The 144,179-nt window shown below is 38.6% G+C and overlaps 1 protein-coding gene across 3 annotated transcripts; it reads left to right on the top strand.

Moving 5' to 3' along the window:
• The first annotated feature begins 47,982 nt into the window (after positions 1 to 47,982).
• FBXL4 (F-box and leucine rich repeat protein 4) lies at positions 47,983 to 132,355 on the top strand. Of its 3 annotated transcripts, none has more exons than XM_030316007.1 (9): positions 47,983 to 48,087; positions 66,517 to 66,634; positions 67,288 to 67,871; positions 77,186 to 77,531; positions 85,287 to 85,531; positions 93,108 to 93,321; positions 114,393 to 114,464; positions 118,496 to 118,808; positions 131,805 to 132,355. In XM_030316007.1, exons 3-9 carry the CDS (start codon positions 67,360 to 67,362, stop codon positions 131,966 to 131,968), a joined length of 1,866 nt encoding a protein of 621 aa, XP_030171867.1. In that variant the 5' UTR covers positions 47,983 to 48,087; positions 66,517 to 66,634; positions 67,288 to 67,359; the 3' UTR covers positions 131,969 to 132,355. The 3 variants fall into 3 exon arrangements, with proteins under 3 accessions (XP_030171867.1, XP_030171869.1, XP_030171870.1); XM_030316009.1 differs by lacking the exon at positions 131,805 to 132,355 and adding an exon at positions 120,867 to 121,450; XM_030316010.1 differs by lacking the exon at positions 131,805 to 132,355 and adding an exon at positions 120,863 to 121,450 and having other exon boundaries at positions 47,984 to 48,087.
• The last annotated feature ends 11,824 nt before the right edge of the window (positions 132,356 to 144,179 follow it).

Raw genomic sequence — 144,179 nt, 5'->3', positions numbered from 1 at the left:
CTGTCACACCAAAGGCAGGTTTCCAGAAAAAAAAAAAAAAAAAAAGAAAGAGAGAGAAAGTGGCAGCAGCTTCTCTGCCACCACAGAGATGAATGTTGGTCTGTTATTTATACCCTAGAGCACGTGACTCCATGGCGTGCCTGGAGGCGTGAGAGAGCAGGAAGGAAGAGGAGGGCGTGTGAGAGGGAATGAATACACATGGCTGGAGAAAGCAGACCTGCAGGTGGGAGAAATAAAATGTATGCAGTTTGTCATAGGACTTGGGGGGAAGGCATATTCATTGAATCAACTTTGTTGGCTAGATTCGCATCCCATAGGCATTATGTATTAAGGGCTGCTATGATGGGAGGCTGGCTCGAAGATGACAATAATTAATTCACGAGTATTTACTGACTGCCTTTGTAATAGCACAGAAAGATGTAGAAGAGCAGAAATCCAATCAGGATGTAGGGTTTTTCTTTCACCTGTGCACCATGTGTTCCATCTCTGGGTGGGAGGAGCTGCTGTTCCCTGTGCTGGGGGCACTGACATCTTGGAAAATGCTCAGGGTCAGTCCCGTTCCCTATGGTTTCTCTCATGCCATTCTGAGACTTCCTTTCACTGGCCAAACCTTTAGAGACTTTAAACAGTCATTTTGGGAATCAGGCTGCAGATCCTGCAATGTGGACATTCTTTTTTTTTTTTTTTTTAATGTTTATTTTTTTGAGAGAGAGAGAGACAGAGAAAGAGAGAGAGAGAGAGAGAGCATGAGCAAGGGGGGGCAGGGGGGGCCGCAGAGGATATGAAGCAGGCTCCAGGCTCTGAGCCATCAGCACAGAGCCCGATGTGGGGCTCGAACTCAGGAACCGTGAGATCATGACCTGAGTCGAAGTCAGATGCTTAACTGACTGAGCCACCCCAATATGGACATTCTTTAACCAGGAAACACTTGGGATCCAGTTCCCTTCTACTGGGGGCTCATCCTGCCAATGGAAGTACTGGGGAAATTTTGTATTGAATTCAAAGTGCATTTGAGGCAATGTTCTCCAACTTGGCTAGCCATCAGAATCCCTGCAAGAGCTTTTAAAAATATGTATTTGTGTTGGGGCGCCTGGGAGACTCAGTCAGTTGAGCGGCTGACTTCAGCTCAGGTCATGATCTCACACTCCATGAGTTCGAGCCCCGCGTCGGGCTCTGTGCCGACAGCTCGGAGCCTGGAGCCTGTTTTGGATTCTGTGTCTCCCTCTCTCTCTCTGCCCCACCCCTGCTCATGCTCTGTCTCTCTCTGTCTCAAAAGTAAGTAAAAACATTAAAAAAAATGCATTTGTGGCCTTATACCACACCTTCTGATGAAGTCAGAATTTTCAGAGTACCAGAATCCTAAATTTTCAAAAACTTTCAGGGTGAGTCCTATACAACCTGCCCTTGAATGCGTTGGGGGAAAGCTAAATAGTGGCTCATACTAAGACTCTGTTGTTTGACTCCACGGTTGCCTCCTGAATTTTGATTCAACAACAATCATTTAAACATCTGCCAAGCGTTGTATGGGAGTCACTAATAGACATGACTGGAAATTGTTTTTCTAGATGTAGATGAACTCTGTTCAGCCCTTCACAACTACAGTAGTCCCATCTTATCCTTGGTTTTAGTTACTTGAGATCAATAGCAGTCCAGAAGCAGATGTTCCTTTTGAGGTATTGGCAGAAGTTCAGGAGTAGCCTAACCCTAAATCACAGTGTCTATGTCTTTCACTTCATTTTATCTCATCATGGAGGCAGTGTATTGTCTCACATCATCACAAGAAGAAGGGGAGTATAGTACAATAAGATATTTTGAGAGAGAGAGAGAGACCACATACACATAACTCTTATTACAATATATTGTTGCAATTGTTCTATTCTTACTATTAGCTATTGTCAATCTCATGGTGTGCCTGATTTATGAATTAAACTTTATCATAGATATGTATGTATAGCAAAAAGCAATCTATAGATAGGGTTCCACACTGCCTGCAGTTTTGGGGCATCCACTGGGGGTCTTGGAATGTGTCCCTATGGATAAAGGGGGACTGCTGTGTTATCTTCTTTAATGATTACAACAGCCCTGAGAGGTAAATATTATCATCCCATTTTACAGATGGAAACACTAAGGGTTGTGGAGCTTAAGTATCTTGACTAAGTCACGTCAGGATTTGAATCCAGGTCAGTATAACCCAAGAGCCTGAGCTCCTAACTTCTAGGTTCCTGAATCTCTGTGCATTTAGCAAAGATGAGATTAGAGGGAAATACTGTGCACCTCTGTACAGCACATCATTTAAACAACTGGAAAAAAATTATTAGCTTTCTGTGTAAAATGCTTTAAGTGAATAATGAACTACTTTCTTCAAGTTTTTATTTAAAATTTTTTTTAATGTTTATTTTTGAGAGAGAGAGACAGAGAGAGCATGAGTAGGGGAGGGGCAGAGAGAGAGGGAGACATACGCGGGGCTCAAACTCACCAACTACAAGATCATGACCTGAGCTGGTCGGACGCTCAACCAACTGAGCCACTCAGGTGTCTCAAATTTTTATTTTTTATTTTTATTTTTTTTTTAATTTTTTTTTCAATGTTTATTTATTTTTGGGACAGAGAGAGACAGAGCATGAACGGGCGAGGGGCAGAGAGAGAGGGAGACACAGAATCGGAAACAGGCTCCAGGCTCTGAGCCATCAGCCCAGAGCCTGACGCAGGGCTCGAACTCACGGACTGCAAGATCGTGACCTGGCTGAAGTCGGACGCTTAACCGACTGCGCCACCCAGGCGCCCCTCAAATTTTTATTTCTTAAGTTAAATTGGTCAGTGAGCAATGTGTAAGTTCCATTCAAAGGTAAGAATGTGAAGATAAAATATTGCTGAATTCCTTATTTATGAATATGAATAGAAAGTCACTTATTTACATAGGTAGATGTAAACATAGCCAAATATAGATGTCTGTGATTTTTTCCTCAATCAAACATTCCTAGAATTCCTACTTTGATATATTTTAAGTGATTTATATTTACACCAATGCCAGGGTGATTATGTACTTCAAGGTTCGCAGATTTTAAGGTATCTTCTAAATTTGCATGTGTCCAATAAAAGCAAATAACAAAATAACCTTGATGCAGATGACATATTTTATTGAGTTATGAGAAATAATATATATGACTACAGAGGAAGTTCCCTCGACTATTTGGGCTTTTAAAAATTACATGTTTTTAGTACATAGCTATAGAAAATCAACGTTTTCATATAAGATGGGGCTGTTTGCTACAGATTCTGTTTTTTGGCCAGAAAAGAGGGTGCCAAAGATAAAGAAGCATTTACAACAAACCCGTTGGCAATCAATAATATATGTCATGATCGGGGATGCTCCTTAAACTGTTTTTACTACTTGCATCACAGTGCAACTCTGAGCAAGTTACTTAACCTCTTTGCACTTCAGCACCCTTATCAGTAAAATATGGTTGATGGTGGTACCCTGTTCTTAGGGGGGGGGGTGAGAGATGGAAAGAAATAGTCAATGTAAAGCATTTCAACAGTACTCGGCATAGCGAGCACCCAATACCATTGGCTCTTGTTAATTCAAGTCAGCAAATACTGAATGCCACTCAGAAAAGACAAAAGCTGTCCATTTTGTGGATAATAATTGTGTCACGTACTAAGTCACACACTTTATATGTATTGTCTCATTTAATCTTTACAATATGTTTTTTACCCCATTTTATAGATGAGGAGACTGAGGTGTAGAGAGGCGGCACAGGTAGAAGATGCTAACAATGGTGTTCTAACCAGGGCTGGCTCTCCTGACCCACCAGGCTGCAACCTCATGCCAAGCATTGAGCTGAGCTAAAGTCCCAGGGTCCCTTGCCCTTGGGAAGGCTGCAGTCTAGAAGAGAAGACAACCATTAATCAAGGCATTGCAAAGATAATCACGGTCTGACGCTTCTCTGAGGAGCTGATGTGATCGGAGAGTCTAGAGGAGGTAGCCTGATGAAGGAAGGGTGATGGTCACTGGGAGAGCATTCCAGGCCAGAAGTTGTGCCAGGTTTTCTCCATGAGGGCTCTTGCCCTTAGGGAGGCCCTGCAGGGATGTCATACCTCTCTCTATGGCACAGTGCCCCGACTCACTCAGCTCAGTCCTTTCTAACTCATCCACGTTCACCTCTAGCAATAGGCCCCACTACCTCTTGCTTCTGGTATCCTTTCACTCTGGACTTCAGCTTAGCCACCTTCTGTTATATTTGTTTGATCCATGGGGAAGTCGGCCATTTTTGCCACACCACATGGGGAGAGTCCAGTCACACGTTTTGGTGTTCTCTCCTCACTATGCCCCTTCACTTGGTACATCGGAGTATGACATTGCATAGTACGTATTCAACCAGAGAGTGAGCAGCGGCCTCTTCTTACAAACTTTATCTCTACAAGTAATTCTCTGAAAGCCTTCCTCCTAATTTGGCCCAGGGGTTGAAGACTGGTAGGGAGGATGAAAGCTAAAGAAAACCACATGCAGCACTCCCCACTGAGTTGATGACTTCTGACTCCAGTGTCCCCCTTTGAATTCCCATCCCTGTAGAACCAATTGGGCCAAATCTTCATAAGCTCTGAAGATGGTGTTTGTTTCTAATTGTTTTCTGCTTTCCTTACAAAATATGGAATCAATGAGTCATCTTTATGTCTGTCTTGGGTCCTAGATGCCAATCCAGGAGAATAAAAAAAAAAAATTGGAATCAGTGTCTTGCTATAGCCTACACATTTCTTGCTCTTTGCAGGTTTATGCTACAACCTGATAATAAGGGAAGGGTGTATTTCCTCAAATCCTTGCTTCTGGAATACAGGCCTCCCTTGCAGTTCTGTAAGTCATCCATCATATATGTCTATATGTTCATTCTGTTGATATTTTTATGTGCTTACTAGTGTCATATGCTCTTTGGGGAGCAATTAACAAAACGGGCAAATTGGCTGCCTCCTTGGAGCTTGCACTCTAATGATGGGGCAAATATTCTACATACAGGTAAGTTATCACAGACAAGAACCTGAAAGGAGTTAGGGCTCACCAAGTGGTTTGGACTATTCCAGATTCTAATTCTTTTACAATGAGACTTCTGCCATTCTCTCTCTCTCTCTCTCTGTGTGTGTATGTCTGTCTGTCTGTCTTTCTCTCTCTCTCATTGACTAATCCTTATTTGTTGAAGCTATATGTTTTTGGCCACCTATAAGACATCTCTCTTTCTAAAACTATTCATTGCCTTTTGACCCACTTCATGGAGTTTAATTTCTATCTCTTGTACCCTGATTCTAGAACCATTGGGCTCCTACTGGGTGATTCATACCTGTTCCTTATTTTTTAGAATATGTGTCTCCTGTCGCTTTGCTCCCACAGCCCTTAGCTCTGCCTCCATTAGAGCATTTCCACACATGAGGGCGGTGACGAGGTCATTCCTCTTTGTAACTCTCTTCCCCTCACAGACACACACACCACCAACTCCACCACCACCGCCCATGCCACGGCTTCCAACACTACCATCTTGGTGCCTTGTACAAAGTAGGGATTCAACAGAAGTGGCTTGAGTTGCATTGTTTATCCATTAGCAATTAACCTTTTACAATGCCAGTGCAGTCTTTTAACAACTCTGGTCGGCAATATAAGGGTTCCTCCACTCCCAAGCTGGCAACAGGGACAATTCATCACAGATGATTCTACAGGAAGTGACTGACCCTTGCTGCCCAGCTGTCCATTAGCTGTGGCTATTGTAAGAATAACCAGAGGTCTTCGAATTCCATGTCCTCTCATGATCCATGAACTCCCAGAAAGATAGATACATAAAGGAGAGGTCTGTTTCCCAAAGCTCTGCAGTGTTAGCCAGCCTTTAAAACCTTATTTATTGTGTTCATAATACGTCAATTTAGGACCCATGTTTGGTCAACTCTGCTGAAAAATGTTAGAACTGTGATCTGAGCTTTCTTTGTTGGTTTGAATTTTCCATAAAAGAATTTCTCCTATAATGAAAATAACCAAAAGGGCTTTCATTCATGAAAATATTTGAGGCATCTGAAAGCCTAGTACATGTAGGAGTACTTTTGTACTGGTCTTTTTGAAGAAAATTGCTTTTAACTCTTTTTAAACTGAATCAAAAATGTGATGACAAATCTCTCAGCAATTGCCTCTTCACAGACGACTGTAAAATAGACACTAATTTTTACAAAAGATATTTTCACTGGGAGTGGACAAAAGTGGAGGGTACATCAAGGTTAGTCTCAGTAAAAGAAAATAAAGATCAAAAAGCCTCCTGGGGTAATGGGCTGAAAAAAAAATAAACAATGAATTTTCCAAGGTCAACTTAGGGCAAATTTTCTATGGTGATTTCTGATTAAACCAAAGAATAAATAGGGAAATTCACATGTCATTTTTTCTCCATGTGACTTAGAGAAATTGTGAATCATGCTTTCCCTAATTTTATCCCATGTTATTTTGAAATTCAGCGGAAGGCGTGGTCATGGAGTTAGAGCATTAGAAGCACATTTCCTTGACTCTTTAGCCACTCAGTAGTTTCTAGAAAGATGGTCTTTCAGGAGATCGTGGCAAGAAAAGAAGTAGAATTTATCATAACAAAGAAGAATGTAAAGGAGGATTGCACTGGGGATAGAAATAGGTTGATTATAATCATTAATTTAAAATGGTTTTGAATAGATATGATTTGTTTCGGTTTAAAATGAGAACACAGTAGATGAGTCCTCCATTATTCCATTCAATCATCTAGCAGATATTTATTTTGCATCTGCTATGTGCCATAATGAAGATTAAGAATGGATAATTAAGGCATATAGAAAAAAATATCCAGGTAGTAAAATTAAAATGACCTATTTTGAAAATTCTATTGCCATATTACCAGCATATCATTTATGTTGAAGCATCCCATAATCTTCTGTATTAAGGATTCCTAGAAGTTTTTCTAAGGCTAATTCAGACTTAAATTCCAGCTTCCTTAAAACCTATAAAAATTGCATGTTTCTGGGGTCTTCTAAGAATCATGAAAAATAAAGCAGTGAAATTGTGTTAGAAGCTGCAGGATTGGTGAATACATCAAGTGTTCTCTGCACGTGGTAAAGTGTATGTCATAAAACAAATGTCATATTGAAAAATTAAGATTTTAGTAATCGAGTGTTAATAATTATATGTTAAGACGGATATTCTTTTTCTTTTTTAATTTTTTTTTATTTAAAAAAAAATTTTTTTTTCAACGTTTATTTATTTTTGGGACAGAGAGAGACAGAGCATGAACGGGCGAGGGGCAGAGAGAGAGGGAGACACAGAATCGGAAACAGGCTCCAGGCTCTGAGCCATCAGCCCAGAGCCTGACGCGGGGCTCGAACTCCCGGACCGCGAGATAGTGACCTGGCTGAAGTCGGACGCTTAACCGACTGCACCACCCAGGCGCCCCATTTTTTTTTTTTAATTTTTTTTTCCTTTCTTTTCTATCCTTAAAGAATAAATCCAAAAATAAACAGAATTCATTAATTTAGGAATTAAGAATACAAATTAAAATAGCAATGAGATACCTCTTTGCCTTCAGATCAACAAATACCATTTTATTTTTTTAAATATTTTTTATAGTTTATTTATTTTTTTTCTGAGAAAGAGAGAGAGAGAGAGCGTGAGTGGGGAGGGGCATAGAGAGAGGTAGAGAGAGAATTCCAAGCAGGTTCCACGCTGTCAGGATGGAGCCTGATGTGGGGCTCGAACTCATGAACCATGAGATCACGACCTGAGCCGAAGTCAGACACTTAAGTGACTGAGCCACCCAGGGGCCCCAACAAGTACCATTTTACAATGATAGTGCCTACTGTTGGTGGGAGTTCTTGATAATAGGCAACCTCAGATAACTGTCAGTAGAAGTATAAATTGATACAGTCTTTCTGGAGGACATTTTAATGCATACATCAAAAACTTTTAAAATATTCATTCTTTTTGATCCAGCAGTTCTACTTTGAGGAATGAGAGCTATGTAAAAAGATAAATATCCAAGGGTATTCATTACAACATTATTTATAATAACCAAAAATTGAAGATCGTCAAAATGTCCAATAGGGATTATTAAAAATTTAGGTTGCACCCACGTTTTATCATATTTTAAAGCCATTAAAAATCACACTGTAGAATAGTAACACACAGAGAAATGTTCATCATCTACTGCTAAATGAAAAACACAAATGATATAGCAGTGTATAATACACATGTTTTAGTCTGCTCAGGCTATTGTAACACAACACCATAGATGGGATGGTTCAACAGAAACTTATTTCCCACAGTTCTGGAGGCTGGAAGGCCAATTTGGTACCTGGTGAAAACCATTGCTTTCTTACTCTGTCCTCACAAGGTTGATGGGGGAGGAAGGAGAGAGATTCTCTGGTGCGTCTTTTTATAAGGATACTCATCCTGTTGGACTGGGGACCCACCTTTATGACACCATTTAAGTTTTATTACTCCCTAGAGGCCCTATTGCCAAATACAGTCGCATTGGGAGTCAGGCTTCAACATAAGAGTGTAGAGAGGGGGAAAGTAACAAATATCTTCTCCATAACAACACGTATATTTCCAAATATACAACATGTATTATGTATACGTGGAAAGAGGCCTGAAGGCTGTATATGATATGTATCAAAACATTAACAATGCTTATATTTAGATAGTAAGATTAAAAGTCATTTATATTTTTTCTGTCAATTCAAAATGTTCTATTAAGAATGTGTAAATATCAGAATGCCTGGGTAACTCAGTTTGTTAAGCGTTTGACTGGATTTGGGGTCAGGTCCTGCTCTCACTTCCCTGGGATCAAGTCCTACGTCAGGGTGGAGCCTGCTTGGGATTCACTCTTTCCATCTCTCCCTCCCTGCCTCTTCCCTATGCAAGCTCTTTCCCAAAATAAATAAATAAATAAATAAACTTAAAAAACAAGAAAGGGTATGTAAAAGTCTTCTATTCAGGAGCTTGTCTTTTTGTTTTGCTGATGGTTTCTTTTGCTGCGCAAGAGCTTTTTATTTGGGGGCACCTGAGTGTCTCAGTTAACCATCTGACTTCAGTTCAGGTCATGATCTCGTGGTTCTTGGGTTTGAGCCCCGCATCTGGCTCTGTGCTGACAGCTTAGAGCCTGGAGCCTGCTTTGGATTCTGTGTCTCCCTTTCTCTCTGCCCCTCCCCCACTTGTGCTCTATCTGTCTTTCTCTCAAAAAATAAACATTAAAGAAAAATTTTTAAAGCTTTTTATTTTGATGTAGTCCCAATAGTTTATTTTCGCTTTTGTGTCCCTTGCCTTAGGAGACTTATCTAGAAAAACACTGCTACAGGTGCTGTCAGAGAAATTACTGCCTATATTCTGTCGTAGGATTTTTATGGCTTTAGACCTCACATTTAGGTCTTTAATCCATTTCGAGGGTTTTTTTCTGTGTGTATGGTATTAGAAGGTGGTTCAGTTTCATTCTTTTGCATGTCGCTGTCCAGTTTTCAGAACACCATTTGTTGAAGAGACTGTCTTTTCCCCATTGCATATTCTTGCCTTGTAGATTAATTGGCCGTATAAGTGTGTGCTTATTTCTGGGCTCTCTATTCTCTTCTATTTATCTATGTGTCTATTTTTGTGCCAGTACCATACTGTTTTGATCACTACAACTTTGTGATATATTTTGAAATCTGGGATGGTGCCATCTCCAGTTTTGTTCTTCTTTCTCAAGACTGGTGCTACTTGCCCAAGCACATTTCTTGCAGAACCCCTGGGATATGTTAAAGTTGCAGAAAAATAAATCAGTGGTAAAACTCCCAGTGCTATCTCAAAAGTAAATTGACCTTATATTCTTGATTCTGTTGCGGGACTGAGGACCGAACCCCCTCTGAGCCTTCCAAGACAGGACTAACTGGAGAGAGAGAACTGTTGGTAATAACCCTTGTTGGCCCTCCAGAGACTTCAATCAATTAGGACCTGAACTCTGCCAACTTAGGATGACTTTTGCCCCAATCCTATACTGAACGGTCCTTTGCCAAGCCCCGTCATGAATGTGTGCATCCTTCGCTTAAGGCTTCCCCAATTTTGTTGTTCGAGGGGACATTGCCTCAGGCAAGTATCCCTAAATATCTGGTATCCTTAAATATTTTCCTTGCTGTTGCAAGTGAAACGCTTCCTTCCCCCCCCCCCCCGCACGCCCACAATTACTTTTGTAATGAGAAAAACACAATAAATAGCGTATGTATTTTTCATGCCATCAGCACGGCGCCAATCCTCACCAGCTGACCGTGCGCATGCGCGGAGCAGGGTGCCCATTGTGGAATCGCTTTGGGCAATGTATGCACAGCACAGTAGGGAACAGCCAGACTTGCTGAACTTCCAAAGGAACCCGTAAGAGATAATACAAAGACAAAGCTTTCATGGGATTTCAAGAAACAGCTACTTCTCCAGGAGGGCCTTATTATAAATGGGGTTTCCGAAGAATATGAAAGCCAAATAAGAATAGCTAACGCTTGAGTGGCACTTTTAACTTTTCCAAAGCACTCTCCCATTTATTAATTCATTTGATCCTCATAACAACGATGCAGGCAGGGCAGCTATTAGTATTCCTATTTTAACAATGAAGACATAAAGGTAGGGAGCGATTAAGAGACAGACCCAAAGCACACAATTAGCAAAGAAGGCTTGCGCTTGGGACACAGGTCTCTGGCTTTCCCTCCAGAACCGGTGCACCCTCACTCACAGGGTTTCTTCCACCACAGAGCCTGGTGGAAACCCTAGGATCTTTTCAGCTCTTATTAAAAGAAAGAAGTCCCTTAGCTTTCTCTTGGCAAGAATGAAGCCAAGTAGGGCTGTAAAAAATAATATAATTCAAAAGGCAAAATACAGCCTGCTTTCACCAAGACTGAAGGCTCTGCACCTCTGGTGTAGTACATGGTTGTTCTGGGCTGAAGAAGGTGTCACCTTCCGTGGATTATACACTGTTGCTCATTTGCCCTGAGACCTAGAGGGGTAACAGCTCTTTCAAAGTTAAGTGTAGCAAATACTACCACGGTGAAGTGCTTAGGGACCATGCTTATTTAATCCTGGGTTGAGCGACTAGATGTGTAATGTAAAATTACATGGGCCTAACCTCCATCTTAATTAAGAAAGGATTTCCTAACTAAGGACATTATTTTGTATACTAGACAACTTCACAGTTCTACCCAAATGCAGTGTAAGAATATGATTTAATCATTTTGTTTTAAACACTCAAATATGGCAGTTTGAGAGATAGTTTACAACTCTATTTTTAATGAACTGATTTAACTATAGATATTATAACTGCAAATAAAACACATTTACAAAAAGCTGTTGTCTTTAGAATTGTAAATCTGGCAAGGTTTTTAGCAGTAGAGACTCAGATAAATAAAAAGTTGCATCTTTTTAAGCGGCGGGTGTTAATTGGGCTTTTCTTATCATCAAGAGGAGTAAAAGCAGATGTTGATCTGAAACAACCACTTATCATGTGTAGTGGTCCTAAGAGATGCCATTTTCTTTGATGCCCTTATTTGTTCTGATTTATTATCAGCCAGATTTACCTGCTGGTCACATACTTACTCTGACTTGGAAATACCGTCCCACGATAAGTAATTCAGGAGATAGCTATTACTAGAAAGGAAGTATCCAACAAGAATGTCACAAACGTGTTTTGTCAGTGGACTGTAGCTGTGTCAAGGTGAGATAAACTAATCGTTTCACCTTGACGTGCTAAATTAAGTAGTGTGAAGAAATCAGAAGACAATGGCGAATAAAATGAGCTGAGTGAATAACTTGCTATTTCCTTGCATAAATAAATTTTTTGTGATGATTAAAGCTTAGTGAATAAGTTCAGGGGTGGGGGTGGGAAAGGCAATTATTCCACGTAACAGGAGAAAGCATCTATAATTATTTCATGATAACTATTTAGAGTCAAATGGGAAAAGTTACTGGAACGGTTGTGGTGGTACATTTATCTAGTAAGTTAGGAAGGACAGAATCTGTCTTTCCAACTCTGAAAACTTGGATTCATCCCTTTCAAAATGGAAAAAAAAAAAATATATATATATATATATATTCAACATGGTCATTTAAGAGAGGTTCAAGTCAAAAAGAGTGAATAAATGCAAACACTGGAGGCTTTTGGGTTTGAGGGAAGTAGTTGGGGAAGGAGCCAGAATAAGAAAGCTTCCTCTCACTCTTGATTTTACTCTTTCTTTCTCTCTCACTCAGTTCATTCCACTTCAAGAACAATATTTATTGGGGACCTTGAGTTCCATGTCCTGTGCCCATGGGCACTGAGGGTGCCATGGAGATAGTCCCTGCTCTCAGGGAGCTTCAGGGTAGGGAGCTAGTTGCAGTAGGTGAATTTTTTGATTTAGTTAAGTGCCACCCAATCAGAAGACTTTCCATATCAGATCAGATATGAAAAGCTGTCTCAAAGCAGCTAACAAGTGTTGAACAGGAAAAATACACCTTATTCGGGACAGCGTTAATGAGTGACAGCGCCCTTCTGGGACTGTCCAGTTTACTTCTGCCTTAAATGCATGGGCGCGTGTATGTGTGTAGGTGGGAGCATGTGAGTGTGCATATGTGTGTATGTAGTAGACCAGCAGTCAGCACGGTGTGGCATTTTGCAAGTCTGAGGGCCTAAGTCCAGGACTTTAACAATCCCACTTTTACACCACTATTTATTCTAATTCTCAAGTTGGTAATTTTCCATTGCATATGCGTTCTAACAACAGAACTTCACCACATTTCTCTCTAACTTATATTGTTCCCACTTACGGGGTGACAGATGTCTTGCTTTACAAAACCCTTTGGTTGCAACTTTTCTTGCCCACCCTAACTCTTTTTGCTTTATACTTTTTTGACCAGTCTTAAGAAAATGTTTCACCAAAGCTGGTAGAGGGCACATATACCTGGAACTTTCTTGCTTTCCTTACAGAGATGCAAGTCAACCATGCCACTAAGATTTGTAACATAATGCACTTTTTCATTAAAATTGAGCAAGGGAAGGTCCTTGGCTGTTACTTACAAGAGTTAACTCAGGTTTACTGCTTAGGGCCAGGTGACAAGTGTTGGGATAGCTACTGAGCCCAAAGGAGGAGCACTGGACCAGGGCAGCACAGTGAAGGAAGTCTTCCTGGAGGAGGTGTCACCTAAGCCAAGGACTGAAGGATGAGTAAGGGTTTGGCAGGCAGAAGATGGGGAGGAAATTCGGCTTAGGTGGAGTGCTCCATAAGGGCTATTTTAGAGATAAGAGAAAGTTATACATTCAAAGAGCTGGTGTTCATTTGTTAGAGCTGCCATACCAAAATATCAAAGACCGGGTGGCTTAAACAACAGAAGCCTATCTTCTCACAGTTCTGGAGGCTGGTAGTCCAAGATCAAGGTGCTGGCAGGGCTGGTTCCCTCTGAAGCCTCTCTGTTTGACTTGCAGACGGCTGTTGCTCCCTCTTTGAGTGGTCTTTTCTCTGTGTGAGTGCACCTCTGGTCTATTTTCATGTCCAAATTTCCTCTTCTTATAAAGACACCCGTCAGATTAGATTAGGGTCCATCCTAACCACCTCATTTTAACTTAATCACCTCTTTAAAGACCCTATGTCTAAATACGATCATATTCTGAGATACTGGGTATTAGCTTCAATGTATGCATTTTGGGGGGGACACAATTCAGCCTGTAACAGAGCTTAGAGGAAAAGTTAATATTATCAGTGCATTGATGAAGGAGAGAACACTTGCATAAATTCTACAACCAAACCACAATGTCAAGTACATCAGTAATTTGGGACAATCCAAGAGACTGCATTAATTGTTTCAAAAGGAATCATGGGGACTTCTCTTCTCCCCTCCAAACGGAGCTGAAAACAGTACTCTTCCCATGTGAGTTGAAGATCTGGGCTCAAATATCTCAAAGATGTGATAGCAGCAGCCCCTGGAATATTTTCTTAAACAAACAAGCAAACAAAAATCCCTGCCTTTAAAAAGAACAGACATAGTCCCTTACTCTAATGGCACAATACCAGACAACTTTCTTTCAGATCACTGGGGAAGAAATGACAAACATCACCACAAATGATTCTTGTCCCCGCGACTAGAGCAACATCATCACGAAAAGACACCTTGACCAAGAGTAGCACTATGTGGAATCGTTTTTATTAACATGAAAGAAACCTCATGTATGTATAAGGCATGTGACTGTGTCAGCTTGTAATGAGAGAGGTCCTCACAAGTAAGGTTTGAGCCTCAGGGACTTATCACTATGGCCTAACTCCGAGAATGACCTCCGCCTTCGCTGTCAAGAGACCTGGATTCAAGTACAAGTTCTGCAGTTTACTGTGATCTTGATGTCGCTCCTGGCGCTAACGTTCTGTGAGTCTATATCCCTCGTATATCAAGTCATGCCTCATATATCATGTCATGTCACAGCTAACGAGTTAACGCTGCACTTCTTTGTTGCCCACATCTCCAATCACAAACAATGAGTCGATGTCAGAGAGCTGTCCTCACATGCCCTCAGCCCTAAGATCATGAGGATGGCACTATTAATGGTAGGATGCCCGCTTTTCTTTTCTGGGCCTCTGGGCACCAGGCAGTTGAAACCATGTAAAACTTGGAAGGCTCTTGCCTGCATGATTTATGGCTATAGCCGGTTCTTTATTCCCTCACTTTCATAAGCACCAAATTCCGTTAGAAAACTTAGGGGAAAATCTGCCAATCCTGGGCTATTTTGGGGTTTCTTCATCATCTCTTGACCTTTGATTTGACAAGCCAAATAACAAAATGAAAAATGGGCCCCGTGGTCTTGACCGTGATTACCAACTAGGGCAGGCAGCAAGAGGAATGGGAAACAAAAAAGCCACACCATTCCGTGTCGAAGGTTCTGAGCTAGCGGCAAAGGAGAAACTTGAGGATTTGGACACAAAGTCCCGATAAAGTAAAGTAAATTATTTTAAGTATGACAAATTATGTTTCTAGTTTGCATCTATCTTTGTGGGATAGAAATGGAAGCTTAAGGAATTGTATGCCATTTTAAGTGGCCGCCTATATCAAGCACATCTTCAGGGGTAATTTTGATATCTTTGACTTCTAGGAGATAGTGGCTTATAGAGTCTATAAAATCTACTTGGTATTATTAATATCCTTAAGCTATTCCTCAAAGTTAACACTTAAAAATTTTGCGTACCAACGATCACGATCTTCTTGCATCGTGTTGTAATTTTGTAGGAACATCAAGGTATTTCAGTATTGTTGACGGTTTTCCATTCTTGCTATATATAACATGTCTAAATTTGAAAGTGAAAGCAAAGTAATGAGGAAATTTGCAAAGCACAGAAATATATTCCATTCGTTCCCTCCCTGCATTTTTTCCTTGCAGGTAAGGAAGAAGGTGCAATGTGCAAGTTAATCTATTTAAATGAAACCATAGCTTTTTAAGCTTTGAGGGAAAATATTTTTCAGACATTTACATGCATAAACAATTGCACTATGAAAGCTAAACTTAGTCATACAATCTACCTAGATCTTTAGAACATGCGCATACATTAAACCAGCTCAAAATTAATAAAACTCTCTAAATTATGCATGGCGCAGAGGGTGAAAAAAGTTGATAACAGGAACTGTTGCCTGGCCTGGTGCTATGAATTTGGTAATGCGACCCTATGGCTATGCACTAGAGAAGATCGTAATAAGGTATAATTGTTGCTTGCTCATTTGTTTGAACTCCAAAACTATATCAAATAACACTTAATTATACACATAGAATACCATTACAGCGAAGAACTCGCACTTGAATAGCTTAGTATAAGTGAGGACATTTAATATTATTTGGCTCCAATAGGTGCAAAAAGATACAGAGTAGCAGCTGCTAATTAATCTGGGGTTCTAGGTTTGCAACCTCAAAAGAAAATCTAAAGAATATTTCCTGGAGTTTGAATATGTAAAGTTTTAACAGCTCCATCTGGTACATGCCCTCTGATTACCCAGAATGTTGGCTGGCAGTTTGAGGGACGCATTTGATAGCTCGCCAAGTTTAAAGGTCTATTGGAGGTAAAACAATGCCCACCCTTTAACAAGAGAGCCATTGTTCCTTAACAATGAAGCTCTCTGGCTTATTTGAATGTCAACAATTCAGAAAAGTTGATGTTTGGAGCCATCAAATAAAATGTTTTTGTGAAACAGTTTATTATTTCAGTGGTAATTATTTGAATCATTCATGGTAAAGGATGTTTGCTAATGAGAGCTTGGCTGCTGTAAATTCCAGAGAGACTGAATGCTCTTTGTGCTGACAAAAAGACCCAAATCACTGGAGAGCGACTGACTGGACAAATCATTCATCTATGCAAATGCCAGCCGAAATGGTCAGATGCATTTATTACCCTCCTCATTATAGTAAACAAGGCAGGAATCGTGACTGGCAGTTATCAACTTGCCCCGAAGTCTGATTTGGTCTCCTACCACTATTTAAATGAGAGGAAAAAAGGCATGCCGCTAGGGACTTTGTTGGTTTATAAAAGAGTAAATGTCACATAGCCCGGTGCTTAAAGACTTTTGATTGACAAATGTTTTATTTGACATATCAAACAATGATGGTTTTCATATCAAATAGTCCCTATTTGTTAGCAAAAATCTTAACCCCTTGAAGTTTGGCCAATGCTTTTAGCTCACTTCTGCCAATGCTGAGAAACTAGAACACAGATGGCAAGTTACATTAAAGGCAATACCAAATATCTCTACACATAATGTGCAAAGACCTAAAAATACTCTGCATTGGGTGACAGAAATGACACAGTGTTTTATCACAACACATATAGTGTAAAATGTTCTTCTGAACTGATAATGCAAATTAAAGTGATGTTGACCTACTTGCACTTACTAAGTATTCTTCTGCTGTTTAGTGCAAGATAAGCTAAACATTAAAGAATTTATACAGCATATGTCACAGTGAAATCTAAATTGTCTGGTGTAACTCTTCTTAAATGTCACAACAGTGTCACAACACGCTCAGGGTTTCAGGGCTCACAGTTAAAGCCACAGTACCCTCATATAACCTCTTGTTCTCATGTGCTCAAAACTTTTCCAGTCTTACTTCCTGGAGCTTAAGTTTTGTAGACTTCGTTTCTGCCAGATTGCCATCTACAAGTGTACCTCCAAATACAGAAGTGTGCCAGGCAGATACGTGAGCTTATGGAATTTGTAATCAAGGTATGACTTGCTAAATGCCACACAACAACTTGCCTTGGAGACGCTTAGGATGATGGGTTCCCACACATGCTTGCCTTTTCCTATATTTTGGGCTGTCGGCATTGCTGCACTTTCAAGCCTCTTCTTTCTTAGGACCAAGGTGGAACTGGTCGTTGGGAAAAACTGGAAAAGTAATCGCTGGAAAAGGTTCTAAACAAACCCAAAGCTGTGGTATGTTTTCCTAGCACGGAATACAATGTGGAATTTTCATAACCCTCAACTAAGGGTTATCAGTCCATTGTGTTTCGTTCAGTTCAGCTGTCATACTTTTAGGCATGTATACTGTTACCCTCAACATAAAAATAAATGTAGTCAGGGCTGCTGGGTGGCTCAGTCGGTTAAGCATCTGACTCTTGGTCGGGGCTCAGGTCATGAGCTCACGGTTCATGAGATCGAGCCTTTCATCGGGCTCTGCACTGACAGCACGGAGCCTGCTTGGGATTCTCTCTCTCTCCTTCTCTCTGCTCCTTCCCTGCTCGTGCTCTCTCAAAATAGATAAATAAACTTAAAAAAAATAAATGTAGTCATTTTTTTTTATAGAATTTGAGCATCTGGAAGAGTGTTTTTATCAGAAGAAATAGTAGTATTCCTCCTTTAAGTGCATGATTATGAAAGTGGTGGTTCTCAAGTAAAATCATATCATCTTGGATCTCAGCTTTCTCCACAGAAACATTTTCGTTTTCACAAGCTGCAGTCACTGGAGAGAATGTGAGATTAGAGACCACTGATGCCAGTACTGCTGTTTCATTCTATGTGGAGGGTCATCCGTTAGGGAGCTCTTAGCCTGTGTCACTCAGTGGCTTCTTTGGCTGGTGCACTTGAGAAAAGGCTGAGCCCTTTCCTCTGCCTGTCACTTAGAGATGTGTCTTCCTGACTGCCTGGAGTAAGTGTGGGCTCAGATCTGTCCCTGGAGTGGGAAGGTTAGATCTCCGCCCACCCCCCCCCCCCCCCGCCCCGAGACTGAATGAGTAAATCTGCCTAACTCTGGGTACAGCATTAGAGAGCCTGTTGTTGTTACACACGAATGTCATAGTATGATAGGAGAAGATAGGATTCAGTAAGCAGAGAGGGAAAGATTAGGGCCTGAGATCTCCCGGGTGGGGAAAACACCTCATTTTGCATCCACCTATTCATCCTTCAAAGCGGCAAGAACATGAATCCCGGATATTGCGGTAAAAAATCCTGCAATGATAGTCTTCATAGTTTTTTCAGAAGTTTGATCACTTTCCTCTTGACTCCTTTATTTGTCAGTTGGTTCAAAACTTGGGTGAGCAGGAGAAGTATATTAATATTAACATACAGTGAAATTTGTTTCATTGATAAGATTTTGGGAATACATTTCTTCTGAACAAAATAGCACAAACACGTTAAGAAAGCCTGGACTCTGACCTCAGCCATTCTTACTTGACACATCCCCAAAGGCAAGGGAATTAAAAGCAAAAATGAACTATTGGGACCTCATGAAGATAAAAAGCTTCTGCCCGGCAAAGGAAACAATCAACAAAACTAAAAGGCAACCGACGGAATGGGAAAAGATATTTGCAAATGACATACCAGACAAAGGGCTAGTATCCAAAATCTATAAAGAACTCACCAAACTTCTCTAAAGACATTTCTCCAAAGACATTTCTCTAAAGAAGGCATCCAGATGGCCAACAGGCACATGAAAAGATACTCAACGTTGCTCCTTATCAGGGAAATACAAATCAAAACCACACTCAGATGTCACCTCACGCCAGTCAGAGTGGCCAAAATGAACAAATCAGGAGACTATAGATGCTGGAGAGGATGTGGAGAAACGGGAACCCTCTTGCACTGTTGGTGGGAATGCAAATTGGTGCAGCCACTCTGGAAAACAGTGTGGAGGTTCCTCAGAAAATTAAAAATAGACCTACCCTATGACCCAGCAATAGCACTGCTAGGAATTTACCCAAGGGATACAGGAGTGCCGACGCATAGGGGCACTTGTACCCCAATGTTTATAGCAGCACTCTCAACAATAGCCAAATTATGGAAAGAGCCTAAATGTCCATCAACTGATGAATGGATAAAGAAATTGTGGTTTATATACACAATGGAGTACTATGTGGCAATGAGAAAGAATGAAATATGGCCTTTTGTAGCCACGTGGATGGAACTGGAGAGTGTTATGCTAAGTGAAATAAGTCATAGAGAGAAAGACAGATACCATATGTTTTCACTCTTAGGTGGATCCTGAGAAACTTAACGGAAGACCATGGGGGAGGGGAAGGGGAAAGAAAAAGTTACAGAGAGAGAAGGAAGCAAACCATAAGAGACTCTTAAAAACTGAGAATAAACTAAGGGTTGATCGGGGGTGGGAGGGAGGGGAAAGTGGGTGATGGGCATTGAGGAGGGCACCTGTTGGGAGGAGCACTGGGTGTTGTATGGAAACCAATTTGACAATAAATTTATATTAAAAGAAAAAGGAAAGCCTGGACTCGGGGGAAAAAAAGCAAAATTTAAAGAGGTGCCTGGGTCGTGCAGTTGGTCAAGTGCAGCGCCCGACTTTGGCTCAGGTCATGATCTCACTGTTAGTGGGTTCAAGCCACATGTCAAGGTCTGTGCTGACAGCTCGGAGCTTGGAGCCTGCTTCGGATTCTGTGTCTCCCTCTCTCCCCGCCCCTCCCCCGCTCACGCTCTGTCTGTCTCTCAAAAATAAATAAATGTTAAAAAAATAAAAATAAAAAAAAAGAAAGCCTGGACTGAGCTGGCCCTGGTTAAGTACAGAGATGCCAAGGTTTAACAAAGCAGAGACAGGACCACAGTAACATACAACAAGCTTTACTGGGGAGTGCTTGGATAGGGCTGCGGGATAGGGTAAGCCCTTCCCAGCAACAGACCTTCCAGAAACAGCAGCAGGAGGCCACCACCCAGGAGGGGAATAGGGCAGATGAAATCCTAGAGAAATAGGGGGAAATCAGAGTGAGGGCGATGTGCTTAGGTGACGTGGCTCAGCAGTAAGGTGGGGAGTTTCTGGGTCAGAGAGCTCTGAAGGGCAACAGGGGTTTGGCTTCGTTTATAGCTACAGGCTTTGTCTTATCTATGGTGAGCAGATATTGGGTGGCTTTCACGGGGTATGTAAAGTAGTTAGGCTCCAAATAGGCTAAAAATATGTTTATTTGGAGTCTATTTAAAGCAATTGGATGTGTGAAAATTTGAGTTTGGTGCTGACAGGCTTTGGGCTAAAGGTCTTAGCCTGCTGTGAAGAAGTAAATAGCACGGGGGCCATTTTAGGCTACCAGGGGCTGTCTCTGGCTCATTTACATAACTCTAGCTCTGTTGAATTTTGTTTCTTTTAGATGTAAAAAATGTCTCTTTAGGACTAATGCACCAAGATTTGTTCTCTTCCAGCACAGAAAAGTCTCTGGGAGTAGAAGTTTTGCCTTGAGGAGTATGGCCTATAAAAGGCCTGCAGTGAAGGCACTTTTCTGATCAAATGAAGAGTTCGTTCTGAAATCACTCTAAGCACATGGCTGCTCATTTCACTTCCCACAGGGGCTCTAAAGCCCCTTTTTTGATGGAAAGCTTCCTGAGGGCAGAGAAGCCTTAGGGACGTCTGGAACGGGTCTTTCCCCTTCAAAGCAATGACTTTTGCCTCGGCTTCAGCTTGTGGCATGGCAGTTTTTCTTTGGCGCTGAGATTATATGTGTGAATTTGTCTAGTCAAACCTGGGGTGGACCAGCCGTGTTTCTAACGCTGTCTGTGGCCAAACCCTACCTGTTGGTCTGCGGCCATAGCTGCTCCTTGCAAGAAATAACCGTCTTTGTCCTGGGGCTTTTGCTGAAAAAATTGTTCCTTCTTGCATGACAATTGCAGTCTACTACTGACAATAAATATATGTTGCTGTTGCAGGATTTTTTACCTCAATACCCGGGGTTCGTTGTCTCGCTGCTTTGAAGAATGAAGAGGTGGACACAAAATGAGCAGCAGGCAAAAGTTTATTAACGTATAAGATGGGAAAGGAAGAATAGTATGAAAGCTCTCTTTACAGAGAGGGGACATTAGAAAGTGAATGCCCTCACTATAGGCAAAGGGCTTTGTTTTATAAGGTTCTGCTCTTCCCTTCTCCCCCAGTTCCTTCTTGGGTCCTACCCTTAAAGGCTTGATAGCTCTAGGTGCTGGGTGGTCCATTCCTGATTGGCTTGCTTCCATTGTATGAGGGGTAGCCTATGGCCATGTCATTCCTTGTGAGTCATACCTTTTATGATCCAATACTTACCTTTAGTCAGTCTTTTGTCAAATTCCTGAGGGAAACCTGAGGGGGAGTGGGTGGTGTCTGTTACATTCTTAAGAGGAACCTTACACTTGAGGGGCTTTGCTGTGGTCAGACACTGCCAGCATTGTTCCAAAATATGTGTCCCCCCCCCCCCCGCAGGTCATGAGATCAAGACCTGAGCCTAAGTCAGACACTTAACGGACTGAGCCACCCAGGCACCCTTAGGGTTACTTACTTCTTTAGCTTGTTTATGTTATCTTTTTGCTCTCCTTGTTTATTTTAAAATTAGGAAAAGATTATAAAGTTATAATTAGGAAAATAGATTCAAACAGTATCATCAGTTGCTCTCTGGTTTCTCTCTCTTTACTGCTTTGGGGTAATAGAAATAGATATATTGGTCTCTGCTTCTGGTTCCTGACACAGAGCCCTTAAAACTCTTATAAATTCCTAAGTGATAAGAGCACTAAGAACATCTTTTCTCCTATTGAGATCACTGTGGGTGGGCTTCTGGATGAGGACAGGTTACTGGAAAGACAAAACCTTGATTAGAAGTTGGGAAAAGTAGTGATTTTCATCCTTGCTCCTCATTCCCTAGAGAGAAGAGAGAGTCAATGATTGATCATACCCACATGAGAAGCGTCCACAAATCCCAGTGGTAGTGGGTTCGAGAACTTCCAGGCTGGCAAATACACTCATATCAGAGAAGGTGATTCACCCCCATCTCCACAGGGATAGAAGCTCCTGTACTCAGGAGCCTCCCAGACCTGACCTCACTCCATGTATATCTCCATCTGGCTGTTTATTTGTATCCTCTATCATTATCTTTCAATAAACTGGTAGATGTAAGTGCTTCGCTGAGATTTGTGAACTGCTCTAGCAAATTAATTGCCCCCAAGGAGAGGGTTGTTGGAATCTGCAATCTGTTACCAGTTGGTCAGAAGCACAGGTGACATATGGACTTGCAATCAGTGTGTGAAGTTGGGGCAGGCAGGGAAGAGACTACAGTGTTGTGGGACTAAACTTTAACCTGTGGGATCTGGGATCTGATACTATCTCCAGGTAGATAGTGTTAGCACCGAGTAAAATTGTAGGATACCTGCTGGTGTCACGGAGAATTCCTTGCTGTTGTGGGGAAAAACCTCTGCACCTTTGATGACCAGAAGTGTCAGACGTGTTCTGAGTAGAAAAGGAGACTCACTAGGGAAGAAACTAGTAGTAGGGAGGAAGTAGATTTTTCCCCTACTTAAGGAGATGGAAACTGAGTTTTTCCTGTGCACTGCTGGACTGTGCTTTTTAACTCTGTTGATCTTATTCTTAGACTTGAACTCTTCTTGTGGTTGTGAGATGGCTGCCATTTGTCCTTGGGAAATAGCCTTCGTGGCTTATGCCCACCAGGGAAGCATGAGAATATTTTTTTCCAGTATTCTCATGAAAAGTCCTGACATTTAGTCTGATTGGACCAGGTGAAGTCATGAGCCCATCTTGGAACCAATCACTACAGTCATGAAATTTAACATATTGATTAGTGTAGGTCTGGGTTTACCCCCTTGGGCTAGCAGAGGTCTCATCTGACCTCTGATAATGAGAACTACTAGCGGAGGAGAGATGCATCACTAATCAAAAATTATCCAAGCAGTGTACAAATGTCTACTCTTTCTGGCTATCTTCATTTGAAATGACCAAGAGAATATACACCAAAGCCACAACGTTGATAGTCTTATGACTCTTGCGACATATGCCTGAATTACCTTTCCTGTGTTGGCCACAATTTTTGCCATGGAGAGTTTAAAATGTGATTTTATTTTCTAGAAATTTCATATTGCTTAGTGTGCAGCATCTCGAGTCCCAGTTGTAGTGTTTTTTTCTTATTTTTTTTCCTAAAAGCCTGTGAAGAGTATGAATATGTGTATGGTCAATCTAACTTTTTTTGGAGGGCTAATTAACAATGGTAATCAATGATGATAATAAACTCTTTACAATACAACTCATTACTTTTCTATCCTACATATATCTTCTAATAAATCATGATGGAAATTTGGTCACATCTAGAATATTTAGATAAAAATTTTGACAAAAGAAGAAAATGACCAAATTATTAATATATCAAATTTAATGAGGTTAATGCTTAGGAAAGTTAGCACATGTCCTCTAGATGCTTCTAGAACTGCGTTTTAAAAAACAGCCACTCAGGGTACCTAGGTGACTCAGTCAGTTAAGCATCTGACTCTTGGTTTCAATTCAGGTCATGATCTCATGGTTCATGAGATCGAGCTCTGCGTCAGGCTCTGCACTGACAGCACAGAGCCTGCTTGGGATTCTCTCTCTCCTTCTCTCTGTTCCTCCACTGCTCTCACGCATGCTCTCTCTCTCTCTCTAAATACACATTAAAAAATATAAACAATAAAAAACAGCAATTCATTAAAGTGCACATAGAGTCCTGTAAAACATACAGGTCTGCTAAGTCAACTTTCGATAGATCTACAGTGAGGGACTGAATGTGCAAACAGAAAATGGCCAAGCCATAGATAAAAATAGAACTCTGATATGAATGCTAGAACGCTAGAAAATAGAACGCTAGAACTGGATATGCTCATAACTTTATATCTCCACTCAGGTATAAGCTTTATGAGTGAAACATCATAGTTTTATTCACTGATGTATCCCAAATACCTGCGTATGTAGCGATCAGCCCAGGAAACAATACATTACCTACAGTAACTAGTCTAGGAAACCAAACTGCTATAAGTCAGACTTGTGGAAAGTCCAATCACTATCTCTAGCAACTAATCCCAGAAGCCAAACAATAACATCTGTAACAAAATGGTCAGGACTTGATTGATAACTGACAGCTTCCCTAATTCTTGTCTCTGCTCCCAACTAAGGACCAACCAGAGAAAACCAAATATACACCCTTAACCCCTCACTTAGGATGCCCCACTTCTCGCTAGTCTGTTGACAGCTTCCCCATGCCAACAGCCTCCAATCAGAGCACCCCTAAAAGGTCTCCTTTTTCTACTATAAAATTTTCCCACTCCTCTGCTTGCCTTTGGTCTCTGCTACAATGCAAGTGATGGTGGCTGACTCCCTTGCTACAGCAAGTTCTGAATAAATAGCCTCTGTTTGTTCTCATTTAGACTGTCTGCATTTTTTTCCACAACAGTTACTTGAGAAGTCACCTAATTGTCTAGTGCATGTATTCTCTGATGTTTTCTATGCATGCAATGAAGACTGCAATTTTGTTCACTTAGCTGGTATTTTCAGTTGCGTAATATCAGATGTTCTTAAAATATTAATTAACTCTGCCAGGGTCCTCATGTTGGTATCTCCATTTTATAAATGGAGCGACCTGAAACCACTAAATTGAATAACCTGTAATAAATGAAAGGCAGAGTTAGAATTCAAACTTGACATTTTCGTTTCACAACTGATCTTTAAACAAACATATAATAGGAATTGTAAGAGAAAAATATAGCTAGAACTGGATTTCATGTTTTCTTTAAATCAAAGTCTGAGGAGAGACAAGATTGAAGTTTATAAAATAAAGAAAAGTATGTTTACCATGGGCATCCTCTGATATTTGAAAGGCAACATAAGGGCAAATGAAAGAAATCACTATTTTATTTGACTGATTTAAAACATATTTCTTAGTTGCTGTGTTCTTTGGACTGGTAAACGATAATAGGCAAGTGGAAAAATTGTGTAGTTAAATGAAAATCAAAGGCCTAAATCCTGCCCCAGGACTGATCATACCTACCTGAGTAACCATGGTCAAGAAGCTCCACCTCTCTGGAGCTCAGTTTCCTCATCTTCTAAAGTGAAGTTTATAACCTCTATCTGCCGGACTCTTGTAGGAATTAAGCGAAATAACGTGTAGCATCTAGTACATATTGGTTCTTCTTTTCTTTCTGTTTAGAGTGTTGTCATTCTCAGAATCCTAGCTGTGTATCCATCCTGGAGTATCACTGTTATTGATTTGCCAGTCATTTTCTCTCCAGGTTGAACTCCTCCAGGATAGGGAGAGAGTCTTATTTATCTCTGTATAACCAGTTATATTTAACTGTGAAGGCTAGTTAAATATAGATGAAGCAATTTCGGACTTTAGGAAGCATAAACTCTATAAGAAAAGAATTACATGTGTGATGTAATAAAGGAATGATACAAGACAGCAAATATTTGAGGGATAAAATGTGTGGCACTGAGTGAATGAAAAAAAAAATGGGTCAATACATTTAAGGAAAACATCACCAAGGATGGATGAACCATGAGGTAGACCTTAGCAAAGAAGATTTTGCTACCAAGATAAAGGTACAAAATATGGTGCCATGAGGAATGTACAAAGGCATAGAGGTAGAAGTAGACGTGAATGGCTTGGAAGGGTGGTGAATACATGAGCTTAACAAGCAGAAAATTTGTTTGGGGAATGGAAGAGTGAAGAAAAGGTTGCATAGTTATGGCCAGATAAAAAGCCAGTTATGGCCTTGAGGTTGTCAACAGGCATGTCAGAGCACCTGTCCATGCTTATGCTTATGTCTATGCCATGCCTATGTCCTCTGCGACACCCCCCTCCACCCCCTGCCAAACCTCCCTACTTGCTGCTTCTGGAACATTCTATCTTTCTACTTCTATCTCACCTCCTCCACAAGGTCTACCTTGATCTCTATATTTAATATAGCAGTTTCTCCACCCCACCTCCTCTCCTAATTCCTCCCTAGCCTACTCTACAGTTTTCCTGTTCTCAGAGAACTAATCACCTCTTCATATACCACAGATAAACTTATTTATTATGCTCATAACTTTATATCTCCACTCAGGTATAAGCTTTATGAGTGAAACATCTTAGTTTTATTCACTGATGTATCCCAAATACCTGGTACACAGTATGCCTAAAAAGGAGTTATTGAATGAATAAATGGAAAAGAGGAAAATATTTGAAAACGAGACTGAGGTCTCAAATTTAAGTAAACCCTCTGCCAGCTGGTATTAGGATTATTGACATTTAAGACTCTGACCATTTTGGCAATACCTGCTAAAACCTAAACACAATCTGGACTTGTATTTATTCACCTGAAAGTCAGTTGAACTTTATAGAGGTCAGAGGAAAAAAGAGAAAGTAATGGATAAAGAGCGACAGATTTCACACTGACATTGGGTGAGGCTGAGGAGACAAATGGAGAACAGAAAGCTCTCAATCAATGAGTTTAGTTTCAAATGTGTATTAAGAAAGCCTGAAGTCTTAATTCCTTTTCTCAGAAATGTAGAAAGGTCAGGAACCTTTGTGACAGAACTGTGTGATCTCCCAGCTGAAGTTTCCAAATGTTTTGCAGATATTTAAATGTGGATAAAAGGTCAAACATCTCCAACCAGAAGTTACAATCAGGCTTTAAAATTTGGTGCATTAAATGGTTACACAAACTAAATCTCCATTCATCAGGGAGCAAGAGTAACTTAGAAACAAAAGCAAATGGCACTTAAACATCATCAGCACAAACAGGAATTTGGCAATCAGCTTAATTCTGGGCAAGAAAACTTCTTTCCCAATGGGGATAATGGTTGTAAATATAATGAGACTTTTGTGCCAAATGGAGAGAAATAATTTAGCCATACAGTCAAATTCAGATTGAAGTTTCTTATTAGAATGAATTAATATTTATCCATGGGACTCCAGTCATGTGACTTTGGTACTTAGCCAGGAATTAAAAGTTGGAAGTTTGACTCATTTTTCCCCCCTTAATACATTGTATTCTATTAATCAATCATCAGAATCTATGGACTTTCCTTTTGAAAGTTCACGAGTGCTTAGGCCTTCCCTATTCTGTCACATCCTACTTAGAGTATGTTGGGTTTTGGTTTCCCCTCTATCCAGGGCCTGTGACTTATTGCTTCCAGAATAATTTTCCTAAAATTCCTCCTCCAACATTCAACTTAATAAAGATTTATTAACCCCTCCTATGTGTAGTCTACCATGCACGTGTTAGGTCTTCCTATGCATTCCCTACTGGAAACCCGGGACTGATGCATTCTCTGCCTTTCTCTCATCTAACCCAGAATGTGGCCATCATGCCAGATCCTTTCCAGCATGTCAGTTTTACTCTCTGAATATCTCTTATCCAAATTCCTCTCCACTCCTACGGTTACTGTCTTTGTTCAGTAGTTAGTTTTTGCCTTAATTAATGCAGCAACCTCCCAAATTGGCATCCATTCTTGTTTCCCTCAGTCCTCATTGTGTTCAGAGCAATATTTTAAAAATATAAACCTTAGTCTGCAGTGGCCCATGTAAATTCCTTCAATAACTTCTCATTAACTCCAGGATAAATCCAACTTCTTTAAAATGGCATGCACTATTTTTCTTGGTCTGGCCTTGCCTAACCTGAAATGTTGAGAGTGGGCCTTTTGGTGTCATTAAGATTGGCATCATTTTCATCTCCACCCTTCGTGTCCCCAGACCAAAAATTCTGGTTATGAGGGAGATAGGGCATTGTCAATCCAGAGTATATGCTTTGTTTTGTAGGGTCAAAGCCCAGGCTTGCAAAAGATTGTGTCTAAAGTAGTCTAGTTAAAGGGGCACCTGGGTGGCTCAGTCTGTCCAGTGTCTGAGTCTTTTTTTTTTTAATTTTTTTTTTTTAACGTTTATTTATTCTTGAGACAGGGAGAGACAGCATGAACGGGGGAGGGTCAGAGAGAGAGGGAGACACAGAATCTGAAACAGGCTCCAGGCTCTGAGCTGTCAGCACAGAGCCGGACGCGGGTCTCGAACTCACAGACCGCGAGATCGTGACCTGAGCCAAAGTCGGACGCTTAACCGACTGAGCCACCCAGGCGCCCCCCAGTGTCTGAGTCTTGACCTCAGCTCAGGACATGATCTCAAGGGTCGTGGGATGAAGCCCTGTGTTGGGCTCTGTGCTGCCAGCTCAACGGGATTCTCTCTCTCCCTCTCTGCTCCTTCCCTTTGCACTCTTTCTCTCTCTCTCTTTCACTCTATCTCTCAAAATAAATTAATAAACTAAAAAATGCTACAGTAGTCTAGTTAAAGATTAATTTCTGCTTAGTGCCAAAGAAGAAGTTGAAAGCAGTTTCTTTTTTTCTAACCAAATGGATCTTTTCACGAGAAATCCAACTCACCAATTCCAAACCAAACCCAGGCAAGCTTCTTTCTAGCTTCCCCAGGCCCTGTGAATGAGGAGGAGGGGCTGCGTTTCTAGCCCGGAGCACAGTAGAGGGCTTCACTTCTTATCTTTTTAGGCAGGCTACTTTGCGAGCTAGAAGTAATGGTGACAAGAGGGAGTCAGAGTGGCGTCACCCCAGGAATGATGAAAATACCTAATCTGAGCAGAGAAGGGTCAGCCACTGGGTGTTTCCTGTTACTTCAGACTTCCTGGGAGAAAGTCGTGGTGCTCTTCCTCTTCTCATACTAATTGGGTGTAGACCAGGTACTTACTGATTGCAACTGGGTTCTCAAGACTTGGGCTATAGGGGCAGAAAAGGGTTAACTCAGCAGACCGCCGTAGCTCCAACTCAGTACATTCCGAAGACTTGTCTTCAGCCTGGCCCTTAGCTAACTGCTAGGAGAGAACTTCTGAAGCCTTGGAATATTCTGCCTAATCAGTGTTTTTGTGTGCCTCAAGCCTCGGGCCATGCCACACCTGTTTGACCAAGTAAGCTTGCTCTAAAGGTGTGATTTATAGGTGGAGGTACAGGAACTCTCATTCATTGCTGGTGGGAATACAAAATAAAACAGCCGTTTTGGAAGACAGGCAGTTTCTTATAAAACTAAACATATTCTTACTGTGTTCTTACCAGCAACTGGGCTCCTTGGTATTTACGCAAAGGAGTGAAACACATTTCCACAGAAAAACCTATATGTGGCTGTTTATAATTGCTTTATTCATTATTGACAAAACTTTGATAGTTTTTTTAATGTTTATTTATTTGGGGGTGGGGAGGGGCAGAGAGAGGGAGAGAGAGAATCCGAAGCAGGCTCTGTGCTGTCAGCACAGAGCCCAATGTGGGGCTTGAACTCATAAACCGTGAGATCATGACCTAAGCTGAAACCAAGAGTCGGATGCTTAACTGACTGAGCCACCCTGGCGCCCCTATTGACAAAACTTTAAATTCACCAAGGTGTCCTTCCGTAAGTGAATGGATAAAATACTGTGGTAATCCAGACGATGGAATACTATTCAGTGCTAAAAGAGAAATGAAGAAGCCATGAAAAGGTATAAAGGAAAGTTAAATGTCTATTACCAAGTGAAAGAAACCTATCTGGAAAGGATACATCCAAATAATTCCAACTATATGACATTCTGAAAAAGGCAGAACTATGGAGATGGTATAAAGATCAATGATTTCCAGGGGTTAGAGAGACAAAGGGATGAATAGGCTGGGCACAGAAAGTATTTAAGGCAATGAAATTATTCTGTATGATGCTATAATGGTGAACACTTGTTATTACAAATTTGTTCAAACCCATAGAATGTACAACACCAAGAATGCACCCTGATGGAAACTATGGACTTCTGGTGATAATGATGTGTCGACGTAGATTCATCAGTTGTAACAAATGTACCACTCTGGTAGGGGATATTGTGAATGTATGGGGCAGGAAGTAGATGGGAAATATTTGTACCTTCTATTCAGTATTTCTGTGATTCTAAAATAGCTAAAAAAAAAAAAAAGCCTATTTAAAAAAAAATGTGATTTGGAATACCTGGTTTTAGTCTGGGCAGGTAGTGGATACTGAGTAGCTGTGATCGTGCAGCCGTGCACGTCTACATGACTGACCTCCAGTAAAAATCCCTGGACACCAAAACTCGGTTGAGCTGTTTATTTGGGAACACTTTATATGTGCTGTCAAACATTGGTGCTGGGAGGAGTGCCTGGGTGGCTCAGTCCGTTAAGCATCCGACTTTGGCTTAGGTTGTGAGCTCACAGTTTGTGGGCTTGAGCCCCGCGTTGGGCTCTGTGCTGACAGCTCAGAGCCTGGAGCCTGCTTCAGGTTCTGTGTCTCCCTCTCTCTCTCTCTGCCCCTCCCCTGATTGTGCTGTCTCTCTCTCTCTCTCTCAAAAATAAATAATAAACACTTAAAAAGTTAAACAAAACAAAACAAAACATTGTTGCTGAGAGTATGAAGTGCGTCCCTGTGCAGTCCCACTGGAAGGGGAGACTGGAAGCTTGTGCCTGGTATTTCTTGAACTTCACCCTGCATACCTTTACCCTTTGCTAATCTTCATCTATATCTTCTCACTACAATAAATCACTACAATAAGTCCTGTGGGTCCTTTCAACAAATCATTCAGCTTGACAGTGGTCTTGGGACTCTTGAAACAGCTGTCTGTACACGTAAACCACCCAAGTATATTTTTATGCTTAGATTTCAAACGTCATGTTTTCACTTAAATTTAAATTTTTTAAGTTTATTTATTTCTTTTGGCGGGGGAGGGGCAGAGAGAGGCAAGAGAATCCCAAGCAGGCTCCGCACTGCCAGCGCAGAGCCTGATTTGGGGCTCGAACCTACGAATTGTGAGATCACGACCTGAGCCCAAATCCAGAGTCAGCCTCTTAACTGACGGAGCCACCTAGGCGCCCCTTAAATGTAAATTTATCGCATCATAAACAATTGTCATCATCTACTATTAGTTTAATGCCTACAGGCTCCACTATAAGGCTGCCGTCGCTTCACATACCAATCTCTTCCCCAGTCAGGAGTGGCTAGAGCGGCCCGTGGTTTTCACCTGAAGCTGGGGACACATCTCATCCCAGCTTTTGAAGAAAGAAAAAACAAAACCAAAGAAAGCAGTTCAGAAGACTCCCCTTAGAAAGTGGCGGGCCCTTAAGTCTTCATGGTGTTGTGCCACATGATCATGATCAGTATCTCCCTCTCTCTCTACCTTACACCTTGTATGATGAACTTAATTATAAATAAATATCAAAAACTATAGCACATACCCAGGATGGTTCCAGGTGTAGCTAAGGTAATGGTTTTTGTCCTGCCCTTGTTTGGATGCTTTTCTTGTATTGAGCTGGATCACTGGGTTTTTTCCGTTGCCCACTGTTTGGGTCCTCTATCACCTAAGTTAAAGCATCACCAGAGCTGTAGGGTCAGTTCCAGACAACGAACAGCGTTTGCAATGGCATTCGTTCCGTTAGTGGTATTTCTCCCTGACAACATGCTCATTACAATGCCTGCCATGGCTTTCTGCTTTCCTAGGCATGGGGTTTTTATCCGTGGGTCACGTTCTCTGCTCCCTGCATTGTCTCCCTGACTCTATCTAAGCCCACTCTGCCCAGGGCAGTGATATGGGTGGTGCTTTGCATTTCAGTCTCCATTTCTGGGAGGAGGGAGAGATAGAATTGGGTTGAAGCAGGCTGGTCCACTTTCAGAGTATCTGGAGTTTATGATACCTTGTGACATCTTGGGGTGTACTAACTCTTTCATACCCATTTTAAGAGCAAGTTATAGTTATGCCAACCATGGAGTGTTTGTGCATCTTCCTAGTTCAAGTTTGTAAAAATAAAGGCCTTTGGGGGCACCTGGGTGGCTCAGTTAGTTAAGCATCCAACTTTGGCTCAGGTCATGATCTCAGGGTTCATGGGTTTGAGCCCCATGTCTGTCCTGACAACCCAGAGTCTGGAGCCTGCTTCTGATTCTATGTCTTTCTCTCTCTCTCCCCCTCTCCTGCTTGCACTTGGTTTCTCTCTCTCTCAAAAATAAATAAACATTAAAAAATTTAAAAAAATGAAGGCCCTTTTTTTTCTTTGCAGGACAGGATAATAATATAATTTCCCTTTTTATCTCTTAATACGTTTTACACTATTGAACTATCCTTGCATTTTTGAAATTACCTTTGCTGGGTCATTCTTTAACATTTAAAAGTATGCAAAGTAAATGGGTTGATCTTTTCCTTGGGAGTTTTGTGTCAGTTCTTTCAAGGGTGATTGGTCTGAAGTTTGCACTCTTCTTGTTAAATGGATGCTAACTTCGTATAAGGAAGAGAAACAGTTTCTTTCTTTATCTGTGTTCTGGACCAGTTTATATAACATAGAAACAATTTGTTCCTGGAAAGTTTGAAATAATTCATCTGTAAAACCATCTGGGTCCTGCACATTTTTAAGTAGTAGTTCTGTGACAACTTTATTTTTTCCATGAAAATTGATTTATTTAGATTTACTACCTCTTCAAGGGCCAATTTTGGAAATTTATATTTTCTTAGACTACTGTTCATTTCTTTAGATTTTATTATTATAGAGCTGTGCAAAGTATTTTCTTGGTGTTCTTTTAATATCCTCTTTGTTCTCTTTTTCATTTCTAACTTTGTGTATAGGGCACTTCTGACAGCATAATTGGTTCTTAAAGGATTGTTAGAAGTCGAGTCATTCTTAGACAAATTCTTTTCATCTTATAGATATAGTGTTATAAATCAGAGTTCTGGTCCTATTCATATTATAAAAATAGTAATGTTAATCATTGAAGTAAATGCCAGGAAAATACAAAATATTATTGTTAACTAGAAGCAAATATTTATAAATTTATGAAACAAATATTTAGAATAAAATATAGGTTGCAAACACCTTTTTTGAGGATCCCCCTGCCCCCCCGGGAATTATACTAGATAAGCTTTCTTAAAAAGAATTCAGAAAGTTTTGATTGGGATAGTCTTTTTCTATTCCTTGAAGCCGATAGAAATGGTCTTCGTTGATCACTTAAAATCTTCTGCCTTAAAAATTCCATTGTGCCAAGTTTTCGAATGGAAAGTTCTGCAAGGTGGGATTCTTTTTCATGATAAATCCATATGGCTGATCAGAGGGTCCAAGGGGTAGAGATGAATCTGGAGAAAGAAGTAGAGAGGAGATTACAATATGTCTCGTATGCTATGTACCATCTGTAGAATTTTGGGCTAGGTCCTACAGACCATGAAGAGCCACTGAAGATTCTTAACTATTCGTGCAGTAAATATAACTCTGGTAGCAATGGGTCAGAAGGGAGAAAGCATGAAGGCAGAGATACCAGTTATAAAGCCAGGGAAATGAGTTAGGAGGCAGGAGGACTGATTAAAATAATATTTACAGGGTAAAAATTCCTAGAAACCAATTAAATGTAAGGGGTAAGGTAAAGGGAGACATTTAGATTGCTTTCCAGATTACCCATGGCCTGAATGATTGGGTACATGATGATATCATTAGTTAAGGCAATTTGGAAAAGGAACAGGTGACAGTGGGAAGATGACAAATTGCTTGGCACACATTGAGTGTTCAATGAACGTTCTGTGGAACACTCAAGCTGTATCTGGGATCCAGCTGTGTGTCCTGAAGTTCAGCAGAGAGGTTTGAGCTGGATTATGAATTTCGGCACGATTAGAAAATGCTAACCTAAGCCATGAGATGAGTTTACACAGAGAGAATGGGGGAAGAAATGTAGAGGCCCCAGGACCAAATCCTGGTAAGTACCAACATTTCAAAACAATTATATTTAAATAAAGCATTTTAATTATTCCCTTCCCAGATTGAATACTTTCTTCTGACTTTTTTTTTTCAAGTACTCAGGCTCAAAGTTGGGAGTTGGAGTCCTTGCTCTCCTTTTGTGTGCAATTTTCAGGTACCACGGAGTCTCCTTCTATCATGTCTCCCACTGCCCCTTACTTTCCATTCCCCCTGCCTCGCCGTAGAACCCTAGCATCACCCACCTGGCAAGAGCCCTCCAGACAGTGAAGAAGCTCTTGTCTCCGGTAATTGGGACCAATGGCTTGTCAGTGTTGTTTACAAGTATGTTTCAGCAAGGGATTATAAAAACAATACCTTGTGAACATATGAATGTTTCTTCACGCCCTTACGTTTTAGTGTAGCCATAGCTTCTTCCCTTTATTGGTGTTCTGCATTGTCCTTCTTTTAAAAGCCATATCTACAGTGCATAATAATGATTAATAATAATAATAGTAATAATAGCCTTCTTTAATACTGTCTAGCAGGTACTCTTTTATGCACTTTATTAACTTTAACTCTATTAATCCTCACACAAACTGTGAGGTAGGCACTATTAGTAACTTTTTTATAAATAAGGAAACTGAGGCACATAAAGGTTAAGTAAATTACCCCAAGTCACATAGATAGCAAATGGTAGAATTGGAACTAGTTTCATTAAATTTAGCTCTTAACCACTGTGCAACACCATAATGTCTATTCTGAAAGTGCAAAACAAAAATCTTTCCAGATTTTCATTCCCCCGCCCCCACTCCAATCTTTTACTTTTGCTCCACTCACCCTTAATCCTCCAGCAATTATTAAACCCCTTTTCAGTCTTTCCCAAGACAGGTAGTTTGATTTTCACAGAAACAACAACTCTCTTTCCTTTTACATCATCATTACTTTTGTCTTGCAATATTTAATTAAATTATGTAGTTGCCACTATGGCTCATAAACAGATTTGGGAACAAACATCCTGACTCTCTGTGAGCAAGCAACTCGTCTGGAAGGAATAGGAATACAAGGGAGTATCAGGGTGCACCTCACTGGTCTCAACATCCAGGGTGTCCGGCACATCAGTCCATGAATTTTGGAGACAACATTGAGAGCTGGGATTAATGAGGCATTTCTGTTCAAAGAATTTCTAGTGTAGTCCCCACAGTTTAATTTTGCTTTTGTTTCCCTTGCCAGAGGAGATATATCCAGAAAAGCGTTTCTATGGCCAATGTCAAACAAATAATTGCTTATGGTTTCTTCTAGGAGTTTCATGGTTTCAGGCCTCACATTTAGGTCTTTAGTCCATTTTGAGGTATTTTTTGTGTATGGTGTGAGAAAGTGGTCCAATTTCATTCTTCTGCATGTAGCTGTCTAATTTTTCTAATGAAGACATACAGACATCCAAAGACACGTGAAAAGATGCTCAATATCACTCATCATCAGGGAAATGCAAATCAAAACTGCAATGAAATATCACTTCACATCTCTCAGAATGGCTAAAATCAAATGCACAAGAAACAACAGGTGTTGGCAAGGAGAAAAAGGAACCCTCACACACTGTTGGTAGGAATGCAAACTGGTGCAGCCACTGTGGAACAGTATGGACTTTCCTCAAAAAGTTAAAAATAGGATTACCATATGTTCTAGTAATTCTACTGCTGGGTATTTATCCAAAGGAAATGAAACACTAATTTGAAAAGATCTATGCACCCCACCCACCCTGTGTTTACCACATTATTTACAATAGTCAAGATATGGAAGCAAACCAGTGTCCATCCATAGATGAAGGGATAAAAAAGATTTGGTGTGTGTAAAATGCAATATTGTCCAGCCATGAAAAAGAATGAAATCTTATCATTTGCAACAACGTGGATGGATCTAGAGAGCATAATACTAAGGGAAATAAGACAGAGAAAGACAACACTGAAAGATTTCATTCATATGTGGAATTTAAGAAATAAAATAAACAAAGAAAAAAAGAGACAAACAAAACACCAGACTCTTAAGTATAAAGAACAAACTACTGTTTGTCAGAGGGGAGGTGGGTGGAGGGATTAGTGAAATTGGTGAAGGGGATTAAGAGTACACTTATGATGAACACTGAGTAATGTATAGAATTGTTGAATCACTACCTTGTACTACCTGAAATGAATATAGCATTAATTATATTAACACATTAGTACATTAATTATACTTGAATTAAAAAGGAGAGAACTTCTGTTTTCTCTCAGTTACCAATTTCTTGCCATCTGGCCCAGGGCTTTAGGAACGTGCCATTTTCTGGGGTGCCTCCATGGCTCAGTTGGTTGAACATCCAACTCTGGTTCAGGCCATGATCTCACCATTCATGAGTTCGAGTCCTGCATCAGGCTCATGGCTGTCAGCATCGAGCTCCACTTCGGACCCTCTGTCTTCCTCTCTCTCTGCTCCTCCCCTGCTTCTGCTCTCTCTCTCTCTCAATAATAAATAAAACATTAAAAAAAAATGTGTCACTTTCCAAAATGATTATGTCAGTCACTTGATTAAAACTGTGCAGCCATTTGTCCATTGCCACAAAACAAAGTCCCAAGTCCAGCATAAAACCTAAATTCTCAGCATGGCATTTAAAGTCCTCAATGATTTATCCCATGCTACCTCTTCAAATACTTTTATCCTTCCCACGCTCTAGGAATATGAATCTATACTGAGTTTGAATTTTGAAAACCCATAATAAGCTTTATTAATAATTCCCCTAAGCAGAGTCCAGGCTTCTTGTTAATCCTCTGTCTCTCTCTTCATTTAAGAAACCACAACAGTTACAAAAGGTACAGGAGAGGGAGGGAGAGGGGCAGTAAGAGTTTGTTCTACGAACTCTTTCGGGCCCTCTGGCAGACCTTATTTTCCAAATATGGTTATAGCAGTAATTCTGGTTCAGCCTGCCCTTCAGAACCTTGCCAATCCTCCTCCCAAGTGGTGGTGTCTCTGTTTTCTCACCTTCAATTTGGGCAGGAGCTTTAACCCCTTCCGCAGGCAATATATGACAGAACTGATGCCGTCTGACTTCCAAAGCTAGGGCACAGAAAGGACATGTGGCCACATGCGGCTCTATCCCTTTGCACTCCACCGCCATATTGTGATGAGGTCAGACAAGCTTTTTTTGCAGAGACATCACATGGAGAGGCCCAGGTGGAGAGGAACTCTGCAGCCAACAGCCAGGGTTAACTACAAGATACGTGAGAGAATGAACCTTCAGATGATCCAGTCCCAGTCCCCACTTTCAAGTCTTCAGGTGAGGCCCAGGCAGCCTAGAACAGACACCAGCTGATGCCACTGTGACGTCAAAAACTTGGCCCACAGAATCTATGAGTGTGATAGTTATTTTTCTCGATGAGGTTGGAGAATAATTTGTTAGGCAGTCACAGAAAATGGAACAGGCCCTTTGGGCAAATGAGTAAATAAATGGTATATCTGGGGGGTTCCCTTCCCAGAATTTTGAGTTAGAAATGGTGGAAGAAACCCGTCCATTTCAGGATTACTCGCTCGATGCCATCCCAAACTCCCAGTGTCCTTCACCATGGGGTTGTAACTGTAATACGAAATGATACTTGGTGCCCGGACTCACAGCCTCAGCTGACAGACTCTCACCCTGGGCCTCTTATGCTTTGCCGGCCATCTTCTCTGTGCACTGGGCCTAATCAGATGATTTTTTTTTCCCCCTTTGGGTACTCCCTAGCCCTCCGTGAATGTTCACGGTGTTAGTTAATACCATCCTCAGTTGTCTTTGGCAGTTCACAGCAGTGAAATTATGGTGTAGGCTCTCCTTAGGAAATCACTCTCTGCTTTAGAATTTCTTCACATATCAATCTGTATTCAAAAACAATTTTTCACAGCACTGATGAGAAGGAGGTAAGATTATCACAAAGTGCTGAGGGTAGGAAAGAAGTAGGACATACTTTGCCAATCTTTGCAACTCTCTCTCATTACCGATCCCAAAACACTTTCTGCCTCTTTTTCCACCCCCCTGCAGGCTTTTTATCATGTTGTTGCCTTTGCCTGGAAATCCCTGAAATTGTTATCGTTTCAGCTCAGTTAAACATGCCAACTCCTTTAAGCGGCCATGCTTAGTGACGAGTTTGTCTAACTTTATGCTCACGCAGAATTTTGTTGAGAATGCTTTTAAACCCTCCTCTTGTGATTAAGATATTTGTACACATGGATATTTGTAGGCCTAGATGGTGAAGTCCTTGTTAGACCTTATTTCCTCTGCAACATTTAGCAGAGTGCCTTTCACACAATAGATCCTCAATATAAGATTGTGGAGTTAAATTTCTAAATGAAAGGGATGGTGAAATATTAGAATAAAGTTATATTATAATAAGGCATATATGTAGTGAAATGCTTTAGAAACTTAAAATTGATTAAAGGCCTCAATTTGAGTCAGGGGTGTGTGTGTGTGTGCATTTATACATAAGTCTATATATATATATGATGGAAATTGTGATATAAACTGGTATCTCATTTCCTTCAGCATTTCTATAAATTATTGTTGCCACTATGGGCTTACCTTTGTATATAAACCCAGAAGAGGCTCTGAGAGACCTACCTGAAGGAAAACAGTTATGGCAAGTTATCACACATACCTAGTATTTTATCTGTATAGTTAGTGAAAATCCAGTTCTGATTAAGAGTTAATAAACCCTACAGTGACTATGAACATTTAGAGATTGAAATTAACAGAAAATATAAGAAAGGAACAAGGAAGAAATTTCAATGTTTCAACATAGCTTTTACTTTAAGTTAAAAATGTGTTAGCGTATTTCCATTTCAAAATATTTCCTAAATACATTGAATAGCTTGTACTTTAGAAGTAAGATAAACCACATAAAATAATTGTTTAGAACAAGTACACATGAATGGATTATTTCTTACTAACAATATGATATACATCTTCCATTCAAAGGTATTAATATCAATCCTTTCATTATGCAAGACTTTTTTCCAGCTGCAGCATTCCAATTAACATACCCATCTATTTCCATATGAACAGGGATCTGCGCTAATTTTACACTAATTCCTAAGATGAATAATTGAGATATTGGACGCAACACCTCAAAAAACAAAGTCTTGTTTGGTATTTGAAGTGACAAGTCTTGAGCCATGAGTTAATCAAGAAACCTATACATAGGTCTTCATTAACATACTAAGAATCAGCCTACCAATAAAGAAATCACTGAACATGCACATTTAACGGTGTAAAATTCAATCGCACTTAACTCAGCCTGAAAATATCAGTATCTTAATAATTCTTTGTATTTATGTAGACCAGAACCTTTCCTGTGGAGAGAGCAAAGTTCTTTTGCATATCTTCTTTGATTAAGCACATTTAAGAGGAGATGCCATTATCCACACTTGACAAACTATCAAAAAGGTGAAGTAGCTCAGCCAAGGTCACACTGCCAGAGAGAAATCTAACTCAGCTCTAGACGTCTTGGTTGCAATTAGCACTCTCCTGAATCCAGAAATAAACAGGACAAGATCTATTTCTATACTTGGACACTTCCAAGATATTATAAGATCTCAAATACTCTCACCAACCTCTGCCTGCCTCCCAGTGCTGGATGCAATGCATGAGGAAGTGTGAAGAGAGATAAAGGAAGCACCTGACAGCAGTTACTGATTCTGGAAAAGGAATTAAATGGAAACCAGAGATGTACCGATGTGTCCAACTGTTGTGAGCTGTGGCTTGGTTATAAACATTTTATAGTGTGGTTCAAGGGTTACTGTAATATGACCATACAGGCACAAAGCACTCACAGTAATATGGACCCCTGTGGAAATGCTAGAGCACAAAGGCCGTCATGGAAGTGGTTCTGGGGAGCCCCAGGTGCCGGTCAGTGATGGAATAAGTAGGAGAAGTTTGAAGGGGAGGTTAAATGGATAGGGTTGTCCTACGCTCTTGGTATGACCCTAATCCTTCCTGAGATGTAATTTTGAGGTCAGGTTGGTACTTGTATCTAGCTGGGGAGTTGTATTTTAGGTGGAGAGAAGAAAGAAAGATAGAAAAGAAAAAGGAAACAAAGAACAAGAGAAGGAAAGCATGGACTAGAAGTTAGGTTTGATACTAGACCTGGATTAGAAAATGAAAAGTACATCTGCCCTCATCCCTCCATCCTGTGGCACTAGAAATGAAATTCATTTGTCATCCTGGACAAGATGCTCTTTAGAAATGCTTCTAGTTATATCATTATCTTACCCTGCTTAAGTAAAGAGCTTTTACAAATTATAGGCCAATACAATTTATTCCCCATATGCCCTCCCTGCATGCACCGAAGTGTGTTTTTTTTTCCTTAAGAGATAGCTTAAGGCAAGTAAAGTACTACAAAGTCATCTCAACAGCAACAGGTAAAAGGGCAAGATGTCCTCTATTTAGATATGTCAACAGCAAAGCTCACAGAGAACGTGAACTGACTGATTCAACACGTTTCCAGAAGATGAAGGTATATTAGAATCCCGAAGAAAACAAGGCTAAGAAAACTTTGCCCATAAATCAGCAATTACTGGTAGTTAGTCAATATCACAGGTTTGATAAAGTGCCAGAGCCCACTAATGGTATGAGAACATTAAGTCTTTGGTCACAAAGTCACAGCAAGACCTTGCTCAGATTTACTTTGGAGCTGTCTGGGCCTGGAGCTGTTGCTGTGAATAACAAACCTGATGTTTTTCTTATGCCCTCGTTTCCTTGCTGCACTTCCGCTGGGTGAAAACAAAGGCGGGACGCAGCAGAACGGCGGCTGGAGATGTGACATTACTGGTGGATAACTTTGACATATAGAAAGTTAAATTGGTCAAGCCCATGCGGTGTTGGCATAGGCCAGAATTTTACCCCCAGACTGTTCTAATATTGGCTGCCGGCTCTCTCGATTACCTTGCAAGATGGGCCTGCCACAGTCTTCTGAGACTGAAGCGATGACCATTTGTGCCATCGCTTGACAGATTTTTCTCTTGTGCCTGCTTTTTCAGTAAAACAGAAAGAGACTATGGATTACCCGTCCCTATTCCCAAGGAAATCTAAAACTATTGAAAGGAGTCAATACAAATGTTTGACGAGACTCTATGCATTTACTTTATTCGAGTCTCCACTTGAAGTTGAGGTGTTGCTTTGTAATATTAGTACCTGTTCACTGTAAGTCTTCACAATTCAGACATAATACTCTGCTGGTGAAATGGCCTAAAGCTTTCCACTGAAAGTGTAGTTCAGAGGTCAGTAGCACCTGGATCATCTGGGAGCTTGTTATAAGTTCAGAACTCAGGCTTTACCCACAATCAGAATCGTATTTTAACATGATTCCCAGGAGGTTCATATACACATTAAAGGTTGTTTTTTTTTTAATTGGATAAATTGGATATGTGACATTGTGTGAGTTTAAAGTGCACAATGTATTGCCTTGACACATTCATATATTGTTTTTTAAAAAATGCTTATTTATTTATTCTGAGAGAAAGAGAGAGAAAGTGTGAGTGGGGAAGGGGCAGAGAGAGAGAGAGAGAGAGAGAGAGAGAGAGAATCCTATGCAGGCTCCATGCTGTTGGTGTAGAGTATGATGCGGGCTTGATCTCGTGAACCGTGAGATTATGACCTGAGCCAAAATCAAGTCGGACACTTGGCTGATTGAGCACCCAGGTGTCCCCTTTTTGGGGACACATATATATATATATATTACATATAACATATAATATTACATATTGTAACATGATTGCCAATGTAGCAATATTTATCACATTACATAATTATGCTACAACATTATCAATCTGTACTCATGATACTGTGCATTAGATCTCTATGGTTTATTTACTACTTGTTATAAGTTTGTACCCTTAAACACCAGCATTTTAATCCTTCCCGACCAAACCCCTAGTAACCATCATTTTATTCTTTTTTTTTTTTATAGTTTTAACTTTTTAAAATTCCACATAAGTGAGGTCTGCCTTATCTCACTTAGCATAATATGCCCAGGGTCCTTTCATGTTGTCATAAATGAAAGAATATCTTCCTTTCTCACGACTGAATAATATTCCATTGCACATTGAAGTTTTAGAAGTATTGGCCTATAGGACTTTTACTATTTTTACCTAAATTGTATCCATCAATCATTCCATGTAAAAGAATACCTGCTTGGATTCTTGTCTGTAGTTGGAAGCACAGACAAAATTGGAATAGAAAAGACATCAAACACAATTTGTATGTGAACTCTTTTAGTCTAAATGAACATGAATTATTATTAGTGGAAGAATAAAATACTAATATTGTCCCTTAGAAATATTATGGTGGCTCCTCCTATCCTCAATATGACCTTCAAAGAAAGTAGCTCAAAGACCCACTCTTCTGAATTTCAAATACTTGCATTGCTTCTCTAAAGAGGTACTTTTGACTGATTGCATTAAGCTTGTTTTCCAGCTGCACTAAAGGCTATGGAAAAATATTCATTATTAGGGAAATAGGACATACAAATATGAAATTAGCCCAAGACATCTTATCCTATAAAATAGTCCAACACTATATGAATAGCAATCTACTTAGTAAATAGTAAAGAAAGTGCCCGGTTCCATAACAGATCGATCCCAAGTGCCCATCGTTAAATCTTGTCTGGCCCGTCTCCAAGTTGTTTGTGCCGTCCTGGCAGCCACAGGCGTTCTCAGAGGGCAGGGGGCCAGGAGGCGGGCGGAAGAGGGAACACAGCCAGCAGGCCATCCTGGCTTCTCACCCTCTTCTCTTACTGACTTGCTTTATGAGTCATTTGATTTGGAGGAAAAGACCCCTACTCGAAAGCACTCAAATCTCTCACCATTAAAGGCTGAAATGATACACAAAACAAAAGAATAGCTATAGAACAGTATATAATAGGGAGCTTTGTCTTCAATAATGTTCTGAGGAACCTATTAAAGAAAAGCCAATTTCTCCTCAAAATTCTGGAACTTCTACCAATTTAAAACCAGGAGGGAAGAAAAGCAAGCCTATTTGTAAATTTGTTTTCTGTCTTTTCTTTTTAAATGACTTTGAAATAGAGGGATTTTTCCCAATAAGGCATTGAGGAATCTAACCAAGAAACTCCAAACAGTTGGAGCATCTCAAAGATTGATATTTAAAAATGCACTTTTAGGGAGCTTTTGGTCAGATTACCACTGTCCTTTCACACACTATCGATGAGAGAGGCAGGGCTGCTGGATGAAAGAAACGCACTGGCAAAGAGTACTGGGTTTGAGGGAAGATTTATAATAAGGGTTCAACAATTGTGGTAAAGATTTCATTTTAAATTATGCTTAATAAATTATTCTTGAGTCATTTGTATTTACTATATACATTTTATTACTCATATTAACCAGATGGGGAAAATATTTATGGCTCAATAACACAAATAGGATACACTCGTTTATTTTCCAAAGGATTTAGGTTACCCAGAAAGTCATATTTTCAATTTTTTTTTAATAAGAGGTTTTCTCTTTTAAATTTTTTTTTAACGTTTTTTATTTATTTTTGAGACAGAGAGAGACAGAGCATGAACGGGGGAGGGGCAGAGAGAGAGGGAGACACAGAAGCAGAAGCAGGCTCCAGGCTCTGAGCCATCAGCCCAGAGCCCGACGCGGGGCTGGAACCCACGGACGGCGAGATCGTGACCTGAGCTGAAGTCGGATGCTTAACCGACTGAGCCACCCAGGTGCCCCTCAATTTTTTTGTTTTAAATACACAGATTATATTACAGTGGGGAAGGGACAGTCACAGTTGTGCAAGGGCACAAATAAATAGGTGAGTGATGAGTGTTTATCTGGGTAATCCAGTCCTCTCTAATCTTCCATTGAGGACAAAATAATACTGAGGGATTGCAGATTGAATTATGTGGAACATTAATATTGAAGCCCTCACGTATTTATTTTACCTGTATGGACAGAAAAACTTTGCTTTTTTCTATTGATTACCATATCACTCTATGAATAGACCACAGGGATCTTCCTCATGCAAACACACAGGAACTCTTTCAAAAACATATTCACTTAAAAAAAGAAAAAGGAGGAATAAGAGGGATTGTAGCCTCACTTGGCCTTAGCTGATGCCCTGGCCATGAACATCAGTTTCATGGCTGTGTTTTCCGTCCTCACAGAACCCTCGGCAGGAAGTTACCTCAGGAAGAGATCCACTTCCAGTGTTTTGTCCACTGTTTCCAGGTGGTTATTTCTCCTACATTATTCTCAACCATTGACAATGTTTTATTAATGTTAAGTTTTTAAGTAAATGATCCAAGCTATAGGAAAAGGAATAATACGAGTCAAAACAGCACAAATAGTATGAGTTAGATACATTTTTATTTTTTAAATATATTTTTTAAATACTTGTAAAAGCATTTCAAAATATCCCTTCTAAACTTGTATAAATTCAGTTTAAAGTTTAATCAGATTTGGGGCACCTGGATGGCTCATTCAGTTGAGTGTCTGACTTTGGCTCAGGTCATGATCTCGCAGTTTGTGAGTTTGAGCCTTGCATCCGGCTTGCTGCTGTCCGCACAGAGCCCGCTTCAGATCCCCTGTCCTCCTCTCTCTTTGCCCCTCCCCTGCTTGCACACACACACACACACACACACACACACAGTCTCTCTCTCTCTCTCTCTCTCTCTCTCTCAAAAATAAACATTTAAAGTTTTATCAGATCATTTTAAACCATCTTACTGGTTTGTAGTTAGTGTTCACTTATCAAACATATTAGAAGTTCATTGAAGTTGCAAGTTAGGAGACTTAATTCAAGTCCTAGCTTGCCAGCAACTTGCTATAAGTCTTTGGATAATTTATCCTGTCTTTTGAGGCTTTTCTCTCCTCTGGTGACAATTCAAAGGATTAGAGGAGAATGAACATGAAGGTTCTATTCTGACATTTTGTGCTGGAAAGATTCAACTTCTTATCTTCAACATGTTTTAATAAATATTAATAATATTCATACATTTGCATACTACTTCATAGCTTGCAAAGTGCTTTCACATATATGATCTCTTTAAATCTTTCCAGTGTGTGTGAGTTAGGCACATTTCATAGAAGTGAGAGCAAGCTCAGAGAAGTTGTAACTTATCCAAGATCACAGAGTTCTTATACAGCAGAACTGGATAGACAGGCCTTCCTACTCCCAAGTTCAATTTTCTTCTACTGTATGCGGGGTACTTGAAGGTGATGGTAATATGGATAGTTAAGTTTCTGTTTAATCATAAAATAATGTGGTATTATTTTACAGAGGGTATTCTACCCTCTGGATGTAGAGTCAGAGAACTAGGTTTCTTTGACAGACAGTATGATTTGGGGAAGTCAACCTCTCTGAGCTTCAGTTTCCTCATTTGTAATAAAGGGATTTGGACTACGTGACTTTTGGGCTTACTTCTTGCTTAAAATTCTTTTTTCTTAAGGCTGTCACTATGCCTAGATTAAAATTGTGGTAGACTAACATTAAAATAAAACTTTTTATAGACTATAAGAGGTTGAAAAAAGTTCACCACAAGATCATTCCTACTGGCTATTATTTATGCTCTCTGGCCATTGGCCTATTAAAAACCTTGGACTGACTGATATTACTGACCAAATAATAGTTTTCAGTAGACTAGTTAACTGAAGATCTCATAAAGAGGTAAATTTTTCTGCCTGAGTTACATACTCCAATGCATGGAGTTGCATTTTCAGAGAGATCTTGACTCGACAGAAGACCTTACTTGGTAACCAGTGACAGAAAACCTCAGGGAGCACACTGTGAAGACATTTTTGGCCCTCCCTACAGTGTGCTGAATATATGCTATCTCTGCCTCTCTGATATAGTGTCTTGTTGTCATGCATATGCCTCACCCTGAAAGGTTACAGTTGGTAGGCATTTCGTTTTAAGATACAGACGAATCACTTGAAAACAGTCGAGGGTATGATGGTGTTTTAAGAGTTAGAGACAAAGAAGAGTTTTGAACCTGCTGCTTCTTTGCCCGCCTCCCCATCTGAGTCGAACATTGTAACTTTTGAAGCGAACATAGAATGGATCATAACTAGCTTGCTGAGCTGGTTCTTTATGCACAATTAAGCTTTGTTGGGACTTTCTTTATTTGTAATAGCGCTGTTACGGCGTGGGATGCTATTCAGCTCCAAACAACATTCCATTTAATAACTAGGCATTAGTTCACCCATTAAATCAGCGCCATCACTAACTGATAAGTATCGCCCTTTTCCTTGGCCCCACTTGGCTCTTCCGCTTAGAGAATGAAGCATGGCAATGTTATGGCACTTGAGAGGAGAAGGTTGGAGGGAGGACAGACTGAGCCATGATGACCCAAATTCCTCTAGTCACAGAAATGGGACTTTGCCCCAGTCTTTCCCTTTCCTTAAACATAAACTTATATACTTCCCAAGCAGCACTCTAAGTGCCTTTAAAAACAAAACTAAACCAAAGCACTAAGCAAAACAAATAATAGCACCAACTACTATATCTCTTATACACCAAAGAGACAAAACTGTATTGGGGGGTGTGCAAAAGATTTGCAACAAAAGATGTGAATAAAAATGTTCATAACAGCATTGTTTGAACATTGTTTATCAAACCCAAAAAATAGCTCACTGTCCATTATGGTATATTTATACAGTGGAAACTCAAGAAACTACCACTATACTCAACATACTCAAAAACATGAATAGATCTCAACCTAATGTTGAGAGAAAGAAGCCACACTGAAAAGAGTATATAATGTATGAATCCAACTACATAAAGGCAAGAACCACTCTGGTATTACAAGTCAGGAAAATGGCTACCTTTGGGGAGGAGTGAAGGATAGAGATTTAAGAAAACAAGGGGGTCTTCCCACTAACATCCTTTGCATGTTCTAGGATCCCATTCAAAATACCATGTTATGTGTAGTCAACCATAACTGTGCAAGTGTCCATCGGGTCTGTGACAACTTCTCAGTTTTTCCTTGTTATGTTTTTTTCCTATTAACTTGACAGTTTGTTCAGGTGTTTTGTAGGTTTTCCTGGTTTTTCTGATGTTTCAAGGTCAGACTGGGTTTATGACTTTTGAGGAAGAATATCATGGAGATGAAGTACCCCTTTCTCATCACAGCATATCAGGGTGCATGCTATAACTTGATTTATCACTGATGCTAATTTTCATCTGGCCAAGATAGTGTTTACCACGTTTCTCCACAATAAAGCTTTTTTCTCCCTTCCATATTCTTTGGAAGCAAGTCACTAAGCTGCCCACACTCAAAAGAGACTGAAAATTAAACTTCAATTCTTTTTTAAAATGTCCAGTTTTGCATACAATTTTTACCACATATATCAGCTCAGTTCATATACTTTATAAATAAATATCTTTATTTTTCCTCTTTAGGAGCAATTAAATAGTAACGAGTAAGCATCTCTTCATTATTCAAGGTTTTTCCATCTTAATAAAACCTTGTAACGAGATCAATGTAATGCAAACTTTAAAATAGTGGTATTGTATCTACTGAAAATAAAAGTAACTGAGTAAGGGAGATGTGAGAGCATCTCGTTCATGAGAGGTAATGGTCACAGTTTCCAAATGTTGTGAGGGAAATGAGTTTGCAGGACGGATTTGTATCTCGGGCAGAAGAGGTTTGCAGATTTGGTGAATTATGCCTCTAGAGCGCCTGTAATTTATTTTCCGCTTTTGCTCTGAGGACCTTACCACCCCTAGGCATCACCTGACCCACCAACTCTGGACTGCAAAAGCCCTAGCAGGAGTACACTACAGATGGCAGGCTGGCGCGAGGAAGGGATTACTCCTGCAGCGAATTTAAACCACTGCCTGCTGGGGAGTAACTGGGCGATTTATAGGGCAAGACTGAGTCTGGGAAGTCTGTAGGAAGCTCCTCCCCTCAGCCTAGGACAGGGCGGTCCAGACTCAGCGCAGCTTCTCAGGCCAGAGCGGCGCCCCACCTCTCCCCTAGCTCCGCCCCTTCCCCGTCTCGGCCCCGCCCCTCCTCGTGGCCTTCGCGTCTTCCTTCCGGGTCGCGCTGGGCCGCGCTCGCCGCCGCCGCGCCGCAGCGCGGGACTCTGGGAGCCGCCCCCGCGCCGGCGTCTCCCGGTGCCGCCTGGGTCGCTGGTGAAGCCCACGGCGCGCACCTCTCCCGGACCCTACAGGGTACGGCCCTTCCTTTACTTCTTCCTCCTGCGGGTCTCCGTCTTCCTCCTTCGGCGCTGGGGCGGGGCCGGGCCAGGGCGGAGCGCCGCGCTTCGGGGAGCCTGGGCGCAGGGCAGAGGTCCCCACCGATCGCCCCTCCCCCGAAGCCCGCGTCGCGCTGCGGAGCTTGCTGGGCACCTGTGAATGGCTTACGTGCCTTGGGTGCTGCTTCTCTGTCCCGCTCTGTCTGCAAGGCGTGAGGCGTGCCGGCGTTCACCCTGCCTAGGGTTGTTTACACCGCGGTGTCCCTGGGCCGTGCTGACCCAGCAGCCACCCCGTCGGCCACCTGCCCGGCTGTGTACTTGTTGCTCTTGTGCGTGTTGCCTTGATTTCCCTCTGGCATCGATGGTTTTTGACTAATCAGGCCCATGTCTTCAGGGCTGCCACCAGATACCGGCAGTTTCTATGTTTAGGGGTGTCCTTAGAGTGTCGTGTTGACTTTAACCACCCACTGGGCTTCCTTGTCAACCTGTTTACAATGGGAGTGATTTTGGATTGCCTTGATGGTTCCCAAATGCTTATTGTCACATAGCCTCAAGAGGCCATCACTGATTGAAATATATACGGATAAATAGAAAGTTAAGGTGATATAAACCTGTGGTCAGGTAGTGGCGTTGACAGGATACCGTGTTTGGCGTTATGCCGTGGAGGACTGACTCTACGCCAGGGGCTGTGATCTTGCTTGTTCCAATTTGGTTGAGGACACAAGCTGCCTTTACTGCTGCCTGGCCTGTACTCCTCGGTATCAGGCACATTTTAAACTTAAAAAGCTCACCTAATGGGTCTGTAGATCTATACTGCATATTGTAGCTGTTGGTTAAGTAAAGGGACATTTTCCTAATACATCGTCAACTATCCTATAGTCCTTTATTAGATACTAAGTTATTGGGAGAAAGAGACGGTGTACTGGTCTTCCTAGTGGCAGTGTGCATCACCCTATGGTAGGAACTCTCTAATTTCTCATTGAATTGGATTCTTCTTTTCATGCTTCTTTTCTGAGTACCAACTTCTTACACTGTCTCAAATTTTGGCTTTTCTGAACCTTCAATTTCCTGCGCTTCTCTTCTGTTACTGACTTGAAAAGCAGAGAGGTCAACTCAATGTAAAATGGTTAATTTCTTCTCTATAATGCTGTGATCTAGTGATGCAATTATAGTACTCTGTACGTGGCATCTTAAAATGTTGCTAACTGCTTATCTTTTACTTTGAACATGGTCAGTTATCAAAAACTGCCCCTTTGTTCTTTGCTTTCTTAGTCTCTGCCTTAATTTTCCTAGGATCAACATTCTGTCTTAACTTAAGGAGCTAACTTTGCTGTCCTCTTAGACCTTTTGCCACATGAGGTGTGTGTGTATGTATGTATGTATGTATGTATTCACCTCTGTTTTTTTCTAGTACTTTTTTAATGTTTGTTTATTTTTGAGAGAGCACCTACAGGTTCTTGTGTAGGAGGGATAGAGAGAGGGAGAGAGAGAATCCCAAGCAGGCTCCTGTGTTATCGGCGCAGAGCCAAAGGCCAGGCTTTATCTTACAAATTGTGAGATCACAACCTGAGCTGAAATGAAGAGCAGGCGCTTGACTGAGCCAAGCAGGTGCCCCTCTTTAAGTACCTTTAATGATCTTATTCTTCCCATGTATAAATCTTTAACCTACCTCAAGAATATTTTCACGTGAGAAAGGAAGTAGGGCGCTTCCCTCCACCCAAAATTGTTAGGCAGTGATCCCATCTTTATTTGTTGGATTCTGTTTTTTCCTACTGATAACAAATACTCCATTTATCCAAGGCCTTAATTCTTGTGTATTCTTAGGATGTTTTCTGAACTGTTGTTCAGTGATCTCTGGCTTCTTGTGCTGATACCGTGCTGCTTTTCTTATTCTAGCTTTATAATGTGTTTAATATCTAGTGATTAAAATAGTGTCTGGTATGTTGTAGGCCACTAAATATTTTTGGAATGATGACACTTGGTAGGGGTAACTTGATTTCCTTGTTACTCCTCCCCGCCCCCCCCTTAAAGTCTCTTGTCTATTCTTGAAATTATTTTTTAACTGGACTTTTTCATGGTGAGTTGAATCATTAGCCATTGTTAGATAATAAATCCCTTTTCTTCGTACCTCAGAACTCGCCATGTAGAGTTGCTCCTCAGAGTTGTAGGTAGAAAAGCAGCTGTTCAAAATCCTCCTGTCTCTAGACTTTGCATTATGTTATTTACCAGTAAGTGTAGTGTGTCTCGTCAGCTATGACTCAGGACTTTCTCTACCTGGTTTCAGCAGCTCTGAGGGATAAGTGCCGATAAAAGTGATACCCAGCACAGCCCCATGTCCATTTGTATTTTACCATCCCAACTGGACATCTTAAATGTAATGAATTTTCAAGTGCTGCTGTAATAGATCCTTAGAAACTTTATTAGATTATAAAATAAATATATACACTGTTCAAAAAAAGTCAAGTAATACAGAAGTAGCCAGAGGAGAAAGTGAAAGTGTTGTGTGCCCACCTACCCCATAACTCCATTTCCCAGAGATCATCATTATTTAATCATTTGTTCTCTCTCCTTCCAGACGTTAAAAATACATATGTATAAGTCTACATTTATTTCATAAATGGCACTGTACTATATATATATATAATATATATATAATATATATTATATATATATTATATAATATATATAATTTTCTATAATTTCCAGCTAGTAATAATTGATGAGCATCTTTCTATGTCACTGCATTTAACATTATCTTTTTTTTTTTTTTTTTTTAATTTTTTTTTTTCAACGTTTTTTATTTATTTTTGGGACAGAGAGAGACAGAGCATGAATGGGGGAGGGGCAGAGAGAGAGGGAGACACAGAATCGGAAACAGGCTCCAGGCCCCGAGCCATCAGCCCAGAGCCTGACGCGGGGCTCGAGCCTGACGCGGGGCTCGAACTCACGGACCGTGAGATCGTGACCTGGCTGAAGTCGGACGCTTAACCGACTGCGCCACCCAGGCGCCCCAACATTATCTTTTTAAAGTCTTTTTGGTATTTCAGTGTAGGAATAACCTAAAATTTATTTAACTGATCCCCCTCTTGATATTTAAGCTATTGCAAATTTATTTCTATCAGAGACAAACTGCAGGGATCATTTTTGTATATATATATTTATTTGCACTTTTGTTTATTTCCTTCACGTAAATGCTTAGATAAGCCACTGCTGGGTCAAAGGCTGTATACATTTTAAATTATGATTGATTGTCATATTGCTCTTCAAAAGGTATTGGAAGAGTAAATTTATATACTTTATAAGAATGCTGCTGCTACCATATCATTGCCAAGATTTGTCACAGACCTGAGATTTTACCCTACTTGCAAGCCAACAGTTTCATGGATACTGGCAGAAGACATGAGACTCCTGGGCCAGAGACAAAGCACAGCAACAGCAGTAACCAGAGTATCACCGTTTTCTTGTGCTTCTTCCTTGAACCCCAGTTTTTGTGGGGTGATGTGATAAGGACTGAGTGACTCTAGCACACACAATAGATTGCATTATAGGACAGGAAGCCTGAGTGTAGGAAACCTGAATCTTTCATTATGGGTTACAAGTAAACTTGCTTAACCTTTGCCCTACAGAGAGGCATTATATTTATTTTGCTGGTTAATAAACAAACCTGCCCTCTGCTCCAAAGGGAAACCTCTCTTTACCATGGACGTTTGCTAGGTAGACATCCTTGAAAAAATAATCTGGAACAGAGGCCATCAGTGCCTCTGCTTATAAGACCTACAGAAACATGAGAGACCTGTGAAGAAGTGTCTCAAAACATAGCTGCTAAGATGATACTATCATTTTTACTTTTTTTTTACATTTTAGTAATTTTATGGATGAAAAATGCTATTTTTTTTACTCTTAATTTTTATATTTCTTTGCTTATTGGTGGAGTTAAATATCTATAAATATTTACTGGTCATTTGTATTCTTTTGTAACTTACATGTTCTTCCTCTTTGCTTAGTTTTCTGTTGAAGTATTTCTGTTTTTCTTAGTGGTTTGTAATAGTTCTTTACATGTTGTGGCTCTTAGTGACTTGGTATACCATTTGATAATATTTTTTTTTCATAGTCTATATTCTTTTAATGTTTCTGGGAACTTTTGCTATATATACATTTTTATAGTATTTATGTTGTCAGTTCTATTATTCTCTTCATGACCTCTGAATTTCTACCCCAAGATTATTAAGATACTTTGTACATATTCTCTTAATTGGATATTTTGTATCATAAATTTAGATTAAGAAATAGTTGCTATGTTAATATCCTAAATTTACTTTTCTAAATATCTGGATATTTTTCTAAAACATTTATTTTCATAAGCCATCCTTTCCCTGTTGTTTTCATTTGACACATTTATTATGCTATATTATTTTTTCTTCAAAATTGACAAATTAGTAAGTAAAATATGTTGGTTTCCTACTGTGACTATGAATGTGGTTGAATTCGTCCTATGTGTAATCGCTTGGATTTTAATCTTACAAAATACAAAATACCCTTTTTTCCTTGTTTAATGATTTTTTTTGCCTTGAAGTCTATACTGTCTGATATTACTGTTGGCATCTCTGTCAGTTTTGTGTGTGCCAGATCTATATTGCCCATGTTTAATTTTAATCAGCCTACATCATTTTGCTTTACTTGCCTCTCTTGTAAACCTCAGGCATCATATAGCTGGACGTTTCTTTCTCCAGTCTTTCCCCTGTCTTAAACTGAAAGTCTGTAAGAGAATAATTATAGATTCACATGCAATGATAAGAAACAATATAGAGAAATGCCTATGTACACTTCACCTAGTTTCCTTCTGTGGTGCATCTTGCATAACTAAAGTATAATATTACACCTAGGAAATTGACATTGGTACAATCTACAGACCTCATCTAGATTTCATAACTTTCACGTGCTCTCTTGGGTATGTTTGCATTTAATTCTCTGTAGTTTCATATAGATCTTGTGACCACCACCATAGTCAAAATACAGAACAGTTCCATTACAGAGATTCCTTGTGCAAAAGGCTTTATCTTTTCATAGGAAAATTTAACCTATTCATATTTATCTTTTTTCTTCTCCCTTGCAAGTTTGGAAACTATAAAACCATCTATATAATTGTTTCCCTTATACTTCCTTTTAATAATATGAGACTGTGACTCCTTGCCTTCCCTACATTCTTAGTTTTATTGACTTGATTTCTTTTTTATATTACTTGTTTTTCCCCAACCATCCTTTTCACCTTCACCAGTACTGTGTCTGTAATGATTCAGATTTGACTATAAAGTCACTAGTGACTTGAATATTATGTCTTTCCCTTTTAAAAATATTTTTTTTGGGCCGCCTGGGTGGCTCAGTCGGTTAAGCGTCCGACTTCGGCTCAGGTCATGATCTCACAGTTTGTGAGTTTGAGCCCCGCGTCGGGCTCTGTGCTGACAGCTCAGAGCCTGGAGCCTGCTTCCGATTCTGTGTCTCCCTCTCTCTCTGCCCCTTCCCTGCTCATGCTGTGTCTCTCTCTGTCTCAAAAATAAATAAACATTAAAAAAATAATAAAAAAAATAAAAAAATAAAAATATTTATTTTAACTCTTGTTTTTTGATTGGAATACTTTTTAAAGACTGTTTTTAAGGAGAGTTATGGGAAGTATGTTTGCATGTCAAGAAATATTTTTCATTTTGTTGTTTGTTTTTCTGTGAATAAGAGTTTAAGTACATTTTTTCTTCTGTAGAATTTCTGAAATATTACATTATATTCTAGCATGTACTTGAATTTTCATCAGCTTTAGTCTCTTGAATCCATTTTATATAGGCATTAGGTTTCTTGCATTTGTATTCCAAGTCACTTATCATTTTTTCATTTAAATTTTTAACTTTAGCCACCATGTTTTTAATTTCAAAGACCTTAACATTTTTAAAAAATTAGTTCTACTTGTTTTATGAATCCCATACTCTATTAATCCACACGAAAGATAACAACTGTTATTTGACAGTGCTCTTCTATCATTTATTAACTTTTACTGGAGATCATTTGTTCTAACTGCCCAACTTGTTTCCTGGTCTTTAAGATGGCTAATTCTGCTCATATCTATAAATGCAGATCTATGTTGACTGATTTGTACCTGGTTGGGAATCTCTGTGGTCATGAAGGTCACTGTTCACTCTTCTGGACAGGTAGTTTCCTAAAGCCAGGTGAGTGGTAGGGCTCTGTGATGCCGCTTTGTGCTAGACATGAATGGGCAGGACATGCCAACTAATAGGTATCTTTCAGGGTATGCTGGTCAAGAAGAGGCCAATAAAGTAGGGTCCCATAAACAAGCCGGTATGGGGATATTAAATCTCCAGTTTGACTTTGTTTTGGTCCAAAACAAAGACTGAAATCGAAAGCACACAGAACAGTTCCATTACCCTACGAATTCCTTTGTGAGGGCCGTTTGTAATCATTGGAGTCAACCCCTGTCTTTTCCCCTAACTCTCTGGCAACCACTGACCTGTTTGTCTTCCCTATGGTTTTGCTTTTTCCTAGAGTCTTATAAATGAGGTTATACAATATGTAGCCTTTCAGTGTGGCTTCTTTCACTTACAAAATCATTTTAAGATTCATCTGTGCTATTGGCTGAATCAATGGTTCATTCCTTTTTATTACTGAGTAATATTTCATTGTATGGATAGTTGCTTAATCTTTCATCTGTTGAGCGATATCTTGGAGTGATTATGAATAAATATATAAACATTTGTGTACAGATTTTTGTCTGAAAATAGGTTTTAATACACTTGAATAAATAAAGTAGGAGTGAGGTTGCTAGATGTTTTGGTGAGGGTATGTTGAACTGTATTATAAACTGCCAAAGTTTTCCAAAGTGGCTATACCACTTTGCATTCCCGCCGGCAATGTTTGCAGCATCCAATTTGGTATCATCTTAAAATTTCATTAATCTATAATTAACTATTCCCAGGTTTAAGATATTAAATACTATCTGTCCCAGGGTTTACCTTTTTGAAATTATGCTTGACATTGCTCTTAAGGAAAATGTTTGCTAGGATACACAAAAATATGCAATAAAAGAAGAAAATGATAAATTGGACTTAATAAAAATGGAAAACTTTTCTCTTTAAATTTTTTTTTTTTTCAACGTTTATTTATTTTTGGGACAGAGAGAGACAGAGCATGAATGGGGGAGGGGCAGAGAGAGAGGGAGACACAGAATCGGAAACAGGCTCCAGGCTCTGAGCCATCAGCCCAGAGCCCGACGCGGGGCTCGAACTCACGGACCGCGAGATCGTGACCTGGTTGAAGTCGGACGCTTAACCGACTGCGCCACCCAGGCGCCCCAAAACTTTTCTCTTTAAAAGATATTATCAAATAGATGAAAAGCCAGGCACAGACTGGGAGAAAGTGTTTGCAAAACATATCTGATAAAAAAACTTGTATCTAGAATGTATAAAGAACTCTTACAACTCAATAATGTGAAACCAAGAAAACCTGATTTTAAAAATGGACAAATTAGACATCTCACTAAAGAAGATACAAATGGCAAATAAAGATATAAAAAAATGTTCCACGTCATTAAAACAAGATGTTTCCACCCACCCACTGGAATGGCTACAGACTGACAGCAGTAACTACTGATGAAGGTGTGGAACAACTAGAATTGTCACACACTGCTGGTGGAAATGTAAACTGCTGCAGCCATTTTAGAAACATTTTGGCGCAACAAAACGAAATGTTTATCAGCAGGTGACAGGATATGTCCACATAATGGGTATGATTCAGCAATAAAAGGGAACAAACTGCTGATACACATAATAACAGGGATAAATCTTAAAGATAGGCTGTGCGAGATAAACAGAATACAGATATATTATTTCACTTATGTAATTCTAGAATAAAGGACAATCTGACTTACAGTGATAGGAAGCAGATTATTTTTTATCCGGTGCAGGAAGTGGATGGGACGGGACACCTGAGTGGCTTACTCAGTTAAGCATCTGACTCTTGATTTTGGCTCAGGTCATGATCTCGCGATTTGTTAGTTCAAGCCCTGCATCGGGCTCTGTGCTGACAGTGCACAACCTGCTTGGGATTCTCTCTCCCTCTCTCTCTGCCCCTCTCCTACTCGTGTGCGTGTACATGTACTTGCACCCTTTCGCACTCTCTCTCAAAATAAATAAGTAAACTTAAAAAAAAAAAAGGAAGTGGATGGATGATTGGAAGGGGGCACCAAGGAAACTTTTGTGCTGAATGGAAACATTCTATATTTCAGTTCTGGAAATGATTACATTGGTATGTGTCTTTGTCAAAACTCATTAAACTATACTCTGAGCCTGGGTGGCTCAGTTGGTTAAGTGTCCGACTTCGGCTCAGGTCATTTTCTCAAAGTTCGTGAGTTTGAGCCCTGCATTGGGCTCTGTGCTGACAGCTCAGAACCTGGAGCCTGCTTGGGATTCTGAGTCTCCCTCTCTCTCTTCCCCTCCCCCATTCGTGCTCTGTCTCTGTGTCTCTCTCTCTCCCTCTCTCAAAAATAAATAAACATTAAAAAAATTAAAAACAAAAACTATACACTTAAAGTGGAGTACTTTTTTTGGAATGTAAATTGCACACCAAAGTTGATTTAACAGTACTATACCATTTTAGTTAGTTGCTCTTTTTGCAGGAATGGCTAGAAGTGACATATCTATGATCTTGTAGTTGGATTTTTGTTAGGGAGGCTAAGTATAAATGTAATATATTTCTGTTAGGTAAAATGCTCTTTGTTTTACTGTACAAAAATGTACAGTTAGTATTTGGCTAAAGTAAATTCAATATAATGTATGGTTTTAAGAGCTAGAAAGATTTTTTCTGGCTTCAGTGAGTCTATTAAAATTGCCCTTAACCAGGGGCGCCTGGGTGGCGCAGTCGGTTAAGCGTCCGACTTCAGCCAGGTCACGATCTCGCGGTCCGGGAGTTCGAGCCCCGCGTCGGGCTCTGGGCTGATGGCTCAGAGCCTGGAGCCTGTTTCCGATTCTGTGTCTCCCTCTCTCTCTGCCCCTCCCCCGTTCATGCTCTGTTTCTCTCTGTCCCAAAAATAAAATAAACGTTGAAAAAAAAAATTAAAAAAAAAATTGCCCTTAACCAGATATTCCTAATATTTTAGACTTTAGTTAAATGTACATTGTGTATCTGCCAAAGGTTTAGGGTTATTTTCCCACTCAGATGGCTTATTCTTACCCATTATTAACAATGAAGAAAACGGTAAAATATAGATAATATAGCATGGTGGTATCTGTACCTAAGGTACTTTATATATCGTATCTGTGTTTTTAGGAACATGTCCTTCCTTGTCACTTTTTTTTTTAACTTTAACTCAGTTTATTGACACAGTAACACAGCACACTTGCCTCCCTGACACCCCCACTCCCCTCACCCAATCTAGAGCTTTCCCCCTTCCTTCCCTGTTAGAATGAACTGTTCAGTGAAGACAGAAAAGGGCAGGCCACTTCTACACCCCCAGTCCCACCTTTAAGCTCTACGGGGCAGGGTCTCAGGCACTACTTACTCAGAATCTGTTGAGAGAGAGGAGGGGCAGTCAGCATTATGCAGGGCCGGGCAGAGGCATCCAGCGCCTAAGAGCAGATTCCCACACAACCCCCAGGTTCCTCTTCCTCTCTGCTCTTTGTGACCCTAGGAAGGGGACATGTTGGGGCCTGGGCCTGCAGCCGGGAGCAAGAACTCCTGACTCTGATTTGCAAATTGGGAGTTTGGCTAATGTTTTAAGGCCTAGGGCCCTGGCACCCTAAAGAAAGCCCTGGTGGTGGGAGTGAACTTCAGTGCCCCTGTTTAAAATGTATTGATAACATTAAACAGATTAAGCCGGCTTAACCAAATGCCAGAATAACCCTAAACTGTGAAGAAGGAGGGGATCAGACCTGGTTTCTCCAGGCCAGACACAAAACTTTTGTTTTGTTTCCTTTTTTTTTTTTTTTTAAACAAAACAAAACATTGACCCCTTAATTCCTTTCTCTTGCTACTAAAGAATGGTCATGAAGTATTTCATAAATTGAGATTTGGTTGTTAAAGTATATGAAAGAAAGAGAGAGAAAACATTCTGCAAAACTAACCATGATCAATTTCTAGTTTAAATTGATTCTAAATCTTATCCCTTGTTTTCTGACAAGTTTATTTGTAATTTGACTTCCTCTGTACTTCTTGCTTAGTCCTCACCAATCATTCATCACCTCAGCAGAAGTTTTGAAATGCTACTTTTTGTAGTTTTGAGTGCTACTTTGATTCCCAGAAGAGAAAGAAGTACTGTTTGTCTTTGGTTTTCAGGATTTTTCCTCCACCTTTAGATTTTTCTTTCTCAGTGGTTCCCCTGCCTTCTTTTGCTCTAGATTTTCAAGAATCTTTGAAGCTGGATAGGAGGCTCTATTTTCCCAGTTCCTACGCTTGGTTCAGTTAAGAACTCTACACATTTATTCTATATTGGGGCCTTGTTGGATAAAAACTAATCAGAGTAAAAGTGTTTTAACTGGAGGAAGATTTACTTAGAGGAAGAGAGAGGCACATCAAGTAGTAATATTCCGTCTCCGGTAGTCTCCTTATTGACAGTGTTACATTATTTTAATATAGTACATTGTAATGTAAATAATTATGGTGAAGTCAGAGGGCTGCTTTGCCTAGGTCTGTGCTCCTTCGTAGCTCATCTAATACCAGAACTGTATCAACTTGTCTTTTTACCCTTGCTCTTTTTTATTATTGCCTTTCTCAGCTTGTCTGTGCCCTCTTGCTCCTAGGTTATCACTTTTTCTAAGAATTTACTTTTCATTCATAGTTTTTCCAGTTCTTAATCATCCTCCGGTCTTTAACATAGATTTGGAGTGCTAAAAAAAAAAAAAAAACAAAAAAAAACCTTCATTGTATTTGAGAAAATAGTTTCCTTTTACCTTTCCAATCATCTCTTTCATGAATCTTTCTTTAATTTCAATCAGTTTCTTTGTAGCCAAGGTCAAGTCTCTTTTATGGGTTCTGGGGCTGCTTTTGTACTAACAGAGGTTACTACTTTTTTACATTCTCTTTGAAAAGTAAAATTTCAATATGTATACTATTCCTTATTGGATGGCTTCAAAGAAGGTCCTACATTTGATTCTTACCTATTGTGTTTCGGTTTTTATTATCCATTTTTTCCCCTCTTTTGCTCTGTATCAAGGTATGGAGCTCCTTTTGCTTCATTTTTCCATCTATGTGTTCTTACCTTGAAGAGTCTCTGGCTTTATTTCTGTGTTTATTTTAATTCTGTCCAGCCATGTCCTCTGCCGGTCTTCAAAAAACAGAACGAGTGCTTCTTGAGCATATATTGGCATGTGCTAGGCCCTAACAGTGTAGTTACCATTCAGTGACATCTCAGAACTTGAGGAATTCATTGTCTGGGAGGGCAGAAAAAATGTCTCACCATGTAAGGAATGACCCAGAAAATGTAAGAGCAGAGAAACAGTGAGTGAGCTGACGGACCCTAACAGATGAATAAGGGGGTGCCAAGTGGGGGAAGAACAGGGGCATTCCAGAGCAGCCCAGCCTCAGTGGAAGACTTGAAGACGCTGAGGTGTGCAAGCCCAGGTGTGGTGAGGGCCAGGTGGATGTTCTACGGCAAGAGTGGTGAGTGTGTAGAAGCGGAAGGGAGGGGGAGAAGACTGGTGCCCAGGTAGGTGGAGCATTCTGGAGTATTTTATCAGAAAGTCAGCCTTCGTTCAGTGGTACCTCTGTGTATTTGAGGATGAAGAGGAAGAAGCCCCAGGGAGAAGTGCTCCAACAAGAGGAGGAGATATAAGAGCACGTGATGGCAGAGAAGCCTGGAGGGGGCAGGCCAGGAAAGAGGGCTGCTTCGGAGGGGCAGCTGCTGCCCTGAATTCAAATCTGATTCCATCCACTCTTCTTGACCGATGTGTTCCTGCATGCGCCGGTGTCTTGATTGCAAGACACCTCTCCTCAAAAGCGTGTCTCTTGGTCCATTTCAGCAGGATTCAGAAATGATACCATTTCACGTTTGGCCTTTCTTCTTGATACCTTACCGCATTATGCACTCTTACATTTTGGTATGATGCTGCGGAGCGGCCCCGACCCTCGTTTTCCCCCAGCTCTTCTCGGGCACGTCTCCGTGGGCCGCTCTGCGGAGGTACCGTGATGGGAATTGCCTTCAGTGTCTGGCCGTGCCTTGTTGCCCGTCCTCTTTCCTTTTCCCGGATCTTTTCACTTGACGCGGAGAATCCTCCTTGAGTTTTCAACTTGTCTCTAGCTTCTTGCCTCCCACTGTGAACCTAGCCTTGGCGTGGTCCTGGCTGCGGTTCCTTCTGATTGCCTCCTTTTGTTTATTGTATGAAAGGCCCTTTCCATCCCTCCTCTTCCCGGTGCCGGAGCTCTAGCCGCCTTCTCTGCAGCGCCTGCCATCCTGCTTCTCTCCGCCTCATCGACTCCCCATCTCACTTCAAATCTCAGTAGAAAACATATGTTCTCCCTTGTCTACACCTCTTAATTTCTCTTCTCCACTGTTACTGCTTTCTCTGCAATTGTATTATTTAACTTTGTTAAGCATTTTAGAATATGAAAGATGTAGTTGAAAATAAAGTTGTATTATAATAAAATCATGTCGTGTAAAGCACGTTGTTTCCCAAGGAGTCTGAGAGTCTCAGGATAGAAGTTCAAATGGCTGTCGTTCTGTATTCCTTGATTGTGCTAGTAGAAAAGTTCCATGTGTTGTGGAGAATTTCTCACCTCCTAGCCATTGTTGGCGAGTAATTGGATTAAATGACTAACAAGATAACAATCACCCTATTTCTAATTCTGACTTGTTAAGTGGAAAATAATATTTGTATATGTTGTAAGAGTTTTCAAAATTAAAGGTGCATTTTGAATGAACCAGAAAAGAAAATGCCTCTCCAAAGGTATATTTTATAACCATCCTTTTGGACCAGTTTAGTGTAACAGACTAATATTTATTTATTTGAACCAGGTGGGAAAAGTCATTTTGCCTTTGAATCCCATTCTCCCCATAAAATAGAGTTATTGTATCTTTTACATTTGGTTCATTGCCCATTGGGATATTCACTGGTTATCACAAATTGCCTCCATGCCTTGGCTAAAGTCCAGACAGTACGTAGACGATTTGGACTTAAGCATTGGCCATTGCCGCCCACATGAGTCCTGAGACTATGGCTCCAATCCCCTTTTCAGCTTCATTTGCCAGGGAAAAGTAGAGCGAGCTAGCCTTTCTTCTCCATATGTTCTTCCCCAGCCGCCCCAAACATTTTGATGTGTCATCTGAGTGATTGGAAAGGAGTTTAGAATCAATGAAGGGTGTTAACAATGGGTTTGCACATTTCCTTTTTTATTTCTATGCCTTGTTTATTTTCAAAAAGCAGGTTTTAACTTTATTACATTTTTCTGAATAGTACTGCTGGAAAAGAATAAATATATTTGCTTTTTCCGTGTACTATACACTGCTTTTCCTTCTTTCAAAAATTTCTTTTGTCATTTTTAGCTTTATCTTAAAAAATAACAATTATTGTTATTCGTGGTTGGAAAAAATAAAGCATCCATTTACATTTCTCTTCTACTCTGCAGAAGTTTGAATACATAATACATATATTTACAGTTTATAACTCACTTTTACATATGTTGCTTCAATGTAAAATTTTACTGTAACACAGCTTTAAAATGATATTGCTCATATGGCACTCTTGCTGCTTTTGATATTATCCCATATTCTGTAGTAGTAAAAGCTAGCTGGGAAACAAAGTTTGTGGCTTAGTATGTCAAATAGAATTTGGCTATCCCAATTTGTCTCCATCTTTTTGCCCAGAATGATTGTGAAAGTTCACATGAATGATGATATCTTATTTTGCAGATGTATCTTTGGTTTTATGAAATTTTTACTTTCTGATAAATGCAGTTTTATAAAGAAAGTGAAAGAAGCTTATTCGAAGCAGTTTACAGACTGTGGAGTGAGAAGTGATGTCCAAAGATTATAAAGCCAGACCCATCCGTCCACCTTGCAGGTGGCCTACCTGTCACGCTCATGAAGATTTCCAGGAATAAAACTTGCAGTCTTCCAGTTGTCTGTCACTTGAGTTGGATACTTATAAATTGTTCTTTATTTCCTAAATTTCATTTTGCAGTTTATTTTATTCTTTTCCTTTTAAGAGACAGAAGGACCAAATAAATTCTTTGGGAAATTACCCCTGTTGATTTACCTGGGAGCCTATTTTGGAATGAAGTGTGTATGATCAAAGAGCTGTATCATTTTAAATTTTGGCATTAAATATTTGAGATTTGTGCATTTGTAAATTTTTTCTTTGCAACAGATTTATACTTGTGGTAGGTGAAATATTTGAATAAAGAAGTGCGTACTAGATAATTATTTTTTCCCACACTGATAACATGACCTATACTTTAGCACTTGGTGTTACATTTTCTGAGGTGAATCCAAATTGTCGATTCCTGGTACATCAACTCTAGGAACATGTGCTGCAGACCCACCTTACTTATTTTAATACGTGTTTTGTTACTCTTCTCCAGAAATTGTCTTGTTCAGATTGTTCTATTATTTCTTGTTCTTGGAGTGCAAGTTCCTCCACTTAGTGAGTCTGCCTACTGACTGTCCTTCATCATGGTTCATTTTCTCTTGTAGTCTGTGAGTTTTTACTGTGCCGTATCTTTTGTAAGGGTTTAGTCTGTCCTGTGTCGTGGAAGCATCCCCGCAGAGAGGTTTCCCATCTACCCCTATCAGCTTCTAAAGTTTTACCAGCTCAGGACTACTTTTTTGGGGTTTTTTTGGGGGGGCTTAGGGATGGGGTAGCGTGAATTTAGGCCCATGCTTTTTGGCTTAGGGATGATGGTAGTGTGAATTTAGGCCCATGCTCTTTATGAGGCATGATATATGCCTAATAGGGTCTGATTTCCCTCTAGCAACTTTTCTCCATTGCCTAAATTGGTGTCCTATCTTCTTAGGCTTCTTGGCCATTGAGCTAAGTTTTTATATCCCTGGTTTCACAGATAGGATGATCTTTCCTAATGTTTGGCTTTATGAAGATCTTCCAGAGGTCACCTCTGGCTTGAAATAACCTTTCTGCATGGGTGTTAGAAGGTCCCCTAATAACCCTTAAGGCCTGTAACTGGTTCCGAGAGTTGTATTAGCTTCAGCTCCTGCTCTGTGCTGTTTGTTTCTCACAGCTGTGGATTTTCCTCACTTGTTTCAAGCTCAGTTCTTTCATTACTATTTTACTGGTTATATTTCAGTGTGTTTGCATCTGGCTGGGATTAAGAGGCACAAGAATTCTGTTACATAATTTTAAATTATTTTAGACTTTTATAGTGTTTTTTGTTTGCCCATCACCTTTCTGTCAACATGACAATATTTTGTACCTACCATTGTTCTTCGTACTTTGAGAAATGAAGATCTTTGGCTGGATTCCCTCCTTCAAGAAACTTAGTTTTAGTGTAAACCCTTGTGGAGCTAAGGTATATATCTGATACCAAGGTGGTGTCAGAGACTAAACATAGTGAGTAAAGTGGCTGGAAAAGGAATGATAGAGGCAGACAGACCTAGAGTAATACAGTGTTTAGAGGTTGACTGAGTTTACTGGGTTAGACAAATAGATGTGGGTCTAGCTTGAGGAGAACCTTGGAAGGTCAAACTAAAGAACTTAGATTATGTCTTATAGGTAAGAAAAAAATTATTGAAGGCTATTGAGTGGCAGGGACATTTAAGGTATTAGTCTTAGTGTTAAAGTTTTGAAAGGCTCACCCATCACTCTACTAAAGAAAAGTTATATTTTCTTAGGAGAAGTTAAACTTCTGTTAAACTTCTAAACCTTAGGCACAGGCATGAGTATATTTGAATTCCTTGTTTGTGTAGACCAGAGGTACCTACTCAACATGGACAGAGGTTAAGCCTGTGTTACAAACTAATGAAGTTGGCTGGGAATAATGGCAGCTGCCTGGAGAGTATAGAGCTCTTCTAACAGGGGGTCCTCTTGATTTTTTAAGGGTTGCAACCTAGTCAGACTTTTAAAAAGTACTATTTGAGTATGGTATTGGCACAAATATAGACATATAGATCAATGGAAACAGAAAAGAGATCCCAGAATAGACAGCCCATGCTTATATGATCAATTAATCTATGACAAAAGAGACAAGACTCTACAATGGGGAGTAAACAGTCTCTTCAATAAATGCTGCTGGGAAAACTGGGCATCTACATGTAAAGGAATGAAACTGGACCACTTTCTAACAGCATACACAAAATGGATTAAAGACCTAAATGTGAGACCTGAAACCATAAAAATCCTAGAAGTGAACCTAGATAGTAGTTTCTTTGACATTGGTTAGAGCAACATTTTTCTACATGTGTCTCCAAAAGCAAAAATAAACCATTGGAGCTACATCAAAATAAAAAGCTTTTGCACAGTGAAGGAAATAGTCGACAAGACAAAAAGGCATCCTACTGAATGGAAGAAAATATTTCAAATCATATATCCAGTAAGGGGTTAATATCCAAAATATATAAAGAACTCATGCAACTCAATACCAAAAAAAAAAAAAAAAAAACACAAAAAAACCAGTCTGATTAAAAAATGGGCAGAGGACCTGAATAGTCATTTTTTCAAAGAAGACATACAGATGGCCAACAGACACATGAAAAGATGCTCAGCATCACTAATCATGAGGGAAATGCAAATCAAAACCACAATGAGATATCACCTTACACCTGTCAGAATGGCTAAAATCAAAAAGACAAGAAATAACAAGTGTTGGTGAGGATAGGAGAAAAAGGAACCCTCATGCACTGTTGGTGGGAATCTAATTGGTATAGCCGCTGTGGAAAACAGTATGGAGTTTCCTCATAAAATAAAAAATAGAAATACTGTATGATCCAATAATTCTACTACTGGCTATTTACCTAATGAAAATAGAAACACTAACACAAAAAGATACATTCACCTCTATGTTCTTTGCAGCATTATTTATAATAGCCAATATATGGAAGCAACTTAAGTGTCCATTGATAGATGAATAGATAAAGAAGATGTGGTGTGTGTGTGTGTGTGTGTGTGTGTATGCACACACACACAGGAATATTATATGGCCATAAAAAAGGATGAGGTCTTGTCATATGTGACAACACGGATGGACCTAGATGGTATTACACTAATTGAAATAAGTGAGACAGAGAAAGACAAATACCATGTGACTTCACTTATATGTGGAACCTAAAAACACAAATGAATAACCAGAATCAGACCTATAAATACAGAGAACACTGTAAGTTGTCAGAGGGAAAGGAGTTGATGGATGGGCTAAATAGGTGAAGGGGAGTGGGAGATACAGGCTTGCAGTTATGGTATGAATAAGTGATGGGAATAAAAGGCACAGCATAGGGAATATAGTCAGTGATATTGTTATAGCATTATATGGTGACAGATGGTAGCTACACTTGGGGTGAGCACAGTATAAGTGTATATAGTATAGTGTAGAGATGCTGAATCACTATGTTTTACATATGAGCCTAATGTAACATTGTGTATCAATTATAATCAGAATTTTTAAAAAACAAAAATAAACAATGAGATAAAAAGTACTGTTTGGTCCCCATAACACGTCTGCCCACGTACTTTGACCCGTAAGCTATAGGTTTGTAGTGTTTATACAGAAAGGGGTCATTATATTTTTACTACATTCTGTCATGAAATTTTGTTTTTTCATTAAAATTTTTTTTAATGTTTATTTATTTTTGAGAGGCAGAGCATGAGCAGGGAAGACTAGAGAGAGGGAAACCAAGAATTCGAAGCAGGCTCCAGGCTCTGAACTGTCAGCACAGAGCCTGTCTTGGGGCTCAAACCCATGAACCACAAGATCATGACCTGAACTGAAGTCGGACACCTAACTGACTGAGCCACCCAGGTGCTCTTGTCATGAAATTTTAAATAAATTATTCAGGGGGCGCCTGGGTGGCGCAGTCGGTTAAGCGTCCGACTTCAGCCAGGTCACGATCTCGCGGTCCGTGAGTTCGAGCCCCGCGTCAGGCTCTGGGCTGATGGCTCAGAGCCTGGAGCCTGTTTCCAATTCTGTGTCTCCCTCTCTCTCTGCCCCTCCCCCGTTCATGCTCTGTCTCTCTCTGTCCCAAAAATAAATAAACGTTGAAAAAAAAATTTTAAAAAAAAAAATAAATAAATAAATAAATTATTCAGAATTGTCCACAAGATTCAGAAACATGTAACCTGTTCAGTTAGAAAGTTCTATATCAAATAAATAGCTGTTTATGTTTATCTGTCTAAAAGATGATCTATAATCTTTTTGGGTTATTTGACTTCCTAAATTGGAAATAAAAGTATCTTCTAAAACTCTTATCTTATAGGTAAAAGAATGTGACGTTTCAACATTTGAACCTGAAATCAGCATGCAATTTTCAAGGCGCATGGATGAATGCCAACTTTTACATTTCCTGTGTGTATCCTGTGACCATTCTCTCTGGGGTGAGTGATTTCTAAGAGTATCTGGCAGCTAACCAGATGCCAGCCAGCCATGGACTTCCCTAACAAATACTGCTAAGAGTTATAAATTAAACACTGTCTGGTGATCTGTGATGTGTAAGGCAGTTAATTTAGTTGGTCTGGATTAACTGTCAGCTCCAGAAAACTATATTCCCATAATGTGAAATCTGTACTTAGCATGTTTGGAGGTAAGTAATAATTAACAATAGGGAATCATTTGTTAAAATGTAAAATTAAACAATGCCTTAAGGTTCTTTCAGATTCACAGCAGTGTTTTAGATGTTCACCATATATTTTAAATAATTTTAATTTTAAAAGTTCAAGGATTTTAGTATTTTTTGAAAGATAGAACTTTGTATGAAATGGAGTTTTTTGGATCATATGTACCTTCCATTGCCTTATAATATCAGTTTTGCTTCCCACATAGCATAGAATTATATACATTTTCAATATTTAGGTTTCTTAAAAATATATTTGATAAGTTATGCCAGAGATTTCACATTTACAGTGAGTTTGCTTTTTCAGTTTCATTCTGGGAAATTATATTGGGGGGAAAACCTAATTATTACCTTATCCATGCATTTTTCTGCTTATTTAAATTATTTTACTTTACCAAGCCATTCATTTTTTTTTAGAACATCCTTCAAAGAGTTCATGCGTCTTACTGAGGACACCTGACCTTTTGAAGCTTCATAATTCACACCTAGATGTCACCAGTCTTTCCCATGTTAACCGTTCTGACTATGTTTTATTATATATGCCTTCGGCGCCGAGCCAGGACAGCTACAAGAGGAGAAATGATGAACAGCCATAGAACTATAGAATCAAACAGCCGGACTTCCCCTCTCCACGCAGAGGTGGTCCAGTATGCCAGAGAAGTAGTGGATTTCAGTTCCCATTATGGAAGTGAGAACAGTATGTCCTATACCATGTGGAATTTGGCAGGTGTACCAAATGTATTTCCAAGTTCTGGTGACTTCACTCAGACAGCTGTATTTCGAACTTACGGAACATGGTGGGATCAGTGTCCTAGTGCTTCCTTGCCATTCAAGAGGACGCCACCTAATTTTCAAAGCCAAGACTATGTGGAACTTACTTTTGAACAACAGGTGTATCCTACAGCCGTTCATGTTCTGGAAACCTATCATCCTGGAGCAGTCATTAGAATTCTGGCTTGTTCTGCAAATCCCTATTCCCCAATTCCACCGGCTGAAGTAAGGTAAGACTCAGTTTTTAATGACCAGATTTTATGGCTGGAAGGTTTTGGATGTTTTAATATTGGAGGTCTTTTTTTATTCTCAACTAATTTAGACAAATTGGATTAAAAAAATTTTTTTTAATGTTTATTTTTGAGAGAGAGAGAGAGAGAGAGAGAGAGACAGAGCTTGAGAGGGGAAGGGCCAGAGAGAGAGGGAGACACAGAATCTGAAGCAGGTTCCAGGCTCCGAGCTGTCAGCACAAAGCCCGACGCGAGGCTCGAACTCACGAACCACGAGATCATGACCTGAGCCGAAATCTGACGCTTAACAGACTGAGCCACCCAGGAGCCCCTAAACAAATTGGATTTTTAAAATTTTCCTTAGTTTTCTAATAGGGAAAGAAAGATCACACATTTTAAGATATGATGAATTCTTTATACCTATAACACCTTACACTATAGCATTCATATGTCATGAGATTTGTGTGTCAATTTACTATAAACAAAAAAAGCATGATTTGAACTAATTGGGATGTGGGCCAATCTGAGAAGTTAGTAGGATATATGACCTGTAACATATTTAAGAAAAGTATCATATGATTGCTTTTACATACAGTGAGTAACTGAAAGTAGGCCTATAGAGTAATACTTAAGGTGGGGTATTTGGGGGATTAGCTTTAATATTAGGGGGATGTTTTTGTAACAAGCATATTCATTAAAAACATGTTGCTTTAAGAAATTCATGCATTCTTTCTAAAAGCCTATTTATATCAATTTGCATACCAGTGCCTCTCTTTTGTAGTTCAGCCTCCTGTGTTCTAAAAATATAATTATTTGGGGTGCCTGGGTGGCTCAGTCTGTTAAGCATCCGACTTCAGCTCGGGTCATGATCTCATGGATCATGAGTTCCAGCCCTGGTTCGGATTCGGTGTCTTCCTCTGTCTCTCTTCTCTTCCTCGGCTTGCACTCTATCTCTCTCTCTCCCCTCTCTCTTACTCTCTCAAAAATAAACATTAAAATTTTTTTTAAATAAAAAATAAAATAAAAATATAATTATTTGACTAGGTAATATATTCGTATGGTTCAAGAATCTAAAAAGTACATAATGCAGTCTTGCATATATCCTGTTCTCCATGTGCCTAAGACCCATCCCTCCTCAAAGAAACCACTTTTATCCACTTACTTTTTTCCAGAGTTTATGTGGATATAAGCAAAAACAAATATTTTACTTTATTTACACACAAAGTAAGCATACTATTCACATTGTCCTATACCATGTTTCATTTAATACTACATATTGTGTCTTTTCATATAAGTACGAAGAGAGAGAGGTTCCTTATTCTTTTCTATAGTTGCAAGTAATGCACAGTGTATATGTATCCCAACTTATTAACCAAACGCCTATTGATGGGAACTTAATTTTTCCATGCTTTTGCTATTTTGAGAATTAATGCAATGAATAACCTTGTCATGAATCACCTCACGTGTGCAAGTATGTCTGTGGGTTAAGTTCCCAAAAGAATTGCTGAGCCAAAGGCCTGTGTATTTGTAATTTTGATATATAGTGCCAAAATCTCTTCAAAGAGTCTATTTATATTCGTATTAGCAGTGTATGTGCATACATGTTTGGCCAAAGCCTCACCTACAGAGTATGTTAATTTTAATATTTTTGCTTGTTTGGTAGGTGAAAATGTTATATAAACCTTAAGTTGGAATACTTTTATTATCTTCAAGCTTGAATATGTTTTCATGTTTAAAAGCCATTTAAATTTCCTTCTCCTTGAACCGTCTGATCATCTTATTTGCTCATTTTTCTATTACTTGTTGTTATCAGTTTTAAGATCTTTATATCACTGTTAATTTGTTCATTAAACATTTGTGTGTGTCTACCATGTGCTAAGCATTGTTTTGGGTATCGGGGATACCTCAGTGAACAATGAGCAAAATAGACAAAAAGCCCTGCCCTTTTGAGTGTATTCTAACTCCAGAGCAGTTTGTGGGCACCTGTTAAACAGTAAGACTCTAGCTGCCAGTGGAGGAGGAGTGGGGACAAGGATCAGTTACCACCTGCCACATTGCTTCCTTGAAGACCCTTGCCCCCTCAACTCTAAGGGAGTACCTCCCCAGTGTCAGGAAATAAATACAGCTCGAGCTGGAAACTGCTGGAATAATCTCTATTTGTTCTTTTCAGAATGAACTCGAAAATTCATTGTGAATAATACTACTGATGAATCTGTTTCTTTTTTTTAAACACAAAACCAGCATCGTTTAATATACAGGTTTGATTTTTTTTTTCCCCCTGAGGGAGAAGTCCTTTGGGAAGGATCCTTTCTTACATGAGAATTGTTTAATTGGACTCTATCATTCTTTGTCTTTTTCCCACAAAGTTATCCCCCTTTTTCCTGAAAAGCTAAACAAATTTGGGAATGAGATCTATGAAATATGCAGTATCTTTAATCTAAAACATAATGTCTGCATAACTGATTTTGAGTGTAAATCATGCTCTTGGATTCCTAGCTGAGCGTTGGAGTGTGTGGTTGAGATTAAAGTGACGACTTTATTTATAGATATATCTCTAATTTGTTTAACTGAATTTTATCTTTATTCCACAGACAATACCCTTACATTTTAAGAGAAAAATAATTTAGCCAATATATATTATTGCGGAATAAAAAAGGACCTTTAAGGGGCGCCTGGGTGGCGCAGTCGGTTAAGCGTCCGACTTCAGCCAGGTCACGATCTCGCGGTCCGTGAGTTCGAGCCCCGCGTCGGGCTCTGGGCTGATGGCTCAGAGCCTGGAGCCTGTTTCCGATTCTGTGTCTCCCTCTCTCTCTGCCCCTCCCCCGTTCATGCTCTGTCTCTCTCTGTCCCAAAAAAAATAAATAAACGTTGAAAAAAAAAATTAAAAAAAAAAAAAAGGACCTTTAAAATTTTACTGATTATGAAATCAATAGTTGTTTCATTGTTTAAAAAAACTTGTTATAAAATATCAAGAAAGAAAATATATAGGAAACAAGACCTCCACAATTCTCCCCAGACTCAGTAACTGTTAACATTTTGGTGAATTTCTTTAAACAGTCAGAAACATTGAACACCTTCTCTGCCAGTTCGCTGCTGCAAACAAAACAAAGAACCAGACAAACATGGCTCTTGTTCTTTGAGTTGTTGTAGGTCAGTCTGGAAGAAGACCATAAGATCACAGGGAGCGTGTGTTGGTGGTGGGAAGACCTCAGCTGTGGGGCTCAGAGAAGTCTTCCCTGAGGAAGTAACTTAACCGAGAGCCGAAGGTTGAGTGAGGCTTTAGTTTGGATGGGAGAGGTACAGAGAGAACCACACATGCAAAGGCGAAATCATGACATGAGATCTGGGTGTTTGAAGAACTTTCTGACAAAGGTTCAAGAGTGCAGAGAATAAGCTAGTGAGGGGCCACAAGCGTGTAAGTGCCATTCTTAAGATCTAGCCTAGTGGTTACCACGCTTTGGGAATCGCAGGGCTCTTGGATCCAGTTTTCCAGAAGCAGACCTTCAAGACTGCTGTTATGCAATTGCTTTGCTCTGGAAGTGCTCCTGGAGAAGCCAGGAGAACTAGGGAGAGGAAGAAGTCAGGCAAGGAGGCGCTTTCACATGAAGTCTCAGTCTGCCTGGAGGAAAAGTTATTAGGGAGGTGGGCTCTTATACTCCCGCACCTGTCTTGGGCTGTGGCCAGGGGAGTGGGAAGGGGAATGGAAGTCTCTTAGGCACATGCTACCCTCTGGATGGAGAGACTGTACTTTGAAGAAGGATGCGGGTGGAGGCCCTTAGGAGCAAAGCAAGGAGATGTGGAAGGTGGGCACACAGAACTGACCAGGAGGTCTAAGTGGAATACAGGGAGAGAAAGCTGGCGGTCTTAAACTAGTAAACATAATAAAAATGATCATAAAAACTGATACAGGTTGTCACATTATTTACTTTGCTAAGTAAGTATGCGTTAAAAACACAAACAAATGGAATACATCATTTGTCATCACCATCATGTCATAAAAGAAACCTCAGTTTATACTGAGAAATTAGCATGATCAGAATCTTAAAGAATGGTTGGCATTTTACATGTATATTTGTGCATATTTTTTAAATATGAAATTTATTGTCAAATTGGTTTCCATCCAACACCCAGTGCTCATCCCAACAGGTGCCCTTAATGCTCACCACCCACTTTCCCCTCCCTCCCACCCCCCATCAACCCTCAGTTTATTCTCAGTTTTTAAGAGTCTCTTATGGTTTGACTCCTTCCCTGTCTAACTTTTTACCAATACATTCCTTATTTTTCACATTTATTCATGGAAATCTCCATCACGCGCTGTTATTTGGGAACCACTGGACTCTACTACCTAATATTTTAATTGAGTACATGGTTTTATGCCTATCTTAAGAGTTAGCAAACAAGGGAGTGTGTTGGAGTCGTTCAGGAATTTGTTTGCAGGAAGTGGACTTGTAGTCCCGGAACATTCAAAATTCAAAAGCGGTCTTTCCCCATTTCGTCTGGTTGATTTCTTTGTTCAGTGAATGAAGTAGATAAGTTACAGGTAGTTCTGTAAGATCTCAGAGTCTTCTGACTTCTTGCCTACTGCCCTATTAAGAGAAAAGAAAATAGGTACTACACGGTGTCCTGGTCCTGGGGATAAGATCTTACTGGATGCTTGTGTAAGAGTCAGAAAAAGGCTAGTACAGGGTTACACATTGGAAGAGAGAGACAGAAAAAGAGGAGAAAGAAAATGACAAATTGAGGTCCTGTTAAAGAAACTGACTGGAATAAAGTTATTTGGGGATAAAATTTAGTGGTGTGGATTTTTTTTTTTTTTTGAGCGTTAAAAGAAAGCATTTAATTATATAATACTGAAGTTAAGAAAGGAGAGGAAAAGAAAGTGGCTGTCACATAGAGAATTTGCTGCCAAAGGAAGTTGCTTAAGTAACAGTTTCTCAAATTGGTCATAGTCTAGTCCTGATTTTGTAGGCCAAGAAGCATGATTTTGTCATGGAAGTCGCCAGGCCCTAAAGTGGTTGGTTCTTAAAGCAGATGCTAGTTAGTTCCAATTAGAGATAGGCTGGGAGGCAGGGAATGAGTAGGTATACTATCGGAATCCTTTTCTTTTATTCTTGTTGGTTTTCCTCTTCTATCCATTTACTTTCAGCTGGTGAAATGGAGCAGTGTTGCCAAGAGAACTGTCTTTGTGCTGACTACTACATATGCTTACTAACCAGGAGAAATTTTGGTTATAGGAAAGCTTTTTGCATCTGTGTGCTTGACTTCCAACCTAAATATGTTGGAAAACTTGCTTTCTCTGGTTTCCATTGGTGAACATCTCTCTCTCTCTTTTGGTTTACCTGTTGCTTCCTGGGAGCCTTGGAGGGCCTTTCTCAATGGGGAAACGAGATTAACAGCAGAGAAGGAGTGGTTTGTTTCTTTGTTTCTAAGAACTGGACACATGGTAGGCGTTCAGTACCATCAACAGAAAGGGAAATAAGTGGGCTGGTGAAGTGAATGTTATTGGTTACCATCCCAGAATTAAGTGTTCTAAAGTGCAGCCAGAATGGGATTCAGAGCTGAATCCTGCATACGCGATAGTGTAGATTTAAAATACTTACATAGGGCATTTAGAGTTGGTCAGACTTGTCTGGTAGATAAATACAGTGTGTGAGCATATATAGTAAACACTTAAATGTGTGGACTATGGAGCACAATTTAAAGTGGTTTAATTTTGTTAATGCTGTCCTAAGTCTAGAGGATTAAAGGAGTTGGGGCTATCTCACAGAATAGTGTGTGTGTGTGTGTGTGTGTGTGTACGTACACCCACACGTGTGCACATGTACATTTGTATTTGCTTGTTTTCATGGACTAGGTTTTAAGATTCTGGTTTTAGTTTTCCAGAATAAAATAATACTGGCATATTTTCTTGTTGGATAAAATAGATACCTTTCTCTTGCTAACTTTGAAATAATACATTCTAGTTCTATTAAGAAATTTTAAATAAAAATTCACTTTAATGCACACACCTCAGGATCAATTTGATTGATCTCATAGTTAATGTTAACTTAATTCAGTTGGCCACAGACCTATAAAATAATTTTTCTTTTCATAATTTTTTGTTACTTTTTAGGTTATCAAGACAAAAGTGAAATATAAATAACCAATTTAGATACTTGAAAGTTTTTATATTTAGACATATTTTTAAATATTTCTAAACACTGATAAGATGATGATGTTCTCCTTTAAGTATACTGTCACATTTACAACTTAAGTTATATGTATAGGTAAATATATAATATTCATGCTATATAGAAAAGCGAAAGTGATGCTAAAATAGCATTAATCCTGATATACCACAAAAGTTAAGGAAGTCAATTTGAAGCATCATCTAGCCTTGTCCATTCTGCAGAGTAGGTAAGGAAGACTTTGGTAGATTAATACCTTATTAACATAGAATATTGCTGCTCTAGTCAATGCTTTTCTTTAAGCTTATATTTGTACATTTATAATGTAATTTACATTATAGCGCAGTTCAAACTGCACATGAAGAGCATGTATTAGCTGTATTTATTTATTGCAAAGGATCTGGCACAGATGATTTCTATGTCACATTTTCAGTGTTTCCTGTTAAGCTTCATAAAAGCTCCTCATTGAAGCTAAATAATAAAACAGACTGGGTTTAAGATCACATGTGTTGTGAACCAGTACAGGCAGTTATTTCAAAAGGTCCTGACTGGTCCTTCTTTCCTAGACATGAGACATTTCTCTAACATCATCTGATGTCATTTTGCCATAGCAACAAAAGAATGAATAAAACCGTTTACCTCCTGATTCGTGGAAATATACTGTTCAAAATTAGGAATGCATTTTCCTACCAGCATGTTTTAAATGATTCATACGTCAGTTCCTTTACATGCATTTATGTAAATGCATAAGTTTATGTGAGATTGTTCAAATCAGAACTGTTAGGAACCCTCAAGAGTTTTGCGATTAATCTGTAGGGGTGCCCAGGTCTAGGCTGGCATTCCAAGTGTGCTTGACTGCCATGTCACAGGAAGAGGAAGATGCCCAGCCTGCTTTCCTTTCCTTCTTATACCTGCCACAACCTGCTCTACTCCTTAGAATAGAACTCTTCCCCAGTTTGTCAAGGTGGGTCATAGAGTGGGACCTGTCTCTCCACTCTTAACTCTCATGTTGTCTCCAGATACGGGACTCACAGGCTCTTTGTGTTTGATGAGTTTTATTTCTAATTTTCAGGAAAGAACCAGCAAAAGTAGCAACTATGAGGTGATTATAAAGCTTCTAGTAAGTGCGAAAGTTCCTACTATAGTGGGTAGTGATCCGTTTACTATGATCCCTGTGAGCTTCTGCTGTGTGCTTTTATTCCCACAGGTAGATATGATCATGCTTCCTTTCTCCATTCCCCGTATGCCCTTCTTGCTGCCATCTTGGCTTAAAGACCATGAGGGTACCTACATGTTGATGACTCACACTTTTTTGTCTATTTCAGTTTCCTAAATGTCTTACCGTAATCAGTTTCTACTTAAATCTTAATAGGTCACTGGGCCAAGGAAATGAACTGGCAATATATTAGAGGAAGAAAACCCTCATATGATTAATAAGTTTATGAAAATATTTTAAATATTGTTAGTAATCAGGGAATTATAAATTGTCATGTGGAGATATGGCTTACCATGAAATTAGAGATTGTTTTTAAAAATAAATAATACTGGGCGCCTGGGTGGCTCAGTCGGTTAAGTGGCCAACTTCAGCTCAGGTCATGATCTCGCGGTCCGTGAGTTCGAGCCCCGCATCGGGCTCTGTGCTGACAGCTCAGAGCCTGGAGCCTGTTTCGGATTCTGTGTCTCCCTCTCTCTGACCCTCTCCTGTTCATGCTCTGTCTCTCTCTGTCTCAAAAATAAATAAAACGTTTAAAAAAAAAAAAGAAAAAAAATAAATAATACTTTAATACTTTCAGTAGTCATTCTTGTATACTATTAGCATAAGCTTCTTTGAAAGCAGTTTGTAGTATGTATTCAGATTTAAAAATATTCTTAGTCTTGACATAAAATCTGTATTAAAAAAATTCGCCTGGGTGGCTCAGTCGGTTGAGTGTCCGACTTTGGCTCAGGTCATGATCTCACGGTCCGTGAGTTCAAGCCCCATGTCGGGCTCTGTGCTGACAGCTCAGAGCCTGGAGCCTGTTTCAGATTCTGTGTCTCCCTCTCTCTCTCTCTGACCCTCCCCCATTCATGCTCTGTCTATGTCTCAAAAAAAAAAATTATTAAAAAAAATTCTATAGCTAAAGTCAATAATTAGAAATGGAAAGATTTTTATTGAAGTATTTTTTTTATCTGTGTTTCTAATTGTTTTCTGATGTATTTGGAAAGAGTATTAGAGAAATGGTTACTTGTGACACATGTGGAAGAATATTACATATCTGATGATCCTAGGTTATGAAGAATCTTTACATAATTTGGGAGATTAGTTTTATTAGGAGACTTCTATGAAGAGATGGAATCTGAGTTGGGCCTTGAAGAAGAGATGGGCAGATAATTGCAAACTGGGCATTTCTTTGTGGGGAGACAACATGAGCAAAGACACAAAAGCAGAAATAAGTTTATTATCTGGAAGGTAATGATTAATCTGGCTGGAAAGTAGAGTTCGTTTTGGAGGAGTAGAGAAGATATTATTTATCTGTTATGTGTTAGGTACTTGCCAGATAGAGACCACACTCAGATGACTAAAAGAGGAGAACAATGAGAATTTAGAAGAAGAGCATAGAAAAAGGATGCTTTCATGAAAAATTTGACAAAACTTAATGACTCGATAAGAGAAAATCAAAGATAATGGAAGTGTTGAGTTTGTGTGACGCCAGTAACAGAAATGGAGAAGCTGGAAAAGGAGAGCTTGGGGTGACAAGATGATCATTTTGGTTTCCACTGTTGGTTTTAGGACATGTACACAACAGAGCTTAATTCCTCCTGTGTGCCTCATTCTAACTTCAGGTATCCTTTTCCTTTAAAACTGAGTGGTGTTCTTCATGTAACGCTAGCTCTTCCAGTTTCTGACTGACTGATACGGAATTTGCAAAAAAGTACTTTCTAGGACGTTAGGAAAATAATTCAAGTAGTACAAATATTTCAAGGTCTGTGACATTTAGTTTATAAATTTGTTTACATCCAGGAAACAACACTTGTGTTTGATTCTGTTCACCTTATTTAATACCTTTGTGTGTCACACTATAACGTTTCGGGCATGGGGCCATAACCTTAAGGTAACAGTAAATCTCATTCTAAAGTATATTATAGGTAAGTTTCTTTCTTTGGCAGATGGGAGATTCTTTGGTCAGAGAGACCGACGAAGGTGAATGCTTCCCAGGCTCGCCAATTTAAACCTTGTATTAAGCAGATAAATTTTCCCACAAACCTTATACGGCTGGAAGTAAATAGTTCTCTTCTGGATTATTACACCGAATTAGATGCAGTCGTGTTACATGGTACGAAGGACAAGCCAGTGCTTTCTCTCAAGACTTCACTTATTGACATGAATGATCTAGAAGATGATGACTATGAAGAAAAGGACGGTTGTGGAATGGACAGTCTTAACAAAAAGTTTAGCAGTACTGCCCTCAGGGAAGGGCCAAATAATGGATATTTTGATAAACTGCCTTATGAGGTAAGCCAAAGATAATCAGTAGCAATATTGGACATAACACTATAATTTTTAAATGTTTAGGTATTAATGTTTATTTTGCTAGATATCAGAAAAATAGAAACATTGGTATGGTGTACATGATCTCATGTATCATATACAGCCAACCTGTGAACAACACAGGTTTGGACTATGTGGGTACACTTAGATATAGGTTTTTTTATAGTATAGTATGATACATGTGTTTTTCTCAGGATTTTCTTAACAATTTCTTTAGCTTACGTCACTTTAAGAATATAGTACATACTATGTTTAACATACAGAATGTGTTGCTTGACTGTTTATGTTATCTGTAAGGCTTCAAGTCAACAGTAGGCTATTAGTAGTTGACTTTTGGGGAAGTCAGAAGTATATATGGATTTTCGACTGGTGGAGGGGAGGTTGACACTCTTAACCCTTGCTGTAGTTCAAGGGTCACCTGTATTTTGACTTTGAAAAAGCTGGACAAAATTGTGTTAAGTAATTTTACCGCTTTGTTTTGCATTAGAGTATTAATAAGACCATGAGAAGGATGCCTGTTCTCTTTGATAGTCCACAGTTTCTCCAAGTCTCCTTTATGCTTCTATACCAATTCTCTTTTATATCCTTCTGGCTAGCTGAAATTTTTGGTCTAGGCAGGTGCAGAGTGCCTTTACTTAAAGTCTTGTTTTCAGTGTGTCTTTGCAGGCACCTTTCTGCAGTATGTTTAGCGTCCCTGGCCCCGAGGCATCATATGCCAGAAGCACACCCCCTGGTGGTGGGGGATCCTGCCAGGCATTTCTATCCCCTGCTGACAAACTGCTGTGTGTGGCTAAAAACAATGTAACCAAAACTTTTTAAGAAAAATGGTGTTTTTTGTGTTTATTGTGTTTATAATGCAAATTTTAGCCAATTTAAACTGGCCGCCTTCCAAATTGGTGGGTATTTCAGCTTTCACGGTAGTAACACAAGTAGCTTAACTTGCATAGAACAGCAAGATAGTCTCTTGAAAGCCTAATGGTTACTACAATGCCTGTGCACCATTCTGTGGTTAAAATGCTGTCGTGTCCTGCGAAGTAGCTAGAGTTCCCACATAAAGATGAAGCGAAGGATCCAAGGTAATTGAGTCAGTAAGCCACGAACAGGACCCCACCCAGGCCGTCTAGGTCAAGTCTTGTGTTACAGAAAGAAAGCTTCACGGATCGGACAAGACCCTCTGGCCCTTAATGGGAGGACTGGGGAAAGGTGAAGGAAGAGTTGAGCTGGGGAAAGAGAGGAGGGTAGGGTGCTGACAGTGTTGTTCCCCAGGGCTTCAAGGAGCAGCTGTCCTCACAGCAGTGGGAACAGTTCATCAGGAAGAAACAAAAGCACTTATTTGATTCTCACCCATTTCCTAAAACTACAAAATAGAAACTTAAATTTGGCCAATACATTTGAACAGTGTTTGTTTGAATTTTATCCAGACCTGATAAAATGCTGACACGTAGCATTCAAATGAACACCTGAGGGGAACTTCCAGCAGAGGGAAGAGAATGTACAGAGGGGAGAGGAAGTATAACTTTGTAACCCGTTTGGGAACAAGATGGCTGCAGAGGATGAAATTGGATGGAGGCTTAGGACTGCCTCGGTGCCTGACTCCCCAGGACACCATTCGTGTAGATGACAGTGATTGGGACAGTCTAGCATTGGCAGTATGCGGCCTGCATCACTGCTGCATCAGTTTACTTTTGATGAAAAATTAGAGCAGATCCAAGATTATACCTGTAATAGTTTCACACTCACTTTCTTGTGTTGTCTTGTATTCATAATGCTTTTCTGAATGGGAGAGAATGGTGTGGAATAGCTAACATTCCAGGAATCATCCACGATATGTAGGCATTTTTGCACACCCATTTGGCCCACAATTAGAATAATTGCCCAGGTGTTTGGCCTTCATGTAAATTTCATCTTTCATATGTGTCATGTTATAAACAAGAGAGTGAATCTTTTCTGTGGTCATTAGGGAAACATTGAAGGTTTTATTTTATTTATTTTAAAAATGAGAATAACAAAATGAGATTTCTATCTTAGATAACTGTGTTGGTAAATGAAGAATAGGGCAAGAGGAGGTCAGGGTGAGGAAGCAGGAACACCAGTTAGGAAACTACTGCCGTAATTTTGGCAAAAAATGATGAAGCCTGGATATTGGAAGATTTGGAAGGGAGATGAGTAGGAGAAATATTCCGGAGATCAGGAGGTAGGAATTGAAAGTAGTAAACGTTTATCTACAGACGAAGCAGAACATCAGAGACCCTTTTAGGTTTCTGGTTGAAATGACTAAGTGGATGGACATGCCATTAATCATAAAACAGTGGGTGAAGGTGGGAAGGATATACTGACTTTGAGGTGCCTGTGATTCATCAAAGCATCTCCGCTGTCTGGTTGAGGACAGTAGGCAGTTAGTGTTTCAGTTTGAAATGCAGGAGGGAGGTCTGAGTTTACATTTGAGTGAGTCCACTTGAAAGAGGAGAGGGGCATCATGGTAGATAAAATTAACTGGTGACACTCTGTAGAGTGGGAATCAAGGGCCAAGGGCAGAATTCTGGAAATACTAACATCTAAGAATCTCATAGAGAAGACCTGTCAGAAAAGGCGCTTGGGATAACAATGAGAGAGTCTTAAAAGCAAAGCAAGAGGAGGCCTAGAAAACACAAAAAGGACCTAGTCAGCCACATGGCTGCAGAGAGCTAAGTTACAAGTGCCCACAGGTTTTGGTTATTGGGACATCTTTGATAATCCTTTACTGTTATCGGTTCAGTGGAGCCATGAACATAGGTGAGGGATGAGAAAACCTTGCCATATTTGGTTAAGGCATAAAGGAGGGAGAAAGAAGCAGAGACAAAAACTGTTTACTCTGAGTATAAGCAGAAAAATACTTCTGTTAATATACTTTGGGGGCTGTAACATGGATAAGACTGTCCGCCAATAATGAATAATATTGTCATCTTGACTAACACTCCACCCCTTTGTATGGCACTCAAAAAAGGCATATCAAAATGAAGGAGAGTATGAATTAGAGGTATTATCTGTTCTAACTTGCCTTCTAAAAGGAAAAAGACAAATGGTGGAGGAAGCAGCAGATTAAGAAGTTTTCTGTTTGTGATGCAGTTTGGGAGAGGTTTCAGCATGTTTCTAGGCTGAAGGAAAGGAGGCAGTAGAGAGGGAAAGCTTCCAATGCAGGCAAGGGGTTTGGTCAATACAACAAGGGCACGTGGGAGAAGGTGAGGGACAGAATCTGTAGTCCTGAGAACATTAACCAGCCATGATGAAAGCAGAGTACATTGCATAGAGAGTTAATGCTGCAGAACACTGAACGATCTCACGGTGACTAAAAGGAGAAATTAAAAAAAAAAAAATTACCCAAATTATTTTTAAGATAATCTAAATTTTTTAAAGTGAAAAAAACCCCAACATTTAAATATATCAAGTGAGTGTTTCCACAGTTGAAAATAAGGGCACAATTGAGCCCTTGCCAACATCACATCCTGCACTCACTGTGGTAGCAAATGGTACTTCATGCTGGGATACCCCTGTATGAAAACATGTTTTTATAGACACTAGACAAATAATGATTAATGGGTATTCTCCTGTAGGCCTGAAACCAGTTATCTCTCATTTAATCAAAATCCCAAAGTGCATTTTCACATGTCAGTGTCATGGTCTCAGTGACTTTTCATTATTCTTTTTCTATTTGGATATTTGCTTAAAATGTAATATTAAGTTACCATAGAATGTTTTCACACAAAATATACATCTTTTCATATTGGTGACTTTTGTTTGGAACAATGCCAGAAATTGCTGGGTATTATTTAAATTACAAATCATCTGGAAAAAGTAAATTATTGATCCTCTGATACAGAGATATACTTAATTTTTAATGCGTTTTTGCGCTAACTGCCTTTACAAATTCTCTTGAAATAACTTTTAATATTATAGTTAAACCAATGGATTTTTAATTCATTCTACAAATATTTAAGGTCCTACTATTGCCAAGTCCAGGTGGCTCATAGGTTCTTTCAAACATTTAAATTATTTCATGGCATAAAGAAAAAAAAAAGTTTTCAACTTTTTAATGAAGCCAGTATAACATTATAGTACCTAAAAATACCACAGACCAATTGTACTTCAGCAAACAAATAAAATAAATAGACTTATTTTGAAAGATAATACAATAAAATCATTCAGCATGTATTCCTGGAATTCAAGAGTGTTTTGGTATCAGAGAATTATATAATAATACCATAGTACTAGGTCAAAGGAGAAAAATCCTATATCATCTTAGTGGATATACAAAATTGGTTGACAAATGACAGCTGGACAGATATCCAAATTTTTAATCCATCTCTGTTAAAAAAATAAATACCTTGTTAAGCTATATGATAGTAATTGTCTACTACCAAATATCATTAACCAAAAGCTAACATACTTAATTATCGAACACTAGAAATGCATTATCCAATATGGTAGCCACTAGCCACATGTACTATTGAGCACTTGAAATATGGCTGGTCTGAATTGAGATGTGCTGAAAATGTAAAATACAAGATTTCAAAGACTTCATACAAAAAAAAAGAATAAAATATCTCAGTAATTTTATATTGATTTACATGTTGAAATGATCGTTTTTAATATGTTATTAAATATATTTAATATTACCTGTTCCTTTGCCTTTATTCTTAACTTCATTAAGGAATAATTGGCTAATATAATTGTATATATGTAAAGTGTACAACATGATGATTTCATATACATATACATTGTAGAACGATTACCAAGATCAAGATAAGTAACACATATATCACCTCACATCGTTATTTCTCGTTTTTTGTTTGTGTTGAAAATGCTTAAGATCTACTCTCAGCAACCTTCAAGTATACAATAGAGTATTATTAACTATAGTCTTTTGACTTAAAAAAATATATTTACTAAAAATTTGAAATTATATATGTGTATCACATTTGTGGCTCACATTTAAATTAAAGCCAGGAACAAGACAACAATGTTACTTAACATTGTTCTGGAAGTACTAGCCAATGCTGGAAGATGTGAGAAAGAAAAGGCATAATTTTTGGAAAGGAGGCTTTAAAATCATCATCATTTTTTAGATGATAGGATTCTGTACTAGAATACTTCAGAGACTAGACTAAAAACTATTAAGAACAATAAGTAAAGTTGGCAGGTTACAAAGTTAATAGACAAAAGTCAATAGCTTTAGAAACTCAAGGAACATAAAAGATCATTAAATGATAAATCATCCCATGCCCTTGAATAAGAAGATACAATGAAGTAAAGATGTCAGTTTTCCTTCATGTATTCAATGAAGTCCCAATTAAAACACAAACAGAATTTTTGTTCTTTATTTGAAAAGTTCACCTGAAAAAAAACATGAAAATACTCAGGAAAATTCTGGAAGAGAAGAGTGCTAGAGGGGGGCACTAGTCCCACCAGATAACAGAGCATATTATGAAGCTATAGGACTGATATTTGTGGGTCAACAAAGAAGAAGATAGAGTCTCATTTGCAACCAAACAATCCAATGCACTCCCACAGATAAACTTAAAAAATTAGAACAAAACTCATTTGACTCACAGGGCTATTGATAAGAGAGAAATAATGAATAAATAAATGGAACAATAGAATCCAGAAACAGATCAGAAGAAAAGAAAGAAACTTTGGCAACTCCCTTGGCAAAGGGTTACATTTCTGTAGTAAAAACAAAAAAAGAACAGCAATAAAAAACAACAGTGTCACACTATTTTGTTCTTGTTTCTTCCTTTTTTGCTTTCAGAATGGCAAAATTTAAAGCATTGACACCAGTACTGTCTAGGACATCCGTGAATGGGTACTTTTTTACACTGTTTGTAGTAAATTGATGCTCTGAAGGGCAATTACCCTGAGGTATTTTTGCAAATTTTGCCAAATATGCACACACACAATGATACTGCAGTATCATTTGCGATGGGGAAAAACCCAGGAACTCCGTAAGTGAGAAATTAGTTGAATAGTATGCCACATCTTTAAAAAGGAATGGGGTGGATTTCTATGTGCAGATAAAAAGATGCCTACAAGATAAATTATTAAATGAAAAAAGCAAGGTATAGCTTTTAGTGCAAATCCAAAATAGGATTTCATACATATTTTATACATATTCATACATAGGATTTTATACATATTCATGCATATTTGTCTGGAAGAGATCAGAAAAATGAACAGTGCTTACCAATGGGGAGAGGGTTTGTTAGATTTGAGGATAGATAGGGAGAAACTTCTCATATACTACCCTTCTTCAGTGTTTGGTTTTTCTAATGTTTTACCCGAATTTTCTTTTTGTTTGTATAATATTTTACACGTCAGCAGTTTACCTGTTATCAGCGTGATGAGATTTTAGACTAATTTTTAATTTCCTTATATTTCCCTGTTTTTTTTTTATAACACATACTCTTAATATTTTTAAAGTCTAATTCAGTCTTAAAAATAAATAGTAAAAACCCTCCAAGCCTCACGGAGCACAATATTTATGTTAGTTAGCAGTGTTCATACTTTATGCACTCTTTATGCTTATTTTAAATATCATGTTGTCACTATTTTGTAATCTTTTGGCCTAAAACAGTGAAATTATGACCTGAAACTAGTATTGGGTTTACGTAGTCAAATAAATAGAAGAACATCATTTGGGTTAAGGGGCATATTTGCAAAACAAAAATGTAGCTAGATAAACATACTGCGTTAAGCAAGAAACTCAATATTCTCTCTCATCTAAAGATTTTTACCATTTAGCAAATATTTGGTCTTTTTTTTCTTTGTGTTTCTTGGTTCAGAATAGGCTATTCAACAGTATAAGTTTAGAAACCCCAAATTGTGCACCGTCAGGAAAAATCTTGAACTAGTTCGAGGAAAACGATTTTAATTAGAGGTAAAAATCCCTTGGATTTCTCCCCTTTAATACTTTTTGTATCCGTGTGCTACTCCATCATCACTGCTAGCAGGCCCGTGGTTTCTCTTTCCTCTGGGAATTCTGTAATCGCTCCTTGACCGGTTTCTCTGCCTCCCTGCCTCCCTGCCTCCCTGCCTCCAGTAGGGCCTCCCTGCCTCTGCAATGGGCTTTCCAAACACAAATCTGACCCTGTCACTCTGCAGTTTATATCCCTTCAAGACTCCTTCTGGCTTTCAGAATAAATTCAAGTTCTTAGTAACCCAGACCCTACCACTAACTAGTCTCTCACCTCGTTTGCCTCTCGCCCTTTAAAGCTGAGCCTTCCTCGTGCAAATACACTCTTCCTTCGAGGTTAGGCCTTATCTTCCATAGCAGCCTGTGCTCCTCTTTTTTGAAGCTATTAAAACATCTTATTGCACTAACCAGTTCCCACTGGGCCCTGCAAAACTCTGGAAGTCGGAGCTCTCTTCCGTAACCATGCTTGTTGGGCTGTAGATGTTCAGTAAATGTTGAGTCCATGAAAAATTGATTACCAAATTGTTTATACTGGAAAAAAATGAGTAGTCAATCTGAACTTGAAGTACCTTGTAAACAATTTTGAAATGTAATATAGTCTTACGCATGAATGCTTTCTTCTAATTTGGATAATTCGGATGAATCTTGGTTTATCTAGTATGTGAAGACGCTGTCATCAAATTTGATACGATTGTTCTTTATTAGACCATGTGATGTACTTACGTGATACTGTTTCTCCGTCCTGATGGTCTTGGTTTCTCTGTTTGATGTAGCTCATTCAACTGATTCTGAACCATCTTACACTGCCAGACCTGTGTAGACTAGCACAGACTTGCAAACTACTGAACCAGCACTGCTGTGATCCTCTACAGTACATCCACCTCAATCTGCAGCCGTACTGGGCAAAACTAAATGACACCTCTCTGGAATTTCTGCAGGCTCGCTGCACCCTTGTTCAGTGGCTCAACTTGTCTTGGACTGGGAACAGGGGCTTCATCTCTGTTGCAGGATTCAGCAGGTTAGTGCCAAGCCTTGTTGTGGTCGTTACTACGTGGTCTTTTCCGTAACCAAAGTCCGAAAGTATCTACCATATACCATACGGAAATAAAAAGGAGATCCATTCTGTGTATCATCGTGTTCTGCTTATAAACGTAAGTTTCTTCATCCCCTTCAGCGAAACTTTATAATGAGATAAAAGGAAAGTCTTCCCTTTACCTCATATGTTTTAAATCCCAAGTAACTTTGAACAGAGCCCCCCCCCTTTTTTTTCTTTCTCATATTTTCGGCATAGATGATTAACACATTTTAAAAACTATTTCCAAATCAAAATCCACCTCTCTAATGTGATTTGTCAGAAATGGAAAACAATTTATTATAGAACATTTTTAATTAAATCTTAATTACATGTGCAATACATCACCCAAATTTAGAAGCTCATTTAAACTAATTATGTTGAAAATGCAATTGCATGCTAAGTAGGCGACCACACTTGCAGACCTGCCCAGGTGTTTCTGCTCCTTTCTATTGAAGCATTTCGTTTCCTTACTATTAAATGTCACCTGTTAAACATTTGAAAGCTTGCACAAGTGCATATTCATTTAGTAATGCCATATTAATTTTTCTTATGATACAAACAGGTGTTTTTCTCTTAACCTTGCTGAGAGTTATTCTCATTGTATGTTACACTCTAATCCCATCATTTCATTAAGTTAAATAATGAAGGAGTAGAAACTTTGGGGAAATTACCTGTGATTTTTGATTAATGAATAATTTTCTGTCCCGTTTTTAGAATTTAAAAATGAACAACAGCTCTCCCTTCACGCATCCTCAGTGGATACATTCTTAAACAGAGGTTTATGAATTAGAAATTTGTATATTGAGCCTTGTTTTCCCTTGACTAGACTATAAAAATAAAGATGCAGTTCCAAAAATAAATATTTGATAGCATAAGATTCAGATGAGATAACTAATGTCACAATGTGTTCAAAGTGCTAATATTGATAGTTTATGCATCAAAGTAAAAAATAAACACAAGCAGTGATGGCTTATGGCACATGTTGAAACCATGGATGCACCGAGTTCCTTTCTTTTCCTCCAAAAATAGAGCCAGGGAAAGGAGTTCTTCGATAAAACATTATGGTGTGGTGGGTCAGAGGGTATAACGATTTTATAACATGCTATGTATACAAAATGGTTTCCATTATGTGAATTTTCTTAAGAGGAGATGTCTATGGTAGAAAAATGGGCATTTCTTTTTTGGCAGTGTGATTCTGGTGAATTTTTGTAGAATCCACATTTTAAAAATTGGTAGACATTTGACAGCAATCCAGTGGAACACAGCTTAATCCTTTCTACTTCCCCTTGGCCCGGATACATACGCTTCATTTGAAAATTGTGCTCTCTGCTAATAGGACCAAGAACTGAGCTTAATGATAACTGTGGGTATTTAGAGCAGGCCCTAAGGTCAGAAATCAAGGCTAACTGACTCTTAGAATAACTGTGTCAGTAAGCATTATTTTACATTCTTAGGACCTTTCAGGTATTTTCATTCCTCTTGTAGCTCTTTCCTTAATGTTTCCCACTACTGGGAATTTATTGTTTGTTTTCACCCTTTGTGTATAAGGAATTATAGTGAGTGTTGTTGGCCACATCAAGAGATGTTGAACACAGTCCTACATTAGGCTACAGAAATGATAAAGATATAAAGATAAACATGTAAACATCCTATATTTTTATTAATAAAATTAATAAAATAACAGTATGACAACTAATGAGTGTAGACATTAAAGAAAATATTGATGGTGAACAGCTGAAGCCCAGCTTCTTTGGCAAAATGTTGCATATGACCGTGATATACTGAGTAAAATGTAGCAGTAATATTAAATCATTGTTTTAAAACTCCCTTTATGTAGCTCATTCTGATGCATGAGCAGAGACATAAGTTGTAAGAAGAAAGTTTAGTAATGCTACTTTTTAATTTTAGACTCATAAGGGATAAAGATCTGCAAGACTAAATCTCCAATCTACTCTCTCTCTAGCAATTTCTCTTCCATTTTCAGTTCAGCCATGTTAGTTGCTGTGGGGCTGTTTAAATAATCACGAAGGTATATACATACATTTAAGTTTTCCATATTTTACTGTAGTATTTCAGATAGTAAAACTATAAATCTTGATAGCATTCCTTTAAGCATAGTCCTTGTTCCCATTAAGAAAGTAAAAAGTTTAAATACCAGGGAGAGAAGAGAGAATTCTTTTTCTGGGTGGGAGATATTGGAGTTTTGCCTACTGATTGCTGTTGGCCCCCTTGACTTGACTGCCGAATTGATAGTCATTATGCCTTGTAGGCAGCATTCCCAGAATAAACAATAAATATTCATGGCTTGATTATTAATGAATAATCTATGAATAAGTACGGTCTATTTATGCTCATTACTGTGAAGAAGACTTATTTATAATACTTTAAAGAAAAAAAGTACATTTTTAAACCAGAGACCAGTGATGATGAGTAAGTCTTTGGGAAAAGTTTGATACCATTTATTTTTGTTGCCAAAAAACCTTATCCTCACAAGTTGGAACTCTTTAACTGGATTTCAAAGAACTTTTTAGGAGTTTATATTATTCAGAAGAGCAGGAAAATAGGTTGAATCGGAATAACAAGAACTTAAAAGTTTTAATCAGTTATTAAAATCCTATTCTATCCCCAGATTTGTGATTTGCAACTTCAAGTACTGCTCATGCATATCATTACTCATTAAAATCACATCTTTTATAATTCCACTTTTCTTTTATAATACAGTTCCCTAAAGTCTTGGATATTTCTTTGCCCCCCTGCCTGTTTGTGCTCTGAGGCTTAATCATATCACTCTGATGCTCAAAAAGCCTTAGGTTTATTTTTCCACTACTATTTTTCTTCGGATAGTTGCCCAAATTAATCACCTTGATCTCCACCTCAGCTATGCAGAGATTTTTACCCCTGACTCCTCTCATTGTTTCCTTTAGAAAACATTCTTGGATACTTTCTAGTTTCTAGAACTTTATTAGATGTTTTGACACAGAGCTACAATTTTATGGGATAAAGAGCTCATTGCCTGTTTATTTGTTTACTCAGTTACCTACCTATGCTTTATACAGTTGTCTTTTAGAATGTCAAATTCCCAGAGATTGGAGACAACTTTAAGACTTCTTTCCCCTGCCAACAAGTTTTGTTTTTAACGGCTTTATTTTGGATCAGATGTATTAAATAATGTTCCAAATTACATGGGATTAAAGATTATCTTAAATATGCTATTTTATAAAACTCAGTGAGAGTCAGCTAACAAAATGTACAATTAGGAATCAGAAGCCATAGATATTTGTGTTTAATTCTCCCCTTACCTTTATACACCAGGCAAGTGTGAGGATTAGTGTCTTTTATTTTGATGAGTAAACTCAAATCATTCATTCATATGATTTTATTATTTTAGGCTGCAAGTTACCATTTAGTAAGTTACTTCTTATGTACTTACATTACTCTGGACAAATTAATTCACCACATAAGGATAAGCCATTTATTTCTTTTCTCATAGCAGGAGACCTAGTTTGGGATTGTTCGTGTGAAATTAAGTCTTCTCATAATACCCCCAATATCAAGAAATACTTTATGAGAATTCACACCGCGGAATGAATAGGCTGTAGGAAATAAAGAAGCTTAGTTCTCATTTTGAGTGACCAGTGTCACGATTGAGATGAATGAATACATGACCAAGACAAAAACATACATGTAATTATGCATTAAAATAAAATTTAAATGAGGAGCATTAAGGAAAGAAACGAGAGTTGTGTTCAGCTAATTAACTGACTCTGCTGCTACTTCTCCCTTCTTGAACTGGAGAGATCATGAAAAATTAGGTAGTGTAGATCCTGTAAGTTCAGGAAAACAGAGTATAGGGATATTGACTAATCTGCTCACACTGAAAATATGCAATATAAAAGAGATGGGGAAAGTCAGAAAGGTAGTACAGGCATGATCATTATCTTCATTGTGCTTTCAAATTCTACCATTCATTAAATCAATTTGGGAAGTTTTCTAGTCTGTTAACCGGTTGGTTTTCTGCTGATTGGCCTGTAAATTCTTTAGAGGAGAAAAGTTCAATAATGGGAGTAAGGAGAAAAGGGATGTCCAAGTATTCCAAGTCCAATTTGGGAAAGAATTACAGAACAAAGTACTTTGCCAAATAATGAAGACCTTCAAGAGATAAGATGCCAAAAGATTTTAAGAGTTAATATGCTCATTTAACTTTTATAATCTTCAAATATTTGTAGAGGTATCAAATCAAGATAGGTTCTCTGAAACCCTACATCCATTTCTAGGTTGCTAGTTTATAAAAATACGAAGAACCACCTATAACTGTTATTTATACCCAAAGCTAGGTAGAACTGTTAATTTTGTCCCATTTCTTAGGAATAGTTTAACCTACAGGAAAAATACCCTGAGTCCATAGAATTTAGTCTGTTTAAGAATAGAGGAAACGTAAATTCTTCAAGTAAATTTTCGTAAGTGGAATTTGAGGCAGCTTATAAAGCTCAATATAAATAAGTTAGTAAGGGAGGAAATTGTGGTTAAGAGAAAAAAAAAGGGGGGCGCCTGGGTGGCTCAGTTGGTTGAGCATCCGACTTCGGCTCAGGTCATGATCTCATGGTTTGAGGGTTCGAGCCCCACATCAGGCTCTGTGCTGACAGCTCGGAGCCTGGAGCCTGCTTCGGATTTTGTGTCTCCCTCTCTCTCTGCTCCTTCCCTGCTCACATTCTGTCTCTCTCTCAAAAATAAACAAAGATTAAAAAAAAAAAAAGCGAGAGAGAAAAAAAAAAGTAGTAGTTGAGGAATAGATGAGCCTGAGTTCAATTCAGTGTATAGAGGTATGTCATTATTTATTTATTTCAAAAAAATGTTTTAATGTTTATTCGTTTTTGAGGGAGAGAGAGAGAGACAGTGAGAGAGAGGGGTAGGGGAGGGAGGGGCAGAGAGCGAGGGAGACACAGAATCCGAAGCAGGCTCCAGGCTCCGAGCTGTCAGCACAGAGCCCGACGCGAGGCTGGAACTCACAAGCCGTGAGATCATGACCTGAGCCGAAGTCAGATACTTAACCTCCTGAGCCACCCAGGCTCCCCTGTCATAATTAGTATACATTGCCTACCTTTGAGGTAGATCCAGAACCTGAATATTGAGCACCACATTCACTGCTACCACCTGGATCTCGTGCACCATCTTCTCTTTCCTGAATATTGTGACCTGACTGCCCCCGTTTTCACTCCTCTTCCCCTTGAGTCTCTCCTCTACCTAGAAGTGAGAGTGATCCTGCTGAAACACAAGGAGTTTATGTCACTCCTCTGCTCAAGACCCTCTGATGGTTGAGAAGGCCATCCCCCTCAAAGTAAAACGTAGACACTATATGAACTGTCTCTTATCTCTCTGACCTGCGCCTCATCTCCCCCTCACTTTGTACCTCCCGCATTAGTCTCTTCACATTTCCTCAGTCTGTGTGGTATCCTGCCCCCGAGCCATTGTGCTTGCCTTTCCCTCGGCCTGGAAAGTTCTTTCCCAGATACCTGCTTTGGTTATACTGCTACTTCCTTTGGGTCTTGATTCATCTCAGTGAGGTGTCTCCGACCACCCTATCTACCCTTGATACTTCCTGTTGCCCTTCCTTCCTTTTATTTCCTCCTTGACACTTTTCATTTTTTTTTAAAGTTTATTTACTTATTTTGAGAGAGAGAGAGAGAGGGAGAGAGAGAATCCCAAGCACTGTCAGTGCAGAGCCCAGTGCAGGGCTCGAACTCACGAACCGTGAGATCATGACCTGAGCTGAAGTTGGATGCTTAACCTACTGAGCCACCTAGGCGCCCCGACACTTTTCACTTATTATTTGTTTTACTCATTTACTTGTTTATAGCCTGCCTCCTACCAAAATGTAGTAAGCTGCCCGAGAGCAGGGACTTTGTTTTGTCCACTGCTAACTCCCCAGTGCCCAGAGAAATGCCTAGATCATACTAGGAGCTCAATAAATATTTAATGAATTAATGAACATGATTGATGCAAATTGCAGTTTACCTAATTCAACTTAGCAAAGGTAACAGTAGTGGGATGGGTTTGAAGAAATCTGGGAGAGGGAGTAGCTTGAGGAGTGTCAGGGAATCTTAAGGAAGGGATGGGCAGTTGTGCAAAATGCCACAATAAGTCAAGTAATTCAAGCACTGAAAAGAAAGGGCACTGAATTTGGCATTTAAAAGGAAAGGGCGAATTTAGGGAGAACAGAACATATATTGCATTGGATTGAGAATAAATGGCGTTCAGGTGTAAATAAGATACTTGGGCAATAGTTATTTTCAACATTTAAAATAAATTGGTAGCAACTGAATTTTTTTATTGTTGTTTGAATGTGAGTTGGCCACGATTTAACTTTTATTTTAATGTTTGTGGGGTGCTTTGACCTTTACCAACTGCTTTCACATATTGTTTGATGTTCAAAACCATGAGGCAGTGTGGTGAGTGCTGTTATGTAATTCTCGTCTGCCTTTTACAGCTGAGAAAATGCTAAGACTTGGGTAAATGCCTTTTCCAAGGTCACATGCTTGGAAGTAGTGGAACAGGGCCAAAAATTAATCCTTTAGTGTTATTTCTTTTATTTTGGTGATTTAGTCAGTTTTATTTTATATGTGTATTTGAAAGCTAATGAGGAAAAAAGATGTGGCATAAATAAACTAACAGTATGTCACTGATGTGACATTGTCATAGGCAAGAAAATGTCGAGAGACCTGGACAGGGATGATTTGGTACACTTAAGGGTTCAATTTGCTTAGGTGATAAAGTTTCATGGATTCAGATACTCTTAGACTCACATCTCCTTTTATATTATTTTCAGATGATGATTATGGACAGGACTGTTCCCCCCCCCATCTGTAATGCAACTAAGATAAATATTGATATTACCAATCTGATATGGAATTTTATGTCCACCATGTTGAATAATTTCTGTGTACTTTACGCGAAGCTGCAATTGAATATCTTGTAATTATTTCAGCATCAGTATGGTAAATAGTAACAAACATAAGGAACATTACAATAGTATGGTTAAACCAATTCCACATTTCCTTAGTTAAGAGGAGGTTAGTCTGATGTATTTTGAAGTCATTTAATTAAAGCTTTCACTTTGTGTGTCATATTCAAAGTAAATTATCCAGCACTGAATGGATATTGTTTAGGGGGGAATATCTTCTAAGAGTTTTGTTATGTTTTTGGATTTTGGCTCTACAAACTCAGGTGTGAATTTTAGATAGATAGGAGAAATGCATTCTTTGCTTTCTTAATTTTTCACTTAGCATTGGCTGACTTTTTCTATGATGTGAATACATCTTATCATATCAGGTTGATTTATTTTAGCCTAATCATGCCTATTTCGGTAAGCAGTAAATGAGAATTTAAGTGAAACGAGCTTTACATTTTCCCTAGTAGAAATCCATTCTTCTGAAGGTGCCTATTAAGAGTTGAGGTAATTCCAGTGTACTTGTAAAAGCATCATTTAGTTTTACAAAATTCACATGGAACGTTGTTTTTACAGGTTTCTAAAGGTTTGTGGATCTGAATTAGTGCGCCTGGAATTATCCTGTAGCCACTTTCTTAATGAAACTTGCTTGGAGATTATTTCCGAGATGTGTCCAAATTTACAGGACTTAAATCTCTCATCCTGTGATAAATTACCACCTCAAGCTTTCAACCACATTGCCAAATTATGCGGTCTTAGACGACTTGTTCTCTATAGAACAAAAATAGAGGTAAGAATAACCATCCTTTATGTCTTTGCTACTGTGATAGCCAACCGAATACTTAGTTGCCTGTAATTGCTCATGATAATGTGCTTTCTGATTTTTAAATAGATTATGATGCCACCTGACTATTCTAAAATCAATAGAACTGATTCAGTCATTTCAAAATTATTTCAAGTGTATTGTGTTGTTTTTATAATTATAGGAAGAGGTTCTTCTCTGTGTTCTTAAAATTTTTGTAATACTGTTCATGTAATAAGCAATGGGCTGAGATGAGCTGAAATGCTGGCAGGGAATGAATTAGAAAAAGAGGCAGAATGATAGTATGCAGGAGGGCTAAGAAGCAAAGTGGAATTTAGCCAGGGCCAGACTTAGGAGTTAAAATTCTTGATACCATATTTTAGGAGGCTCATTAATGAAAAATGGAATCTTGTCATGTATATTGACCTACTTTCTTTTTTCATGTAACATCTCTAGGACTTTTTTCCAGATCTCTACATATACCACCTGACACTTTCCACTAACTGTGTAGTGTAGGTGATACCATAATCTGTCTATTCAGCCATTTCCCAAGTGATCAACATTCAGGTTTTTCCAGTTGTTTTCCTTTTATAAACTATCTAGCAATAACATTGTCTTGTGCAGAAATTTGCATTTACATGCTGTTATTGCTGTAGGATAGAATCCTGTAAGTGGTATTACTGGATCAAAGAGTATGTGGCTGGGACCTACTAGGGGCCACTTACTGTCATATACTTGTTTACTTTTCTTCAGTCATGTTGGCCTTCTTTCTGTTACTTGAACATTCTGATCTGGTCCCAGCCCTTCTGCCTGTCTAGAATGTTTTCTAGCTTATTACAAGGCTGCCCTTTTCTTAGCTCAGTGTTCAACTCAAGTATTTTTTTTTTTTTTTCAGAGATCACTTCTTGGACATTGATAAAAAGGTAGCCCCTTTCTGGCTCATTCCTTTCATTTTATCCAGTATTATTTCCTTTCTAGCATCTGTATCACTCTGAAATGATTTTGTTTTCTTGCTATTATCTGTCTCCTTACACTGGGATATAAATTTTACGAAAGTAGGAGCCTTGTCTGTCTTTTTCATTGCCGTGTTTCCAACATCTAGAATAGTACTTGGTAAAGATTGGCTCTTTGATAAATATTTATTAAATGAATGAATACAATAACCAAATTACTTTTCCAAAATGGGATACCGGTAGTTTTCCCACGATAGCGAACTCTTGCCTGTCTTGAGTGTTACCTTGGTCAGCCTCTGGTATTTAACCTCTGGCATTTCCGTTTCCTTTTCTCTAAAATGGAGAGACTAAAAATACAGATATTAGGGTCATTGTGAGAATTAAATTACATGTAAAGCGCTTAAAGGGTGCCTAGAACATAGTAAACTCTCAATAAACATTAGCTGCACATAACAGTAGTAGTGATAATAGTACCATCACGGTAGTTTTGTAGCATGTTTTACTCTATGGTGGGGGAAGTCTCATTTCTAAGCTTTCAAACCTTTTTTTTAATCCTTGTATATTCTTCTGCCACTTACAGCTTTTGGCAAGGGATTTTATCAGAAGTGTATTCGTTTTATTTCATTTTGCTTTTTAATAAGGCTTCCTGTCTGTCACTTAAGCCTTGCTTTATGTCCCAGAAAGACCATATTGTTGTTTTCTTCACTTAGGTTTTGTATCTTTCTAGTTAAAAGGTTTATCTTTTGCATTTTGTAGTCTCAGGTACTGTTTTCTATTTAATTTTAATAGATTATTGTTAAAGTTCATTGTTTTTGTGTCATTATCTTGTATCTGCTCACTTTCCTGAATGCTTATAATTGTTCTCATTTTTATTTATGTCTTTTGGATTTTCTAATGATACGATTACATAATCTCAAAATTACTATACCTTGTCTTTTTTAATATTTAAACTGTTGCTTTATTAGATAGAAAGTAATAAATAATGTGCAGCAATAGAGTCATAACAGGTGTACCGGTATTATTTTTAATGTGGTGAGAATGTCATTAATGTTTCATTTTAAAAACATCTATACAACAAACGTTTGACTATTATGTGCTAGGTACTGTTTTAGGCACTGGAACTTTAGTATCGAACTAAATAGGCAACTCCTCATGCAGCTTACTGAGTTTATATGTTGTTTGATATTGCTTTCTGATAAATAGTCTTTATAATTTTTGTTTGCTTAAGAATATTTTATCAAAAATGTATATTAAGCCTCCATTGATATATTCATCTTTTTTCTTTCATCTCAATATAATGACTTATGTCGAATAGTCCTTGCCTCCTTACATGTTTTTAATTTAATACAAAGCTGGGTTAATATTTTGGAGCCAAATTAACCTGAATTTGAATTCTAGCTTTATCACTTATGAATTGTTACCTTGAGGAATTTTCTTGACCTCCTGTACTTCAGCTTTCCCTTCTGTAAAATGGAGATAATAATAGTATGCACCACAGAGAGTTTTTGTGAAGATTAAATGATTTACTATACATGAAGTTCTATAGCAGTGCCTGGTTCATAGTTAGTATCTTTTAAGGATTTATACTTATAAATAATTTTTACATCTGCTTTATTAAGTGAGATTGAGCCGTAGTTCTCCTTTTCCTGCTGTTTTATCAGGTTTGAGGCTAGGATTATGACAACACAGCAAAATGATATGGGAAACTCCCATTTTTTTCTTTGATCTGGAATAGCTTCGATAGATGGGAATTATCTGTTCTAGAATTGACCTATACAACCATCTGGGTATATAGCCTTTTTTATTGGTAGATCAGAGTATATACCCTTGTATAGACATGGCGTTTTTTCTAATCTATGGAAGCCTGAAAGTCTGTGAGTATAAGAGCGTCTGCTTAATACAGTATTTTCAGTTTGGGGCACAATGTTTAGCCAGAGTTTAACCGATAACCTGGTATAGTGGAAAGAAGACTTATTCTGGTTCTGGCCCAGTGACAAGCTTCATGATCTAGGTTGAGTCACACAGTCTCTCATATTCCCAGATTCTTCTTTTGTGAAACAAAAAGACCGTTATCCCTGAATGCGTGTTAAAGTATAGTGTTAGCCCATGTTTTAATTGGTCTGTCGTGAAATGACTTACCATTTGTGAGTGTAAAATTGTCAGCTATCTTTTCTTGGGTAGGTCTGTCCATTCTTAAATTATGCCATACCTTATTTTTATTGATATATTAACTCTTTTATTGGCCTATGTACTATAAAGTCTGAGGTCCTCTGAGCAAGATAATGCCTCATTTAAAAATTTTCCGGTGAAATTTAACTTTAAGAAGAAATATAGCACAGTTAATTATTCAGTGAATCTTCAGGAAGAAAAATAGGATAAAAACAAGAAATTATACTAACTTGCTAGGCACCTTACATCTATGGTGATTTTTAAGAATCACTGGGTTCTACTCCTGAAGCCAAGACTGCACTGTGTGTTAACTAACTTGAGAATAAAAATTAATTAATTGATTAACTTAAAAAATAAATTAGATACCTTAAAAAATGTATAGCCTGTGGGATGCTTTTGAAATGTTCTATACCAACAACATATAAGTGTCAGGAAATCATGAAGTAATCCAGTTTTCTTTAATTTACCTCAAGAAACTGATAGAACATAACTATATATTGTTAAAATCATTTTCTTTTTTTAGTTTCAGGGATGCAATATAATGATTCATCAATTCTATACATTAGTGCTCATTGTGTTAAGTGTACTTTTGATCCCCTTTTTCTGTTTTACCCATCCTCCCGTCTACCGTTCCTCTGGCAACCACCAGTTTGTTCTTTGTATTTAAGAGTGTGTTTTTTTTATTTGTCTCTTTTTTCTTTTGTTCCTTTGTTTCATTTCTTAAATTCCACATACGAGTATATTTTTTAAGAAGTGTGATTTGTAAAAGCCTGAGAAGATTTCCTATCTCCAGAGCGGAGATCTATACATATCTAACTCTAGATGGCAAGCATCATCTCCAGCTTCCCTCGGTTACTTAAACACAGATGTAAAATCATTGTAGGAATGCATTAAATAAAATTTGTGTTGTAGGTCCATCTGCTAAAATATTATAAAAATAATTTATACATTTATTTTATACAATTTATACAATTTCTCAATTACATTGAGTGTATAAAAAATTTCTAAAGTTACATTTTAATGATTTACAATTAACTTACAGTAAAATAAAAATAATGCCATTTGAGTGCTGTAAATGGGAAAATTCAAAATCGGGAAAAATTTACCCAGGCAGTGTTTACTTTTATTGCTTCTCGAGTCTACATTCAGTGCTCTCTACCTATACTTAGTATTCACTTCTAGTGTCTTCTCATCCTTGGGATCTGTATCAGATGCTGACGTGGGCACTCAGTAGGTCACAGGAATAAAGGGAGAAGGCAGCACAGTCCTCTGGTCTCTTAAAACAAGCAGAAGCTACAACACTGGCATTCATATCAATCTTCAAACACCTCCCTTGTCACTTAGGCACGGCGTTATGTCACCCCCTTCTTTCTTCCATGAACGTACACTTCTGTCCTACACTCAGTGATGTTGGTGGATGGAGAACAAACAGGGAATAAGACAAGATTCAGGGGCTTGGCTTCTCTCTGGACCTCCCGTGTAATCATTGGCAGTACATTCAGATGTTATGAACTGTTTTGAAAAAAAGGAACAGCAATTAATTTTAAATGCCTCTGTCTGCTCCGAGGAAATATATGAGAAGAAAAAAAATAAAACAAAACAAATTTGAACTTCCTGGGAGAGTTTTGTTTTTTTTTTCTTAACAAGCAATACAAATTATCCAATGCCACTTTTGCCTGTTTTTCTAAATTCTACAAATTTTTTAAATAAGCAAAAATTAGTATTATTAAATGTTGAGTCTGTTATAGCATTTAACTTCAGAGAGATGAGATTGATGGGTGTCGTAGAGTTATACTTTACAGGCCTATATATAATTTACACTAATAAACATAATACATCTGTGCCATTTTATAAGACCTAAGTCTGTGTGCCTACTGAGCAAAGCTTTAGAGGATGTTGGAGACCTGGGTTTTAGCCCCAATGTTTGGGAAAGCTTACTGAATGTACTCTGTTTGCTGTCCTAGACATTTTGCGTATTATTTAATTCTTTGCACTAGTCCAGTGAAAGTAGGTGTCATTCTCATCTTACAGATGATCAAATGAAGGTTCCAAAAGATTAGTAACCTTCCCAGTGACACAGAGCAATATGTTAGAGTCAGGATTTGAACCCAAGTTTGGTGGTCTCAGTGTCATAGTTAAAATTGTATGCTATGTAAAAGCACAGAATGGGTGGTTATTCTAAGAACTTGACTGCCTCTATTTAAACTAGAGATTTTCCTTACTACCTATTAGAAAAGATTTGCAATTGGTAAGGAAATATAACATTGTAACTAACATACACAACATCGTGATCCAGTGTAAAATGCAAACTAGTAAGTTATATTCTATATATATTTTGTAGTTGAAACTTCTACAAGGAAGTGGAATTCTTGTCTTTTATTTTTATTATAAACAAACTTACTTTGAAGTCTTAATTGCTCTGCATTTATAAATAACAATTATTTAAATTACATTTAGAAAATTTAAGTAATAGTTTGTGGAATCAATACATAATAATGCTTTAAGCAAATGGGTTACATAGGCCACTTCTCAATGTTATACCCTAGTGGACAGTAGCATTGGGACACATAATCCCCCACATAATTTTAGCAGGTAAAACTCTGTGTTGTTGATGTCTAGGTGGTATGTTCCTAAGTTGTTAGGCATAGCCAGGCATGTTGCAGTTCTGATTACTCAATAAGACTGAGAACCCAGGAGAATGAAAGTATAATCGGGTCAGAATTGCCTGATATACCGGTGGATAGATCCTGACATGCTGACGTGGCCCCTTGTGAGCCAGTGGTGAAACAGGTCGTGAGCCCAGGGTAGTGGGCTTCTCTCTCCCCGACATATTTCACCATCAAGGCTGCTTTAGCCTCATGAACCTCATGGGTAACTTTGTCAGGAGCTGGGGTTGTATTGTGGTTCATATCCTTCATATTGCTTGATTGCTGCTTTGGTAGTAAACTGAGAGCAACCTTAAAATAAGTCCCAGTGCCATTGTCACCAATTTTTGAGCCCAACCTTTACCTGGCCTAGTTCATTAAAAAAGTCAAACCCAGGGGCGCCTGGGTGGCGCAGTCGGTTAAGCGTCCGACTTCAGCCAGGTCACGATCTCGCGGTCCGTGAGTTCGAGCCCCGCGTCGGGCTCTGGGCTGATGGCTCAGAGCCTGGAGCCTGTTTCCGATTCTGTGTCTCCCTCTCTCTCTGCCCCTCCCCCGTTCATGCTCTGTCTCTCTCTGTCCCAAAAATAAATAAACGTTGAAAAAAAAATTAAAAAAAAAAAAAGTCAAACCCATAAATAGATGAAACAGAATAAAATGGTAGTTACCAGGGGATAGAGGGTGGGGGGAGGGTAAGATTGACGGTGTTTAAGAGATCTAATGCACAGTATAATGAGTATAGACAATAATACTGTAATGATACAATACAAATATTGTTTCAATTGTAATTGTATTTCAATATATAAAAGTATTAAAGTAACTCACTGTACACCTTAGATTTACAAATTACAATGAATCAAGTTTATCAAATTAAAAAAAAAAAAAAGATTTTCTGCCCAGTTCCACTGCTTTGGCTGACTATGGCCAGTACCCTGCAGTGAGAGAAGGCAGCAGTAGGATCTTGTTGAGACTTTAGCTATGATTAAAACTTTTGCTTAGCAGTAGGATTCAAGTATCTGATTCACACACTATTTGATAATTTAAAAACTGAAAAGATATTTGTTATTTAGTCTATATCATAGACCCAAGTCATACAACTCAGTCCTTATCTTGGCTTTTCCACTTAAAAGATTTATGTGTTTGGGTAAGCCACTTGTACTAAGCTAAAAGTTTATTTATCTATTAAAAAAAAGCCAAACTTACCCTATCACATAAACTATTGAAAAGACCAAATTAGGTCATACGTATTTCAAAAAAACAAACAAACAAACAAACAAACAAACAAACCCACACTTTATAAATTAGATGGACCTGTATAGTTGTGGAAATGATACTATAGATTTACCCAGCATAGTCCTACACAAATATTCCCACCTTCGTCAAGTATTCTTGTGTATCTTCCTAAATAGAAGTATCTTTTCCATCATGTGTGAAGGGAGATTGAGGCTGAATTATCTCTTTTACCCTTTTGATTTATTTCTGGTGAAAGGAATGTTCATTCCTAAATTAAAAAACTCCTTGACGGGAAGGACCATGTTTTTGACTGTTTACTTTACTGTTTACTTTTTTTCACGACTAGTGCATAGAACAGCGTTCATTATAGTGAATGTACATAGTAGGTATTTAGTAAACTTCTGTTGAATGAATGAGTGATAGCTATCTCTTATCAATTCATTTTTTCATTAGTAGATAAGCATATCTATTGAACAGATGGACAGTTAGGTCTGCAACTTGAAAAATGTAGAAGAAAATATTTGAACAGATCTGTATTTGTTCAGAAGTTTTAGCCCTAAAAGATAATGCAGTATAGTTCAACCTGTTTTGTTCATTTGTTTCATGAGATCTTTTTCATTTTTTAGATGTGTTTAGGGTTGAGATGGGAACTGGTTTCATCAGAGAAATAACAAATGTCTTCTTAAAACATCAACTAAAAAACATCACTAAGCTATTTGCAGAGTCAGTGGTATACACTTGTTGGAATTCAGTAGATGCAAAGAGCAGTAAACATATGCCTAGTAAAGAACAACTAGTGAAGTGGGTTGATAAATAGGGTAATTTTCTTTGTAATGAATTTGGTGGATCTTTTAGGTGGATCTTTTAGACAAAAGGTGGGAACTTAGAACAGACAGGAAGGAAGCTTTGTTGTGCTTAGGATCTTCTGCTATCCATGACGAAAGGGTAGCTATAATGTATAATGATGTATATACTATAGCTATATTATAGTATATATTTAGTATATTATATATACTAAAGCTATAGATGTATAAAGATGGGACGTACTTTGTTTCAGTCCCTTTGGTCCTTTTCTTCTCTGTTCACTAGATTCTTTTTATGTTTGATAAACACTGATTGCAAACATTTCTCCTGCCATATACGATGATGTCTTTTCGTGAGAGGAGGGCTGTAAAAATTTAACTCATTAAATAGACCTTGGAATACTTAAAAGGAAACCTTTAATTTCAAACTAATTTTAGACTTAAAGAAATGTAGCATAAAAAGTAGATTCCCTTACCATATGCATAATTTTTTTCCTGAACCATTTGAAAATAAATTAGAAGATACAATTCTTTTTTTTTTTTTTTTTAATTTTTTTTTTCAACATTTATTTATTTTTTGGGACAGAGAGAGACAGAGCATGAACGGGGGAGGGGCAGAGAGAGAGGGAGACACAGAATCGGAAACAGGCTCCAGGCTCTGAGCCATCAGCCCAGAGCCCGACGCGGGGCTCGAACTCCCGGACCGCGAGATCGTGACCTGGCTGAAGTCGGACGCTTAACCGACTGCGCCACCCAGGCGCCCCTAGAAGATACAATTCTTTACTTCTAAAGGGACATGTATCTGTAACCTACTGTTAAATACTTGTGTTATGAGCTGAATTGTATCTCCCTAAAATTCATATGTTGCAGTCCTACTCCCAGTACCTCATAATGTGAGTGTGTTTGGAGCAAGGGTTTTTCAAGAGGTAATTAAGGTTATATGAGGTCATCAGGGTGGGGCCTAATCCAATATGACAGGTGTCCTTATAAGAAGAGGAGATTAGGATACAAAGAAGCACAGAGGGAAGAGCATGTGAAAACAAGGGAAGAATATGGCCAGTTTCAAGCCAAGAAGAGAGGCTTGAGAAGAAGCTAACCCTTCTGACACCTCAATTTCAGACTTCTAGCCTTCGGAATTGTGCAAAAATAAATCTCTGTTGTTAAAACTACCTAGTGCATGGTACGTTGTTGTAGCAGCCTTAATAAACTAATGCAGTTTGTAAAGGATGGCATAACAACAACTTTTTCACATATTGCATAAAAAGTGTCTTGGAGAGAGGTCATGTGCATTTACTAAAACAATGTGGATTAGCGGTGGAAGTTTGGACCTGTTTACCTTTTTTTTGTTTGTAGAAAAAAAAAATATCTGGAATGGGTGTGAGATGGGGCATGATAGTAGCTCAGTAAGAATGTCATTCTGTTGCTTAGCAGCAGACAAGAAAACCAAGTGTGTTTTTTAAAAGTTGGAGTTATAAATGGAACACCTGCATCCAGTTTTGATTGCCTCACTTCAAGAATGATAGAGCATAAATTGAAAGAATCTGAAGAAGTGAAAAAACTGATTATAGGTATTGTGGGGGACTAGTGTATGACAGTAATCCGAAAGTATGGTTCAGCAACTGTTTACTTGGCCTACTAGGCAGGGACGACAGTTTCAAGGACCCCACTGGCTTCATCTTCATCAACTACAAGACGACAAAAGTAGTTGATCTTTACTTCTCTTGGATATCAGCACTCTCCTTGTATTTTCTGCTTTCTGTACCAGTTCATTTGGCAGAGTAGATATGTAGGTAAAAATGCATCCGACCCCGTCTATTGATGAAAGCGCCTGGGCTTTCCCACTAAAGATACATAAACTGTCTTTTGAAAACCGTTTGGCTTGATTTAATGACATGAATTTGCTTCTTGACACAGAGATAATGGTGGCCTCCTTACTGCATTCTTACTTGACTTAAAGAGCACATTTTTTATACTGGGAAGTAGAAGCAGGGATGGCCTTTCCTTTAATGGAACCAGTGCAGCTAATAAACTCAAATGAAAGGGATGGCCTCTCACTTAACAGAGTCAGTGTAGACAACCAAGACCAAGAGGAAAAACTGAAATAGAAAAAACCTATGCTGGTCATGTAAATTGACTAATGCAGGGCACCATTAGCTAACTGCCACCTAAAATGCAGTCCACTTCAGACAGATTAATTTGGCTAGATAACACATAAAACAAAAAGATTAATAATTACTTTGTTCTTAAATAGCTTAAAAGTTAAGATTTTTAATAACTTCTATATAACTATCATATACTAAAGTTAACAATTTTTAAAGCCTTTAATATATTATGTCTCCAGGCAAGAATATATCTATGCTTTTCTTTATCCTGATAGGCTTTATAGAAGTTCCAGTGGGAATATGAGGCTTTTGGTGGGGTTGAGTATATGTGGCCTGAGAGAATAGGCTGCGGTTCATTCAGGGTCAAGAAGCCTAACTTGTCCGTGCAGTGAGGTGGGATATAGAGAGAGTGTCATCTCTTGGGGGTCAGACTTGTTATCATCCACCAGTAAATCGGGTAGAAGAAATCTACCTGGAAAGGACATCATTCATTAGAGATAGCTGGTCAGCATATTCTCTCACTGTTGGCATGCCACTAGGGAAACTATAGTTACAAGACTTACTTGGTGAGTTTAGAATGAGAACACTGAGAATTAGTTATGTGACTTAAATGATTAAAGGCATCAGCATAGAACAGGTTGACACTTTCATCTCAACAGGAAGGAAAGAAGATAAATAAAGTCTTTGCACTAGTACACTCTCTTTAGACGAACAGTGTCACCCAGCATATGCCTCAGACTCCTCTTACATGCTTCTTTGACAGTCCAGCCCTTCTACCCCTCTGATTGAAACATTCTTTTTTTATATACTCAGTAAGGTTACTGTCAAGTCCAGCTGGTGTGGAAACTGCCCTGACTTTGTGACTGTAGATATCTGCCATCACCCATTATGGATTGATATGGAAATTGATCAGCCTAGTCATCTGTGAGCAAAGATGCATTCAACTGTATGATTATAGGAGAGATCCACTACAATAGTAAAATGGTTCTGAAATGAGACTACAGAGCAAGGCAAACGTGTGTGGTTTAGTCTTAGATTTTGTTCTGTCACACAGATGGGCTTTTGGAATTTAAATTATTTGAACCTTATTTTGAAACTTGTACCATATAGCCAAATTTCTGAGTCTTTGGTCTAGGGTAGCTTTAACTCTAGTTAGTTTTAGAAAGCTTTCCTTTTTTTCCTCGAAGGTAGGTGTAAGAGCTTTATTAATTTATGTCATTTATGGTCTTTAACCTTTTCTTTTTAGAAATCAATGAGAAGTCTAACTTCTCCACCACAGTGTTGATCTTAAAGTTTAAGGTATAAAAGACAAAATTATTTTCAAGTTGTCATTATGTATCATTGTATAACCTATACTGTATTGTATACTTGGACTGTATAAAAGAGAACAATTTGCAGTAGATGGTTTATAGCAAATCTCTATAAAGTAATTGAACTGAAATACTCTGGAACGATGATTGTTTCTGCATATAGTTAGTTTCAAGTGCTTTAAATAGTTCTCAAAATGCTTCAACTTTGATTCCATATTCCCCTTCCTCAAATTTATTAAGATTGGGATACTGGGGCAAAAAAAAAATTAAATTGAAGAAAGATTCATATATACAGTGTATACTTTTTTTTTTAAAGTAACGTCCATGCCCAATGTGGGGCTTGAACTCATGACCCAGAGTTCAAGGGTCACATGCTCTACTGAGTCAGCCAGTCAGTCACCCATACATACATGTGTATTTTAAATTATACTAATTGATTGTGTTCTTTGGATTTCTTTGGTGATATTTGTTATGCAAATTTATGAATACTCATGCAGGGAATATACTTGTATAAAATCCCATCTCGTTACTCTGTTGTGTTTGAAATATATCACGGTCAGTGAATGTACATTTGTTTGTGATCAGGTGATGTCACTAGTCTCTATATTTTAGCTAATATATATCTGTAATACATAAACTTATTTTAATGTTGCTTCAATTTTTTTTTTAATGTTCATTCACTTTTGAGATAGAGCACGAGTAGGGGAGAGGCAGAGAGGGAGACGGAGACACAGAATCCGAAGCAGGCTCCAGGCTCTGAGCTGTCAGCACAGAGCCCGATGCAGGGCTTGATCCCACAGACCACAAGATCATGTCCTGAGAGGAAGTCAGATGCTTAATCGACTGAGCCACCCAAGTGTCCCTATAATGTTCCTTTAGAATGCTTTCTAGGAGTCATTTTCTTAGAGTTAGAGAATACTGATTTGGAATCCTGTCTTCCTATAGTAAGAGTGTTATAATTAAGGGTTAAATTCTTTACTGAAGATAAGCAACAGTTAATTTTAACTGTGCAACAAAGGTCATAAACTAGTTATAACAACTATAAACCTGTATTAATGTAAAATGGTAAACACAGTACTGCAAACTTTGATTAACCAATGTCTCACTGTATTATGAAATGTACATGGTATGCATAAGTAGAACTCTACTAAGCCATAAACCTGGACTGTCTAAAACTTATATGTGAGTATAATAAACATCAGTTACCATCTTACTAAGTATTTTTGCTTAGTACTTTCAAAGTCTGGAGGATAGAAGGTTATGTAGTGTGTGGGTAGCATTTCTTAAAAAAAATGTGAATGAAAATTTGAATTTCCTTCCTTCCTTACTAAATTTCCTTATAGCAAGGAGAGGCATTAATAATAATTCTCTGTGACTAATAGTTATCTGTTGGATTTTGGAGCTTTTGAACAGGGTTAGTAGGTAGATTATAGGTGGAATGCAAAGGGATTCTTTTTTTAGGAACATATACTCTACTACTAGATGCCAGCATTCACTTAGGGTATGTTTTGATAATTCTGTAGGAGAAATTAACATGGATCCAGTCACTCCTTAGTGGATTCCTTTCCGTGGCAATTTAAGTAAGGTTGGCCTTTGTTTAAAAATGACAAACTCATTTGAAAACGCATCTCCTGCCTTGCATTATTAAAGCTGATAACTATTTAAATAAATTGTATTTTGATTTTATAGAGCTACTCTTGTGTTCCTATTGAATTTTACTGAACTAACCAGCAGAATTTGTGGACTTTAGGACCTAATAGATATCTTAAGTCTTAAATCAGAGGTTCATACGATTTTTTCACTTTTTTATTTCTGAATGCCTTTTTCACGGCATACTTGCTAATGTAGCCTTAATCCATCCACTTGTGTGTTCTAGAAGCACAAGTACTCAGTGTGATAGAATTGTTCTCTTAAGTAGGGGTGGGCAGACTTTTTCTGTGAAGGCCCAGATAGTAAATGTGTTAGGCCTTGCAGGTCATATGTGTAAGTGTCGATGCATTCAACCTGCTGTTGTAGTGTAAAAATAGCCATAGACAATACATAAATGATAGGGTGTGTCATTGTTCCAGTAAAACTTTATTTACAGAAGCAGGCAGTGGGCTGGATTTGGCGTTGGGGCAGTAGTTTGTCAACTCCTGCTCTAAGTCATTGAGTTTGTGGTCTCTCCCAAATCAGGCCCTTTTATATTTGGAAACAAAGAATTTCTTCTCTTTGCTTCATCATCAATAGCAGAACTTTAATTCTGAATACTAACAGCATAGAGAGAGAAGATCCTAAACATTTTCTAGGAGGAAATTGGTTAAATGGATTTAGAGAGACTGCAAACTATTGTTGTGTTTTCTAAACCTGGGTACTCCCACAGTCTCGGGCTTCTCATGAGCTCTGCTGGAGAAAGTCATGGAACTGTAAACTTGTGCTTGTTCACCTCAGTGCTTCCTGTCGGCCCTTTTATTGATCTCTATTGACTCCTTGTTATATTCCTCACAGCATCTCTTCCTAGGCCATCCTTGTTCCCCCTAGCCATCACCTCCATCCCCTCGTGTGGTGGTCTCAGCATGTCTCACAGCTCTTACTTAGCAAAGATGTGTGATGTCATTCAACATGAATCTTTTATCCTATATTAGCTCCTTCTTTAAGGTGGGAATGAAAATAATAGTTCTGTCTACCATTAAATGAATTTTTAATTCCCAATTCAATGTGCAGACTGTAAGACTGTACTTACAATAAGTAAGTTATTGTACAATGTTTGCATGAGTAAGTATAGTATGCCATGAATTCCTCTTCCACGGCTTGTAATTCCTCTAGAATGCATCTACCTTTACACAAGATGTTTCGTAGTTACGTAATTATGAGAATTTGAATTCAGAAGTGTATTGTCTGTGCCTCAAAATTATAATTGGTAAGCTAGGCAGTAAGGAATACGCGTGGCTCCTCAAAGGAATAGTCAAGACAGATTAATACGGCGTTCTTGGCAATACATTTTTTTGTCTTACTCTTTCCTTTAATTAGAAGAACTGATTTAACAGGAGTTCATCTCTTGATAAAAGAGAATCTTACTGTCCCAACACGGGGGTAGTCAGAGTCAGGGGACTGTGTTACGTGACTGTCCAAGCAACCCCAGGGGTTGGATGGAAATCTTAGAGAAAGGAAGGATTTGGGCCTGGGCACATACAACAAAAAGTATATAGTGACCTGGCATTGGCTATACCTCATTGTCAGAACTGAGCCAAGCCTCTCCTGGTTCTGCAGTATCTCCGGTACCACTGCAGAGCAGGACCACTGCACTTTCAGTAGAAGTCCTGGTTCTGGGGACACCTGGGTGGCTCAGTGGGATGAGTATCTGACTCTTGATTTCAGCTCAGGTCATGATCCCAGGGTCATGGGATCGAGCCCTGCGTCAGGCTCTGCTCTGAGCATGAAGCAGCCCCTGTCTCCTGCTCATGCTCACTCACTGTCTCTCTCTCCCTCTAAAAAAAGAAAAAAAAAGGATAAGTCCTGGTTCCAGACAGAGGCAGTCTGCAAGACCATTAGACAGGGAAGAATACAAAGAGTGAAGTCAGGGGATGCGAGTTCAAAGAAGTAAATGAAAGCATCCTTTAAAATGGAACAAGAAATTACGGAACATAGAGTGAAACAGCAAGAGCAAGTAGTTGTGGTAAAGAGCTAGTTAGAAATCTAGGAAATAAATGATAGTCATTATAATAAAAAATTGATTAAGTTCTAAATTGGACACAAAGATATTGCTAAATTAGAAAGGTTTGAGGAATGCACTTAAACTTGTAAAAGCTTTGGATGTCAAGCACTATTATATGTAGTTTGTATGCATTAAATATATATATGTATATACACACACACGCATATACACACACATACACATACATATGTACATGCACACATACACCTCACTTAATCCTCATAGTAATCCTGTTCGTTGCCGTAATAAATATAATAAATATATATATACTGTGTCTACTCTATGTGCTAGTCACTGTATTATTTATTTATTGTTATCTATAGGCTACCCCAAAACTGAGTGGCTTGGAAAGGCTGACATTCATCATCTAACATAACTTCTCAGGAATCTGGGAGCTGTTTGGCTGGATAGTTTGGGCTCAGGGTGTCCAACAAGGTTGCACTCATCTCAGAGCTTAACTGCAGCTGGAAGACCAGCTTCCAAACTCACACCCATGGCTATTAGCAGACTTCCTCTTTAGCTGTTGGCCAGAGACCTCTGTTTCTCTCTACACGAGCCTCTCCACAGGCCTCATGAGTGTCCTTCTGACATGGCAGCTGGCTTTTCCTGACTGAGAGATGGGAACCAAGAGGAGCAATAGCCTTTTATAACAGTATTAGTCAGGGTTCTCCAAAGACATAGAAATAAGAGGGTGTGTGTGTGTGTGTGTGTGTGTGTGTGTGTGTGTGTATAGCTTTATTCTAAGGAACTGGCCTACATGATTATGGAAGCTGGCAAGTCAAAAAGCCCACAGGATAAGTCATAAAGCTGGAGACTCAGAGAGCCAATGGTGTAGTTCAGTCCAAGTTCAATGGCCTGAAAACCAGGAGAGCCAGTGCTTCTGGTCTGAAGGCTGGCAGACTTGAGACCCAGGAAGTGTCGATGTTTCAGTTTCAGTCTGAATTCAGGAATAAGCTGATGTCCCAGGTTGAAGGATACCAGGCAGGAAAAATTCTCTCAACTTGGAAGAGAGTCAGCTTTTTGTTCTATTCTGATCTTTGACGGCTAGATGAGGCCCATCCACATTAGGGAGTAATCTGCTTTCAGTCTGCTGATTTATCTGTAGATGAATGTTCATCTCATTCAAAAACTCCCTCTCAGAAACACCCAGAATAATGTTTGACCAAATATCTGGGCACCCTGTGGCCCAGGCACATTGACACATAAATTAATCATCACAATAACCTAACATACCATCACTCTGCTATGTTCTTTTTGTTAGAAACAAATCACTAGATCCAGCCCCCACTCAAAGGGAGAGGAACTAAGTAAGCTCCATCTCTGAAAGGAAGGAGTATAGAATAAACTGTGAACATACTTTTTAAGCTACTCTGGGCACTGGTTCTTGGGAGACTCCAATGTTTATGTAATAGGAGTTCCAGAAGAAAAGAAACTGGACCAAATGATAGAGAAGCAATATTTGAAAAAAAGGATTGTTAAGAATCTTCATGTTTCTTTCTTTCTTTCTTTCTTTTTAATATTTGTTTATTTTTGAGAGACAGAGCATGAGTGGGGGAGGGGCAGAGAGAGAGAAGGAGACACAGAATCTGAAGCAGGCTGCACTGCAGTCTCTGAGCAAGCTGTCAGCACAGAGCCTGATGCGGGGCTCGAACCCACAAACTGTGAGATCATGACCTGAGCCAAAGTCGGATGCTCAACCGACTGAGCTACCCAAGCGCCCCAAGAATCTTCATCTCTCATGATGACAGTTGGAGGTCTTCCAGTCAAATGTTCACTCAGGATACCAAACAGAATAAGTGAAAATAAATCTTTGGACACATTGTGATGAAATTGCAGAATATGAGATAAATGGATAAGAGCCCCCAGAGAGAAAAAATATATTACTTACAGAGGAAGACAATTAGACTGCCTAAAATTTTAAGCCTGGCTAAATTTTCACTCAGGACAGAGCGAAAATTAAAGACTATGGTATTTAACTTTTTGTGACTCAGATTCCTAATTTATAAATGAGAATAACAGTATCTACCTTATAGGTTATTATCTGCTGTGTTTACTGATATATCCCAAGTGTAAACAATGCCTAACACAGAGTAGACATTCAATAAATATTTATTAAACAAGTGTGTAGGGTTGTTGTGAGGACTAAACAATGTATATAATTTACAGCAGTACCTGACATGTTGGTAACTACTCTATAAATATGTGTTGTTAAGGTTTTACCACTCACAGACACTCGCTAAAAGAACTCTTAAAAATATTCTTCAACAAGAAGAAAAATTCAGTGAGAAGGTATCAGATATAATAGACAGTTAATGACACAGAAATTGATAAAATGCCAGTAAAGTAAATACAGTTGACCCTTGAAGAACTTGGGTTTAAACTGCATGGGTCTACTTATGTGCAGATTTTTTTTTCCAATAAATGTAGTTCAGTACTGTACGTGTATTTTCTCGTCCTTATGATTTTCTTAAATTTTTTTTAATGTTCATTTTTGAGAGAGACAGAGACAGAGCTTGAGCGGGGGAGGGGCAGAGAGAGAGGGAGACACAGAATCTGAAGCAGGCTCCAGGCTGAGCTGTCAGCACAGATCCCAACACGGGGCTCGTGAGATCATGATCTGAGCCGAAGTTGGACGCCCAACTGACTGAGCCACCCAGACGCCCCGACATCCTTATGATTTTCTTAATGACACTTTACTATCTCTAGCTTTACTGTAAAAATACAGTATATAATATACACAGCATACAAAATATGTGTTAATTAACTATTTATGTTACTGGTAAGGCTTCCCGTCAACAGTAGGCTAGTAGTAGTTAGGATATAGGGGGTCAAAAATTATACCTGCAGAGTTTTCACTGTGCAGAGGTTGGCATCCCTAACCCTGATGTTGTTCAGGGACCAACTGTATTGACCATGGGGTAAGAAAGAAAGAAAAACTGATCTTTTTGTATTACTTTTAAAAAGGTAAACTAAAATCCTCAAGGTGTTTCTAAAATTCATATCAAAGAGCAAAGGATCAAGAACAGCTAAGAGTTTTGAAGAATGAGGAAAAGGTGTTTGCCTTACCACATATATAGACTCATTCCAGATTATAATAGGAAAGACTGAAGTGTTGGTACAGGGGAAGGGCAAATAGACAAGTGAAACAAAATACCCAGAAATAGACTCATACACATATGGAAACTTGAAATATAACAGAAGACACCGCAAATAAGTGGATAAGGTGGAATCTTCAATAAATTGAACCAGGACAACTGGTTATTCTTAAGGAAAAAATGAAATTTGATATGCTCCCATGTATAAAAATCAGTCACCACCAGGCTAAAAACCCGTGTAAAAAAGAAAAACTTTAATGGTGTCATTTAAAAAAAAAAAAAAAGAAGAAAAAAAGAATGTTCTCCCTTGGGTAAAGAGGGACCTTTTGGAGAAGACAACAGAATACAAACATAAAGGAAAGATTGATGTGACTATATTAAAATTTGAAGTTTCATGTTGCAGAAGATTCTATAAATAAAGCAAAAGACAAGTGTTGGATTTAGAGAAGATATTTGTAATGGATAAAACTGACAATGATTGGTATCCAGCATGGAAAAGAATTCCTACAAGTCAGGAAGGAAGAAACAATCTAATGGAAATAATCAGTAAAGGATATGATTAAGCAGTGTATGGAGCAGGAGATATGAGTGGCCCATAAACATATGAGAAGATCTTCAATCTCACTAGTAATCATACTAATAAATATTCTAACATTCCATGCTCATCAGATAGGCAGACATTAAAAAGGATGAAAAGATTATATGTTGGCAAAGATGTGGGGACCCAGCGCTCTTGCATTGCTAGTGGGCACGTCAATTGACGCAGGCACTCAGGAGAGCTGTTTTGCAAAATCTGATAAAGTTTAAGCATACCTAAACACCTAGAAATTCTTCCTCTGGCATGTGCTCTAGAGAAATACTCTTCTATAAAATGCACAAGGTAGCACATATAAGAATGGTTATTTTAACATTCTTTGTTATGGTAAAAGTTATAAGCAAACTAAATATTCACCAAATGGGAATATATGTTGCATAATGTAATAATATATACTACAGTTAACAGGTCAGTGAGCTAAAGCTGTGAGTGTCAACACGGACAAATTTCTCACAAACATTGTCGAGAAAGATGCAAAAGTATGTGCACATTTATATAAAACCCCTGTTTTTATATAAAACCTCCCTGCAGAGGGAAAGAGAGAGACAGACAGACAGACAGACAGAGAATCTTTAGCAAGCTCAGTGCCCAGAGCAGAGCCTGACATGGGGCTCAGTCTCATGACCATGAGATCATGACCTGAGCCGAAAGCAAGAGTCAAACCCTCAACCAAGTGAGGCACCCAAGTGCCCCAAATTATATAATTTTCAAGCATGTTTTTAAGCACTGAGTGATGATAAAGGTTACCTCTAAGGAAATATATAAATGGATGGAGGGATTCACAAATAAATAAGGATAAGCAAAGCAGTATGCTAAGATTTCATAAATCTGAGTTGCAGCTACCTGGGTATTCATTTCATTGGATTCTGTACTTGTTCGTATACCTGAGGTTTGCCATTGTAAATAGTTTAAAAATAAATTATCAGCAAGTTCTTGAATGGAGTGTGCGTATAGGGGTGGGGAAGGGGAGCCATTTATAATTTTGAATTGACAAGAATATATGGAATTCTCTATAAAAGTTCTCTAATATGTCCTGGATCTTGCTCATGGGAAAGTCTTATCAAGCAACCTTGTCATAAGGATCTGGTATTTTAATAAAAACAAACCTGATGTCATTTTCCTATCTGTTAGTAAGTTAAAATAGCTAAGTATTATGGAGAAGCAGAAAATTAATTTATCTTGATAGATCTCTTCTAATGTCAACATTCTGAGAGTTAGATGGGATTGTCTTATAAATGTGATAAGTTGTGTTGAAACTTAGGTATAAAGTCATAAAATGAATATAAACTTTTTTTTAAATTTTGCTTAAAGAAATGCCCAACAGTGAAACAATTAGTCTTAAGTCTAGTTTTGTTCTAGGACCGCTTGTAACTATTATTTTATTTTTGCCTTAACTAAGTTTATTTTATCTGATATAGTTCATTATTTTCTCTGGGAAAATCTTACCTGGGTTCGAACTAATGTTTTGTATCGTCATCGACACATTCTTTGTCTTTTCTCCAGCTAATACTGTTCAGGTTTTGAACACTTGGAGCAGATTAAACAAGTTGTACAGTGTCATCGTCATTTTTTTTAGATACGATTTAGTTGAAATGTTTAGAAAGAAATTTTGCCATATTAGTTTGAGTAGTTTTTTGTCCTAATAGAGAAAAGAAAACTAGAAATGTGAATGTTTTGCTGCTTTTTTTTTTTTGGTAATTTTTCATGGCAGGCATTTCATCAAATGAAGTTATGACTAGAGATATTTTAGGTACCATGATTATGTAGCAGTCTAGCATATCTTTGGGTTTCTTCAGTGGTGAGACCGTTTTCATTGCACAGAGTAGATGGGCTTAAATGGCAGGAACATGACTAGAAAGTGCACGTTATATATGTTTCAGTCAGCATGTTGCTAGTGACAGGTGCTCAATGGTTGTTGGTATCCTTGTCAGCAAAGAGAATCCTTTGACATTAACGTCACCAGCTCAATCCTGATTTGGGGTGACTCTATTGGCAGCTCCATCAGGCGGCAGCTGATCAGTGAATGTCAGAGCTGCCGCTGTTCTTCAAAGTGTCACCAGGCCTCTCTGGGTTTTTGTTTTCTTACTTTTTTTTTTTCTTTTTTTTTGAGGGAGGGGTTGTTAAGCTTGTCTTGCTGTTCAGTCTTAACCAGACTTTCAAATTGCTTACCTTTGGGAGATGAGCTGAGAGGTCACAGGGAATATAGGTGTCTGTGGGGCCCACGAAACCATCTACGAAGTGGCGACTTACATGGAAACTAGTAATGATTACCTTGACTTCAAGCCAATCAATGGTGGGAGCACCTGGGGACTCATTAAATGGCATTTGTGGTGTCTGTAACCTCGGGTTTGAGCTCTATTTCAAGAAAAGCGGTGACAGCCTTTAATGTCTAATTGACCTCTCCTCTTTGTTTCACTTTCTTTCCCTTTCCATATTTGCCGCCAATGTGGTCCCCGATGGCAGCAAACAGCACTGCTCAGCATTTTGAACTTCTGTTCAGAGCTTCAGCACCTTAGTTTGGGCAGTTGTGTAATGGTAAGTATTTGAAAATTCTTTACCTATACTCCATCGCTTGTTCTCTTTTTCTTCCCATGGGTGAATTTTATTCTGACCCAGCCACTCCACACTCACCCACAGCTTTTCAGATTTACGGCGAACTACCGTGTACCCTACTTTCAAACATTTTTCTTAAATTCGAGAGGATGTCTTTGAAACATCAACATGATTTATCCAGGAGAGCAAGGAAAGTAATGTGTTGTGGTAAAAAGAGTTTGGTTCTGCCTCGAGCCAGATAAGCTTCAGACAAGCTATGTACCTCTCTGGATTTTTTCTTTTTTTTTTTTTTTACAAAATAAGATATCAGTCATACCCAAATGCTGGTAGTTCAGTACGTTTGTCACAAAGCTAATTTTAGTTTTTAAGTTCTGAAATTATTTCCTGGAAATGTTGCTGATAGTAGGTAGGTTTATCTTTGTTCGTTTTGTTGTTGTTGTTTTCGGTGTGCGTTTGTTTTACTGTCCTTACTGGTTAAGGTAAATGGACACCCTATGTTAGAACTCAAATTTTTTTTGAAATGTTACTGGTCCATTAAATCCAAATGCCTAGGGACTGTTGAACTAGATAATCTTTAAAGTCCTTCCAGATTTAAAATTTTAGCTTTATGGTGCCATTGAAAGAGTTCATGGGATGAGTTAAATTCTTTTCATCTAAATTATGTGGCTTATAAGTAATACTGAGACTCCAGGGACAGGAGAACTCTTGGTATTTGTATGTGCATGTGTGTGTGCATACATGTACACACACTCAGAGGAAATGCATCTCCCAATATACTGACTGTAGGGCAATCCATCCCTCTTTTCTTTCTTACCTGCCCCTCGCAAAACAGATTCAGGAGATCCCAAACCATTCCGATTTTGTTTTGTTTTGTTTTTAATTTTTTTTAATGTTTATTTATTTTTGAGGGAGAGACAGACAGAGCATGAGCGGGGGAGGATCAGAGAGAGGGAGACACAGAATCCAAAACAGGTTCCAGGCTCTGAGCTGTCAGCACAGAGCCTGACGTGGGGCTTGAACTCACAAACCATGAGATCATGACCTGAGCCGAAGCTGGACGCTTAACCAACTGAGCCACCCGGGTGCCCCCCCAAACCATTCTAATTTTGTATCCACTTGCTAGGAAGACCTGAATAAGCAGGATGGTTGCAAGATGAGAGAAGTTCTCCTGGCGTCCTAAGCTTGGATTCAACCTAAAAGAAATTCCATGTGAACACCTTTTAGAGTTCAATGATGGCTTCTGAGATGCTCCACGATTTGGCAATGTAGGCTAGAGAGACCTGTTACGACCATTTGTTTATCTCCATATCCCCATATAAAAACCATCCTGGTGGTTAGGCCTGATTAAACCACCAGGTGTGGGCTCAGACCAACCCCGGTCTTTAGAAACAATCTTGGGGGCCCATTAACTCAGCATTAGACTTTCCTTACTTTTGATCAAATTCTTATCTTCGTAAGCCATTTCATGGGCTTCTGTTGGGTCCCTCTGATGACTTTTCTGGATGGGCCCAGTTACATTTGATGGGACTTTCTTGATGACAGACCAGCCAGTTACTGCCGCTTGGATTGTTGCTTATTGCTAGCTCGCCCTCTTTAGATTGGTAAGGCCGCTGTTTAACCTTGGCCAGAGGTACCTTTTTCTGCCTGTTACTTACCTCCCTTTAAACTGGAACAACATCTTCTAGAAAAGCAGGACTCTGGTCACACATACTTGAGATTTGGAATCACATATATGTTTGTAGTTGGAATTAGTATGTTTTAAGTCAACATTTTCAAGTTGACTCATGCAACATTAGTCCTAAAAGATATTCAATTAAGAAAAGATGTGTATTGGGGGGCAGTGGGGTAGGGATTCCTGATTAAGATTAGGAAATAATGCTACCCTGCCTTCCTCCTAGAGTTTTCAACGGTATATCCTACAACAAAGAAACTGTGTGCCTTTGTGTATGCCAGTGTTTTGCAGCTTTACCTGACTCCTGAACCCATTTTCTCCTTGTACTTCTGTTAATATATGATATACTGTAAAAAATGCTACTTAAGATGAGTAGGCTATTTTTAAATTAAAGTATGTAGTTGCCAGTAAAATATTGTTGCTTTTGATATTTGTTTGTCAGGAAATTAAGTTTTAAGGACTTGACATTGAAGTTCAGAAATATTCGTGATATTGCTGGTACTATTATTTACGTGGTGGAAACGTTCCACGCTTGTCATAGAAATACTGTTCCCATTTCACAGCAGGTCCAGGGTTCACCAGAACAGTAACACAGACAGATCTTTGTTGATATTTTAATACCATGTTTATTTCAGCTTCTTTTCTATCAGTTGACCAAAAGGCAGGATGATTCGTTTGATTTCATTTTTGACTATCAAAACAATAGCAAGTAAGCATCACGAGTGTTGGAAAGCTTGACAATTCTTTGTAAAGGAGTTGATTGGCTGCACTAATTTTCAGAGTTAAACTGTATTTGGGTACACTCACTTAAGTAGTTGTATTCCCCTCAAATCGTTTCTCATGGTCTTCTGCTTGATTCTACCATAACAGTTCCTGAAGACCGTAGAAATCCCCATGACTTCATCTAAGCCATCAGCCCTTAGTTCTGACTCAAAATATAGCTCTATAGTTCCAAATGTGTCCATTTCTCGTTTCACTGCTTGCAAACTCATTGCAAGCCCCTGCCTCTCTCCACTAAGCTAATGTAGGCCTCTTTGCTGGGCTTCCTCCCTCCAGTCTTACCGACCATAGACCATCCTCCACACAGAAACCAGAGGGGGGGTTTTGTTTTTGTTTAAGTGTAAGTTGTATTTGTTTCAAACCCTCCATTGATTTCCTTGGTACTCAAAATAAAAATCCAAACTCTTTCATGGCATAACAGCCTGGCCCCTGCATATCTCTCTGCCCTCATGGCCTCTCTCCTCACTCCCCTTGGGCCATACCTGATCCTACTTCTGTTCCCTGAATACACCAGGTTCATTCCTGGAAATCCCAACAATCACCCCTCTCTCCCCTGCTCCCTTCCTCCACCGCATGTGACCCTCTGCACACCTGGCAGTCTGATCACCCTATTTTATTATTCTAACACCACTTACCACTCACTGGATTTATTTTGCTCGTTTGTTTGTCTTTCCCAAAAATGTGAACAAAGTCTTTGTTTTGGGGTTCACTGTTGTTCCTGGCCTCTGGAGCGGTCTTGGCACATGGTAGTTGAAGATATGAATAAACAAATGAACACAAGGAAATGATACCTGGAAGTGTTAGCTATTTTATTTCCTTTTGACTTCTGGTGATAATTTTGATACCTGATTAAAAAATAATCAAATCAAACTGTAAAGAAACCTGTTCAGAAAAACATTATTAAAGCATATAAAGCCCATGAACTGAAATGTTTAATCCCTGTTTAGTAGAGAATTATCTTGTGATCATGAAGTAAATCATCGGACACTTCCAGTAACTGAGACAACATATCACAATCTAAATTATTTTTGTGTTGTATGTTCAGTCCCTAAAGGCCTCATTTAACCCCAAACTAGTATCATTATTAGGACTCTCAACATATCCACATACCATTTTAGAGTGTGGTGAAGTGCCCACCTCTATCAGGGTGCTCTTACATACCTACCACAGTTGATGAATTATATATAAAATAGAAGAAACGAGGACCCGTGAACCGAACGAGTAGCAGCAGCAAGGTCAAAATGGAAGGCGTGCAAGAACAACACAAAATCCTCAAATTCTTTGTGAGGGACTGAAGATTTCATACTGCTCTGGGATTTAATTCATGAAGCCCTCTGTCTAGAGTTCTGTTAGGTGGATTTTTAAGTAAGTGATTATTCTTGCTGTTTTAGGAAACAGTGGCAGATCTGTGAGATGAGTGGGTAGATCTATATTAACAAGAATGTGGGTCTGTTTACATGGAAGCAAACAATAGGAGATGATTATGAATGTTTTAACTTGCTCTATGCAGTCTGTATTTCTGAGCATAATATGTAAGAGACTGGAATGATTTGATTTCCAGATTGAAGACTATGATGTGATAGCCAGCATGATAGGAGCCAAGTGTAAAAAACTCCGAACTCTGGATCTGTGGAGGTGTAAGAATATTACTGAGAACGGGATAGCAGAACTGGCTTCTGGGTGTCCGCTTCTGGAGGAACTCGACCTTGGCTGGTGCCCTACACTGCAGAGCAGCACCGGGTGTTTCGCCAGACTGGCACGCCAGCTCCCAAACTTGCAAAAACTCTTTCTTACAGCTAACAGATCTGTGTGTGACACAGACATTGAAGAACTGGCATGTAATTGTACCCGATTACGGCAACTGGACATACTAGGTAAGGATACAGTATATATATTTGTTTTATTTTTTATTTTTGCTTTTTTTTTTTTTTAATTTTTTTTTTTCCAACGTTTATTTATTTTTGGGACAGAGAGAGACAGAGCATGAACGGGGGAGGGGCAGAGAGAGAGGGAGACACAGAATCGGAAACAGGCTCCAGGCTCTGAGCCATCAGCCCAGAGCCTGATGCGGGGCTCGAACTCACGGACCGTGAGATCGTGACCTGGCTGAAGTCGGACGCTTAACCGACTGCGCCACCCAGGCGCCCCTGCTTTTTTTTTTTTTATGATTTTTTTTTTTTTTATTTCTGGGAGAGCGCAAGTGGGGGAGGGGCAAAGAGAGGGAGACAGAGGATCCAAACCAGGTTCTGTGCTGACAGGCTGACCGCAGTAAGCCCGATGCAGGGCTCAAACTCATGAACCGCAATATCATGACTTGAGCCGAAGTTGGATGCTCAACTGCCAGAGCCACCAAGGTGCCCCATGTAGAAACTCATTTTAAAGCCTTGATGTGAAAGCCAATCTCAGACTTTTTGCAAGGGGGGAAAAAAAACTTAGGTACAATAAAATTTTGTCCTGATAAGCCTGCTTGGTTTGAAGAAGTGCAAGATAGGCCAGTTGATACAGAGAGTAATTATATCTGTACTTAAGTAAAAGAGTGAGGACAATAACAGAATTTTATAGTTGAGCCTATCAGAAAGCTCTAAATAAACATTAATTCTTGGTCTAGTAAGAAGAGTGAGAATTTATATAAGCTGTGTTCTCCATTTTAAAGACAGAGAAGAAATTAATCCATTTGTATAATGAGTTATACATATGTGTGTGTGTGTATATGTGTGTGTGTGTGTGTGTGTGTATGTATATGAATGCTTCTTGATGTTAAACTCGTGATTAAGGAATATTGTCAAATCTTCATTTCCAGTAATTCTAGATTTTAGGAGTAGTTCTACCCCAGGGCAGATCTATTGAAAATCCTTTCCAGTTCTGGGATTCCTTGTGTCCTTCTTGCAGTTTATCAGCTGGGAGCCCTGTGAGGCTTCGTTACTTCTTACTTTAGCCGGAAGTGCTGGCAGCACCATAGTTAAAATTGCCCACACAGTTGGTACTTTGTGAATTCATATAGCACTTGTACTGTGTTCTCTGGTAATCTGTTAGTGTTGATAGGTTAGTCCATGGAGTGGACTCTATCCTTTCCTGTCTATTAAACATTCAACCACAGGGAAATGTGAAGATTTTCAGCATCTGAATTTGTGGTTTCCTTGAAAATCTCTGCACAGTCCAGGTTTATGATACATTTGTGGATGTTGCTCATATGGTTGCATATTACTTATTCAAGCTACTTTTATCAGAAACTCTTGCCTAAACATTTAGGGAGAAATTCTTGCCTGTTACAGGTACACTTTTGGCTAGATACCTCATCTGTGTTATATTTTCTTTATTCTTCATAGCTCAGGGAATTGGATATCATTGTGTTTTCATAGCAGAGGGACTAGAGCCCAGCAATTAATATATGGCAGAGCCAACGGTTCAAATGCAAGGTTTTGGGCCCCAACATAGTCAGTACTGATTTTTTATAACACTATGACTGCTTTCCTTGCTTATTTCTTTTCCTTTCTGCCTACCTACCACTTTGAATTAGTGTAGACCTTTTATAGGAGAAATATTTTGGAAAGTTTAAGAAAATGAGAGAGAATGAGGAAAGGTAGCTGAGGCCTTTAAAATTGGATCACTGATTACATTAGGCTTCACTTCAGAGGATAGGGGCTGGCGTTGGTTAATATCTGTTTTACAGTCACCGCCCCACCCCCCCCCCAGCCCGAACCTCATACAGGAGAGATGAGGAGTAGCCAGTGTCTTAAAGAGATGCTACAGAACTACAAAGAAGTTGGTAACGCTGATTCTCAGACAAAAGCACATTTGTGAGCACTGGGGTTGGTTTTCAGGTGGCCTAACGGCCTACAAACATATGAATTACTTGACAGAGACATGAAAGACAAATAGGTAAGAAGTATAATGGCTTCTTTTTGAAAACATTTGTAACTTTCCCAAGCAAGAGCAAGGAAGTATGGAGAGTTCCAGTCCGACATGGCAACATAGGAAGACTCTGAACTCAGCTCCACGGAACACAGCAGTTTATACCTGCTTATAGAGCAGTTCCTCCTGAAAGAACTGAGGGATGACTAAACAGCTTCTGCAAAACCATAGAATGGCAAGAGAACAGCAAGAAAAACTGAGACACAGTAACAAAGGGAACCTCCACCTCTGACAAGGCCAACAGCAGTTGGGGGGGGGGTGAGGGGGGGATAGCACTGAGGAACCAGGAACAGATCTCTGTCCTTGGGCACAGGATAAAAGCCTCAGTGGAGAAGAGCAACTAACACATAAAAGAGACAACAGTAGAACTCTACCAAATTGCAGAGGGACTGTGGGTTCACTCTCCAGGTCAGAGGGACTGGAGGACAACACAGTTTGTGTTCCCACCCCACCTTAAAAGCCTAGACCCCACAAGGATCTAGACACCAGCAGGTCTGGTCATCAGAGTGTACCTGTAACCTCAGCAAGACCAGAGTCCACAGCCCATGCCAGCCTTGGGGGCAGTGGCACTGGGGCATAGAAAATAAACTGGATTTTTTTGTGCGTGTGGTTTTGGTTTTGTCTTGTTTCGTTTTTGTTTTCCTTTTTTTCCCTTTTTATCCCTTTTTTTCTTTTATTTTTCTATTATCATCATCATCATCATCATCACCTTTCTCTAAAAGCCATGGTTTAAAAGAGCAACTAGCATATAAAGGAGTCAACTCTAGAACTCCACCAAACAGTGGGGAGAGCTGCTAGAATGCTCTCTGGGTGGGAGGAGCTTATGTACATGGTCTGCACTCTCCCTCCACCTTGAAAGCACAGACCAGTGCACAGTCTGGCACCCTAACTGGCCTCCTGCCTCAGTGAACCCTGAGCCCTTAGCCCACACCAGCCCCAGCTGTCCTACCTAGGCAGCCACAAAGTCGTACACACCAGGACACCCCTGGTTAGTGCTCACTCCAGCCCCAGTCTTCACATCAAGGTGACACAGGTGCAGACATCCCAGAACACTCTAGGCGCACACCACTTTGGCTTCCAGTGACTTGCTAGGGCACCCACAGTGCAGAGTGCTTCAGACCATCTTTGGCTGACATCTGCTTCAGTTCCTGCCAGGGCACACCTGTGTGGAGCACCCCAGAACACTTCCACCCATGCCAACCTCAGCTCCAGCCACCCAGCCAGGGCGCCTCCATTGGACAACCTGACTTGCTCCCAATTCAGTTTCAGCTGTCCTACCGGGGCATGTTGTGTGTGGAGAGCCCAGGGACCACATCTTTGCTTTAGTTGTCCTGCCAAGACGACCCCTGCATGGAACACCCCAGGACCTCCCAACCTATACCCCACACCAACTACAGCCATTATTCAGGGCACCCTCTGTGTGGAAATTCCAGAAACACCCAAGTTTATATCCATTTCTGCTTCAGCTGTCTTTCCAAGGTGCCTCTGTGTGGAGAGCCCCTTGTCCCCCCAGCTTGGACCTACTTTAGTTTCAACTCTCCTGCTAGGGTACCTTCTGCCTAGAGAGCTCAGGGATCTCCTGGCCTGTACACTGCATCAGCTCCAGCCATTCCGCCAAGGTACCCCCTGCACAGAGCACCCTGGGACACTCTGACTTGCACCCATTTCAGCTTCAGCTGTCCTGCTAGTGTGCTCTCCACACACAGAACGCTGGGACATCCTGACCTGAATCTGCTTCAGTTTTAGCTGTCCTGACAAGGGACTCACTATGTGGAAAGTACCAGGTTCCCCTAACCCATGCCAGCCACATGTCCAGCTTGCCAGCCAGCAAAAGTCACCAAGCATATAGTCTACATAGGGGATGACCAAACACAAGATCATTCCTTCAAGTTCAGGAGAATTAGCTGCACCTCCTAATCCATAGAAATAAATGCAGAAAGTCAAGCAAAATGAGGAGACAGAGGAATATGCTTCAAAAGGAAGAACAAGAGAAGGACCAAGTGAAATAAAAACAAACAGCATGCCTGAGAAGGAATCTAAAGTAGTGATCATTAAAATACCAGGCTGGAGAGAACAGTGGAAGAACCCAGTGACACCTTCAGTAAAGAGATAGAAAATATAAGCAAGAACCGATCAGAGTTGAAGAATACAATAACTGAAGTAAAAAACACACTAGAGGGAATCAACAGATTAGCAGATGCAGAAGAGATCTGGAAGACAGGGTAATGGAAAGCACCCAAGATGAACATCAAAAAGAGAAAAGACTTTTTAAAAATGAAGATAGATTAAGAGAACCCTTGGACAACATCAAGCAAACAAACATTCACATTCGGGAGTCCCATAGGAAGAAGAGAAAGGGGTGAAAAACTTATTTAAAGAAACAGTAGCTGAAAACTTCCCTAATGTAGGGAAAGAATCAGACATCCACATCAAAGAAGAGAATTCCAAACAAGATGAACCCGAGGAGGTCCACACTACAACATGTAATAAGTAAAGTTTTAAAGGTTAAAGATAGAATCTTAAAAGCAAGAGAGAAACAAAAAGTTACCTACAAGGAAAAACCTGTAAGATTATCAGCTGATTCTTCAGCAGAAACTTTGCAGGCCAGAAGGGAATGACACGATACATTCAAAATGCTGCAAGGAAAACACCTACAACCAAGGATAATCTACTCATCAAGGGTGTCATTCAGACTTAAAGGAGAGAGAGTTTCCCAAACAAAAACTAAAGGAGTTTATCACCACTAAGCCAGACTTAGAAGAAATGTTAAAGAGACTTCTGTAAGTCCTAAAGGAAATGGCCATAATTAGACATAAAAAAATTATAAGTAAAAAGATGTAAAATAGGACCACATATTCATAAAACATGAAGGGGAAAAAGAAAAAGAAGGTTTTATTTTTTTCTTTTTTGTTTTTAGAATGCCTTTGAAGTTCATCAAATTAATATAGACTGCTGTATACTTAGGATGCTATATTTGAACCTCATGAGGTACACAAAAAATAAGGAGAAAGAAAGCCAAACATAACACTATAGAAACTCATCACTCATAAGGAAAGAGAGCAAGAGGAGGAAGGAAGGAACAGGAGAGAACTACAAAAACAACTAGAAAACAAATAATAAAATGGCAGTAAGTACATACCTATCAACAATTACTTAAATGTAAATGGCCAAAATGCTCCAATCAAAACACATAGGGTGGCAGAATGGATTAAAAAAAAAAAACAAAAAGCAAGACTCATCTTTATACTGACTATAGGAGACTCACCTCAGACCTAAAGATATATACACTGAAAGTGAATGGATGGAGAAATATTCACCATGCAAATGGAAGTGGAAAAACAAGAAAACAAAAACAAAGTAGCAATGCTTATATCAGACAAAATAGATTTTAAAACAAAGACTATAACAAGAGACAAAGCATTGCATAATGATAAAGGGATCAATCCAGTAAGAGGGTATAACAGTTGTAAATATCTGTGCACCCAGCACTGGAGCACATACCTACAAAGAGCAAATATTAATGGACATAAAGAGAAATTGATGATAATACAGTAATACTAGTGGACTTTAACATTTTACTTAACATCAGTGGATCATCCAGGTAGAAAATCAACAAGGAAATAATGTCTTTGAATGACATATTGGACTAGAGGGAAATAACAGATATATAGAGAACATTCCATCTGAAAACAACAAAATACACATTCTTTTTTATTGTGCATGGAACATTCTCCCGAATAGATCATGTATTAGGCCACAAAACAAGCCTCAATAAATTTGAGAAGATTGAAGTCATACCATGTGTCTTTTCTGATTACAACAGTATGGAACTAGAAATAAATCACAAGAAAAAAATAGAAAAGACACAAAAACCTGGAGATTAAACAACATGATACTGAACAAGCAATGAAGGGGTCAATGAAGAAATCAAACAAATGAACAAAATTAATGGAGACAAATGGAAATGAAAACATAATGGTCCAAAATCTTTGGGACACGGCAAAAGCAGTTCTAAGGGAAATATGCAGTGATATAGGTCTACATCAAGAAACAATAAAAAGCTCAAATAAACAGTCTACACCTAAAGGAACTAGAAAAAGAACAAACAAAATCCAAGGTGAATAGAAGAAAGGAAATAATAAAGATCAGAGCAGAAATAAATGATATAGAGACTAAAGCAAAAAGCAATAGAAAAAAAAATCAATGAAACTGAAAGCTGATTCTTTGAAAAGATAAATAAATCAATAAACCCATAGCTGGAGTCATCAAAAATAAAAGAGAAAGGGCTCAAATCAGAAATAAGAGAGAAGTAACAAACTGACACAACAGAATACAAAGAATTATAAGAGAATAATGTGAAAATTTACATGCCAACAAACTGGACAACCTAGGAGAAGTGGATAAATTACTAGAAACATTCAATCTTCCAAAACTGACCTAGGAAAAAATAGAAAATCTGAATACGCTGATTACAAATAATGAAATTGAATTGGTAATCAAAAAAGTACCAAAAATGAAAGTTCAGAACCAGATGATTTACAGCTGAATACTACAAACATTTAAAGAAGAGAACACTGGTTTACCTGGGTGGCTCAGTTGGTTAAGCATCCAACTTTACCTCAGGTCATGATCTCGCGGTTTGTGAGTTCGAGCCCCACATCAGGCTCTGTGCTGACAGCTCAGAGCCTGGAGCCGGCTTCAGATTCTGTGTCTCCCTTTCTCTCTCTGCCCCTCCCCTGCTCATGTGCTGTCTCTCTCTCTCTCTCTCTCTTTCTCAAAAATAAATGTTAAATAAATTAAATAAATAAATAAATAAATAAATAAATAAATAAGAGTTAGTACCTATTCACTTTTATCTGTTCCAAAAATAGAGGAGGTAGGAAGGTTTCCAAATATATTCTATGAGGCCAGCATTACCCTGATACCAAAACCAGACAAACAGACCACAAAAAATGAAAACTATGGGCCAAAATACTACAAATCTCATACAACAATACATTAAAAAGATCATTCACCATGACCAAGTGGAATTTATTCCAGGGGTGCAAGGATGGTTCAGTATTTGTAAATCAATCAGTGTGATACACCACATCAACAAAATGAAGGATAAAAATCATATGATCATCTCAGTAGATGCAGAAAAAGCATTTGATAAAATTCAGCATCCATTCATGATAAAAAAAAAAAAACTCAACAAAGTAGAATGAACTTACCTCAACATAATAGTAATAATAAAGTGGACAACATACCTCAATGTAATAAAGGCCATATATGAACAACCCACAGTTAACATCACACTCAGCGGTGAAAAACTGAGAGCTTTCCCTCTAAGATTGGGAATAAGACAAGGGTGTCCACTCTCACTGTGTTTATTCAAGATAGTACTGGAAGTCCTAGGCATAGCAGTCAGACAAGAAAAAGAAATAACAGTCATCCATATTGATAAAGAAGTCAAACTCTCACTATTTGCAGATGACTGGTTACGATACATGGAAAGTCCTAAAGATTCCACAAAAACTGCTAGAAGACATGAATTCAGTAAAGCTACAGGATATAAGATTAGTATCCAGAAATCAGTAGCATTTCTATACACCAATAATGAAGTAGGAGAAAGAGAAAAAAAGAAAACAACACCATTTACAGTTGCACGAAAAAGAATAAAACACCTATGAATAAACTTAACCAAAATGGTGAAAGAACTTTTCTTGAAAACTATAAAGCACTGATGAAAGAAATTGAGGATGATTCAAACAAATGGAAAGATATTCCATGCTCATGAATTGGAAGAATTAGGATTGTTAAAATGTCCCAAATATTTCCCCAATCAATCGATAGATTCAGTGCAATCCCTATCAAAATACAAACAGCATTTTTCACAAAACTAGAACCAACAGTACTAAAATTTTTATGGAATCACAAAAAACCTCAAATAGCTAAAGCAGTCTTGAGAAAGAACAAAGCTGGAGGTATCACAATCCCAGATTTCAAGATACACTACAAAGCTGTAGTAATCAAAATAATATGGTACTGGTATAAAAATAGACACATAGATCGATGGATCAGAATAGAGAGCCCAGAAATAAAGGAGGCAAGATTATATAATGGGGAAAAGACAATCTCTTCAGTAGATGGTGCTAGGAAAACTGGATAGCTATGTGTAGAAGAATAAAACTGGACTACCTTTTAATACCCTACCGCAAAATAAACTTAAATGGATTAAACACCTAAATGTGAAACCTGAAATCACATAAATTTTAGAAGAGACCACAGGCAGTAATTGCTCTAACATCAGCTGTAGCAACATTTTTCTAGATATGTCTCCTAAGGCAAGGGAAACAAAAGCAAAAAGAAACTACTGGGAGTACATCAAAATAAAAAAAAAAAAATGCACCATGAACAAAGCAAAAACAAAACCTACTGAAGGGGAGAAGATATTTGCAAATGATGATCTGATAAGGGGTTAATATCCTAAATATATAAAGAACTTAAAAACTCAATATGAAAAAACAATGCGATAAAAGAATGGGTAGAGGATCTGAATAGATATTTCTCCAGAGATGACACACAGATGGTGAACAGACACATGAAAAGATGTTCAACATCACCATTCATCAGGGAACTGCAAATCAAAACCACAGTGAGATATCACCCTTACGCTTATTAGAATGGCTAAAATCAAAAACACAAGAAATAATGTTGGTGAGGATGTGGAGATAAAGGAACCCTTGTGCACTGTAGATGGGCATGTAAACCGGTACAGCCACTATGGAGAACAGAATGGAAGTACCTCAAAAAATTAAAAATAGAATTACCGTATGTTCTAGTAATTCCACTATTGGGTATTTACTCAAAACAACACAAATTCAAAAAGGTATATGCACCCTTATGTTTGTTGGAGTATTATTTACAGTAGCCAAGATATGAAGTCAGCCTAAGTGTCTATCAATAAAAAATGGATAAGGAAAATGTGGTATATAGTTATGCAGTGAAATATTACATGGCCATAAAAAAGGATGAGATTGTGATAACATGGAGGGTATTTTGTTAAGTGAAATAAGTCACACTGAGAAAGATAAATAATACATGATTTTACTTGTAAGTGGAATCTTTAGGAAAAAAAGCAACAAATGAATAAACAAAAAGAATCAAATCTATAAATATAGAGAACAAACTGATGGTTGCCAGAGGAAAGGGGGGTGGAGGGATGGGCAAGATGTGTGAGGAGGAGTGGGAGATACAGGCTTCCAGTTATGGAATGAATAAGTCCTAGGAAAAGAAGACACAGCATATGGAATATAGCCAGTGATATTGTAGTAGCATTGCATGGTAACAGATGGTAGCTACACTTGTGAACATAGCATAATGTATAAACCTGTTGAATCACTACCTTGTATATCTAAAACTAATATAACATTGTGTGTCAACTATACTAAAAAAAAAAAAATAGAAGAGAGAGCAAGGAAGTATTATTATGGCAAAATAAATTATAGGAAGAGGACCACCATGCAATATATTAGAACATCTTATTTCAAATATAAAGAACAAAGTAAAATAATGTTAACAGCAATGTGACTGTATGCTTTATATTGTTCCGAGCATATACTAACCGATTTAACCCTCACAGTGTTTGAGATAGCTGTTATTATAGCCACAGAAGTGGAAACAGGCTGAAAGAAGTTACGTGATTTGACAGAGTCTCATGTCTAATGAGGAATCTGAATTTTTTTTTTTACGATTTTTTTTAAAGTTTATTTGTTTATTTGAAAGAGAGTCAGCGTGAATGGGGGAGGGGCAGAGAGAGAAGGAGAAAGAGAGAATCCCAAGCAAGCTCGTGCTGGCAGCACAGAGCCCAATGTGGGGCTCGAACTCATGAAACCACAAGACCATGACCTGAGCCGAAACCAAGAGGTGGATGCTTAACCAACTGAGCCACCCAGGTGCCACAGGAATCTGAATTTGAATCAGAATCTATGCTCCTAAACCACTATGCTAAATTTTCATTTTTATTGTTGTTTATGGTTTCCTTAAGTGTTTGAATCCATTTTGAAAAAAAGATTCTTAGTTAAACCAAGCTTATAGTCATTATTTTGTCATTTTGTGATTGGTGCATATTAATGTTAAGTGGCATTCCTTCTTCATACTGAAAATGCTTACTGACCAGTACAAAGCTGAGTAAGATACAGTCCCTACCTTCAGAGAGTTTATGACCTGGCCAAAAAAAACCAAAAAAACCACAGTAAAACAATTATAAGTAACTTTAATGCAAGCCAGAAGCAAGTTCATTTGGGGGCTCAAAGAAAAGAGAGTATATATGATTAAAGAAATATGAAAAAGTTTACTTGAAAAGGTTAATAGGGGGCACCTGGGTGGCTCAGTCAGTTGAGCGTCCAGCTCTTGATTTCAGTTCAGGTCATGATCCCAGGGTGGTGGGATTGAACCCTGTGTTTGTGTCTGTGCTGAGCCTGAAGCCTGCTTAGGATTCTCTCTGTGTCTCTCTCTCCCTCTGCCCCTCTCCCCTGCTTGTGCATGCTCTCTCTCTAAAATTAAAAAAAAATTTTTTTTAAGGTTAATAGGTATTTGAAAGGTATCCTTGAAAAGGGAATAGAAAATAGGAGGAGGAGAGCATTTTAAGCAGAATGAAGAGCATGAAACATGGCATAGGAGTTAAAAATACAGAATACCTTCAGAGAATTGGCAATCTAATTTGACTTAGAATGTTAGTATAATGCAGGCTTTCATGGAGAGTTTTGAACACAAGGATGAGGAATCTGCACAAAATTAAACAAGGAAGAGCTATTACAGGGTTTTAATTTGGAGCATGAGTGATATATTTAGAGCTGTGTTAGGGATATTAATCTAGAAACAAGTGGTAGGTGAATTGGGAGAACGAGGAAATCAAAATCGGGGAGATTAGCCATGGTAATCCATCTAATACGGGTCAAACCAGGGTAATGGTATTGTGAAATTAAACACATCCCTTCATTCTTTCATTTATTACACACTTACTGAGCATACACTGTGTCAGGCATTGTTTCCAACACTGGAGATAGGTCAGATAGACAGATGTGGCCCCCGCCCTGAGGGAGCAAACTGACTGAGAACATAGTTGTGTTCTAGGTGGATAAGAAAACAAAAGCACACAGTCCTCTGGAAGCATAAGACAGGACACCTTAGCCTTGTTAAATTTTCAGTCTTCCAAATTCCTTCCCTGACATTCTATTCTCTTAGGCTTTTAGGAATTTCTAACTTACTAGGAAACTCAGATGCTAATGACCAAGTCTGGCAAATAGAGAACAGTCACAACCCTAGGTGAAGAACACCGACCACATAGCCAAGTGTCCCACCTGAGGTTCTCTGATCTTGTACAACAGAAGCCCACTCACACTAACTTCCACATAAGAGAAGGAACATTATTGTGAAGGTACAGGTGTCTCTCTGGGATCCATAGGTAGGAGTTATGGTCAGACCTCAGCAGAGACTGGAAAACTATCAAAAGGCAAGAACGTTGTTTTCTCTTTTTTCTGCCTTTTCCTGTCCTTCATGCTCAGGCGCCTGCCCCACCTCCACTGCCCTTGTACACTCACCAATAACTTTTACATCTGCTTTTCCCTTTGTTTTTGCCTTACTCTTTTCTTGTCATGCTGGCCATCTCTGTCTTCCTATGTACATGTGGCTATATGATACAACAGTCCCAACCCAGTTTTTTGTGTCTTTAGTTGAAGGGATCTATGGACACTGAAGGCTTTAGTGAGTTCCCAGGAGAATCTGTATGGGTTTGGCACGGGGCTAGCCGCAGTCAAGGTAGCAGTATACTGCTTCTTGAGCCCATGGCAAGGAGGGGAGCAGAAAGGATTTCTCAGGAAATCATAGGAAAAGGCATAGGTTAACATCTCAGAAACTCCAGTTCCATCACATTAGATGTGTTTATGTGATATGATAGTGATTTTTTTCCTCCCTAGAAAACCCACAGTTAAAGCATGCATGCGTGTTTTACAATAGATGATATCTTCAAGCCTAATGATATTTGTTATTTATTGAGTGCTGACTTTAAGCAGGTGCTTTCATAACGTATATAATGTGGCTTCTATCTGAAAAGCCAGTAGTCTCTTCAGATTTAACGTGGGCTAAATGGAGTACTGCTCAGCCATTATCTATCTGACTTCTGATAATGCCATTTTATAACCACCACTTATCGAGTTGTATTGTAACTATTTGTTTTCAACTCTGGTCAAGGAGTTCCTTAGGGCAGACACATGTCTTATTCATCTTTGTATCTCCAGTGCCTGAAACAGAAGTTTCTGCAGTGGTAGTTGCTCAGTAATTGCACTGCATGGAATATGAGGTTGAATCACTGTAAGCATTGCTGTATGATTTGACCCATGGGTTGAGGAAAACGAGATGTGTAGACAGTTTTGAACTTGGGTGACAGAAATAGGAAAAGTCTGGAGGAGCTGATTGGAATGGCCAGGAGGTAGGAATGAAGATAGTGAGTAGACTATTGACAAAATCCAGGTCCTAGATGCCAAATTGGATGGAACAATTCAGTTTGTATTTTTTTACAAGACTATTTCAATATGTCTTTTGGTTTAAAGAAATGCTTTTAATTTTTAAAAGGCAGTTTATCTTAAATGCATTTTATTATTTATTTATTTATTTATTTTTTTAACGTTTATTTATTTTTGGGACAGAGAGAGACAGAGCATGAACGGGGGAGGGGCAGAGAGAGAGGGAGACACAGAATCGGAAACAGGCTCCAGGCTCTGAGCCATCAGCCCAGAGCCTGACGCGGGGCTCAAACTCACGGACCGCGAGACCGTGACCTGGCTGAAGTCGGATGCTTAACCGACTGCGCCACCCAGGCGCCCCTTAAATGCATTTTAAATAATAAATAATAAAGGGGTTCTTTATCCGGACATATATAAATATGATACTTAAGGTGTTTTGTTTTATTTTAACAGGAACAAGAATGGTAAGTCCAGCATCTTTAAGAAAACTTCTGGAATCTTGTAAAGATCTTTGCTTGCTTGATGTGTCCTTCTGTTCACAGATTGATAACAGAGCTGTGCTGGAACTCAATGTGAGCTTTCCAAATGTATTCATAAAAAAGAGCTTTACGCAGTGACTTCGTATATGTTCTATAATAAAATCCATGTGCTTTCGTAGGGTTTTATTTTGGCGTTGGTTTTGTTTAGTTTTATAATGGTGGGAATGTCTTACTGCTCCATTAAGGCATTTGTAGATTGTAAAGAAAGATATGAAATTGTCCATTAAATCAAGTAAAAATGTAAAGAAGTGTTTTCATAAAATATTGTAAGCGCTTTTCTTCAAGAATATGTGAGTGGGTCACATTATTTTTACCTTATGTTCATCAGTAATATTATTCTTTAGTCAATAATTACATGTGTAATAAAAGAGTAATATGGAAACCTTTTAACTTATTTTTAAAGGAACACGTTGAGCCAGAAAGTATCATGATGTTTAAAAATAAAATTAATTTTTCACACCCTCATGTAAAGATGTCTTATTATAATAAGCCTTATGACCTGGCCAGTGTTTTGTTTGATGTATACAGAATTTTCAGAGTTAGTTGGAGGAAGAGTCTTATTTTTTCATGTTGTAATTATTTTTTAAGCTGATACATTAACTCTTCAATTTGACGGTTTTAGTTTTTCCATTTTTCTTCTGACTTATTTATTTTACTACTAGATAATACCAGTGTAGAAATGTGGGCGTAATCAAGAACAAGAGGTAAACTACTAAACAAAATAACTTTCCAACTATTAGCAGATGCCTTAAAAATTTGCCTGAGGGAGAGGCTTAAGACTTCTGAAATATACGTGGATTATATCTATTTTTTTCTGTGTCCCAGCACCTTAAATCATTAGAAATCAGTTACAGTGGAGGAAAAACAAACATTGTTTTGTTAAAATAGTGAATTGATTTAGTTCTGTTGCTAAGAAAGTAAACAAAATATTTTGTGGCATGAAAAGACAGGGCTGTTTTGAGTAGCAAACTAATATTAAGTGTATAGTATAACCAAATTTACTTTCCCACATGGGACAAACTGCTAAATTCCAACATCTGCACATCCCAGAATAATCCTGTAGAACTCTACTGTCCTATCTGGCAGCCACTAGCCATATATGGCTGTTTTATTTAATTGTAGTTAAGTGTAATTAAAAATTCCATACCTCAGTTGTGCTAGCCACATTTCAGTTATTCAGTAGTCACCTGAGGCTAGTGGTTATCATATTGGACATCATTACTCTAGAATTTCTTGTAGCCATTTAAGAAGAAGCACACTTAGTTAAAAAATTAGCATGCTTAATATGTATCTCTGGGCAGTTTTTGAGGGCATTCTCAAAAGTACATATATGAAAGCATTTTTCCCCCAAAGTGCATAAGCTAGTGAATTTATGTATATGACAAATATTAGGCAGTCAATAAATATTTATTGAATGAGTAAGAATATATTATTGAGCTAAGCCATATAATATGTCAAACCTTAAAAACGTAAAGGCTATAGGGGCTCCTGGGTGGCTCAGTCAGTTGAGCATCAGACTTTGGCTCAGGTCATGATCTCGTGGTTTGTGAGTTCGAGCCCACATCGAGCTCGCTGCTGTCAGCATGGAGTCTGCTTTGGACCCTCTGTTCCCTCTCTCTTTGTCCCATCCCCCACTTAGGCTCCCAAAAAATAAATAAAACATTAAGAACAATTTTTAATGTAAATGTTATAAACTAGTACTATGCTTACTCTTTTCTAGAATATAAAGAATGCAATACTGTGACATTTGAAATATTAAAATAGCAGTACAGTCTCTTCCATATAAGAAACCATCTATATGAAGATTGCTGTCATGGGGCAGGACCCACCCTATCTTCTGTTTTCATGGCAGAAGCAAGGGCCAGTTGGGAGAGGGCTGGGTTATCCTACACGTTACCTTCATGCACTTGTATTTTCTTTCCACTCACAAATGTATATAAACATTTTAGATGTTTTATCTGGTGGAACTTTAGGAGGATGAGATTTATAATTTGACTACCAACTGGGTGAAGTGGTACTTTTATCGTAAATTAGCAACCGACATTGAGTTGATGCTTACTTTGGCCAGACCCTCTTTGGTAGGCTTTGTATCCCTGAGTCACTTAATCTTCACAACAACCCTGTAAGATAGATACTGTTGCTTGCTTCCGGTTACAGTTGAGGAACTGAGGCAAAGAGAGGTTGAAGAACTTCTTCCTGTCCACATACCTGCTGGTGGCAGAGCCATTTTACACACCTTGGACATCTGGCTTTTACACACCTAGGCAGTGCGTTTAACCTATGTTTTAAGTGTGCAGGGGACTTCTGATTCCGGAGCAGAGGTCAGCAAACATTTTCTGTAATGGACTAAGAGGCAAAATTGAGATTATATGTAGGTATTATATAATGAGAGAGAGAATGAATTTCCACAAAATTTTTATTGACAGAATTCAAAACATAGTAATTGAAAACAATTTTTTTGTGATACGGTTCTAAAGAAGAATGGAATACTCATGGGGAGGATAATATTTCACTCGATTGGGATTCAAAGTTACTATTTCCTGTCATCAGAATTGATTGTAAGTATTCATCTGTTAATGTTGATCTCTAGTAAGATTTTACATATTTTGTCTTTGAAAATATCTTTTCAGACAGATAAGAATTGCCAAGTACATATGTTAATCCATGAGAGTATTTTCCGGAGCATATTTATCACTTGGAAGGCATTGGTAGAATTCTATTAGATTCTTTCTTCCCTTGGTCTTTTCCTTTTAGCCTGCTAGAGCCTTGCAGATTAATCCCTTCCATTGAAGGTTACGTGGGAAGCTCCTGAATTGCACAATTGAATGGATTTTGAAAAATGGAAATTTCCTTTACATTTGCATCAGGGTCCGAAAAACACTGCCGGACCTGTGGTTTGAGCAGAAAATGTATCTGCTGCAGATTTGTGCGACAATGGAAATACTGCTTCTTGTCTTCCCTCTTGAGAGCACAGGAATATATAAAGCTCCTGGGTGTTACTTTGTGATTCAAATCATGTTAGTTGTCATCAAAATTACTCTAGTGTATGTTTCCTGCGTGAACATGTTTTGCTGTCTCCACCTCCAGAGCTTCTGATTCAGTAGAATTTGCATTTTAATGAGTAATCAGTCGATGCTGATGCTGCTGGTCTGAGGGCACTCTTTGAAAAGCACTACTCTAGAACACTCTGAACCTGGAGGAGCCTTTTCCTGAATCCTACAGACAGTGGGGATAACTGTTCCCATTGTTTTGCACTGTCTCAATTTTTGGTTGAATTCATTACAAAACATCATCAAGTCTGCAACCAAGCTAGATTCCAAAAGCCATTCAGTGTTCTGTAACCGTAGTTGAGGTATTTTCTTCTGGTCCAGAAAAATTGCAGTGTCAGTTCTGAACTCAAAACTCACAATAAAACTACTGCTGCTAAGCCAACTGGTAGGACAAATCGGGATGTCACCTTCCATAGCTGACAAAAGATAACAACTGATGCCGGTTACATGAAGTTCAATGTTGAGAGCACTAGTTCATTAACACAAGATGAAAGTCAACCATATTCCACAAAAAACTGCTGTAAATAGTACAGTGAATAACCGTAGAGTTTTAATACTTTGCATCTTCACAAGTTTTGTAAATTTGACCACCTAAGCCTTTTTTTTGCTCCACACGTTCTTACCACCAGATGTAACACATCTTAGCAGATTCTACTTCAGCTTGTACCAAAGTCACGTTTTCTTAACTTCTTAGAAAATACTCTTACCTATAGTTGTTACACACAGACTATTCATAGAAACTAACTCTTCAATCACTTCAGCCTCAGCATTGACTTATCAAATAAACTACAATAACCAGGAAATAGCAGTAACATCTGTTGACTCATCAAGAGCCAAGGAAAACTACTCAGAATCATTTGCCTTGTTTTGTTTGTTTGTTTGTTTGTTTGTTTTTTATTGACTGTTGATGTTGTTCCAATGTTCTCCACTCTTTGAGCGACTATTGTGCCAAAGGCTAATTAAATAGTCTAAGCAAGTTTACTTTGGACACTTTACTTAGTTGATGAATCAAAAACAATTAACTCACCATTGGTAATGGCTCTCCTTGCTTGGCTAACAAATGAACCGCTCAGAAGCTTATTTTGGCTGCGGCTTTATTTTCATGTTTTTATTTTTATAAAGAAATTCTGTAATGAAATGAGATACCTTGCTTTAAGTTTTCTAATTTTTCTGGCCACTGTGATGAGTACTTCACTTGATAATTCCAATGTATGTATAGTATTCTTCCAGAAAAGCCACAGGGTCACTGCATGTTGAACACAGTGCTTTGCCATCTAATTTGGTAACAATTATCCAGACTGCACCGTGCCTTCAGCACATGAAACTTGGAGTCCACGTTTCTTTTTTTCCTTTCCCTTTCTTTGTTCTGGCATTATGAGTATCCACTGGTGATAAATAACTATTGTGGAAGGACCAGATGTGTGGTATTCAGAAGGCAAAGATTATAACTGCATCACTGCGATTTGTAATGAGCCAAGCAGAAGAGCAGAGCAAGGAGAGCACCGTAGGTCTCTGTTGTAGCCACTTAACCTCTTCCCCTGTGGTGTGGTAGCCACTATAGACGATGTATAAATGAATGTGGCCACATTGCTTATGGACACTGAAGGTTTAATTTCATGTAATTTTCATGTGTCACAAAATACTGTTCTTCCTTTTATATTCTTTTCTTTTTTGCCAATAAGAAAATGGAAAAAAAACCGTTTTAAGTGGCAGGGCTGGTGGAGCAAATTTGTAACCCGGGTTCTAGGATATTCTCAAATCAGTGACTAAGCTCAGGTTTGCACACTCCTAATTTTATACACCACTCTCAAACCTCTTCTCAGCCTTTATCTTTCTCACTTTACCATTTAGATTTTAATATGAAGAACCATATTTATTGACTTAGAAAAAAACAAAATTTTTACATAACAAAGAGAATTTTGAACTTTTCTTTTTTATTGAGATATATTTGGCAACTAAGAATTGTATATGTTGAAAGTGTACAATTTGATGATTTGATACACATTATATATACATTGTGAAGTCATTGCCACATTCAAGCTAAATAATGTATCTTTTGAGATAGTACAACTTTTGTTTTATTTTGGTAGGGACAAGCACATTTCAACCATACAGTAAGTACTATTTACTGTAGTCCCATTGTACATTAGATATCCAGAAGCTATTCATCATGCATAACTGAAACTTTCTTTTAACCAACATCTCCCCATTTCTTCCTCCCCTAGTCCCTGGTAACCCTTACACTCCTGTGAATTTGACTGTTAGATTCCACATAAAAATGAGATCATGCAGCATTTGTCTTTCTGTGTCTGGTTTGTTTCAGCAAAGTGTTCTCCAGGTTCATCCATGTTATTGAAAATGGCAGTATTTCCTTCTTTTCAAGGCTGAATACCATTCATTCCATTATTATATGTGTACACAGTATAAACGATATGTGTGTGTTGTGTGAGAGTGTGTGTGTATGTGTGTGTGTGTGTGTATAAACACACATCACCTATTTTTGTTATCCATTCATCTGTTGACAGATGCTGAAAATAATGTGGGAATGCAGATATCCTTTGAGATCCTGATTTTATTTCTTTGGATATATACCCAGAAGTGGGATTGCTGGATCATATGGTAGTTCTATTTTTAATTTTTTGAGAAACCTCCGTACTGTTTTTCATAATGGCTGTACCAATTTACATTCCCACCAACAGTGTACAAGGATTCCGTTAACAAGAGAAAATATGTAGACTATCCATTAAAATTTGAAGACAACTGACCCATTATTATTAGTATTGTCAGCTAACTTAATTGTTTTAATATTTGTTAGCATTTTGGTAAGATAAAATATCTTTCCAGTGACTAGTAATAGATAAAGCTATGTCCCTGACTCTGTGAGCATAATTAAAGGAGCCTCTCAATTTAAACTGCCCTAAATAAGACCCTAAAAATATACAATGTATAGAAAAAAACATTTACATAGTTAATATTCTTCTTCTGTTGGGGTGATTCATTCTGAGCCAATATGTAGCAAGAAAAAAGTGATTTTTTTTTGCAGAAGTGTTTTTATTTTTGGTGTTTCCCAGGAATTAACTAAAGACAGGAAACTCATATTTACAAGTATAGTAATGCTAACCAAAGAGCTATAAAACCAAATGAAAATTTCATTTGGCTACCACGTAAATTAAAAATGATTGTTTGATTTTTCATTTTTTTACTTTACAGTATTAAAGAATACCTATTCTTGACACAGTAATTTTCATTTTCAAAGCCATTTATCACACATTTTTTCAGTGCTGCATCTAGTTTCCTGTTTAGCACATTAATACTAAATTAATACTTCAGAAGAACTTTTTATTTTTACCCATTCTGAAAATGTCAGTGACCCTTACCGGAATGTTAGCTATTGCTAAACACTATTCTAGCAGCTGTGATTTTTTTCCTTGTAACCTGGTTCTCTAGCAGTTACGTTAATGTCAATAAGCAAATGAGGTGATGATTGACAGCAATAGCCAGAAGTCAAAAGGGAAAAGATAAATTACTTTAATCAGATATCATGATTTATTATATATATTTTTATAACCGTGGACAGAGGCCAAGATTTTTCCTTTGACACAGCAGAAAGTATATAAAGATTTTTGCCTATAAGTCTAAATTTTGTGCTTAAATTTGTGTACATATGAATACCATTAATGGTTTGTTTGATTACATTTGAAAGGAAAAAATGTAATTATGTTGAAATTAACATTTTCAGAGGAAAGAAGATTTTTTATCGGTGTATTTGGCAAGTAAATTAGTGCAGTCTTAGCTATAAAATTTCAATGAAAAATTTAAAAGCAAAGCAGTCATGTGATCAGATATATTGAGTAGATTACACTAAAGATAAAACAGCTCTTTCGTTACAAATGAGAATCTGTACAGACAACTGAGATGTTTTAAATTTATTTGTATAAAAATGCTGTTCAATATCTAATGATTTTTATTGTTGTATTATTCTGTACTTCAGAATAATAAGATAAGCTTGAGTATCTCATTAGCTCACTTTCAAAATTGATCATTTCAAGACACTGCTGAATATAATGGAAGGTTTGGGTAAATAGGTTTGTGTCACAGCCTCTAGGAAATTAGACGAGGCCAAGCCTAGTAGATGAGCGATCATCTGTGTGCTAAACACTCACAATCCGTCCTCATGTTACAAAATGACATCCGCTCATTTTAAACTCAAAATTACACGAGTCTGCAACTAACTGCAGACTGCATGCACACTATTATTTACTTCTCTTTCCTTTCTCAGTAATTCCCCCATATAAGATTATTTACTTAAAGTTTGGTTGGCTTGTTACTTAAACCAGAGTTTGATACAGTGTTTAACTGATTTTACTTACAGGGTATCGTGTACTGTGGCATTTGCTTTTGTGGAAGCCAGTCCTTTCTTACGAATTAGCTCCTAAGTACTGCAGTTCTTGTCGCGACCTTTCTTACGAATTAGCTCCTAAGTACTGCAGTTCTTGTCGCGCCCAAATTACTTTGGTGAACTAGAACGGAATGAAGTACACAAGATAAGACACATTCATCTATCCACTTAGTCAACAGTATATATATGGACAACAAAGACATGTTGAGATCTCTTGTGCTAGCACATAATTAGGTGGGCAGATCGGGTTTACAGAATGCATATAAATCACCAAAGAGCACATTTCAAAAGGGGTATATGTGCCAAGAAAAATTCTATGGTGAAATAAGCACGGGGATACCAAGAATTCAGCACAGTTAGGCAGGTTTCCTTACTGCTGAACTTCAGACCTTGATATTTAATGGACACTGTGAAGGTGAGATGAGGTAAGGTTTGTGGCGTTTCCCAATTTTCTGTGGAATACTTGTCAACATTTCTTGGAAACTAGTCTCTCAGAGCACTTTGGCAAGTGTTACTAAGCAGTACATGGTGTCTTATAAAAAGTATGACTACAGGGGCACCTGGGTGTCTCAGTCGATTAAGCATCTGACTTTGGTTCAGGTCACGATCTCACAGTTTGTGGGTTTGAGCCCCGCATCGGGCGCTGTTCTCAGCACAGAACCTGCTCCAGATCCTTGTCTACCTGTCTCTCTCTGCCCCTCTCCAGCTTGAGCTTGCTCGCGTGCTGTCTCTCTCCACAAATAAACATTAAAAAAAAAGTATTCACTACAGTTACTTTTAAATGCTTCCTCAAGATCCTGCATTGTAATTTCTTAACAATAAAAATATTTAAAATGTATTTATTTAAGAGGAAGATTAGGAAGTTGACTAGTGCTCTGGCAATACGATGAAAAAAATATTTCTGGGCATGATTTCTTTTTATTTGGGCCCATAATTTCTAAGTCCATTTTTTTTCCTGTATTAGATTTCTAGAATATGTATTTACTTTAGGTATCCTAAATTTGGGGAACATGAATGACAGTCTAGTCATTGGGAATGGCTAAAGGAATTGCCATCATATGATGATTTTTCATATTTGTAGGTAGAGTTCACGGTCAAGTTGCTGTATTTACTCTTTATATCTTGTGCTAGTCCATAAACTATTCTAATCATCAATTGTGTAGCCACAGAAAGAGTAGAAATTTTAGATTAACTTCTGAGCAGTGACTACTTAAAAATGTGTAATATGTAGTATGTGTTTTTTAAAGTTACAGTAACAACAGTTCAGAGCTAGCACCTGTTTTTGCTGAAGTCTATGAATCAAAGAAGTTGGTAATTTATTACAAGACCATTTCTTCCAATTAGATACTTTTACATTACGTGAACCCTGTTATATGTGTGGTCATACCACACATTCATATATTCTTTTCAGTCTTTTAGGTAAATATGTGTTTAATTTTGTTAATTTTTTTAGTGGAAAGTTCTATTTCTGCAGTGCTTTCCATAGAATATTTGTAAGTTGCTGCTAAGATTACAACCATAAAGCTAGAGAATTATTAATACTAATACAGATTCTGTCACACCATTATTTCATTTGAGATGTTTTTGCTCACAGATACCGTAAATAAAGAATTGATCATGTTGATTCCTTTGTTGAAAGCCCCTAAAAATAATTCCACCCAGTAAAACCTAAAATAAATATCCATGAGTATTTATAACCAGAATATTTGTAAAATCGAAAGACCTTCACATGTGTGTTCCTAGCATATGTTACCTTAACGTTTGTCGGCGCTGTGTCTGACCATGCGTAGCTACACAGAAAGGAGAGAAAATATTAGACTATTGAATGACTATTCTGCTTCTTTCAAAGCGTCTTCTGATCGCCCATGTATATACGCTCCTTGCCAAAGCCAGGGGTCTCATTTCCTACTCTCGGCTCTGTCTTGTTTTCCGGAGCCTGGAGTCTGAGCAGAGTGGTGTCCTGGGCCTCCGCCTTACCCCTCAGCACCTTCGGTCCTTAACCTCTAACAAGCCACTCGCTTCGGTTTTAACTCGGTAGCCTTCAGTCCACCCTCACAAATCAAATTAGGCCATCTATTTTTTGTAATGTTTTGAACATTAAAGTACCAAACATTAAAGAAGGTGGCTTTTTAAGCCTTTTGACAAATGTTCAACCACCAACTCTCTGGTGGGGGAAAAGCCCTGATTTGGAGTGCCTCCCAATTTTTGTCATGCAAATATTCCCTGATTTGGAGCTTCAGTGTGAAGTGACTCAATGCTGATTTGGGATGAGATGCACACACGTTGTTCTTTTGAGCTGATGCGATCTAGCTCCCGCTCACCAACGCCAGATGAAAATAGGCAAAAGAAGCTATAGCTAGTTTTCCCGCCAAGGTGGTATTATCTGTACTCGAGTGATCCTTCAAAATCTATGAAATTCTCCTTGCCACCAAATACATTGAAAAGAATAAAATTAAAAAAGTTTCCTACACTATTATCAAATCATCACCAGTAGGAGGATAAGAATACTAAGAAGAAAAATACTTTGAAAAAACTTACAAGGAGAAGCAAAATATTTTTGCTGATGTAAATCTGACATCAGTAATGTAAATTGAAAGAGCATTGTGTGTTTGTGGGATTATAATTAAAAAAAAACATTTCCCTATATTCCACGGACTTTGAAAATTATATCCCCAGATAAATTGTGACATTTCCTTTCTGCATGTGGTGCCATTTACATTATGAAATTGTCATGGAGATTCATTACATCTATTTTCCAAACACAAATGACCATAATTCAAACATGTACCTATCATATACCAAACTCTAAAACTGCATAAAAACATTCTATCACTAACGTATATGTAGGCACATTGATAAGATGTGTACACAATTGTTGTAACAAGATTCTGAGCTTGGGAACCTCAGAATTTTTACTTTTGATATCCTTCTGCCTCAGGTACCAGATTCTTGGTCCAGATTTGGAAGCATTTATGTATAGCTTTTATCAGGCTACAGTGAATAACAACTTAAGAAATACGAGTGGCTTCCAAGAACATCTAATTCTTCGCTCATGTGGCATGTTAGCTACTGTGGGTGATTTCTGTAGCTACCTCCAGGATGTGGTTCAGGTTCAGGTCTGCTCCATCCAAGACCCAGGCTGAAGAAGGCCCGAACTGGGATATGCCCTTCCAGTGGCAAAAGGCATGATGGAGGAGAAGTGAAGGAATGTGAATGCATCTATAATGTCGAAGTGGATACGCTGCTCATTAGGTCCGCTCACCACTCTGTTGGCCAAAGCCAGGCATGTGGCCAAGCCCAGTCATCAGGCAACAGGACTGCTCTCCTTCAGGGAGCCATTAGAGGTCATAGCCAAAGGTGTTGGGAACAAACTAATTCTGAACAACAATACTCCAGATACCGCAATTTTCCACCAATGTTTGGGCTCACTGTAAGCAGCCAAAGTATGTCAAGATAACCATGAGAGGAAATAACATCTTCATTCTTTACAAAGAAATGTATTACTGATAACGTTGGTTGACGTTCAGAATTTTTAGGAGGATCCCCACTCTTTCTATTTCGCCCCTGGGAAAATAAAAAGCTTGTCTCAAATACCACTATCACCTAATCTCTAGGAAATAAAAAAATAGGAGAAACTAATTGAAATGGCCCTAGAGAATTGATGGTGTAGGAATGGAAACAACAGAAGGGGAACAGGAGTCCGGAGGAATCACAGTCTGGACTGTGCTACATCGTAGTTGTATTTACTTTTCTGTGTCTCGAGTCCTCATGTGTAAAATAAGAAAGTTGTTCCACAAGCTTCCTAAGGTCATTCTTACTATAAAGCTCTCATTCTAATGCTTTTTTATTGTCATCCATTAACAAAGCATATCCTTCGTCATTTTTATTATAGTTTAACTCGTTGTTTTCTTAGAATTATGCAGAGCAATGGGGATTTTAATTTTCTTTTATTCATATCCTACCCAATTAAAAAAGGGAGTCAAGATAAAGTAATAGAACTACAATCCTCCTTGCTTTTAATCTTAATATTCAAACTAATACTTCCTTTACTCTGAGGTTGCTGATGTAAACATCACTATATGTAAGAATCATCTGGGAGCTTGTTTAAAATGTAAATTTGTAGGGGCGCCTGGGTGGCGCAGTCGGTTAAGCGTCCGACTTCGGCCAGGTCACCATCTCGCGGTCCGTGAGTTCGAGCCCCACATCGGGCTCTGGGCTGATGGCTCAGAGCCTGGAGCCTGTTTCCGATTCTGTGTCTCCCTCTCTTTCTGCGCCCTCGGCCCATTCATGCTCTGTCTCCCTCTGTCCCAGAAATAAATAAACGTTGAAAAAAAATTAAAAAAGAAATTGATATAAAAAAATGTAAATTTGTAGCCCCCAAACCCCCGGAGATTCTAAGCCTAGACAGAACCCAGAAACTACATTTCTAACAAGCATCCCCAGTATCCACACTAGTCTAAGCAGTACAAACTCTATATTGGTGATAATAATGGACAATAATAAAACCCCAAACACCGAGACTACTAAATTACCTAGCCTAATAATCTGAAATCAGTTACTGCCATGCCTCTCAATTATACATTCCTTATTTGGTGGCTGTATTTTGTCTTCATTAATTATACTTTTTCTTTTCTGATTTAGCTTATTGGACCTATGTAAGGTATGGAATTAGTTCATATATACATTTTAGAAACGCGGCAACCAAAATATCTTCATACTCCTTGAAGTGAAAAGTGCTTCGGTTAGTATTGGCTCTTCAAATCCCTAAGGGTAGATCCACCTGAGACTGAAATACTACAAAATTAGCACTACTGTTAGATTATTACCCCAGTCCCCTGCT

The sequence above is a fragment of the Lynx canadensis genome, chromosome B2, assembly GCF_007474595.2.
Source record: "Lynx canadensis isolate LIC74 chromosome B2, mLynCan4.pri.v2, whole genome shotgun sequence".
Classification (NCBI taxonomy): Eukaryota; Metazoa; Chordata; class Mammalia; order Carnivora; family Felidae; genus Lynx; species Lynx canadensis.
This window is presented reverse-complemented; position numbering and strand designations above follow the sequence as displayed.

Coding starts and splice junctions, on each gene's coding strand:
- FBXL4 (XM_030316007.1), top strand. CDS start 67,360: ATGTCACCAGTCTTTCCCATGTTAACCGTTCTGACTATGTTTTATTAT. Junction 93,322..114,392: donor TCTATAGAACAAAAATAGAG/GTAAGAATAACC, acceptor CCCCGATGGCAG/CAAACAGCACTGCTCAGCAT. Junction 118,809..131,804: donor ACGGCAACTGGACATACTAG/GTAAGGATACAG, acceptor TTATTTTAACAG/GAACAAGAATGGTAAGTCCA.